Source organism: Porcisia hertigi, chromosome 1, assembly GCF_017918235.1.
Source record: "Porcisia hertigi strain C119 chromosome 1, whole genome shotgun sequence".
In the NCBI taxonomy this organism is placed as follows: domain Eukaryota; phylum Euglenozoa; class Kinetoplastea; order Trypanosomatida; family Trypanosomatidae; genus Porcisia; species Porcisia hertigi.
The window spans coordinates 1-132,793 of NC_090560.1; the positions used below are offsets into that span (position 1 = coordinate 1).

General features: G+C 56.7%; 50 protein-coding genes across 50 annotated transcripts; 24 read left to right on the forward strand and 26 right to left on the reverse strand.

Annotated features, from left to right (window-relative positions):
• Positions 1-1,260: 1,260 nt before the first annotated feature.
• Positions 1,261-3,108, reverse strand: JKF63_07786 (uncharacterized protein; the record flags this gene model as incomplete). The annotated part of the gene is made up of 1 exon (XM_067903717.1): positions 1,261-3,108. The coding sequence occupies one exon, from the start codon at positions 3,106-3,108 to the stop codon at positions 1,261-1,263; it is 1,848 nt and encodes a 615-aa protein (XP_067759976.1).
• An 843-nt stretch (positions 3,109-3,951) lies between these two features.
• JKF63_07787 (uncharacterized protein) lies at positions 3,952-4,668 on the reverse strand (the record flags this gene model as incomplete). The annotated part of the gene is made up of 1 exon (XM_067903718.1): positions 3,952-4,668. One exon carries the CDS (start codon positions 4,666-4,668, stop codon positions 3,952-3,954), a length of 717 nt encoding a protein of 238 aa, XP_067759977.1.
• Positions 4,669-5,759: 1,091 nt separating this feature from the next.
• On the reverse strand, positions 5,760-6,584 carry JKF63_07788 (uncharacterized protein; the record flags this gene model as incomplete). Its single annotated transcript, XM_067903719.1, has 1 exon — positions 5,760-6,584. The coding sequence occupies one exon, from the start codon at positions 6,582-6,584 to the stop codon at positions 5,760-5,762; it is 825 nt and encodes a 274-aa protein (XP_067759978.1).
• A 450-nt stretch (positions 6,585-7,034) lies between these two features.
• Positions 7,035-8,105, reverse strand: JKF63_07789 (uncharacterized protein; the record flags this gene model as incomplete). The annotated part of the gene is made up of 1 exon (XM_067903720.1): positions 7,035-8,105. The coding sequence occupies one exon, from the start codon at positions 8,103-8,105 to the stop codon at positions 7,035-7,037; it is 1,071 nt and encodes a 356-aa protein (XP_067759979.1).
• A 1,278-nt stretch (positions 8,106-9,383) lies between these two features.
• Positions 9,384-9,989, reverse strand: JKF63_07790 (uncharacterized protein; the record flags this gene model as incomplete). The annotated part of the gene is made up of 1 exon (XM_067903721.1): positions 9,384-9,989. The coding sequence occupies one exon, from the start codon at positions 9,987-9,989 to the stop codon at positions 9,384-9,386; it is 606 nt and encodes a 201-aa protein (XP_067759980.1).
• A 1,042-nt stretch (positions 9,990-11,031) lies between these two features.
• On the reverse strand, positions 11,032-12,876 carry JKF63_07791 (uncharacterized protein; the record flags this gene model as incomplete). Its single annotated transcript, XM_067903722.1, has 1 exon — positions 11,032-12,876. One exon carries the CDS (start codon positions 12,874-12,876, stop codon positions 11,032-11,034), a length of 1,845 nt encoding a protein of 614 aa, XP_067759981.1.
• A 1,283-nt stretch (positions 12,877-14,159) lies between these two features.
• JKF63_07792 (uncharacterized protein) lies at positions 14,160-15,359 on the reverse strand (the record flags this gene model as incomplete). The annotated part of the gene is made up of 1 exon (XM_067903723.1): positions 14,160-15,359. One exon carries the CDS (start codon positions 15,357-15,359, stop codon positions 14,160-14,162), a length of 1,200 nt encoding a protein of 399 aa, XP_067759982.1.
• A 945-nt stretch (positions 15,360-16,304) lies between these two features.
• On the reverse strand, positions 16,305-16,553 carry JKF63_07793 (uncharacterized protein; the record flags this gene model as incomplete). The annotated part of the gene is made up of 1 exon (XM_067903724.1): positions 16,305-16,553. The coding sequence occupies one exon, from the start codon at positions 16,551-16,553 to the stop codon at positions 16,305-16,307; it is 249 nt and encodes an 82-aa protein (XP_067759983.1).
• A 694-nt stretch (positions 16,554-17,247) lies between these two features.
• On the reverse strand, positions 17,248-17,598 carry JKF63_07794 (uncharacterized protein; the record flags this gene model as incomplete). Its single annotated transcript, XM_067903725.1, has 1 exon — positions 17,248-17,598. One exon carries the CDS (start codon positions 17,596-17,598, stop codon positions 17,248-17,250), a length of 351 nt encoding a protein of 116 aa, XP_067759984.1.
• Positions 17,599-18,592: 994 nt separating this feature from the next.
• JKF63_07795 (uncharacterized protein) lies at positions 18,593-18,823 on the reverse strand (the record flags this gene model as incomplete). Its single annotated transcript, XM_067903726.1, has 1 exon — positions 18,593-18,823. One exon carries the CDS (start codon positions 18,821-18,823, stop codon positions 18,593-18,595), a length of 231 nt encoding a protein of 76 aa, XP_067759985.1.
• A 1,804-nt stretch (positions 18,824-20,627) lies between these two features.
• Positions 20,628-21,956, reverse strand: JKF63_07796 (uncharacterized protein; the record flags this gene model as incomplete). The annotated part of the gene is made up of 1 exon (XM_067903727.1): positions 20,628-21,956. The coding sequence occupies one exon, from the start codon at positions 21,954-21,956 to the stop codon at positions 20,628-20,630; it is 1,329 nt and encodes a 442-aa protein (XP_067759986.1).
• Positions 21,957-23,127: 1,171 nt separating this feature from the next.
• Positions 23,128-25,440, reverse strand: JKF63_07797 (uncharacterized protein; the record flags this gene model as incomplete). Its single annotated transcript, XM_067903728.1, has 1 exon — positions 23,128-25,440. One exon carries the CDS (start codon positions 25,438-25,440, stop codon positions 23,128-23,130), a length of 2,313 nt encoding a protein of 770 aa, XP_067759987.1.
• Positions 25,441-26,403: 963 nt separating this feature from the next.
• Positions 26,404-26,991, reverse strand: JKF63_07798 (uncharacterized protein; the record flags this gene model as incomplete). The annotated part of the gene is made up of 1 exon (XM_067903729.1): positions 26,404-26,991. The coding sequence occupies one exon, from the start codon at positions 26,989-26,991 to the stop codon at positions 26,404-26,406; it is 588 nt and encodes a 195-aa protein (XP_067759988.1).
• Positions 26,992-27,693: 702 nt separating this feature from the next.
• JKF63_07799 (uncharacterized protein) lies at positions 27,694-28,551 on the reverse strand (the record flags this gene model as incomplete). Its single annotated transcript, XM_067903730.1, has 1 exon — positions 27,694-28,551. One exon carries the CDS (start codon positions 28,549-28,551, stop codon positions 27,694-27,696), a length of 858 nt encoding a protein of 285 aa, XP_067759989.1.
• Positions 28,552-29,343: 792 nt separating this feature from the next.
• JKF63_07800 (uncharacterized protein) lies at positions 29,344-32,067 on the reverse strand (the record flags this gene model as incomplete). Its single annotated transcript, XM_067903731.1, has 1 exon — positions 29,344-32,067. One exon carries the CDS (start codon positions 32,065-32,067, stop codon positions 29,344-29,346), a length of 2,724 nt encoding a protein of 907 aa, XP_067759990.1.
• A 922-nt stretch (positions 32,068-32,989) lies between these two features.
• Positions 32,990-34,006, reverse strand: JKF63_07801 (uncharacterized protein; the record flags this gene model as incomplete). Its single annotated transcript, XM_067903732.1, has 1 exon — positions 32,990-34,006. The coding sequence occupies one exon, from the start codon at positions 34,004-34,006 to the stop codon at positions 32,990-32,992; it is 1,017 nt and encodes a 338-aa protein (XP_067759991.1).
• A 1,205-nt stretch (positions 34,007-35,211) lies between these two features.
• Positions 35,212-35,634, reverse strand: JKF63_07802 (uncharacterized protein; the record flags this gene model as incomplete). The annotated part of the gene is made up of 1 exon (XM_067903733.1): positions 35,212-35,634. The coding sequence occupies one exon, from the start codon at positions 35,632-35,634 to the stop codon at positions 35,212-35,214; it is 423 nt and encodes a 140-aa protein (XP_067759992.1).
• A 1,320-nt stretch (positions 35,635-36,954) lies between these two features.
• On the reverse strand, positions 36,955-39,354 carry JKF63_07803 (uncharacterized protein; the record flags this gene model as incomplete). The annotated part of the gene is made up of 1 exon (XM_067903734.1): positions 36,955-39,354. The coding sequence occupies one exon, from the start codon at positions 39,352-39,354 to the stop codon at positions 36,955-36,957; it is 2,400 nt and encodes a 799-aa protein (XP_067759993.1).
• Positions 39,355-39,843: 489 nt separating this feature from the next.
• JKF63_07804 (uncharacterized protein) lies at positions 39,844-41,235 on the reverse strand (the record flags this gene model as incomplete). The annotated part of the gene is made up of 1 exon (XM_067903735.1): positions 39,844-41,235. One exon carries the CDS (start codon positions 41,233-41,235, stop codon positions 39,844-39,846), a length of 1,392 nt encoding a protein of 463 aa, XP_067759994.1.
• Positions 41,236-43,418: 2,183 nt separating this feature from the next.
• Positions 43,419-44,231, reverse strand: JKF63_07805 (uncharacterized protein; the record flags this gene model as incomplete). The annotated part of the gene is made up of 1 exon (XM_067903736.1): positions 43,419-44,231. One exon carries the CDS (start codon positions 44,229-44,231, stop codon positions 43,419-43,421), a length of 813 nt encoding a protein of 270 aa, XP_067759995.1.
• A 1,390-nt stretch (positions 44,232-45,621) lies between these two features.
• On the reverse strand, positions 45,622-45,945 carry JKF63_07806 (uncharacterized protein; the record flags this gene model as incomplete). Its single annotated transcript, XM_067903737.1, has 1 exon — positions 45,622-45,945. The coding sequence occupies one exon, from the start codon at positions 45,943-45,945 to the stop codon at positions 45,622-45,624; it is 324 nt and encodes a 107-aa protein (XP_067759996.1).
• A 983-nt stretch (positions 45,946-46,928) lies between these two features.
• On the reverse strand, positions 46,929-48,173 carry JKF63_07807 (uncharacterized protein; the record flags this gene model as incomplete). The annotated part of the gene is made up of 1 exon (XM_067903738.1): positions 46,929-48,173. One exon carries the CDS (start codon positions 48,171-48,173, stop codon positions 46,929-46,931), a length of 1,245 nt encoding a protein of 414 aa, XP_067759997.1.
• Positions 48,174-50,032: 1,859 nt separating this feature from the next.
• On the reverse strand, positions 50,033-50,551 carry JKF63_07808 (uncharacterized protein; the record flags this gene model as incomplete). The annotated part of the gene is made up of 1 exon (XM_067903739.1): positions 50,033-50,551. The coding sequence occupies one exon, from the start codon at positions 50,549-50,551 to the stop codon at positions 50,033-50,035; it is 519 nt and encodes a 172-aa protein (XP_067759998.1).
• A 968-nt stretch (positions 50,552-51,519) lies between these two features.
• Positions 51,520-51,699, reverse strand: JKF63_07809 (uncharacterized protein; the record flags this gene model as incomplete). The annotated part of the gene is made up of 1 exon (XM_067903740.1): positions 51,520-51,699. One exon carries the CDS (start codon positions 51,697-51,699, stop codon positions 51,520-51,522), a length of 180 nt encoding a protein of 59 aa, XP_067759999.1.
• Positions 51,700-52,243: 544 nt separating this feature from the next.
• JKF63_07810 (uncharacterized protein) lies at positions 52,244-53,407 on the reverse strand (the record flags this gene model as incomplete). The annotated part of the gene is made up of 1 exon (XM_067903741.1): positions 52,244-53,407. One exon carries the CDS (start codon positions 53,405-53,407, stop codon positions 52,244-52,246), a length of 1,164 nt encoding a protein of 387 aa, XP_067760000.1.
• A 344-nt stretch (positions 53,408-53,751) lies between these two features.
• Positions 53,752-54,201, reverse strand: JKF63_07811 (uncharacterized protein; the record flags this gene model as incomplete). The annotated part of the gene is made up of 1 exon (XM_067903742.1): positions 53,752-54,201. The coding sequence occupies one exon, from the start codon at positions 54,199-54,201 to the stop codon at positions 53,752-53,754; it is 450 nt and encodes a 149-aa protein (XP_067760001.1).
• Positions 54,202-55,120: 919 nt separating this feature from the next.
• On the forward strand, positions 55,121-56,140 carry JKF63_07812 (uncharacterized protein; the record flags this gene model as incomplete). The annotated part of the gene is made up of 1 exon (XM_067903743.1): positions 55,121-56,140. The coding sequence occupies one exon, from the start codon at positions 55,121-55,123 to the stop codon at positions 56,138-56,140; it is 1,020 nt and encodes a 339-aa protein (XP_067760002.1).
• Positions 56,141-56,580: 440 nt separating this feature from the next.
• On the forward strand, positions 56,581-57,216 carry JKF63_07813 (uncharacterized protein; the record flags this gene model as incomplete). The annotated part of the gene is made up of 1 exon (XM_067903744.1): positions 56,581-57,216. The coding sequence occupies one exon, from the start codon at positions 56,581-56,583 to the stop codon at positions 57,214-57,216; it is 636 nt and encodes a 211-aa protein (XP_067760003.1).
• A 552-nt stretch (positions 57,217-57,768) lies between these two features.
• Positions 57,769-58,062, forward strand: JKF63_07814 (uncharacterized protein; the record flags this gene model as incomplete). Its single annotated transcript, XM_067903745.1, has 1 exon — positions 57,769-58,062. One exon carries the CDS (start codon positions 57,769-57,771, stop codon positions 58,060-58,062), a length of 294 nt encoding a protein of 97 aa, XP_067760004.1.
• A 1,145-nt stretch (positions 58,063-59,207) lies between these two features.
• Positions 59,208-59,987, forward strand: JKF63_07815 (uncharacterized protein; the record flags this gene model as incomplete). The annotated part of the gene is made up of 1 exon (XM_067903746.1): positions 59,208-59,987. The coding sequence occupies one exon, from the start codon at positions 59,208-59,210 to the stop codon at positions 59,985-59,987; it is 780 nt and encodes a 259-aa protein (XP_067760005.1).
• Positions 59,988-60,693: 706 nt separating this feature from the next.
• Positions 60,694-62,955, forward strand: JKF63_07816 (uncharacterized protein; the record flags this gene model as incomplete). Its single annotated transcript, XM_067903747.1, has 2 exons — positions 60,694-62,806; positions 62,837-62,955. 2 exons carry the CDS (start codon positions 60,694-60,696, stop codon positions 62,953-62,955), a joined length of 2,232 nt encoding a protein of 743 aa, XP_067760006.1.
• Positions 62,956-63,764: 809 nt separating this feature from the next.
• On the forward strand, positions 63,765-64,262 carry JKF63_07817 (uncharacterized protein; the record flags this gene model as incomplete). The annotated part of the gene is made up of 1 exon (XM_067903748.1): positions 63,765-64,262. One exon carries the CDS (start codon positions 63,765-63,767, stop codon positions 64,260-64,262), a length of 498 nt encoding a protein of 165 aa, XP_067760007.1.
• Positions 64,263-65,122: 860 nt separating this feature from the next.
• On the forward strand, positions 65,123-65,698 carry JKF63_07818 (uncharacterized protein; the record flags this gene model as incomplete). Its single annotated transcript, XM_067903749.1, has 1 exon — positions 65,123-65,698. The coding sequence occupies one exon, from the start codon at positions 65,123-65,125 to the stop codon at positions 65,696-65,698; it is 576 nt and encodes a 191-aa protein (XP_067760008.1).
• Positions 65,699-66,694: 996 nt separating this feature from the next.
• On the forward strand, positions 66,695-69,196 carry JKF63_07819 (uncharacterized protein; the record flags this gene model as incomplete). The annotated part of the gene is made up of 1 exon (XM_067903750.1): positions 66,695-69,196. One exon carries the CDS (start codon positions 66,695-66,697, stop codon positions 69,194-69,196), a length of 2,502 nt encoding a protein of 833 aa, XP_067760009.1.
• A 631-nt stretch (positions 69,197-69,827) lies between these two features.
• JKF63_07820 (uncharacterized protein) lies at positions 69,828-72,299 on the forward strand (the record flags this gene model as incomplete). Its single annotated transcript, XM_067903751.1, has 1 exon — positions 69,828-72,299. The coding sequence occupies one exon, from the start codon at positions 69,828-69,830 to the stop codon at positions 72,297-72,299; it is 2,472 nt and encodes an 823-aa protein (XP_067760010.1).
• Positions 72,300-76,026: 3,727 nt separating this feature from the next.
• JKF63_07822 (uncharacterized protein) lies at positions 76,027-76,629 on the forward strand (the record flags this gene model as incomplete). Its single annotated transcript, XM_067903752.1, has 1 exon — positions 76,027-76,629. One exon carries the CDS (start codon positions 76,027-76,029, stop codon positions 76,627-76,629), a length of 603 nt encoding a protein of 200 aa, XP_067760011.1.
• Positions 76,630-77,521: 892 nt separating this feature from the next.
• JKF63_07823 (uncharacterized protein) lies at positions 77,522-78,124 on the forward strand (the record flags this gene model as incomplete). The annotated part of the gene is made up of 1 exon (XM_067903753.1): positions 77,522-78,124. One exon carries the CDS (start codon positions 77,522-77,524, stop codon positions 78,122-78,124), a length of 603 nt encoding a protein of 200 aa, XP_067760012.1.
• Positions 78,125-79,028: 904 nt separating this feature from the next.
• JKF63_07824 (uncharacterized protein) lies at positions 79,029-81,395 on the forward strand (the record flags this gene model as incomplete). The annotated part of the gene is made up of 4 exons (XM_067903754.1): positions 79,029-79,250; positions 79,293-79,441; positions 79,475-79,777; positions 79,811-81,395. 4 exons carry the CDS (start codon positions 79,029-79,031, stop codon positions 81,393-81,395), a joined length of 2,259 nt encoding a protein of 752 aa, XP_067760013.1.
• Positions 81,396-82,960: 1,565 nt separating this feature from the next.
• Positions 82,961-84,664, forward strand: JKF63_07825 (uncharacterized protein; the record flags this gene model as incomplete). The annotated part of the gene is made up of 1 exon (XM_067903755.1): positions 82,961-84,664. One exon carries the CDS (start codon positions 82,961-82,963, stop codon positions 84,662-84,664), a length of 1,704 nt encoding a protein of 567 aa, XP_067760014.1.
• A 2,309-nt stretch (positions 84,665-86,973) lies between these two features.
• Positions 86,974-87,645, forward strand: JKF63_07826 (uncharacterized protein; the record flags this gene model as incomplete). The annotated part of the gene is made up of 1 exon (XM_067903756.1): positions 86,974-87,645. The coding sequence occupies one exon, from the start codon at positions 86,974-86,976 to the stop codon at positions 87,643-87,645; it is 672 nt and encodes a 223-aa protein (XP_067760015.1).
• A 2,471-nt stretch (positions 87,646-90,116) lies between these two features.
• JKF63_07827 (uncharacterized protein) lies at positions 90,117-94,853 on the forward strand (the record flags this gene model as incomplete). Its single annotated transcript, XM_067903757.1, has 4 exons — positions 90,117-90,482; positions 90,540-90,902; positions 91,038-91,266; positions 91,300-94,853. The coding sequence occupies 4 exons, from the start codon at positions 90,117-90,119 to the stop codon at positions 94,851-94,853; spliced, it is 4,512 nt and encodes a 1,503-aa protein (XP_067760016.1).
• A 7,849-nt stretch (positions 94,854-102,702) lies between these two features.
• Positions 102,703-103,788, forward strand: JKF63_07830 (uncharacterized protein; the record flags this gene model as incomplete). The annotated part of the gene is made up of 1 exon (XM_067903758.1): positions 102,703-103,788. One exon carries the CDS (start codon positions 102,703-102,705, stop codon positions 103,786-103,788), a length of 1,086 nt encoding a protein of 361 aa, XP_067760017.1.
• Positions 103,789-105,286: 1,498 nt separating this feature from the next.
• Positions 105,287-107,383, forward strand: JKF63_07831 (uncharacterized protein; the record flags this gene model as incomplete). The annotated part of the gene is made up of 1 exon (XM_067903759.1): positions 105,287-107,383. The coding sequence occupies one exon, from the start codon at positions 105,287-105,289 to the stop codon at positions 107,381-107,383; it is 2,097 nt and encodes a 698-aa protein (XP_067760018.1).
• A 962-nt stretch (positions 107,384-108,345) lies between these two features.
• Positions 108,346-110,469, forward strand: JKF63_07832 (uncharacterized protein; the record flags this gene model as incomplete). The annotated part of the gene is made up of 1 exon (XM_067903760.1): positions 108,346-110,469. The coding sequence occupies one exon, from the start codon at positions 108,346-108,348 to the stop codon at positions 110,467-110,469; it is 2,124 nt and encodes a 707-aa protein (XP_067760019.1).
• A 3,714-nt stretch (positions 110,470-114,183) lies between these two features.
• Positions 114,184-116,322, forward strand: JKF63_07833 (uncharacterized protein; the record flags this gene model as incomplete). Its single annotated transcript, XM_067903761.1, has 1 exon — positions 114,184-116,322. One exon carries the CDS (start codon positions 114,184-114,186, stop codon positions 116,320-116,322), a length of 2,139 nt encoding a protein of 712 aa, XP_067760020.1.
• Positions 116,323-118,823: 2,501 nt separating this feature from the next.
• JKF63_07834 (uncharacterized protein) lies at positions 118,824-123,359 on the forward strand (the record flags this gene model as incomplete). The annotated part of the gene is made up of 1 exon (XM_067903762.1): positions 118,824-123,359. One exon carries the CDS (start codon positions 118,824-118,826, stop codon positions 123,357-123,359), a length of 4,536 nt encoding a protein of 1,511 aa, XP_067760021.1.
• A 464-nt stretch (positions 123,360-123,823) lies between these two features.
• On the forward strand, positions 123,824-125,932 carry JKF63_07835 (uncharacterized protein; the record flags this gene model as incomplete). Its single annotated transcript, XM_067903763.1, has 2 exons — positions 123,824-124,056; positions 124,138-125,932. 2 exons carry the CDS (start codon positions 123,824-123,826, stop codon positions 125,930-125,932), a joined length of 2,028 nt encoding a protein of 675 aa, XP_067760022.1.
• An 863-nt stretch (positions 125,933-126,795) lies between these two features.
• On the forward strand, positions 126,796-127,923 carry JKF63_07836 (uncharacterized protein; the record flags this gene model as incomplete). The annotated part of the gene is made up of 1 exon (XM_067903764.1): positions 126,796-127,923. The coding sequence occupies one exon, from the start codon at positions 126,796-126,798 to the stop codon at positions 127,921-127,923; it is 1,128 nt and encodes a 375-aa protein (XP_067760023.1).
• A 991-nt stretch (positions 127,924-128,914) lies between these two features.
• Positions 128,915-130,750, forward strand: JKF63_07837 (uncharacterized protein; the record flags this gene model as incomplete). The annotated part of the gene is made up of 1 exon (XM_067903765.1): positions 128,915-130,750. The coding sequence occupies one exon, from the start codon at positions 128,915-128,917 to the stop codon at positions 130,748-130,750; it is 1,836 nt and encodes a 611-aa protein (XP_067760024.1).
• Positions 130,751-131,417: 667 nt separating this feature from the next.
• Positions 131,418-132,398, forward strand: JKF63_07838 (uncharacterized protein; the record flags this gene model as incomplete). Its single annotated transcript, XM_067903766.1, has 1 exon — positions 131,418-132,398. One exon carries the CDS (start codon positions 131,418-131,420, stop codon positions 132,396-132,398), a length of 981 nt encoding a protein of 326 aa, XP_067760025.1.
• Between the last annotated feature and the right edge of the window lie 395 nt (positions 132,399-132,793).

Here is a 132,793-nt window from a genome sequence, read left to right on the forward strand (position 1 = left end):
ATTAATTTAGTTAAATTAAAATTAAATTAAAAATTTAAATTAAATTTATTTAAAAATTTAAAAATTAAAATTTAAAAATTAAAATTTAAAATTAAAATTAAAATTAAAAATTAAAATTAAAATTAAAATTAAAATTAAAAATTAAATTAGTTTGAGTTAGGAGTTAAAGGGTTAGGGTTAAGGAGTTAGAGGGTTAAGGTTAAAGGTTAGGGATTAGGGTTAGGGTTGAGGTTAGGATTAGGAATTTAAGGATTTGGGTTAGGATTGGGTTAGGGTTAGGGTTAGGGTTAGGGTTAGGTTAAGTTAGGGTTAGGAGTTAGGGATTGTAACCCCAGAGAACTCTGCCACGGCCTCCAGTTAAGGAGATGAGGAGTGCAGCGAAGGGAGGGGTGACCGTCGGATGGACACACGTATACACTCGTCTCCACGGCGTGCTGGTGGGAGGGGGGGGGGTGTCGAAGATGATAGGAAAATCCACACTAAACAAATAAAGCAAAACGAGAGGGTAGGGTGGGGGAGGGGGTTGGATAAAACATGGAGAAGCACGAAAGGCAAGACAAGCGCCATACGTGATGAGACACGTTCAGAAAGGGGGGGGAGGGGCAGAGGGACGATGACCCCCCCCGAAAAAAAAAAAGTCGATGGCGGCGGCGCCCGAGGGGATAGTGCTTTGGTACAGCGAGGAAGGATTTGGAAGAACACGAAGTCGGAAGCACAACACCACCAGTGCGCAATTGTAGCAACACACAATAGATAGAGAACCAATCCAATATTGAAAAAAATATGAAAGATTTTGAGGAAGCGGCGAGAAGACAGATGCGTAGAGAAGGCGGAAAAGAAGAAAAAAGAAATGCGGTCACCAAACCCAAAAGGCAGGTGCCGTTTATCCACTGCAGCATCAGTCCACGTGTCCTCACGGATGCTTATCTGTCCATGTGTTTACGGAAGCCAAAACGCGCACCTCCTCCTCCGCCCCTCAAAGACCTGTAGAAACGTGCAATGAGGGAGCGAGGGAGTGGCATACGAGGGTGGGAGCTGGCGTGGATTTTCTGAAAAGGAATGGGGTGTGAACATGTATCAGCACAGTCACACAGGGGGAGGAGGAGGGGAAGAAGGGGTTAACGCAGATATTTGAAACCCAACACACCTGTGCAATGAAGGTGGCCTACACCCCTCATTCCCACTCCCACCCACTCCCACCCATCCCCCCCCCCCCCTACGCCGGTCCCTTTCCCCCATATTGATAGACATCCTGCATGATCAACTCACGCATGTCGTCTCATCCTTCTCCTCGTCCTCCTCCTCCCAGGGCATTACGGCAAACTGAACTTCGCCGACGCCTGACAAACCGTCGCCTGTGCCGGGGAATAGCGAAGAGATTGTCGGCTCCGCTGCCGTGGGGGCGGCTGCATTCAAAGAGGCATCGGAAGACGCTTCTCGCTGCAACTCTTTTGAGATGGTGCGCACCTCGTGCGGTGGTGTCGGCGAAGCAAAGGCGGAAACAGTAATGGCCACCTCACCCTCCTCGGTCGCGCCAGGAGCAGCTGCAGGGCCCGCAATGTCGTCAACGGACACAGCACATGAGTTTGTGATGCCCCTCAATGTATCGCGGTGCCACGACAGCGTCTCCTCTAAATTGGTGAGCGCCGACTCCACCGGCCGGCGCCGGTTGGCTGCCAAACTTGTACTCTGCGAGGCAATCTCTAACAATACTTTGCAGTGGCGTGCTGTTTCCATCGCCACGGTGCACCACGGCTCTGCCGCCTCGCCGCATTTGATGAAACCCTCCACGATTGCGATGACATCCTCGCTGTCGTAGATGTGCCCCATTACCTCCTCCACAGGGGTAGAGAGATCGGTGGGGCCAACCCGTGGAGGCGTGCAGAGCACCGCCAGCACCGCCGCCACTTGCCGCTCTGTCACACATTGGCCGACACAGTGCACCTTCCAGAAATAGTTCGCCCAGAACGTCTCCTCCTTTAGGCGGGCCGGCACTAGGCTGTAGCGGCGAGCCCGTATCTCGCTAGAGGCGAGCAGGCCTTCGTGTACATCGCGGTCAAAGTCGAAGAGGCTGTAGCGCGCCCACAAGTCCGCCTCCAGGAGGCCGACCTCCGCCAGCAGCGCCACCTCGTCCGGCGAAGGCACTTTCTCCCGACCATGTCGATACGTTCCGTTCAGTCCAGCTAGCCGCTCGCTCACGAGAGTGCGCCATTCGGAGGTGCGGTCACGCCACTCCTCCGGTGGCTGCTCCCACGGAGGCAGGGGAACAGGAGTTGAAACAGCAGCCTTCGCTGGCGCGGTGGAAGCAGGGACATACGCTGAAGCCAGCGGAAACGCGGTGTTGTGCCAAAGATCGGAGGTGCTCGCCACCGCCGAAGCGGATGACGCGAGGATGACGTTGTTGATGCTCTCGCGCCCTTCGTGGTAGAGTCTCGAAGTGCTGCCCAGCAAGTGGCTCACCGATGTCGTCAGGGAGGAGAAGAACGACAAGGCGGTGGTGGTAGCCTGGTGAAGCGGGACACTGATGCCAATTTCGATTGTGATCTGCAGCGTAAAAGACAATGGTATGCCGCTGACGTAGCGCGCGTTGTGAAGCACCTCTGCGGGAATGAAGTCTGGAAAGCTCACTTGTGTGCTGTTCGCGTTGAGTACTGTCATCTTCGTTGACTTGATGCCCTTTCCGGTTGCCTCCCCGCCGCTCTCACCACCGCGCCACCCGTGTTCTTCTTTCACCGCCGATGGAGCCGTGAAGTCCACAGGGAGCACCTCGCACGTCACGGCGCAGCCGCCCGGGAAGTCTCCGGAGGGCGAAGATGACGACGATACTGCTTCGGATGTTGTGAACCCCCCTGACGACGCTGACGGCGATGGTGGAGGTGGGATGAACTCGACGAGTACGCCAAAGGGGTCGCTGGAAGGCACAGCGCTCTGCACCAAGCCGCGTAGGAGCACCAACTTGAACTGATGCTTCCGCGACGTTGCATTTGGTATCCAGAATGGGAGGGAAGAGAGTTTGTTCTGGCGGCTCAGGTCCTCCAACCCGACAGCCTCCCAGCGGTAGATGGCCGTGTGATCATCTACGTTGCGCACGAACTCAACGGACGACATGCAAGCACGTCTGTGGGTGAGGCACAGACACGGAAAGAGCGGACGAAAGCGTGTGTAGAAATAAGGGGAGAGGCAGAGGAAAACCCCGACGGATGAGGTACCGATGGCACGCTATTGCAACACGCCCACGAAGCTCTCACGGATGTATGTATGTGTGTGTGTATATATATATTGGCCCCCCCCCCTTCCCTCCGTGTAGGACCAAAGTAGAAAACTGTTTCTTGGGTGAGTGGGCGTATCGAGAAGACCGCGTGAAAAGTGTCGGTACGATGTAACGATGCTATGCGAAACGAAAATGCACGGGTGAAGAGTTCTGCAGGATGGCGGTGAGGGCGGAAAGGGAAAGTGGGGAGAGGGGGGAAGTGCGCAAGCGAGGCGATACGCGTCTCTCAGTTATCGTTGCAACGAAGGACAACCCAGAGAGCTCTGGAAGCTGAGCGCTGAAGAAAGCTTTCCGCGTTCATGTGGTGCACCACATCGACGTAATGCGGCAGAAGGAACTCATACAGAGAGAGGGCATGCCGCTGTCCACGTATGTGTGCCCGTGTGCGTTCATCAAGTGGGAGGAGAGAAAGGCAGGGAGGGGGGGGGTGACTTTTTCTCGGTCAGGCAATTATAATAAAAGGAGAAGGACTCCGCAGGCCGCTGCGTGGAGCACACCGCAAAGAGCAAACGGGTTGCAGAGGCTACATCGTTACGGGGGATTTGGAGGTGGCGTGGGTAAAAGGGCTCTGTGTGGTGTCTGGGTGATGAGTAACACAACTCCCACACATTCACACACACACACAGACATATATATATATATATATATATATATATATGTATATATCCATCCATCCACCACTAGGCCCCATCGATCAACATCACACGTTCCACAACTACTTTGCTCACCAGCACTGCCGCCTCTGACATAAGCTTTGAAGTTAGGTGATCCTTGTATGGACCCATAAACAAACCTTCGCGACGTGCCTTTGAGAGCAGGATGCCGGCAGAGTGCTCCGCGCACCGCACTCGTGCAACATGGGCGACAGCCTTGCCAATCACCTCGTTGGGTGGCTCGGGACCGACAGCTGCGAGGTAACGCTCGATCTGATTGAAGGGGATCGTGTAAAAGACTGTCACCATCATGTTCAACGATCCGTCGCGCACCGCTACACCCTCGATGACGCAGTTCACAGACTCCCCCGGTTCTTCAAAGACACCTCGCGGAAGCGTGAAAAGACCAAAAAAAGAGGTCGGTGGCACCAGCAGCCGCGTCCGGCTCCAGTACATCAAAGCGGACCCAAAATACAGTGACACATCAAAGTGCGACACCCGGGGTAGCGAGTCCCGGTGCATGTCGCGATCTGCCGAGGTGCACAAGACGGTCTTGCGGCGCGTGTCGTAGACGATCGTTACGCAGCGCGGGTGAACGGGAACCGAACAAATCTGAACGACTTTCCAGAGGCAGAGAAGACCAACACCGGCTACTGTGAGCGGTAACAGCACACCTCTGCTGCTAGTTGGCCGCTCGTTGGTGGAAGAGGCGGCCACCACCGTGGTCGAGGAGGCGGTCAACATGGGCGGTCAGATGCGACGTCCCAATGTGACAATGATAGAGAAGGCGATGTGGAGGCCAGAGCGAAGAGTGACCATTTAACTTGAACCCTATAAGAACAGCAGTATAACGTGGTGGCTGGGAACCTCGTCAGGCGCGGGAAAAAGATAATGTCCAGCGGTGGACACGTGGGTTCGACAGTTCTGTACGCCACCAACTCAGCAAAGTGTAGAGTGTGCATCACAGATGGCAGGGGTAAACCACCACCCGAGTGCGAGCGCGGGGTGGGAAGTGGAGGGAGGGAAGGAGGAGGGAGAGAAAAGTGAGGAAAAGGGGGATGGGAGATGGGAGATGGTGATGGCCTGTGCAAAAAAAAGCTTCTAGGGAAAGTGGTCACGCCAGAAAGTTGGCCCGCTCCGGCAGGGGAAAAAGGGGGGAAATGCGGGCAGAGCGGCTGCCGCTCCCCCCCCCCTCCACCGTTGTTCCATCTTTCTCATTCTTTCCAACTTTTCTAGGATGTCGAGAGGGGTGAGGCCGGAGACCTCAGCATGGGGGAAGGGGAAGGGCAGGCATCTGTGAGGTGTGTGGTCCGTCATCTCCTCCGCGGTTTGTTGGGAAACCAAACACTTCCCCGTCTTGCCAAGGCCAGAAGGTGACTGGCTCACGTATCCCCACCCACCCACCCCTCGATGTAGAGAACTTAGAGTAGTGGATCGCTACTGACGTCTGCAACACAAGTCCTGGGTGATGCCGCTCAGAAACAACCCGCGACACTGCACACCTTTTTACTGTCCATAAGGGGGAGGGAAGTCGGAGAGGGGGAGGGGGGTACAGACTGTCGGGGTGACTCGAACGTGTCTCACCTGATCCCCTCTCCACTGCCCACTGGCGAGGGGGTTGCCTTGAGGTACACCACACACACACACACACACGCAAAGGGGTAGTGGTGATGCTCCCGGTGGTATCCTGGAGGAATGAGGCGGTGTGTGTGTGCATGTAGTGTGTGTGTGGTGTGTGGCGTTGTAGCTTCCAACGCGTTGCCTGACAGAATGGACAGACACTGAAAGGTAGAGGTGGAGCCTAATTGACCTCGCAGTCTTTCACGCGGGTGCTACTAAAATGGTTCGATACTGTCGAGTTCCGCCTGAGTGAACGGCACAGCGCTATGTGCCACGCCGCCCTCGCTCAGAAGCTGTAAAATGGAATTCACAGCGATACGGTACGTCGGTGCGTCTACCTCCGTGAGCACATTGGTGCGACGGTACGCTTCCATGGCGACGCGGCGCATCTCACCATTGGAGGAGAGGCGCCTCTCCTCGGCATCCTCCGGTGCGCGCCTGCGAATACGCTCCGCCCGCACCGCTTCCTCGACGCACAGCAAAAACCCCAGGTCCGGCTCGGGCAAGTCCTTGGGCCAGTGGTACACCGCATCGCCCCTGGGCGGCAGGGTGTCCCAGCTGCAGCAGTTTGCCAACGCCATCGCGCACGTGGAGCACCACCATCGATCGACTACAACCACTGACGACTGCGCTGCTGCCAGGATGCCCTCTGCAGCAATGTAATTTGCAGCGGAGTAGAACGCCCTTGCCAGAGCCTCATCCTGACCCCTGAAAGTCTCGCGGACCTCCGCGAACTGCAGTGGCGGCGTGCTGATAGCCACCCCCGACAGCCTCTCGGCCAGAGTACCCGCAACGACGGTCTTTCCAGTTCCATCCAAGCCTTCCAGAACAATGACGGGGTGCTTGCGTGCCGAAGCGGCCCTCGTCAGCGTGTTCAGCGTCTGCACCTGACAAACAAAAGAAGAGCAGCTGGGTGTCCACCATGGCGGAGACGGCGACAGTTGTGCTACGGCGTGCAAGACTCGAAGACAGTCGAGGCGAGACTTGTACACGTTCGTGCCGCCGTGCATCGTGCGCGCTAGAGCAGCTATAGAAGACATCAGAGTGAATTAAGCAACGACTACAACTCGCATCTCGGTTTGGAGAGCCCTTACGCAGGTCTGTGTACTGGAGGAGGAGGAGGAGGTTTCACGTCCCCTGAATGAGCCCGCATTCGAAGGTCCCCATGAGGAAGAAGCCAATCGCAGGCAAGATAAGGCGCGCGCGCGGGGCGGGAGAGAGGGGGGAGGGAGGGGAGGGGTAAAAGAGAGATTAGCAATGAAGAAATGAAGAGGGCACCCATACACACAAACGCAGAGGAAAGAGAGCCGGTGGGGGAGGGGGGAAGGGAGGAGGGCGCCCTTCTGCGGCGCTGCATATTTTCTCATGTTTTCTGTGATATAGAATACCTCCGGTGCTGCTGTGGAGGAAGTCCGTCGTGTAGTATCGATTTTTCCTTCACACACACACACACACATACGCACACACACACATACGCACGTCGTGTGTGATCAGATGAGCATCCATCCAGGGCAATAGAGATGATTTGACGCCGGGTACGGATCCTTCACAAACCACTTGGACGGCGCGATGACACGACGCAGTGGGACGTGGTTCAGGTAGGCGCCCCACCACGAGAAAGTCGAATTTGCCATCACAACGTCGTTGCACTGCGACATCATCAGCAACTCCAGCACATCGCGCGGCATCATGGACGCGGACGATGGCGACGCAGAGGTCTTTGCGGGTTCTCCACTCGCCTCTGTTGCGGCGCAAACGAGGCTGACCATGACAGCGTTCTTGTACTTGGTCCGGAAGTACCCCACAACGGTGCGACCAAAGCGCTCCTCGTCGCAAAAGACGAGCAGGTGGAGAGAGGGCGGCTGTGGGGTGTGTGCAGTCGACAATGGGGTCAGGTCCGCCGATGACTGCTGCTGTCGCGGTGGGAGTGGGGGGCGGTGCAACACAAGGCCACCCAGCAGCTGCTGCACTGCCGCATCGTAGTACTCCACAACGTCGAGCTGCACAAAAATGTCGGGAAACTGTGTGTAGTCCCCGCGCCGCACGTGTAGGGCGACAGTATGGCACAAACCGCCGCCGTAGTGCACGTTGAGGTGCTCGCGGGCGGCACTCCAGAACGCCGGCGGAATCACGGACGATATAACTGGATGATCATCAAAAAAAGCGAGGCTTTGGAAGAAGCCGATCATGTTGAAGACAGAGGCCTGCTGCGCATCGAGCTGCACCTTCCGCACTGGTCGCATCTCGGGCACCGTCACGATAGGCATCTGTGGCAGTTGTTGCGCAGGGGTGCACATGTGCACCCCATGCTGGTCAAGATCACGAAAAAGAGAGTCCCAGTAAGTGGGGCGTGGGGGCCCGGCGCTGCTGCTGAGCGGCGCTGCCTCAAGGTATGCCGGTATGCCTGTGCGGCGCGCAGTGGCTAGAAGGTTCGCAACAAGAAAGAGTTGGTTGCCCATACCACCTACAATGTTCGTTGTGAGGCGTGCCTTTGCCGGTTGGCTTGACGGCGACGCCGCCCCGGCTGCGCTGGCAGCGAAGGTCAGAAAGGACGCCCTCATAGAGATATTTGATTGGCGTGTGCACAGTCGAGTATGTGTGGAGGGTGGGGTGAGCTCCAATCGAGGGCGTGAAGGGAGGGGAGGGAGCGTGTGTGTGTGTGTGTGTGTGTGCGTGTGTGCGTGTGTGTGTGTGTGTGTGTGTATGCCCCCTCCCTCCCTTCCTCTGTCACCGTAGTCTTGATGAACCCCTCAAGTTCACGGGGCTCTTCGGAGATGGTGGTGGTGGTGATTAGAGGGGTTGGGGCGGGAGAGGTCCTCTCTGCCCTACAACAGGGAAACTTTGAGTATAGACACAAAAACACGTGTGAGACTTTCTTTTTGATCAGGTGAATCCTTTTCCTGTGGTGACCACACACACACACACACACTGTCGACGAGGACCGCTGTTTTGTTTTGTTTTTCCAAGCTGCAGAACGCGACTGAACAGAGAAGCGCAGCCCCTCCCTCCGTCACTTCAGCCACGGGTAGTGGAGGAACAATCCAGGGTTGTAGGCACATGAACATATGCGCAGGGAGAGTGGAGGAGGAGGAGGAAGAGAGGGGAGGGGGAATGCCCTGGAAAAGAGTGACGGGGAGTGGCGAAGCGGCCAAAGGAGAAAACATGGAGCAGCACAGAAAAATATCAACACGATCCATGACAGTGATCAAAGTACCGCGACAGGAGCGCAGACCTCGCTCGATCATTCGTGCTTTCTCGGGGTTTACGATCATTCTAAACCCCCTCCCAACATACACACGTACACACATGCACTGGAGTATGCTGTTCAGCACAAATTCGTACGAGAAAGAGAGAAGGGCAAAGGGGAGAACAAGACGGCCAACGCTCAGAAGCGCTGGAGACAGTGAGTGGAAAATCTTCGAATAAAGCAGCTTTACACAAGCCAATCTCTGCCACACTGAGCCGCAGAGAGGAAGATATCCACAGGCTTACCCCACACATGTGTTCTTGCTTGTGATGGCCTCTTCAGGTTTGATCCTCTGTGAACTTAAGTGATGACTAAGATGCCCTGCGCTCTCTCAGACATGAGCACGCACGCCCCAACCAAACGTAGATGCAGGAATGTACGCATCCTCAGGTGAAACACCCAACACCGTAACAATACCCGCAGAGGCGGGCGTGCGGATGTGCTGGATGGGGAAGGGAAAGAGGGAGGGAGGGGGGGTAAGTGCCTGATACAAAAAAAAACAAAGAAAAAAACGAAAGGTGAGGGTGAGGGTGAGGGCGAGGGTGAGGGTGAGGGTGAGGGGGGGGGGGGGTCGAAGAAAGAACACCGGTCGCTAAGATTTGGTATCGCGGTGCTTGATGCCCTTCTGATCCAGAAGCATCTGCAAGTCGCCGTTCTCAGCCATCTTCAGAATAATGTCGACGCCGCCGGCAAACTCACCCTTCACAAACACCTGCGGAATCGTTGGCCATTCACTCACCTCCTTCACGTAGCTGCGGACAACTGGGTGTGCGAGCACGTCAAATGAGGTGTACTCCACACCCAGTGCCTCCATCACATCAATCATGCGCTTTGAGAAGGCGCACATCGGCGCCTCGGGAACGCCCTTGATGAAGACTACGATCTCCTCGGTTTGGATTGTGTCGAGGATATCCTTCTTTATCATCGCGACTTCATCCTCAGCGAGGTCGCTGGCCACCATGCGAGGCTGAAAGTCGGGATGCGTCTCCTCAATGTCTACATTGCCAAACGCCGCCGGCGATGCATTAGTGATTGGTACGGATGGCGTCAACCATACCGAGCTTCTACTCCAAAGCGACCGCGTTGTGACGGCCATCGTGCGATGCGGCCGCGCCAAGGACGACGCACTGGTCATCGCCGACACGCAGCGCATGAACGCGCGGCGCCCAGGGGAGGGCACCATTAACGATTTCTGCATGGCCAAGAGTAACACCTAAGACGATCAGCAGATGTAAGTGGAGCGAGAACACAGACGTAGGAAAAGCAGAGGCACTGGTTTGCCGTGGCTGCGGTGATTGCTGCACCACCACTTAATGTCCTTCCAGTTGGACCAAGTTTTCACACCAACCCCCTGCCCTTCTAAATCAGGAATGCAGAATCTCAACCTGTCCAGTACGATCCCGTGTGCACGTGTGTGCGTTTGTGTGTAAGTGTATGTGTAAGTGTGTGTATGTGTGTGTGTGTGTATGTGCTACTCAAGTTCTTCCCGGCAATAGTGGATCATTCAAGGGAAGCAGATTGATGCATTGTGTCAATCATGCATGCTTGCAAGGACACGTGCGCACACGCGAGCACATCATGACGTCAGCAAAGACGGAAGGCAGGGGGAGAGAGGGAGGGCGGGAGGGGGTAAAGAGGAGGGGGGCGCGCATGGGAAGGGGCAATATTGGAGATTTCATGAGTAAAATTAAAAGGAAGGCTTGGAAAGTTATGCGCAGAGCGTGAGAGCCTCTTGTGTATGCGCATCCGCCCGTAGACGTCAACTTGCCAAGACTAAGCGCTGAGAGGGAGGGTGAGCGCAACGCAGTAGACGTGGCGAAGGAAAGATGCGAAAGCCTTCACGAGCCACCTGTTCTCCGTCTAACCGTACCCAAAATTCGCGCCATGGCTGCCACTACACTCAAATCACGCCGTCGTCGCGGCTGTGGTATGAAATATCAACGCCAGTGAAATTGGGGATTTTGAGGGGGGACTTGGTGGGGGGAGGGGAAGGGGGAGTTGTGCACGCATTGTGCCTGCCGTAGTGATTTTCTTGTTGTTGGGACTGCACACAGGGTGTGTGTGTGTGGGGGGTGGGTGAGTGGGTGGGCGTGATACCTGAGAGAGAGAGAGAGAGACGCACCTGTGTGGAGTCGTCCACACGCACTCCTTCATCTCCGTCCTCCTCTATCCGATCTTGTACACCTGTGTTCTATGAAGTATCTCATCCCACCACCGCAAACCGCGAACTCTCCCAACCGTTAAGTTGCCATGTCGCTGTCGCTGTCAGAGTCGACCAGAAAGCGCTTAAACTCGGCACGCAATGTCCTTGGCGGCGGCGGCGGCGGCGGAGCGGAGGCTTCGGCAACCCCTGCGGCTGGGGCCCGATTGGCAAAGGAAGAATTGCGGCTGGGCAGCCGGGACGGCGGGGCCGACGAGGTCGGCTGCAGTGATGGTGGAGGTTTAAGATTGGTCGAGATAACCGCAGGTGTTCCCACTGGCACCTTCATCCACTTGGTCTCTGTCGGCATTGTCGGTGGGATCTTAGTAATCAGAATTTGTCCATCGGGACCCCGCACTGGCATCTTCACAAGCCGGCGCGTTGCAGACGGTGGCTGCGGCCCGGTTTGCGGATGCACTGGTGACCCCGCCGCTGTACCGGTGGGAGATGTACTGTCACGTGTCGACGCAGACGCTGCCGCCACAGAGACGCGCTCCGGTGTCTCCTGTGCACGCTCTGCATCCTTGTTTTGCGAGGCCTCGACAGGTTGCTGATGAGTCACTACACCAGACACAGCATCAAACTCCGTCGCCGCTGAGGCGGTGTTCCGGGACGGCAACGGCGCCGTCGCCGATGGAGGAGATGTCATCACAGGAGAGAGCTCCACCACCGCCTGCCGTGATGACGTGATCGGTGACACCGAGAGAGGAACGCCGGCCGCGTTCAAGTCCCCTGATAGCGCTGGCACCGACGGATTCCCGGCGCTGTCGCGAGTATCACTCGGCCTCGCTCCATAATGTGGCGTCTGCTCCCCCTCCTCCCCCTCCTCCTCCTCCTCCTCCTCCTCCTGGTGCGAGAGCGATTCCAGTGTTGAGGGCATTTTGACGCTGAGCGCTGGGGCTACTGGGCGATGACGCGCCCCGTCCTCTGTCGCCGAATTCGCCCCCCTCTCCTGGTCCTCGCATACCTCGCTGTGCTGCAGGGACGCAGATGGCGCCGCTGCCGCCGGGAACGTCTTTCCACCAGCGCCCCGCGCTGCACCGCCTGGCGGCTGCTGCGGCTGTGGCACGTACTGGTACGTGTTTGCCTTCTGCCTCTTGGTCTGGAAGACATGCGTGTCGATGCCGAGGTGGCGCTTCTCCTCCGAGGTGAGGTAAGCCGCGACCAGCTCGCGCACGGCATCGTGCAATACGCACAGCGCATCCCCGACCGCCTCTAATGCAAGCTGTTGGTGGGCTGCGGGCTTGGGGGCAAGTTGAACCTCGCCGTGCTGCTCCTTGCAGTGACGAGGGTCGGTGCGCATCGCCTGCGTCAGCTGGTGCGACATGTTCTCCCTGCAGTGATACAATTCGGAGACCTCATCGTAGAGGTCAATAAGCTTCCGTGTGACACGGACGCGGTAGCGGACACGCTCCGTGGGTGTCGTGCACCCGGGACGGACCTCAGCAATGTCGCGGCTCCGATGCGGCGGCTGCGCACTTGTGGTGGGGCGCGGTGGCGGTGAGCTGCCGGGGAGTTGCCGTCCTGCGGCCGTGGCGGCAACGCCGACAGCCCGCTGTCCTCGAGCTTGACGGCTCACAACATCATACTCCCGTCTGGACGACGCCTCTGTCGAGGGGAGCGATATCACTGGGTGGAGAGAAGAAAACAACTGCCGCATGGCGTGGGAAGGGGGATGCAGCATCGTCCACTGTGGCTGCTGGTACTCCACGACGGGCGCCGTCAGCGCTGCGCTGATGTCGCGCGCTCTACCGTAGCGGCGAAGAGGCAGAAACGACGTTGTCCTTGGGGGGGCGACGCCACCGACTACATTGTAGTGCTCTGAAGGTGAATCATCTAGCTGCGATCGATGGTGACGTGAGGACTGCAGGGAGTGTTGATACATGTCGCTGGCGTATGCGGAACGTACGTGTGTATTGGCAATAAAAATCAGCAGAAAGGAGGCAAAAGTGGGGTGAGTGGGTCGGCGGTCGCGAGAGCCCGACGGTGATGCGTGTGTGTGTGTGTGTGTGTGTGTGTGTGTGTGTGTGTGTGTGTGTGTGTGTGTTGGTCCGTGTACACTGGGGGAAGGATACAAGATTGGCAGGAGAAAGATGGGATGAGATGCGGAGGGAAGGAGGGGGGACACTAGGCCCCAGAAGGGAATCGCACTCAGGTTGTGTAGAACAGGTAAGCATAGAGGAATGTGCGAGGGGGGGGACCACGAGTGTGTTCGCATCATAAAGAGGGGGGCGGTGGTAAGACGTGGGGAGTGGCGATGGTCGCTGGCACAGCGTCGAACATTGGAAGGGATGTAGCGACTGTCGGGGTTTGCGAATCAACAGTAGCCGTTGAGGAGAACGTGGAAAGGGGGAATGAGGGCCGGGCAAGGGAGACACAGAGAAGTTGCGCTCAATGGCCGGCATCCACATCGCCGCTACCTGAGCTTCACATGCGCTCGGCATGCTGCATGGCATGTGTGCCTTGAGTGGGGATTGGTCTCCTGGATCTTTCTTGGGTCCTGCCCTCATCGCTGGTATGCGCAACTCCCACTCTATGCTGCTGGTAGGTGTGGTGTCAGCGTCAACGTGGTCGGTGTCCTGGTTGTCTATGTTCACTCACTTTGCAGCCGGCGGCCTTTTCATGAAGCACGGGCATGCCCCCCTCCCTCCCACACCCACTTTACTCGGATTCCCTTGCTCCCTTCCCCCCTCCCGCGACGGAGGGGAGAACTGAAAGAAGAGGGAGAGGGAGGAAGGGGGGAAGGGGGGACGCTATCCGGGAAAAGCAGATTTGCAAAAAAAAACGGGGGCGCAGGGGGTGGTAAACCGCGTGGACGTATGACCCAGTCGGTGGATGGCGCCATGCCCGCTCCAGCCAGAGCATGTGTATAAATACATAGGGACAATCAACGAGTGGAAGAGAAAGAAAGCGCGGCGACATGAGAGAGGCAGATGAGGAGAAAGTGAAGGGGCGAGCGGCGCATGGCGGTGTCTGACGCCCCCATTGCCCCCCCCCCCCCTCCTCCTCCTCCTCAAAAATAATCTGCGTGAGATCCCGTTTTGATTTGGAGCCTTGAAAAAAAAAAGAGGGGGGAAGGAACAACACCCGACAAAGGTCGAAGAAACCACACACACACACATTGAGAGAGAGAGACACACACACACCGCCCCGGACATGTCTCACCTCTTAATAGCAGGACTGGGCCGAGGTGGAGCTGGCCAACGAATTCGCAGATGCTGAAGAAGCCGTAGAGGATGAAGAAGGTGATCTCCGCGATGCGATGTGTGCTAGACTGCCATGACGAGGTGGCGGCGCAACCGCTGTAAGGGATTCCGCGCGACCACTTTTCGGTGGTTCGCCACGTTGCTTGGTCTGCGCTCTCAGCTCCTTAACTCGCTGCCGATAGAGCCTACGCAGCTCCTCCAAAAGCGGATCTTCACGAACGCCTCGGACCTCGCTGGATGATGTTTTATCCTTTACGCGTCTGTCGGATGCGGTGCTCACCAGGTCCACTTCGATGCCGTTGTGGGGCTCGTGATGCGACACAATGCTGCTGTTATGGTCACGGCTCTGTCCCCGGCTTGAAATACGACAAACACCATCAAAAGCGTTCGCTGCGGGAGACTTCTTATACCCACTCGTCGCAGATCCTGCAGACGCTGAAGCTCTAGCCACATGTTCTGCTATTGGGCGATTCGGTGAAGTAGAAGTGCTCTGCGAGCGTGAGGCCACCACCTCCCTATCGATGTCTGGGGCACGCAAATAGGCCGGGTTTGCACCCATCGAAACCTTTTCTTCATCTGACAAGAAATGGGCGGCGAGGCGGACAGACATGTTGCGCAGTGCCTGAAGCGTGTCCTCCACCTCGCCTAGGATGGCCTCCTGCAAAGCAATGTGCTGCGAAGCGGCAGCAGAGATCGCGATGCCGTCTGGGATCTCGCCGCGTCGGCTGAGATGGTACTCGTCTCTAATGTCGGCCAGGATGCCGGGATGTAGCTGCATGGCCGTCCTCCACACTGGCCGCAGCTGCGTGCGCATCGCAACGTGCATCGATTCGATGTTGTTGTGAAACTCTGCATAGCTGCGGACTGCCTCATGCCGCACCCACGCCGCGTCGTCGAAAGTGAAAATGCTACTTTGCACAGCCTCCTCCGTCAGTGGCGCTGGAGCCGTGGCTGCGTTGGCGTGTCCAGAGCCCCTCTTTGTCTCGTCCCCGTAAGGCGCCGTGCTCACACGGCCTCGAATGCTGCGCACGGGTACGCAAGAAGACTCCCTCAGCGCAATCACGATGACGTCGCGCAGAGCCGGTGGCACACTCGCCCAGTCGCCGTCGCCGCGCGCCACTGCCCTCGCCAGGCGAGACACACCCAACTCCCTGGACAGCATAACCGGTGCCCAACGGCTTTGTCAGTGTGTGTGTGTGTGTGTGTGTAAGTAAGGGGGGAGGGGGAAGAAGAGACTGCTGATACGTATGTATTTCGCTCTCCCTCTTGATGCGTGTGTGTTGATATTCAAACTGAAGACACACACACAGACGCGCACGCGTGTGTGGTGTTAGTAGTAGTGGGGTGGGGGAAGGGAGGGAGCAAGACCAAAGGGGGGAGGGAGGGGGGGGGGAAGAAGAGGTCGGAAAAGGCGGCACAAGCATCAAATTCAAACAAAAAAAGGGGGGAAATGAACTCGCAGATCCATTCAGGGTAGAGAAACAAATGTGAATAAAACACACACACACACACACACCGCGCCCGCCCGCGCCCGCGCCCCCCCCCCTCGAACTCCGCAGCGAGAGTAGAAACTCCCTCACCGCAGTTTGACCCCTTTTCCAGGTATCACGCTAAAAAAAGCGCGGGTGACTGCCCCCTGTGAGGGCCTGGCCACACGGACACGTTCGCTATTGCGCCCCGTATTCGAGACAAGGCACGTGCAGAAAAGGGAGACGCCGCTACTCTCACCCCACCCACCCCCTCCCGCTTGAAACAAAAGAAAAGAACACCAAACGAGCTCACACAGACGGATGGGGGTTACAAAGCAGGTCTCCCTTGAGACGCGTCAGAGCACACATTGCAGACGCAGCGGTATGTAGTGTGGAACGTATTAGTTTGTTTGTTTGTTTGTTTTTTTTTGCGTGTGTGTGTGTGTGTACTTCGAGTGATTTATTGTCATTCTCGGCAGGGGGGGGGGAAGACCATTTTTTGTTCTACTATACAGGGGCATCTTAGCCAAAGGCCCGGCTCTACCTGGGCTACGGAAAGCACACACGCACACACGCTATAAGGCGTGAGTCCCTAACCCCGCCCGCTCCTCTTCGCAGTATCTCGATCAGCATCGCCTTTACTCCGTTGTGTCACTCTCGAGGGTAACAAACACATGCTGGTCATCCTCCAGCACGTCGCACACACGAGCCTCAAGGTCGCACTGTACACCGCCCTCCTTCCGGATTGACACCGGAGGACCGAAGCGCTTGCAAAAGGAGGCGTCGTAGTGTATCATGGCTGCGTGACCAAGCCATATCACCCTCTGTGTCCCATCGCCACATTGCAGCGGTATGATCTTCTCGCGTAAGTGCACAGCGATCTTCATCACTGTGTGAAATGGAGGTGCAGGCGGTGGGAAAGAATCAATAGGCCGAGTGCGCTGTCCTCCTCTGTCGCTGTTGCACGCGGGTATGTTGTCTGGGGAAGCACTGCAGCGCACCACTCGACACGTGAGGAGATGTATAACCGATCGAGGTCGAACAGCCCTGGGAAGGGGGGGGGCGGGAAAAACGAGGGGGGGGGAGCAGTAGAAAAAGATGGAGAATCAATCTGGCACCGTCAGCAGCTGCGTGTGTTTGCGCCCGCCGTCCTCACATTCACACAGAGAGAGAGAGAGGGGGGGGGGATAGGAGAGATGATGACACTTATCACACTTGGTGACGTGGGTGTCCGAGTCGATGGGCCTCTCTGCAGTCCGGTCGACTAACCCTCGAGGAGCACAAGAAAATCTATCGACAGTTATTTGGACTACCATCATTTTCCTCCCTCGCCCTCACACACACACACACACACACGCTTAGAGGGAGAAAAGTGGAGAACTGGGGTATGAGGAGGAGGTGGAGGAAAGGAGGGAGGGGGGGGGTGCAGCCAAGCACACATAAAAAGACTTCAGTCTTCAATTTCCCTTTTTATTCCGATTAAATGAGGTTTCACGGCAGCGGAGTGAAATGACACGTTCTGGCGAGATCATCGACGCAGTACACCTGTCGAATGGGGGGGGGGGAGAAGAGGGAGGAGAGCTAGTTCCCGTTCCAGCTCTTGAGGTTGAGGAGAGCGCGAGGATCGAGATCGTTCTGCAGTGCGTTCGACGTCTGACCCGGTGTCGGGGTGCGCAGCATGTTCGTCAGCGTCAGCGCATCCTGAGCCTCACGCTGGCGCTTCGCCAACTCCAGCAGCTCCTCGGGTACGTTGTCACCGTATACCTTCTGGATGTGCATATACATCTGCTCCTCACGCTTCGGTTGCACACGGAGTACGGTCATGCGCACGAATTGGTATGCGAACCCCATCGTAAGCATAGAAATCCAGAAAAACTGGATTTTAGTACGCGTGGGCATGCACTCATAATGGGAAACGCCGGGCAGAGCCATGGGACGCGGGGCACGGGGGGCGAAGCCGTCAAGTCGAGACAAAAAAAACGACGAAAGAGGAGATTGACTAAAAGGGGGGAGTAGAGTATGTACGAGTGAGCGCAAGGGAAGGGGAGGGGGGGGGATGAATCAGAGGGTACACATCACGTTGCACACACAAATACACACACACACACACACGCGCGCGCGCTCAAGGCTGTTATCGGTGCCGATCAGCGATGGCGAGCCAACATGGGATACGAAGAGAAAAAGAGGACGCCAGTGGTGAGTTAAGAATTATGTACATGAGCAGCAAGCAGAAGGCTATCGTGAGGGTGCCGAGAGAAGGGGGAGAAGGAGACCGGTAGATCATGCAATGGAAGGTGATGTGCCCCAGATATGAGAAAGTGATATGTCACACACACACATCACTGCATCATCCCCTATTTCCCTCTGTGTCACGGGAGTTTTGCACCATGTACACGCCAGCGACGTGGAACGGGGCTGACTCGAGTCACTGGAACGCTCTGGACGGCTCTGTGTGCATGTCCACCTCAGAGGATGCCTCTGAGAGCGTGGCCATGACTTCACTGCCACGAGTTATTAGAATCCTCTTTTTCGTTTCAGACTAGTTCATGGTGCGTGTACAAGACCGCAGTATGCAGCTTGGTCACGAAGCCGGTGTTTTTTTTCGGGAGGGGGCGGTCCTCCCGAGCGCACATCTGCTGCGACAGAAACAGTGAAGAAAGCGTAGAAAAAGGGGGAAGGGGGTCGGAAAGCGAAATAGAGAGGGGGAGCAAATGCCGCTGCATCGCAAGAGATGCCCCTCTCATCACCCCACACTCCCCCGCCCACCCACCCGCCCCGCCCCGCCAACCAGCGAACCGACTCCTTTTGACCTCTCCCTATTTCATTTTCTTTTTGGGGGGGTGGGAAGAAGGGCTCTGCCACAGGCTCGTGAGGAGCGGGGGCGGAGGGCCCGACGTTGAGCATCTCTCTCACACACATTGGCGGCTCAACCTTTGCCCCTGGCCGACTCGTCGAAGCCGATGTAGACGATGTTCTCGCCTCGGATAAAGACGAGTGGCTCGGGCGGCTGATTTCGTCCGGCGCGGCTCCGCGAGCATTGTGACAAGACCACGTCGAACGAGCAGTCCAGCGCCTCGAGTCGGCCGCGGTACTCTTCTCCGTGTGCCATGTGGCAGCACACCGATTGATGCAGAAGAGATTCTAAGCTAACGGACATGATCAGCGAGCGGTGAGGGGGGGGAAGTGTGTGCGGCGGATATGCACCGTATGTTTTTCCGCCAATCTGCTCGACGATAGACTGCGTGTGTGTGTGTGTGTGTGTGTGTGTGTGTGTGTGTGTGTGTGTGTGTGTGTGAGTGAAGAACGAGAGGAAGAGGAAGGAGAGAGAGTGCAATGAGGAAGTGAGAAGAAGGGAAAACGGGAAAAATAGAGGGTTGGGCATCAGAGATCAGAGTCCGTGCGGTGGGGATAACCCCGCCCATTCACCCTCAGCAACAAAAACACGGGAGCTAACGAAGCCTCCGACCTGACGGAGACCCCCCCCATATAATGCTCGAAAGACTCGTTCACTGAGACTGCGTTGAGGATGCATGTATGTTCTGCAATGTGTGCATGAAAGGGGAAAAGGAGTCAGTGTAAATACACAAATAAAATGAAAAAAAAAGAGAGAGAAGTACAACGACAACATCAACGGTGTAGCGAGCAGCGATTATTTTAAAAAAGCGCCCAGAAAAGGAAGCCAACCAGAAAAAAAAAAAGAAAATACAATTGTTCGTTGCGATCATAATGTGGCCCATTCTGTCAGGCAACGCGTTGGAAGCTACAACGCCACACACACACACACACACACACGTCTCATTCCTCCAGGATACCACCGGGAGCATCACCACCACCCCTTTGCGTGTGTGGTGTGTGTGTGGTGTACCTCAAGGCAACCCCCTCGCCAGTGGGCAGTGGAGAGGGGATCGGGTGAGACACGTTCGAGTCACCCCGACAGTCTGTACCCCCTCCCTCCCCCCCCCCCCCCCCGACTTCCCTCCCCCTTATGGACAGTAAAAAGGTGTGCAGTGTCGCGGGTTGTTTCTGAGCGGCATCACCCAGGACTTGCTTTGCAGACGTCAGTAGCGACCCACTACTCTAAGTTCTCTACATCGAAGGGTGGGTGGGTGGGGGGGTACATGAGCCAATGATATGATGCAACGATGAAAAAGTGTATGCGTGTGTGTGTGGGGGGGGGGGGGGGGGGAGGGGGGGGGGGGAAGACTACAAATAACAAGAGAAGAAAAAAAAAGAGGCGAACCCACACCCCCGCTCAAGCGCAGGAGCCGCCAGAAGAAGGAAAAACGCACACACACACAGAGAGACACAGAGATACACACGCGTCCCAGATGGGTACAAGTACTCACAGAGAGAGAGGCAAGGGAGCGTTGGAGTGTGGGGTGCAACATACGCACATCCACGATGTCATTCCAGGATGCGAAAAAAAATGAACTATATGCTAGTGGATTCACGCAGGCAGAAGAAGACACACACACACACACATAAATATATATATATATAAACATCGAGGCACGCGCGCGCGTATGCATACATAATCCTCTCTCTCTCTTTCTCTCAACACCTCCACTAGTCGCCATCGTGCATACCCACACTAGACATTGGTGGGGATAAACTGCATCTCCTACACGCATCCATATATCGATATCTACGCGTGTTTACACATAGACACCTACACCTAGTAATGTGGTATGTGGCATGTACCCGAATATGAACAAAAAAGGTAGGGAACATCGACGGCGCAGAGAGCGTATGACAGAAAAACCGGGGCGAGGGAGGACATCCGCGCTGAGCGAGAGAGGGGGGGGAGAAGGGAGCTGGACTCCGTCCAACATGAAAATAAAGCTTCTCCCCAGCCGTCAGCTCCCATCCCCCCCATATCCTCGCGCGTGCGCACGCACACAGAGACACGCTGGTGATGCTTAGGGGGCGCGTGTCTCGCCGGCGGCGGGTACGCACCGCCCTCACGTCACCCTGTCGTGTAGTGCCTTCTGCGCAGTCATGGCACGCCCTCTCGACAAAGGGGAGCTAGGAGCAGATCTGTACGAAACCACGTGAGATACAGGGAGTAGTGCGCTTACTCGAGGCGTCGAGTGACGCCGTCGAGAAACTCCTGCGGTAGCAGGTGCCGACCTAGTGTGTGTCAAGTGCCGCTCCTGCTGCTGCCAAAACACTGACGGGGCGGACAGAGCAAGCGAAGAAGAGGCGCGCACGAGCGGGCTGCACACGTTTGATGTGTCGTCCTCTCCCGCCTCCTCGCTGGAGGTGAGATCGGCGGCGGTGTGCGAGTTCGATAGGAGAGCCAAGCTGTCCTCTCGTTGCATCTTGCGACTGGCCTCGGTATCTGGAGTCGCGTCATCGCGAGCCGGTGGCGGTGGTGGCGTTCTGAAAAGCCCCACTCGCCGCGCCAAAACTGCTCGCTCTGTCCACCACTCACGCGCCACACATTCCCGTACCAGACGCTCCACCGCCACGATCCAGCCGACGCACTGCGCAGTCCACTCCGACTCATATTCCTGCAGCATGCGAAGGTGCTCCGCGATGAGCCGCTCTTCGGTGAGGTACCGAAGAAGCCGCTGATGCTGATGTGTGTACATGCCCGTCAGCGACACGCGTGTCTCGGACTCGCGGATGATCAAGTGATGCAGTCGATAACAATCCTGTCCGCTGCGGCGCCCTCGATCTGAGCGTCGGCCAAGGCGATCAAACGACGGCGGCTCCCACTCGCTCGTAATGTCCATCTCCGAGTATGTGTGTACATCGCCCCTGAAGCTCTGCGTTGGCTGACTTACCTCCACCAGTGAGCTCTGGATATCGCCGTCTTGACGGGCGCCGATACCATTCTCGGCGTTGTCACACGTCTCGCAGTTCTCGAGCTGGGTTGATGATGAGGAAGCAGAAATGTAAAACAAGTCGGGCATGAGCGGATCAGAGCCGCTGCTGTTCACGCTGCCCCGCTGCGGCAGGGTGTTTTGGGCAGACATATGCAGCTCATGTGGGAGATGGGCGGGTGTGGCAACATCGACGTGCGCGGATGTTGCGGTGAACTGAGCGGCGGTGACAGCGACGCCGTGGAGGCGACGTCGGCCGTGGGCCACGCTGGAATTCGGCAACGCCACCACACCAACGGCCGCTGACATACATTTGAGCTCACCTCTCCTCCTCTGGGTAGTGTCTTTTGGGGTTGTGGACTTGGAGGTTAAAGTGGCGCTCTTTTGACGATGTGAGGACGATGGCGACGATGGGGGAGAGGCGGTAGTCGCCAATGCAACACCCCCGCAGCAGTTTCCCATTTGCCCGTGAGAGGGACACCCGTGCAGGTGCTTGAAAAGAGGGAGAAATATTCTGTGTTTGTCGATAGCGAGCGTGGTGGGTAGGAGGAGGATGAATAGCAGGACAACGAGTGCCGAGAGTCAGAGTTGTGTCTATCATATACACACACAACTAAATGTATATGTTTTAGCACACACGCAGTAAAGGGAGGAGAGAAAGAAAGGGGGAGGGGGGGGGGGGGGGGGAGAGAAAGAGTGTGTGTGTGTGTGTGTGTCGGTTTGTACGTCTGTATACAAAACGTATATGAGATATTTGTTTATATATGAGTGTATTTATGTGTGTCTGTATATGCACACGCAAGAACAACAGACCAGCAGCGATGGGGGAGGGGGAGAGGGGGGCGGGAGAGTGGGGAAAGGGGGGTGATGAACACTTGGAAAGGAAATGCGCCTATGATATGCGGGGTCGTGTGCGGATGTGGAGCGTATTCAGAAAGAGGGGAGGAGGAGGAGGAGGGGGAGGAGGGGGTGGGAGTGGGAGTGGGGGTGGAGGAGGGGGTGGGGGGTAGAGAATGCACGAGAAGCCTCTTTGTCTTCCCTCAATGCAGTGGTTTGACGTCAACACCGTATCCACGCAGACACCTTTCGTCCTGTCAGATAAATACGCACGCACAGAGAGAAAGATATAAAAAAAAACGAAGAGGATGTCGAGAAGTGGGGAGTGTGGGAGAGCACCTAGGATTTCAATACACGGTATGTAAGCACACCATCCACACATATGTATTTACATACACATTTATAAAGACATGTGTGTCTCTGTGTGTGTGTGTGTGTGTGTGTGTTTTAGAACGGTAGAAAAAAATGGAAAGGGGGAGGAGAGGGGAGGAGGGAGACTGAGGTGATCAAACCCACGCGCAGTCCGAGCGCGTACGGTCAAACACGAAAATTCAACACAATCGTCACGACGAGGGGAGTCACAGCGGTGGCCCCCCCCCCACCCCCGCGCGAAGAAATAAAAAGAAACGCCAACGCCATCCCCCTCCCCCTAAGCAAGCAGGAAAAAAAAACGTGCAAGAAGCAGCAACCACAGGGGTCACCACACGAGCGGCACCGTCACCACCACCCTCTCTGTGGCTGTGAGTAATCCCTCCCTCCCTCCTCCCACCCACTCACCCATCCCCTGCCCTGTTGGTTACCGTCCGTTGCCGCGCGGTGCCCTTGCCGTCGAGTTCTGACGCCGCTGTCGCGCTCGCTTGCGCTCCTCCCGCTCCAGCTCATCGGCCTCCATGTGCTCCTCACGCTCCTTCACACGCATAAAGTTAATGAAGTCTTTTTTGCTAATAAACCCCTCAAACTTCGAGTAGCGACAAACGAAAATGTGATGCGTGCCCAGTGACTGAAAGAGGTAGAGCAGCTTCTTCACTGAGCACTCCGGCTCCACCTGCAGGAGGCAGGCCTCCAGAAGGTTTGTCAGATCCACCTCGAGGAAGGTCGGGTCAGACGAGTATGATGGAGCTGTCTTGAAGCGAAGGTACGTATCGAGGCTCACATCGCTGTTGTTCGCCGCGGCCACCTGGATCGCTCGTAACAGCTTCTTTGTGGGCGCGTAGCCAAGCAGTGTCATGTCGTTGGCGGACTCGACCACCGGGAAGCCGATAACGTTCATCACGCTCAAGAGCTCGTTGATGTCGCGCACCTGCAACCCGTACGCCGTCAGCACAGTAAACTGTTTGCCCTGGTAGACATCCTCAGCCACGAAGTCGAGGTGGAACTCCTTTTTCGGGTCCAAGTAGGGCAGCTTCTGCTCCTCAATAAGTATTTCATACATGCCCTTCACCCCAACCGCCCTGCCGGCCGCCTTGGCGCACAGGATGCCCACAATGACGGGAACCATGTACTCCAGGGAGCCCGTCAGCTCAAACATGATAATTGCCAGGCAAATGGTCATGTGGGTGACGCCCGTGAGCATGGCAGCCGCGCCAACGATCGCGTACACGCCGGGAATGACACACAGATCCTGGTCATAGCACTCTGTAAAGATGTACGAACTGGAGTACGTCTCTTGCAATGCACGAAACATCATCCCAAAGGCGCGGCCGTACAGTGCACCAATCGTGAGCGACGGCACAAGGACCCCAGCAGGTAAAAATATGCCGACGGTGTACATGAACATAATAAATTTTGCCGTGGCGGTGACCAGTAGAGAGAAGAACGCACGCATGTCGCTGTCCACGCACATCTCAATTTTGCTTGTTGGGGTGCAGTCCTGGAAGCAGTCGCCCAGTAACTCCAACATGCTACCGGAGGCGTACGGTGTAACAAAGTTTACGATACCGGTGACAGCAGCCACAACCGCCACCTCGACTAGCCGCCACTGCCTCACGTGCTTCTTGCGCCACCGATAGACGCGCAGGTTGACGACGCTGAAGGCCGATCCCATAAACCCGCCAAAGCATCCGATTGCAGCAAACATGGGAAACTCAAAGAAGTGCCAGTTGTGCTGGTAGTTGACGCTGAACTGCACTATGCGGCCCGTGTGCCAGAGATCCACGTGCGACTGGAGCAGCACCGCCGTCACCCCACAAATGAGCGCCGCCATGAGGGCATTGAAGTTGTAGGACGTGGAGACGTCCTCCAGGGCAAATATGACACCACCGACGGGAGCGCCAAAGGCGACGGCCATGCCACCGCCTGCGCCGGCCGTGATGAGCTCGCGCTTCTTGGCTTCGTGGTGATAGCTTGGAAAGACACTGGAGACGATGCCGCCGACGCAGGCGCCGATGTGAACAAAGGGGCCCTCCTTTCCAACCGTCAAGCCGGACCCGGTAGAGAAACACATGCTGATCACCTTTGTGACGAGCGTCCAGCCGCCAAGATATCGCCGGACGTGGTGACCAGAGACGATCGTCTTCACCTCGGCGATGCCACCGCCAGAGGCGTAGGGCGCGTAGGTTTTGCACAGGTACGCCGCCGTGATGGCGGCCAGAGTAGAGAAGCTCACGTACATCACAAAGTCCACGAATGCGACGACCAGATTGTCGCGGCCAAGAAAAAACTCGCCCCAGGAGTAGTAGTCCTCGCACTCGTTGCCATGAACGCAGCACATGTTGCGGCCCAGCCAGAAGTAGTACGCGCAAATGCCGGAGCGAAAGGCGCTCACCCAATGCGCACACGCGTCGCTGAAGACGCCGATGCAGCCGAGCGCGATGCCGCAAGCCAGGGCAGCCAAGAAAGACTGACCTTTGGGGCTGTACATGGACCAGGTGTCTCCAAGCGACGAGGATGCGGGAGCGGCAAGGCTATGGCGTCGCCGCCGCAGCATCTCCAGATCCGCTGCCTCCATGTAGCTGCTGGTGCAATCGACTGTCGACCAGTCCGCATCTGGAACATGCGTGACCAAATTCGTGATAATCTCGCTGACGCCTTCGTCACCTCTGTTGCCACCGCGAGCATGATCTCCACAAGCACTGCCCTGGCAGCCTGTCCGTGTCATCAAGTCCATCATTCAAAAGTGAAAGGGAATATGAGAGGCAGTCCTCCGTTTCCACAATTATATATACGTTAGTGCGAGTTTTAACGGGGGGGGGGAAGCGAGAGAAAAGAAGTTTAAAAGTCTCAGGTCCTCGAATAAAAAGAGGGAAAATGCCAAAGGGACGCAGCTGAGCGGAGAGGCGCGTCCCATGACCCACCATATAAGAACAACGATACGTGTCCTACCACCAAATTATATATATATATATATGTGTGTATACCTCAGTGTGTGTGTGTAATGTGTTAACGTATCCCCATGTCTGTGTTTTTACTTTGGAAAAAAAAAGAAAGTGGGCGGGAGGGGGGGGGGGGGGAAGGAGAGCAAAGAGTAGAAGTAGTGTAGTAGTAGTTGCAAGTGGGGTGGTGAGGAGAAAGCTGACACTTGAGCCAGGGCAAGACAAGGAGGAAAGGAAACGCGATCGAGGAAAAGGCGTGGGTGTCATAACAGACATCTGCGCGCGTGTCTACATACTTTATTTTAATCGTCAAGCGATTACAGAGATCTCTGCAGTCCGGAAGGCGTTGAGGACGGGGGGGACAGGGGGGGGGGGGGGGCACGGAGCAGCACGAGCAAAGAGGTAAACCGCAGAAGAAGGAGGAGTGAAGAAGAGAGAAGAGGAGCGACTGGGGATGATATTGCACCAAACCGCAGACAGTCAAGGGAGGGAGGGGAGACGCACGGCCGTAGACCGCAACAGCAACCATCTCCAAAGTGCTGGAAGCCACATATGTGAGCAGCGCAAGGGCAAAGAAGGCACGCTGAGGGGGGGGGGTTAAGCGAAGCCAACTCTCACTCACCCACCTACCTCCGCAGGGAAGAGTGTGCTCGACAGGTGAGAAGGTGTGGGATGAACACCTCTCCCCTCCTCCCCATCCGCCTCTTCATCTCTCGACTCCCCCATCCCTTTGTCCTCTGGATCGCGGTTGTTCGAGGACTTTACTCCGTCACTGAATCTTTGCCTTCACAGCGCACACGCTTCAGGTGTTCTACGAGCTGTGCCTCCTGGTGACGGCGTCGCTCATCCTCGAGGCGATGCTTCTCCACCTCCTGCACAGAGCGGTCGAACGCGCTTCCGATGCCGGCGCTGCCACCGGTGGTAGAAGCCGTCGTAGACCTCACGCCGAATGCCGAGGCGAACTTGGCGGCGGTCTTCGCATTCTCGGTCCTCTGCTGCACCTTCAGCTGACGCTTGGCGGCAACAAGCAATGACTGGTACAGCTCAGCGCACTCCCGTTCGACCGTGACGGTGTCTACCCCGGCCGCCTCGCGCTCCTCTCGGTACAGAAAAACGCGCAGTCGTACCTCGCGCAGAGCACGATGTGAGTCGAGCCGTGCTGCCATCTCACGGTTCTCGCCTTGAGCACGGCGTTGCTCGAGGGGGTTGATCGATGCCCCGCCCTCCACCGCTGTTGCGCCCTGCTCCGCAGGTGCCCGGCCCGCTGCGGAAACGTTCACACGGCTGCGCTGGACATAACCGCTCAGTCCAGTGCCTTTGACCGCGGCAGCCTCCACACCGTTGTACATGACGGTGTGGGTTTTTTTTTGGGGGGGAGGGGATCTGTGTCGACTGCACTGTAGCTGCCGCCTCGTTGAGCGAGAGTAACCCTTCACCTGCCGGATACGCACGCCGTGTCGTTGCACCTATGGGATTACTAGAAGGGGGGGAGAGGGGGGAGGAGGAGGAAGAGGAAGAGGAAGAGGGGAGGAGAGGAGAGGAGGTAGAGAAAAATATGACGAGACGACATGAAAATTGAAGTGCGGATGCGGCAGTGGAAGAGATGGGGGAGGAGGGGGGATTCCCACGGGTGCCGCCGCCACGATTCTGGCGCAGGGAAGCCAAAAGCCCCCGACGCAGTCGCTCGCAGACAGTCACGCGTGCAGCGGTGGTGTGCGTGCGGGGACACACGTATACACACACACAGACATACATGTATATATATATATGTGTGTGTGTGTATACATGTATGAGTGAAGTGCTCTTGCTCGCATTGTCACGATAGGCGCATCAGCCAGTGCGACGACGACGAGGCTCCCCCCTTTCCAGGGAAACCCCCTCCTCCTCCTCCCATTTCTACCACACACACACACACACACCTCTGCCACCACCACCACCCCCTGGGTGGGCAGGAATCAGATGGCGATGGGGGGATGGAGAGGGTAGGGAGAGGGAGAGGGAGAGGAGGTACACACAACAACATGTATCCTGTCGCTGCAATGTTTTTTTTTTTATAGCCGACTACGGTAGGCCTCATCTAGCAACGTCTCACCGTACTCCCGCTCCAAGTCGCGTACGAGCGCGAGGGCCAGAGCACCGAGTAGGTCGCGCGCTTGCACAAACCGCTTCTTCTGCTCCGCCTCCGTCTCCAGTGCGAAACGTTGGGTGAGTTCTGGGACTTCCCACCGCCGCTGCACTCGGCATGCCTTGCGCAGCTCGTGCGACTGCAGGCGCATGAAAAGCGGCTCGCCTTCGTACAGGTCATCCTGCAGTTTGCGCGTTGAGCGCTCGTGAAAAACGGAGGGGTTGCGCGGACTCCACAACGTCCAGCTCTGACGCGCGTCCGTCGTGTCCTGCATCACCGTCCAGTGTGCTGGCGTCGCTGATACCAGTAGTGGATCAGAGAAATCTGAGCTGGAATAAGTGTATAACGGTGAGCATGACGCCGATGGTCCAGCACTGCGAATAGAGCTCTCCTGTGCAGCTTGCGTGTCTGTGTAGCGCCGCTGATAGCGGTCGCTCGTCCGCCCCGAGTAGGGTGCATCGACGCTGACGTAGACGTCGTACGTGTTGCGCTGCCGGCGCGCGCCAGCCAAAGAGGACGAGGACTGTCGGCTGACATCGATGCCGATTTCTTCCATGGCGGCCACCGCCAACGGATGCACCGTGCCGAGATGGTGCACACCCCCGCTGCAAACAAACAGACGGCCACCAGTATAAGCCCGCAAGAACGCCTCAGCCATCTGGGTCCGTGCTCGGTTTGTGACACCAGCAATGATGATACCACGGCAGACGCTCATGGCGCTGTGCTTGAGAGTCTGGTGATGTAAAACTTGCAAGTACGTATTTTGTACAGGGCCGGGGTGCATACAAAGAAGCGGGGGAGGGGAGGGGTTGATTGGGAGAGGGGGAGGGGAACACACACACGAGCGTGCAACACGCACGGCGGCCGTGAAAAAGTAAGCTCTTTCGGGGATGTTTTTTTGGGGGGGAGGGGGGGAGAGGAGAGGAGGGGAGGAAGCCCGCGAAGTAACACGCAAAGAAAGACCGACGGATGCTTCATTCCCTCTCTGTTTGCTTGTTCATTTGTTTTTTTCATTGCCTCCCCCTCACTCAGTCACAGATAATAATGTTAGAATGAGATGAAGACACGGCGCACTCACCACTCGTCTTTTTTTCTGGCGTGTAGATGTTTGTGTTAAAGGTCTGCACAGCAGTGACGAACACACCGCCCCCTCCCTCCCTCCGCCGCCGCTGTCAAGAACTGCCTTGGATGCGAGGAGAAAGGAAACGAAAGAGAAGGGGGAGGAGGGGAGGGGGAGCGGCGGCGGCAAATGGTAACGAAAACCAGAGATGAGATGGTCCTCGACCGAGAAGGTGAAATCACTGCTGTGCAGCAGTTGTCGTCTGAACACCAGTGTTTGATGCAGAGGAGCGGTGAGGCGAGACGTGTGGTGGTGTATGTAGACGCAATGCCCACGGAAGAGAAGCGGTGCTGAAGCGGGCGCGCGTGTGAGATGCGATCGCACATGTGGTCTTTCCTTGGCCCTCCCTGACTAGCAATGCCCCTCCTGTCGACTCTATGGGTCGCCTAACTCCTCCCCCCCTCCCCCTCCCCCGGCCCTGGCCCTGCCCCTGCCCCCCCCCCCTTTTTTTTTGGATTAGGCCTTAGCAGTCGGCAGGCGCACCGTGACATCGATATAACCAGCTTTGATGGACTTCACCTTCACAGCTGCAGTCAGGAATGAGTCCGTGCGGAGGTCCTCCATGACAGTGGGGTAAAGGGATTGACAGCCGCGCTTGCTGTGCTTGCCCTCCCCTGTCACGATGCGCAGTTGGCCAATACGACGATTTTGGCAAAGGTGGATCCGACGAACCAGTACGTCGTGCACCTCATAAGTGTAGAAGCCATGGAGATCGAGTGTGCTCGTCGCATCTGCGCGTAGCCGCTCGTGTTCCAGGGCCAGCATCGCCAAGCGGTTCAATCGGTTGTACTCGAGACCGAGTCGATGGCCCTCGCAGCTCAAGAGCTTCGCGGTTCTGCCGTCGCCTCTCACAAAGGCGGCGCTGGCCTGGCCAAGGACACGGCAGCGCTGCGACTGTACTAGGCAAGCTTGCTCCCGCACCCGCCGCCAGTCGCCAAACGCGAGTATCTCTTTTTCGGCTGCCAAATAGGCGTTATAGGCCTCCGCGCTCGTCTCCGCTGGAGCCTCATGTGCAACGTGGGCGGTGTTGGTGTCGCCTGCTGCTGCCGCCGCCGCCGCAACTGCTGTCGTTGCCGTCGAACAACTCCGCTGCCCCGACAACACCACCGCGTCGCTGGAAAGTGTCCCCTCAGGCACCACTGGAGTCACGGTAGATTCGAAGTGAAGCATCTCCTTCGTCAAATCATTCAAAGCAGTGATCGCGCGCTTCCACTGGCAGTCTGCGGAGCAGAAGGCACAACGCACCACGTCGGCGTCGAGGCCAGGGAACATGGCGCAGAGTTTCTCTACCCGGAGCTGGTCGGCTGGCGCCATAGTCGTAGTGCTCCCATTCCATATGGCTGACCGAGCCACCCTCTCTTGTGCACAGAGAAGGGCATTGTACGACTCGGAGAACACCCCATGATGCTGCGACAACACCACCTCAATCGCTGTCGGTTCGACTGCTGGAAAGAGGGACACGAGTGTTAAAAGGGCGTTATGATGCTCGGTTGTCTTTGCTGCTGCCGCGTTGGCCGAAGCCTCCTCGCTCGCCTCTGCCTCCTCAGCGGCCGCCAACGCAAGAGCAGCAGCCACGTCGTCCACATCGGCCGTGGTTGAGACGGCATCAAGGCGAGCAACAATGTCACTCGCGGAAACGGGGTCTCCGCAGCTCATGCGAAGCGCCTGCAGCACCACAACCGGCTTGACATCTGGGAATACCCCCAGCAGACGCACGAAAATGTCGAACTCCGAGGCGCTGATGAAGTCACCGCCGTCACCATCGCCGTTATTCTCTGTTGCCGCAGGATTGGCTGGGCGCAACGCCTCCGACAACATTGCGAGGTCTTCCCCAGACGGCAGCGTTCGCGAGGGTGATGAACCACCTGGCAACGTGTCACGACCCGAGACTGACGCCGTCGCCGTCTGAAAAAAGCCGTCCTGGAGGCGATTTCTCGGTGTTCTGGTGTGCCGCAAGTCCCTTCCCGTGTCGGCGACGTCCACCGCCCACGGCGCCGGAGCGCTTCGAGCGATAAGCTTGGCGTTGAACTCCTCCTCTGTTTCGTGGCGATAATGACAGTCGTCGGCGCTGTAGCGGCAAACTCCTCTAAGGAAGTGCACGCAGACGTCGGCGTCACGGTCGATGTAAGCGCAAGACTTACCGTACTTGCAGCTGCCGTATTGTTCGACACACGGATGATGTGCACGACGGAGACGAGCGGGGGTCGTCTGTGCAGGAGGGAAAGATGATAATGATGAGGTCGGTGGTGTTGTAATCTTGAGTGAAGGGGACTGCGCAACACCAGCCATGTTTTTAAGCAAATCGAGGAACGGGGTCGGGTGCGTCCCCACCTCTGCTCCTGGACCTGATCTAGTGGCGCCGTCACCTGGCTGATCGACCTCCTCGTTGTCTGTAGTATCCGTCCCCTTGACTTCGAACGTGTACAGCGACGACGGTAGCATGGGTTCGGTGTACGATGGGGCAGACCCTCGAAGGCGGTTGAAGTCCGAGGCGAGCGGCGGCGGAGCGACCAGCTGTGCATGCGCCACGCTACCACTGTTGTTGCTACCCTCATTGCCAATTGCGCAGGCGTCGGCCTCGTCATGGATAACCTCCGCGACCTGAACCTTCGACCCCATCCCGTCGACGGCATGCACGCGGTAGAGCACGTCACCGCTCCGCAGATGTTCTGCGGAGTCGCCGTCGTCAGTACTGTCCCAGACATAATTACGAATGTCAACGCCATCAATCATGTGGCGACGTCGGCATGCATTTTCGTAGATGCAGGAGCCTCGAATGTGATTTATGCAGACGTCGCCGGGCATATCCCTGAAGAGACACCTCTCACCGAACTGGCACGACCCGAACTGCACGACACAGGGATGATGCCGCTTTTGCTGCTTGCGTAGGGTCTCGGTGACGGGAGAGGGAGCGAGCAAGCTGGACGCCGGAGGCGGTTTCGTTCGTTGTAGCGATGGAATGGCAGCCGAAAGGGGGCCACTCGACGTGCACGCCCCTTTTACCCCGCGCGATCGTTGCTGCTGCTTCAACTCCTGATCACGCTGCCGCTCGAGAATGAGCAGGGCAGTCTGTAAATTGTTTCCAGCATCCTTGAGTGCTTGGATGGCCTTGGTCTTGCTGAACCCCTTCTCTGTCAGTCGCGTCACGTTATCGTGGTGACCCCTGGAACTGGGCTTCATCCTTTTTTTTCTGTGCAGCGCCAGAAAGCCAACAACACATACACAGCAAAGCGGTATGAGCCACGTGACAGGATGAGGAGGAGGAGGAGGGGGGGAGGGGGGTAACAGAAGCCGCACCCGTTTTCCCCCTTTTATGTGTGCGAGTGTGTGTCGCTGCTTCATGCACGGGGGATCCATGGGCAGGGGAAAAAAAAAAGAGCGGAGGCGAAGGAGAAAGAGAGAGATGAAGAACGGCTGCCCTGCTGCTCCTGCTGTTATTTTTTGTTATTATTTCTTTTTTTTTTCGGGGGGGTGAAAGTAGGGGACGAAGCCAGGAAGAAGCAGGCGTCGCCACTTGTCGCCGCTGCTGTCTCTGCGAGTTCGCGCTAGCGAGGTGTTTACGCGAGAAGCGAAGTAGTAAAACCAGACACACACACAGACACAGACAGACAGCAAGCGAGGTCAAGACAGAGGGACTTCGGGGATTGGTCAAATGGGGTGGGGTTGGGGTGCTGGAGGAGGGGGTGGGGGGTTCTAGTATAGTACATCGAACATGATCCGAGAGAGGAGGGGGGCATTGAGAGAAATGAAGAAGCACACAGAGAGAGACACATGTGCGTGTGCCCAAGACAGACGATCCGGGAGGACGATGGGGAGGAAAAAAAAAGGGGGGAGGGGACAACCTAGGTGATATACACACACACACACACACACACATCCTTCCTTTGTGCAACAAGCAGCGACGAACCGCAGTGTGATACACAAAAGAATGTACAAGCAAACGTCGCCACGCGTTACAACACACTATAGAGGAGAAGTGCAGCCGCACCCATGCCCCACTGTGGAGCCCACAAACGTCTCCAGTCTGTTTGGCCCGGATCTGATCGGACTCTCTCATGTATTACACCGCATACGCTGCCTTTTCCCTCAGACACTCTTTTCTTTACACTGTCGGGTCCAGCACGTCACAGTTGGTGATCACGATTGCCGCTTTCGGGGCCTGGTTGTGGCGCACCTCCACTGCGTGGATCGCATCCACCACGTGCATGCCGTCTACTACTCGACCAAAGGCAACATACTTTCTGTTCATCCACGACATGGATCGACGCGTAATGTAGAACGCGGAGCTGTTGGTGTGCGGACCGTCATTACACATGCCGATAATCCCAGCCGCGTCGTGGGGAACAGTGTAGGCCTCATCTGGAAAGCATCGGCCGTAGCACGAGTAGCCACCATTGCCGGTGTGCGCCCCCGTCACGTCACCCGCCATCACCCACGCATCCTTCAAGGTGCGGAAGAACGTAGTGCCCTTGTAGCCGATACGCTGCACTTGCTGCGCTGGCGGTGGGTCGAATGAGTTGGAGTCCTCAACGATATCGTCTCTGAGAACTGTAGTGCCACGGCAGAGCTCGCAGAAATTTTTACAGGTCAGCGGTGTCAACGTGGAAAAAAGCTCGAACAAAATTCGTCCCACTGGGACGTCATCAATGGAGATATCCATCCAGCAGTACTGGCAGTCGCGTGAAGCGAGGAAGGTTCTCCACGCATGCTGGCCTCGCGCGGTGTAGTAGTCCTCCGTGGGGACAGGCTTGTAGTGCGTGTGAGCACCGATGCTGTCCAGAAACATCGCTGCAGTAAGGAGCTGTTGTGGCATGCTCCCATTGGCGTGCTGGACCACCAGTACTGTGACAGACTCGTTGGCAGCTGCAGATGTCGTGGTACTCGGCTCATTGCTGTCAGCAGACGATGTGTTTGCTGGTTGTTGCCGCTGCAGAGGTATCTGCCCCGCGGCTGCCCACGCATCCCGTCGCTCTGAAAACTCTCGTGGAAGCTCTTGCGTCACGGCGACCACATATGACTCGGGAAAGTTCTCATTGACGTACGCGGCCGCCTCTGCACACCGCTGGAAATCGGGCGCCGTGATAAACCCGTAGACGGTGAACGAAGCGATGCACGCCATGGTGACGGGTGACGGATACACTCCTACACCCACTCACCAAGACACAGAGAGAGAGAGAAAAGAGAGAGAGAGAGAGACGCACACACACAAAGAGAGAGGAGACGATGTATGCGAAGGCTTACACACACACAATGGCCCCTGAGGGAAGTCGCCCAAGGGGGAGGGGGAGATAGGAAGGGGGAGGAAGAGAGTCATATTGGAAGATGGAAACGAAAGAAATGGGCTCTGACAGCAGCTGCAGATGGGTGTCGTCGGACACCACCACAGAAGGTGTACACGTAGGCGAACGTACCGCCTACACCTAACGCCTTGTCAAAACACAGCAAGGTTGGTAGTTCCGTACTCCCACTCACTGATTTGTGCGGCTTGGCGCGCAGGCTAGCGCTCGATCATCTTTCCCTGGCATTTTTTTTGAGGGGGTCTTTCGTCTCCGATGACACACTTGTGTATACTTCGCCGTGCAATGCGTGATGTCGCGACGAGCTCACGTCGGCTAAACTACCAGTGAACTTCGTTTTACTGGCTGAGGTCGCGTGGGGATAACCACGCTCACCTTTGCTCTACGTCAGCGTCTATGAAGCATGACCTCCTCCCATCGCGACCCCTCGCGGAAGGATGGAAAAAAAAAACGAAGCCTCTCTTCGAACATTGTCTAAAATCGAGAACACGTCGTTCCCAGAAGAAAAAGAATGGGAGCGGAGAAAACACACGTCTTATTGTTTATTGTTTTTTTTATTTTTTTTTGCGTGTAACTTTCTGTCTGTGTGTGTGTGTGTGTGCGTGTGTGTAATGAGTGCGCTGCACATTGACCGACTCTGCGCAGATAACAAAAAAAAAAACACGTGCCAAATCTAACACCCCCCCACACACACACACACAGACAGACAGACAGACACACCTGCCGCCTCGAAGGTCTCCTCTGAACAGCATCATCCAAGAATTCTCCTGTCGACGTCAGGAGTAATACACAGCACCGTCGTCAGGTGAGCAACCTCTCACTGCCACTACAAGTGGTCTTTGTTTTTGGCAAGGTGAAAGTGCGGCGGGCAGGGGGGGGGAGAAGCTTTCGTTTTTTGTTGTGGAATTGAGAGTGGGCACATCCAAACCGATGCCATGCGAGACCTGCTCAACCCCCCCCCACACACACCATCACCACCACCGACACATACACACACACACATACACGAAGATGCCCAAATAGTTTTTTATGTTTGATTGCCCGCCTCCGAAAAGCTGCGGAACTGCTGCTTCAACCGCGAGTAACGCGCTTTTCCTTCGGGGCTGCTGTTGCAGTAGACGCTGAGACCGCCTCCCAGTAGTGCTGGGGTGCCACCAGAGAGTAGCGTGAAAGACAAAATAGCAGATGCAACCCAGCAGTGAGTTCGCAGGAGTGCCTCGATGTCGTCTGCGAGGGTGCCATGCACCCCAGTGGGGGGGCCTAAGTTCCACTTGAGACTGCCCCAAACCCCTGAAAGTGTGCCACTACTACCTGGTGTGGCTGTGGCGACGACATTGGAGCTCGACGTGTTCTTGGAAGTGATGGCGTCGTGGAGAATGGGGAAGGCGAGTTGGGCGATGCTCAGACCACCCACGAATTGGAAGAGTATCTGAGGCGTTGTGCGGTACATCGGTGGTATGGTGTCCGAAAGGGTGGGGGGAAGGGGGGAGGGGGTAGGGTCACCACACACGTTGGCGTCTCGACGTGTTCAGCAAAGGAAAGGCAGTCGAGCACGTCCGCTATACCCAAAAGAAAAAAAAAAGAAAAGAGGGGGGGTGAAGGAGGAGGAGGAGGGAATGCAAGTGCAGTTATGAGGACCACTTCCATTTGCAGAGTGTCATCGAGGCCATCACGAAAGAGTAAAACATATATAAATACTACATATCAGATTATATGGCAGTGTACAGCCACCTCCCCGCGTGTGTGCATGTATACGGTGGGGGGGGGGGGAGAAGGGAGGGGAAGAGGCGGTGGGGGTTACACCACCATGCCGGTCCCCTTTTTTTGTTTGTTTGGTGGTGTTGCTTTTTTTTTAAAGTCTTTAAATTCTTGACAGCCCCGAATGGTGCCAAAGAGGAATGATCTAGAGATGTTGCGTACATGTACGGATGGTGATGTAAAGAGAAGGAGAGGAAGCGAGTGAGGGGAGGGAGGGGGAGGGGAGAGGAAGGAGGGAGGGGGAGGGAACCCCGTGTAAGGCGTAGATCTAACGGGAGGGTAAAAAAAAAAACGTTTCCTTCCAAAAGGGAAGAAACGGGCCTACCAAGATGGTGCGTGTGTGTGTGTGTGTATGGAAGGGGGGGGGGGGGGGAGAGACCAGCTGAAGCACGCAACATCACCGTTTCCAGTGTCGAGCGTGCATACGCACAGACAAACATACAAACACAAAAAAAAAGAATTTATGGCTGCACAAGAGGGGTGGGGGAGATGAGGAGGCGGTGTGAAGAAGCCCTAGTAGAGACCCTACTCCCCTCTCAGGAGCTGGAGCGGCACGATGCGAACTCGGCGGAGCTGCATCCATCGCTCGCCCACCCCCGCGCCCCCCCCCTTTGCTGGCGCCGACACAAAAGGGGTTGCGCCACCGTCGGTGTTGCACCAAAATGGGGGACATTAGCGATTTCACACGATGACGTCTGTACTGGGCAACGTCTATTGTTGGTACCACTTTGGAGGACATCGCAGCATCGCTAACACGCGCTCCCGAGCGGCTCGTTCAAGAGAGGCAGCAGTAATGGCGCCCCGCCACTGCCTCATCGACCGCCGTCACGCCGGGAAAACGCTGGGCCTCGAGAGAGACCGCTCGCACAAACCTCAGACTGTAGGGGTGGCATAACCCTCGTTGCACTGCAAGCCGGAAGAGACGACAAATATGGGGATCCCAGCGAATCGGTCATCACGGAGGTCGCTGGCGTCGTCATGCGTGCATCCATGCCGAAGACCCCCCCCCTCTTCAATGGTTTGCGAAGCCGTCGTAGCCCTCTCTCGCGACACATTCGTTGGGGAGCGAGCCCTCTACATCGACGCGATGGCGCCGAGAAGCATCGCCTGTCTCCTGCAGGTCGTGTGATCGGCTGCGCAATCGCGTCATCGTCTGCTGAGACGGCGATGCTTGCGATGGCGCTGGTGAGAGAGATTCTGTGCAGCACATGCGCTCCGGTGAGGCCAAAGGGGAGTACACCCGCTGTGCAACATGGCGCCCCCCTGCGTCCGCAGCGACCGTCTCTGTCAGCACAGACGCGTTGTCGCTAACGTTACATACACCTTCAATCTTGCACAGCTCCTCGCGCAGCTGCGAGCGAACTTGCCCAGGGTGCAGCAGCTCCAGCTGCTCTGCTGTGCTGGTGTGCACCAAGTCCTCCATGACAAACATGCTGCGCAGCTGCACACGCGTGAAATAGCGGTAGAGATCGCCGTCGGCCTGGGGTGTGGGCGACCGTCGGCGTCCTCCGCTGCTGTCGCTCTTGGTGGACTGTAGTGCTGCCATGCGCTTAAATATTTGGTTGCGATAAATCTTCTCCTCGACCGTGCCACACGTCACCAAGCGGAAGATCACAACGTCGCGCTGCTGGCCAATGCGGTGTACGCGGTCCACAGCCTGGTCATCCGCTGACGGGTTCCAGCTGGGGTCGAGCAGCACCACAGCCGAGGCACCGGTGAAAGTCAGCCCGACGCCGCCGACCTGCGTTGTGAGCAGACACACCCACACGCCGGCATCGCTGTTGAAGCGGTCGACCTCGGCGCAGCGGCGCTCGCTCGGCATGTCACCATCCACCTGCGTGTGTGCCAGTCTCCACTCCCGCAGGAGAAAGCTCAAGAGGTGCAGGAGGCGCTTGGAGCGGGAGAAAACGAGCACCTTGCGCTGGTCTGAAACGCAACGCACGACCAGCCGCAGTGCCACCCACAACTTAGAACCACTAAAAATATCGCCGAGCTCCGCCACCGGCGCCTCGTACGGGTGGCGCGCCAGGGCGGTGACGAAGGCCTCGTCCACGAGGCTCAGCCAGGGATGGCTGCATATCTGTGACAGCATTGTCAGAAGAAGCAAGGGATTCGACGACAGACTAGCCGTTGCGGCAGCGGCTGAGGTGTCATCAGCGCCAGGGCAGCTACCTGTCACTATGCCCTCCTCGCCAACAGAGCTGTCAGCGATGTCCACGTCCACAGCGCCGTCACGCGCGGTGGTCACCTCCTTCGAGTTCAAGAAGGCCGCGTACAACTCCTGTTGAACGTTCGTCAGGCGCACCCAGACAACGACATCCTCCTTTCTACTCGACAGCACCCCTGTGGCGACATCCCTCTTCTCACGGCGAAGCATAAATGGGCGGATGGCGGCTTGCAGCCTCGCCAGCTCACCCGCAGCGGCCTCGCGTTGGGCCGCGCTGGCGTCGCGCTGGTTTCCACGCAACAGCGTTCCGCTGACGGCGTTGAAGCTCGACTTCTCCATGTCGATGATCGACCCATCGAGGAAGCGAAAAATGCTCCACATGTCATTGAAGGTGTTCATGAGTGGCGTGCCAGTCAGCGCGATCTTGTGGCGCGCTGAGAGGGTCAAAGCCTTCTTGAAGACAGAGGTGGTGGAGTCCTTGATCCAGTGCACCTCGTCCAGCACAACATAGTCAACAAGAGTTGCGCTCATGTCTGCCGCGTCCTGCCGCAGCACACCATAAGTCGTGAGCAGCACACACGGGAGCCCGTAGCGCAATTTTTGCCACCGCGCCTGCCGCTTCGGACGAGACTCGCTGTGAATGACTTCGACGAGTGGGGCGAGCGACACTCCACCCCACTCGGCAATGGCGGCCGTCCACACTGGGACTAAAGTCGGTGGGACGATGAGGATTGTCGTTTTCACCATTTTATTCGCGTAGAGCTGGCCGAGGAAAACGGCCACTTGCACAGTCTTGCCGAGGCCCATCTCATCTGCCAGAAGGCAGGCACGAGACTTGCAGTGACGTGAATAGAGCCACTGAACGCCCTCGCGTTGATGCGGGTAGAGTCGCCTGTCAATGTCCGGTTGAATGTGGAACAACGGTGGTGAGGGCGATGGCAGTGGCGGCAGCTGCGGCGACGTCTCCGCGGATGCGAATACCGTGCTTTGAACGCGCCGCGTCTCATCTGCGTCATTGGCATTATGACAGGAGCGTTGGGTGTCCGCCTTACCGGTGTTCGGAGTCCCCGTCTCCGTGTTCACACACGTCTCCCGCAGCGACCCAGAATAGGAGTGTCGGTGCACCGCAGATGGGGAGGTCGAAGAAGCAGCCACGGTGTGAGCGCCGGACTTGGTGCTACTGCCGCATGGCTTGGACGGCGTCCAAGAGAGAAGATCATTCAGCAGATCGTCGTCGTCCTCCATTGGGCCCCTTCCTCTGAGTATGTTCCGTACCTGCAGCAAGTGTGTGCGTGTGTGTGTGTGTGCGTTTGTGCTATCTCCCTGCCTAATATATATATATATATGTGTGTGTGTGTATATACACAGGAAGAGAAGTGAAGGAGAGAGAGGAGAGGGGGTGGTGGTGGTGGTGGTGGTGAGAGGTATGCATATCCATGCCAAGAGGCTGCATGATCAACCAAGGAAGGCATCTCTGGATATAATTTTCTCTGTGGGGAGGGGGCCAACGGGCTGTGATGCCCCACCACCACCAGAACATCAATATACACACACAAGCAACTTAAACCCTCCATAAAACTGCAGGCTCAGTGCCGCCTGGCTTGGCCTGCCTTGCAAGTCTGTCTCCCGCGGACGCGTCGACAAGGGCCAACATCACTCAGCCAGCGTGGTCGCATCGTTTCTCTTTCTTTCTTTCCTAGCCCCCCCCCCTTTCCCCAATCGGCCTCTCCCCCTTCAGTCGTTCTCCTCGCGGATGGGAAGCAAGCCATTGTCGCGGATGTAAGAGGATCGGATGCGAAGCTTCGACCCACGTAAGCTTTGTACACCGTAGAGGGCATTCAACTCGATCGTGGAGGCGATCACCTGCACCCCCTTCACAACTCCGCCTTCGAGGAAGAGCCCGTTGCCGCCGTTATTTATGAGGCTGGACCCCTCCAGAACGCCCATGCTTCCCTCGTGAACAACAACGCCGTCCCCCTTGTTCTCCTCTACCGTCGACTCGTAAACGTAGAAAAAGGAATTCAGCACGCGCAGACCGGCCTCATTCCTCCGCACCCGCGACCGATGAGCCTCAATGCTGGCGCCGTTGCGCACGTAAAGGCCTGCGAAACCGCAGCGCGAGATGAGACACAAGTCCAGCCTGACCCGCGTGTGCAGTCCGGCAACGACGATGCCGCCGCCTGCGCCGCCGTAAAAGTGACAAGCCGTCGCCTGCAGTGTCGCACCGCCACTCACCGAGAGCAGCGGTAGCGCGGGTGCAGCAGAGGAGGAAGAAGACGGGTCCACAGAAGTGGCAGCGCCCACCTTCAGACACCTCTTCGCCTCCGCCTCCTCCTCCACCTCCCCCCCTCCCCCCTGCACGAGCACGACACCTTTCAGATCCACCTGGCTGCGTGCGCCGCGGATGCAGAGCGCAGGCGCTACGGGAGAGGAAGGCCGCAGCACCACAGCGGCACCTGGGAACGCACTTGTGAACTCCACGTGTCCGCAGTTGTCCAACATCAATTCCTCATAGTACACGCCAGGCTGCAGAACAACACAGTCGCCGCTTTGCAGAGCTGCACAAGCTGCAGTGTAACGGTTGAGTTGGGAAGATGGCGTCCACACGTGCACTCGCCTGGGTGCGAACGGGAGTGACGGTGGTGGTGGTAACACCAAGGCACCGCCGCGCATGGGCGGAGATGTCGGTGGCCGCGGTGGTGTGGCAAGAGGAGAACCGCCAAGGAGTGTGGAAGGGCTGCGCTGACCACCACGCGCCCTCGCCGTCGCGGCTGCAGATGTGGCATCTTGTGTCGCTTCTCCCCCACGGCGGAGCAGCGGTGACGGCGTCCGAAGCGAGAATCCGCTGCACCTACTGCGGGACGAGGTGAACGGGGAGAGAGTTTTCGTGCGGTGCGTCGGGGAGTTGCTTCGCTTCACCGTGGTCGTAGAAAGAGAAGCGGGCGACGAACGTGGAGGAGCGGAGGAGGAAAAGGGAGCCTGTCGAATGCCTGACTCACACGAAGGGACGCGGCGGCTCCTAGAGGCCGCGGCGTCCACGTGCTCGACATCGTGATGGTGAACAGAAGCGGCGGTAGAAGCCTGTATCGAAGACGGTTCTGCGAATGGCTCTGAGGTGGGCCCCATCGCAACGCGGTGCTCAGTTCCGGCATTCTGTGAGCAAGTGGCGGTGTTTGCAGTCCCGCGAGTCACGCGCTCGTCAGCACCACTGTTCACGCCAAACCGGTGGTCCGGTCCATAGTTCCTTTTATCGTGCAGAAGCCCGGTGGTGCTACATGGCCTCTGCTCAGTGTTGGACTTACCGCCGATGATGCGATGGCGTCCTCCTTGGGGTGGCGGCTGTGACGGCACGTCGACAGGAGACCCGCGCTCCTCTAAGTGTGGAGGCGGCGGTGACAGTGAGGTGGCATTGGGGGTCGTCGACGCTGCATCCCCCATACGCCTCTCCTCCTCCTTCGCCAGCAAGAGAAATCGTTTGGCGCATTGAGAAAAGAAACGCAAAAAGACAGCGATATGTCGCAGAAGCTCAGCTTGCTCGATGTTGTTGCAATTGTGTCGACCATCCTCGCATTCGTCGTCTGCCCCGGGCGCTGAAAGATTATGGCTCTGGCGCCACTGTAGCGGTGAGGTTTGCGACAGCTGGGACGGCGCGGATGTCGACAACATCGCCACGCGGTCCGCCAGCCGTCCAACATCGACGGAGCACATCTGATCTATCAACTGTCTCATTTCGTGGTGTCGCTGGTGGTGGTCTAGAGGTGTGGTAGTAGCCGCAGCAATGGTGGAGGAAACGGTGACAGGCTCCATGGCAGCACTCGGAAAAAACGTTGGGGTGATGGGGATGCGGGATCTCGCTGCAGGTGACGCGTCAAGAGCCGTTCTATGAGAAAATGAAACAACACTTCTACAAGATGAAGAAACAGAGGATAACGGAGGCGCCTCGCCCACCGCAGCAGGCGCCGACGCTGCTGCCAACGTCACGTCTTCTACACCACGAAAAAATGCTTTCCGAGACGGTGCCTCTTCTGCGCACGATGCAGCGGAAGCGCCCGCGAAGGATAAGTGGGGCGACAGGCCATCGCGAGTGTACCTCGCGCGCGGTGCCGTTAGCATTGGCGTGCTCGCAGCCTTTGAAACGTGCCAGGATGTCGCCAATGTCCTTGAGGCGCTGCGGATTGTATCGGCGATAGAGCTACACCAGCCCCTCTCGGACGCCAATGAGGAACCCCCCCCCTCTCTCTCTATTTGGGGCCTCGCTGCAGGAGCGGCGGATGGTGGACGAAACTGGGACGGTACGTACCGTGTGTCTGGCGATCGAGTTTTTATGTGCCCCCCTTCCACTCAACTCAACTCAACTCCCCGATGAAATAAAAAAAACAAAACCATTCCCTCGACTCTGCTACTTCACTGCGAATCTAAAACGAAACCAAAACGCGTCCAGGATCACCTGTAAGGCTGTGCGCGTACGTGCGTGCTGTTAAATGGGGGTGTACACGTGTGTGTGTGTGTGTGTGTGTGTGTGGAGGGGAGGAGGGGAGGAGGGGGAGGAGGGGAGGAGAAAGGACACGTACAGATAAAAAGACACAGACAGACAAAGAGATAGGGACACACACAAACACACACAAGCACACGCACCCTTGCAAACGTGGAGCAACACAGTACAGCACCAGCACGCATGCAGACATGTATGCGACGGTGGACCGTTTGGGAAGAGGAGTGCGGGAGGGGGGGAGGGAGAGGGGGAGTAACGAGGGGGGGGGGGAGGGTCACCCCTTCCATTTGATAAGGTTTGAGATGGTGCAGGAAGAACAGCGCAGAAAAAAAAAACAGGACAAACAGAGTCCTACTAAATATAAATGTATATAAATATAAATATAAATATATAAATATATAGGGAATCCAACGGGTGGGCGATTTCCATCATGACGAGCGTGAGAGAATGGGACAAGCCGCTGATCGACAAGAGCATGTGAAGCAACCAGCGAGGAGGCCTACAACAAAGGCGAGGTGGGGTGATGAGGTGTACCACGACGTGTCGGTCTGTGTGTGTGTGTGAGAGGGGGGAGGGGGAGGTTCAACAAATAGAGAAAGAGAGAGCGAAAACGTGGACTTGTGGGTACCCCACCCCTCCCCCCTCTCACACACACATACACACGCCACCTCGGCTTACATCACCATTCCGAGCATCGAACCATCATTACTACGTAAGCAGGGCAGCGGAGTCCTCCGTGAAGACGTGATAATTATGGTTCCCTCCACCCTATTCCACAGCCCCACACCTCACCCCCACCACTCTCCTCCCTTTTTTTTTAGCAGAGCGGAACGTAGAGGATTCCCTTGGTGCTGTACTGGTTACGTTTTGCCTCGATTTGCCGCAGCTCCGACTCGATCGCGCTGCGCCGCTGCAGAATCGATCGTGTGTCATAACGGATGGGAATACGCGCCAGCTGCCCCTCCAACTCCTGCTGCCGCGCATCCAGCTGGCGCAGCGTGTCCTCCTTCTCCTCCTCTGATACACGGCGCTGGCCAGCGGGAATCAGAGAAAGTTGCCGTTGGCGCTCCGTCTCTGCAGCAATCGCCTCCTTCTCTGCGACCAACTCCGCCTTGCGCTGTTGCAGATATCGTGGGATCCGTGCCCGGTTCGGTGCATCCGCCTTAGCTGAGGCTGCACTGGAGGAGATGCCCGCAAGGCTGCCACCGCCAGCACCGCCGGAGGCCTGACCCGCTCCAGCTGCGCGCAGCGCCCCAGTGCGCCCTGGCGAACCTATGGCCGGAAGGGTGCCACTGACGCTCCGCCGGGCAGCACTACCGGTGGTCTCCTTGTAGCAGAAAGTCTGGCTCGACCCCTCATCGCACTCGCGCACGTACACGCGGATCTGCACCTCGTCGTGTGCGCCTTCATTGCTATTCGACGAAGTAAAACCACCTGATGCAAGACCATCTTCACCACCGTCAGCTCGGCCGTAGCCGTGCGATGCGACATGTTTATATTGTGACTGCGTGCGCCTCACCAGCTCTGCACCACGCCGCGCTACCTCCTCGTCCTGAATTCGGCGCTGCCGATTAAGGGCCTCCTGCTCACGAATCTGCATCCGGTTCAGTTGCGCTGCATTTTGAGGCATTTTCTTTTTTTTTTGGGGGGGGGAAGGGAGAGAGAGCCTAATCTAGTAAGATGTTCTCACACACACACGGAGGGGGGGAGGCGCAGAGATCCCAGGCACGCGCGAGGTGGCAACTGTGGAACTCCTCACCCCTCGTCTATACGAAGGAGGGGAGGGGAGGGGGGAGAGAGGGAGGGAGGAGGGGGAGGGAGGAAAGGAAGAAGAGACGTGTCTGGTGTGTCTATGCGTGTGGATTTATAATTTAAAAAAAAAAGGGGAGGGCAAACGTAGGAAGGGAAGGAACGAAGGGAGGGGGGGTGAACACTCTCCCCAACAGTGGAGGCTTGACTTATCATGGGCGGAGGGGAACAAAAAAAAAAGAGGGGCGGGGATTTTCATTGAGTGCGTGCACATGGATGCATATGAGAGTAAACATGTGATCGTGTGTGTATATGAAAACACATGTGGGAAGAGGGTCCGTTGATGGCGTGGGAGATGGAGAGATAAAGGGAGAGAGAAAAAACAAAAGCAGCGCTCCCCCCAGAGAGAGAGAGACACACACACACACACTCAGCCATACATGTCCAAACCAGGAGGATGCACAGACGCCCACACAACTTGGATGGGTAGTGATGTTTGTGTGGGGTTGTTGTTGTTTTTGCAGTCCACTGCTTCTGACACACACATACACAGATAAACAAATATATATGTATGCGTATACATGTATATGCTTGTGTGTGGTCTGTGGAGAGGTGCGGATCGCCGTGATGATTTGGGTGGTCTTGCTGTGTATTTTCCTTGTGTACGTGTTTGTATCCATATGCGAAAGTGTGTGTGTGTGTGTCAGCTCTGAGCCAAGAAAATGAAATAGCCGTCATGGGCACACACATAATCACGGATAACGAAGCGCGTCTCTTCCCTCCTCGTCCCTCCCCCACCCCACGAACAGAGAGAACTAGACCAAAGCGTCGGCGCTGGGGGGGGGGGGGCGAGTGGGAAAGGGGAGGGGAGGGGAAAATCAAATCGTAGGGAAGGGGGGTTGAGGAGTACACAACAGCCGCAAACATACAGACCACGCACACAGAAATATGCGACGGTAACAACAAAACGAGGGGGGGCTTTGGTTCCTTGAAGACAAGGTGGGGGGGATCTATTAGAACGCTCACCCCCCCCTCCTTCCTCCCTCCCTCCCTCCCTCCCTCTCTTATCATGATTATCCCTCCCATAGCGGGTAGAAGACAAGCACACATACACAGTGGGAGAGAAGAAGAAGAAGTGTGGGGAACGTCAACAAAGGTCAAAGAGACCACGACCAGGTGCCACAAGAACACCGAAGGGGGGGGGGGATGACAAGACACACACGCGCACAGAAACACCGGCACCTCTCTCTCTCCCCACCCACCCACCCTCTTCAAGACTTGTTCAACTCTTCTCGTATCTTTGCCTTCAGTTGTGCTATGTCGGCTCCAATAACATAGCCAAGCATCTGCCCCGCCCTCACCAGCATAAACGTTGGCAACTGCATCACACGGCACTTGGACACAATCTCCGTGTTGTTGTCTGCGTCCACCTTTGCAAAGCGCACATTTGCGAATTCGTACGTGAGCCTATCCAAATCTTTCTCGATAGTTTTGCATGGGCCGCACCACACTGCGCTGAAACACACAATTGTGAGTATTCCCTCATTCGCGATCTCACGGAACTGCTCTACGCCATAAACCTCAGCGAAGGGCATCTCCCACTATATAAATAAATATATATATATATATATATATATATATCCTGTGCGCGTCTTTAAGTGTTCAGCTATTGATTCATTTGGTTTGTGTGTGTGTGTGTGTGTGTGTAGAAGGAAGGAGGGAAAGAGGGAGGGATGGATGGAGGGATGGATGAAGGGGAGGAGGGGAGAATAGTAGGTATGCATTGCCAAGGGATCACTGGTTAGCTCAGGCTTTTATATGTATTTTTTTTTTCGTGTGTGTGTATGTGTGTGTGTGTGCGGGGTGATTTATTCGAGACCAAGGCAGACTCTTACACGCCTGCCTGAGACAAAAGATGGGCGAAGATGGCAAAGGTGAATGGTCGCGCTTACACAGCGAATTGAAAAGAGGAAAAGGGGGAAGAAAAAGAAGAGGGAGTGGAATGTCGTGCAGGGGATAATGGGGGAGGAGGTTTGCAGCACCCCTCCCCTCTCCTCCCCTCCCCACCCACCCACCCACCCAAAACTCCCCCTTTTTATCGCCTCTCGGCCGCTTTCCGCCTCGAGCGGAGATGACAATGGAGCGTACACGGGCGCGCCTTGCACACTCACCACCCAACTTGCACACGAACGTGGAGACGGAGGGAAGAGAAGGAAGAGGGAAAGAGCGCGTATTAGTGTCGATGCAAATCTTTCTTTTTTTACGTGTATGTGTGCAGGCCACCCACCCACCCACCCACCCACCCCCTCCCTCTTTTGTTCCCTCGCTTCACCATAAACACCCTCCAAAGTGCAATAATAAACTTTCCTTGGGGGAAAGAGGGAGGGAGGGAGGGGGGGAGGGGGGGCAGAAGGAGGAGGAGGAGAGGGAGGAGTAGAGGTGGAAAAAAAAAAGTGTCCCCCTTCCCCACACCTTTTTTTTTAATCACTCGCACCTCTTTAGGACTTTGTTGTGGTTACTGTCGTGGGATGTATAGTGTGGCCCACTCTCCCTCCCCAGCCTCCCTCTCTCTCTCTCGTCAGCCAGGTATTAGCGGGTCATCCGCATCCACCGGCCACCCCAGCCTCTTGAAGGTCTTTTCCATGTGTAGCGGCAGCGGCGCCGTGACGCAGACGAACTCACCGGAGCCATTCTTGTAGGGAAGTTGGATCTTGCGGTGGTGAAGATGCAGTGGGACGTCTTTTCGGGCTGGGTCCCAGAAGAGCGACATGGATTGCGGGAAGGCGCTCTCGCCACCGTACTTGGCGTCGCCGAGAAGCGGGGCTCGCAGTGCGTGGGCGGCCATGATGCGCTCCTGGTGCCGCCGCGTCGTGAGGGGGTAAAATGAGATGAAGCTGCCGAACTCCAGCGCGGAGGCGTTGACAACGAACTCGGCAATGCCCACTTTTGAGTTCGCCGTAGGGTTTGGGCGTGCCACGATCAGATCGCCCCCCTGACCCTTCTGTATTTCAAAGTGCATGCGAATACGGCCGAAGTTGACCGGGGGCCTTCCCACCGCGAAGCCCCAGTACACACTATTCGGAACGACGCGCTTCACAAACATGCGCCCCAGCATGCGATGTGCGTTCTTGCTGCGCGCCAGCACAACACACCCACTCGTTTCGCTGTCAAGGTTGTGGCATATGATTGGTTTCTGCGTGTTGGTGTACCGCCAGGCGGGAAGGAGGTCCGTGATGTTCATGGCGAGTGGGTCATGCGTTGGCATAATCGGCACGCCACTGGGCTTGTTTATCACGACAACATGCTCATTCTTGAAAAGCACCATCTCCTGCGCCATCTCACGCGCCTTGGCGGAGAGATGGAATCTCTCTCGCCGCTCCTGCCCCTGAGACGACGAGGAGCTCTGCAGCTCCGCCCCACTCGGCGGTGCGAGCTGCCGCTCCCAGAAGCCTGCTGTCGGCACGACGAGCAGCTCATCGAACTCAAGACGATCTGTTAGTCGAGTATATCGCTTCTTTCCGTTTTTTCGGTAGCGGTAGATGTGCCCCTGCTGCACCAGCCGCTTCACCGTCTCATAGTCCCACTCCGGGTGGTGTTGAGTAATGAAGTCGTCTACTCGTTGACCGAACCAGTCCTGTGTGACAACGTGGTACTGTAGGTCATTCGATTTTCGAGACAACTCCTCGCGCGCTTGTAGAGAAAGCGGGACATGCTGCCTGCGTCGCTTCTCCAGCGGAGCTGTAGGCTGTGGCACCGGCTCCAGGTCTGAGACGTGCTTGACAAAAGACGGCTGCCATGCCAACAGCAGGCAGAGACGCCGCATCTCGCCTTGTGTTTAATGTGTGTGTGTGTGTGCTTTTCTCGGTTAGCTGTCGAGAAAGCCACGCACACGCACACGCGAGGTAGAACAGGGGGGGGGTACCGTGTGAAGAAAGGGAAGGGGGGTCGCACGTAGGTGTTCGACTAAAGGGGAGGGGGGGGGGGGCGAGAGGATGCTCAGCCGACGCGGAGTGACAAAACCCCTTTGCATATGTAATCGACTGCTGCTGTGCGCCCTCGATCCCCACACACCCTCCGCGCCAAAACAAAACACACACACGCGCGCGTGCGCACGTAAGCACGCTAATGGATCCACGAGCCAGGCAAGCCGACAGGTAATGGCGAGTGTCTGTGCTCCGCGCACAGGAGAACCACTGCACGAATCCAACGAGCAGGCCAACAAAGCCTATGAAAATATGGAAAACGATGCCCAATGAAAAGGAAGAAAGAAGGGCGGAGGGCGGAGGAGGGGAGGGGAGGGGGGCTGATGAATTCGAAGGTGCTTTCGAGGAGGAAGCGCATCAAGGGGGCGGGGGGAGGGGGGGGGGGGGAGGGGCAGAAACGGGAAGGAAGGGCGTGCACAGACGACGCGCAAGTAAAATATATGACCACATGTGAGTGCATCTATATATATATATAATATATATATATATACTATATAGATGTACACACACGTGCACATACACCCCAGGAAAGTGCACTCGTGCACTTGGACATAGAATCACACGTATATACCACCCCGTCACGTGTCTGTGTGTGTGTGTGTGTGTGTGCCGAAGGGGGGGGAGCGGGGCGCCGCCCGGTGCGACAACCTACACGTTGGAGTTCATCTCAGCGCACCCGCCTTCTCTGCGCCTCAGGATGCATCTCGAATAATATTTTCTTTTTTCCCCTGGTTTCTTTCTACTTATTGCCACTCCTTGACGACAGGGGTATAACTCTCAGCGTGGTGTACCGAAGGTCCATCACCACCACTACCCAGCTCTGTGAGGGAAGCCAAGATGCTCCTATCCCCACCTTGCCAAGGCCAGAAAGTGACTGGCTCACGTATCCCCTCCCCTACCCCCCACCACCCACCCTTCGATGTAGAGAACTTAGAGTAGTGGGTCGCTACTGACGTCTGCAACACAAGTCCTGGGTGATGCCGCTCAGAAACAACCCGCGACACGGCACACCTTTTTACTGTCCATAAGGGGGAGGGAAGTCGGGGGAGGGGGAGGGAGGGGGGTACAGACTGTCGGGGTGACTCGAACGTGTCTCACCCGGTCCCCTCTCCACTGCCCACTGGCGAGGGGGTTGCCTTGAGGTACACCACACACACACCACACACACACGCAAAGGGGTAGTGGTGATGCCCCCGGTGGTATCCTGGAGGAATGAGACGTGTGTGTGCATGTAGTGTGTGTGGTGTTGCAGCTCTCGATGCATTGCCTGACAGAATGGGCCACACGATGAAAAAGTAGGAGAGAAAGGAGTTCACTTTTCTGAAGAGCAAACAGCGGCCCTCTTTCTCTCTCGTTTCCTGGATCAATCAAACGAATGTATTTTCTTTTAGCCACCACCGCACCACCAGGCAGCTGGATCGTTGTGTTCACCCTCCCCCTCCTCCTCCCCTTTGCCTTCTTCATTTCGTGTAAGTACATCAGGGTATGTAGTGCGACTCTCTGTCTGTCTGTCTTGAGCGCAAGGAGAGTATGAAGTGAGTAGCGGTTATGATCCGAGCAGAGGGGGGGAGGGGGAACTGAGCGATGCACTGCAGTCGGGGCCTTCACTACTTTTTTTTGTGCGTGTATGCGTGTGGGCATCAGCGCCACTAGAGAGCAGCGGGATAGAGGGAGAATTCTGTGTTGAGCACAAAGGAAACTACTTTGAATGCGCATCCTCCTCGGGTGTTGTCAGAGCATTGCCGAGAGGCGCAACCCCCAAATCCTCCATCATGTGCGCATATTTTGGTGCATAATCGTGCTTCCACGCGCGAATCGCATCAGGAGCCTTCATCTTGAACACCTCCATCTTGCCGGCTGTGCGCATCTCATGGTACTTCAGCAACTCGCCGCGGAGGTACATGATGCGATAGCGCTGGTAGTTTTCCTCACGGTTCACCTCATGTGCACACTCGTTCATGGCATCGCGATGGGGATAACATAACTTCATGTTGTATGGCCTTTGGGTGTTGACGCACTGCTCATACTTTTGGATGAAAGAAATACACTTGCGTGTTGTCTCCTCCTTCATACGCTGCAGGATGCCGTCATGGACGCGGTGCTGCAGGTGGCGCTGCACCTCTGGCGGGGTGCGGGCCATCATGGCCTCCAGCTCCGCATTTAATATGTTATCCGTTTCGTCATAGCCGATCTGGTCTGATTTGTCATACGATGACATACTCCTTTTACCCTTTTTGGTTTTGTTTTTTCTGAGTTGTTGTTTGGTGCTGTGGCGTGAAAGAGGGAGTAGTTTTGATGAGTGTGCAACTACGGTAGTGTTTGGCGCGACAGCGCATGGGCGGCTGCGTGAGTGAGCAGCAAATGAGGATTTCGGGGCGACTCTGTCACGTCGGGAATCCTATTAATCTTTCACGCAGAGGCTGACCACACCGTCTGTACGGCCCAAGGGAAGTAGTTCATGTAGTCATTTGTATGTCGAATGCACCAAAGAGGAAAAAACGAAGGGCGAAAATGAGATGTTGAGCCACAATGAGGACCTCCGAGCCAAACACATGGCTGAGTGCTATCAAGTCGTACAGTGTACACCATTGCGTGCACACCACAGCAGCCATAATTCCTTGGCCAGGCGTTCTCTTCCATCTGCCACATTCGGGGGACGAGACAAGTAGGATTGGAAAAGTAAGGACAAACTGAAGAGAAGAGCTGAAGGAGGTGGGGGGTTGTGAAGCTCCCTGCAGCCACAGAAGGCTCGGTGAGGATATGGACACCTGTTCTCTCTCGTGAATACTAAAAAAGGGGCTCAGAAGTGCTCAGATCCTTCAATTGAAACCGAGTACACTACACATCGAAAGAACAGAGCATTCGCACTCTTCACCATTCATCGACGACGTCGCAGCGAATCCCTTCACCTTCTTTTGAGCTACTTGACATCGCCGACACCCTAATATGAAAAACAAGACCGCCTGCTCACTCATCACTCTTGCAAGGTGGTGCGAGAATCGGTCACTCTCGAAAAAAAAGAAGAGCCTCTTTCCGGAAGATGATACCAACCCCATTCCTTGGCAAAGAACACCATGCACAGCCCAGAATGAGCACAAGATAAAAAAAAGCGTTTGTGTATAGAAAGAGGGAGCCTTTTTGGTTTTTTTCCTTGTAAAAGTTGTGTTGCACTTTGCCTAAGCAAGGTCATGAACCTCCGCAGGCCTTTCGGTTCTCAGCAGCAATCTGCTTTTGGCGCATCCTCTCGGCATCCGCTTCCTTGCGTGCGGCATGAGAAAGACCATCCTCACGGTGGCCTTTACTCCGATCCTGGTCCTTCTTCAATTTCTTCTCGCGGGCGAGATCACGCTGGTTGCCGCGGGTCATTTGTCTTGCGTCAGTATACAGTGAGGGAGACAACAGCTGTGTGTATAGATGTAAGCTTGGATGACTGTATGAGGTACACTTGTCTGCTATGGCACGTGACGTCACAGTTGTTGTGTTGTTGGTTGAGAGAAAATGGAAACAGAATGAGCAAGAACAGCAAGATAAATATTTGTGCAGCGAGTGCAACTTTTTCCTGACATTGGCCCACGTATTGCAATTGCTGCTTTTCCAACCACGCTGATATTTAAGTTTTCGGTTGTAATGACTTTGGAAGAGCTGGGGGAGAAGGCAACAATGTCCAATGCCTCTCCGATGTGTACGACCGCTCCCATGAACGCCTCGAAGAGGCTTGAAGAAAAAAGGTTTTGGATTTTCGCCTAAGTTGGTAGAACACAGAATGCTCCAGTGATACCGGTGTTGCAATCCTACCTTCGTGGACTCAGCTCTATGGTATTACCCGCACGTTGCGTACACGCTCTCTCTTCAAAGAGAGAAACTTGCTGCTCTCGAAAGAAGAGAGGAGAGACCAAAAAACTTCGATTCCTCAAAAGTGACTTTGCGTCCCCTCTGCAAGGAATTCGGAGAGCGCTGGAATCAGCTTCTTACGAGAGATTGAAGTGTCGCTGAGTGAGTACGACACGTACTCGTACATCCCATCCGCAGTTTGACACTTTGTGATCTGGGTAAATGATGCGCGCCCCGGCGAATCCGCAACAAAAGGCGCAAAGACCGCTATCACGTCAGGCCTGGCACAGAAGGCGATATCACGAGAGTGCTTTCCGTCAACTTTTCCAGCGAACGCGAGGATGAGCACATCTAATTGATGCTGCTCCACATACTTAGCTGCCTCCTTCAAAACCGTCGGAGCAGAGAAGCGAGCTTCGAACTCCATGCACGCGCACGGCACGCTACTGGTGCCCGTCGACATAACACCCTCCTTTGACTTTGCTTCGAAGTTGAAATGTTTGAAATCCCTCCTCAAGATTTCTTGAACACTGAGCTCCAGAACGTCATTTTTCCACATGGACAGCTTTGCATAGAAAGCTGCAGCGTCAGCCTTGTCGGCGCCTTCCTTCTCGCGTAGCCACTCATATGCAACGACGTCCTCTGGGGTCACTTTCTTTTGTGCTGGATCAAAATTCACGGTATCCAGGACAATCGGGGCCGCCAGCAGCGTGGCACACGGAACATCCTCACCGCACTCGCGGTAGAGATTTGCAACAAGTGTGCAAGCGGATCCAACGGTTCCCAAAATTCTGAGCGTGGCTGTGGTGTCGAGGTACTGTTGCTCATCAAAGTGATGGTCCACTACGCCGACCACCCTTGAAGCCAAGTGGTTTTGGTTTGCTCTGAGCTTATTGTGATCATGAAGAACAATGGAGGCGTTGAGGTCAGCAATATTAATAAAACGGTCCATTGAGTGTCCATTCTGTACTGACATCAATAAGGATGCGTCGATACCCAACTCCCTGAAGAGCTTTGCGACATCGTTGCGCAGGTTGAAATCCTCTTTTGGGAAGTTCAGGGCCGGTACAGGATTCTCAAAACCAAATTTCTGCTGCTGGTCAAAAAGCATAGCGAGGTAAATACACCCAACAATGCTGTCCATGTCGCCCCCCTCGTTGCCCTGCACTACTGTCAGAGGCTGCACCTTGCTGGCCACTCTCTGGAGGCAGCGGCGTAAAAAGTCGTTGATGACGCCAGACATTTGAAGCTCTGCGAATCGTACAGTGAAGGAGAAAAAGTCAACTGAGTTGTGTTCATTTCATTGTTAATGGAACGTCATGTTGGTCCTTTTCCCGGTTTGGGGCGAGGCTACCAAACCCGAGGATTACAGGGGAAGCGGAAGTAACGCTCGGCCTTTCTTCAAGGCCGAGCCTTATGAGATGGAAATAATTATTTTTCTTTTCTTTTATGACATCAGCTTTTTGGATAATGGAGTTACTGTTGATCTACTGCTGTGCCATGCTCCTCATAGTGAACAGGAGCATCTACCCAACGTGGATGAATTTACCACTCCCAACACGGGTACGCGTGGTAGTCCTACATTGCCTAGCTCTTGCTCTTTATCGTCTTAGGCAAAGCGCATTTTTTCCCCTTAATGAAACGGTGACTGATGCGCTTCAGGTACGGATAGGTGGCCACACAAAGGGGCAACTGAACGGGTGTCCACAACGACATGAACAAAGACGCAGCGGTGAAGTTGGTCACGAGTCGCGCGCTCAGGACAACATGTCCCCCGAAAAAGGACCATTGTTTGCCTTCAATGGACTCCAAGTCCACGTATTTCGAGGCCCCGAGAGATTTCAAAAAGCCTATTAGGTCCTCTTTACCAAAGTAGCCGTAGTGCAGCAAGTATGTCACCATGCAAACAAGAACTTCATTGGTGATGAAGTAGTAAAGAAACAGAGGTACCCCATGCTCCACAACCATTGCTCTCATAGACAATCTGCGTGTATGGAGAGGGATGGGGTGAACCACACGAAGGCGCCTGAAAAGCATATGGATTGTGCTCTGGTGAGCTGTCGAATAGCCCTTGGTAAACGGCAACGCTTTCAAGTAGAACAGAGAAAAAGTAGCGAGGCAGTGTGACAGTGTGACAGTGATGTATTCAAATTGTGAAGCCAGTTGAGGGTAACAGCACCTTCCTGCAGAGCGCCGGAGGGTGGGTAGGGGGGGGGGCTGACGCAGAGGCAACCGCACCACTGAATGTGCATTGTCGTGGCTACAAAGTCGGAAAGGCTGAACAGCACTGAGCTTACTGGAAGCAGTGTTTGTGGAAAAAAAAAACTGTAGACCAGCTGCACAGAGTACTGCCCCGCGCCGTCCTCTCCCCCGCCCCCCCCCCCCGCAGCCCTGAGACAACATGTGGCCGCTGAGATTAGTTAGTGGAAGTGCGCGAAAGACCAACGCGGCAGCAAAACTCTGAAGAAAAAAATCCATCGAAGCAAACCGTCTGAGACCGAGTCAGTGAATTGTGATCAAACAGAGCGCAGCATTTAACTACTTTGCTGCCAAGCACATGGTCTTCCAGAGAACAGAAATTAAACAAAACAAAAAGACACCACCGCTTAGATTTCTCAATGTGATGTCATTTTTTTGCTGCCCCCAGAAGAAAACTGGACAGACCCCTCCTTTCTTTAAAAGAAAAAACTTAGTGCGCTTCCTCTGCCTGACGACACACATTGATCACTACTGTGGGGAAAAAAATTCTCGAACGCCGCGATTAAAAACCAATGTACTTCGCACATCATATTTGGTCTTGGTTTCTTTAGTCTCCTTGCTCTCTCTCTGCTCCTATTGGAACCTCCTTCTCGTTTAATCCACAGCACATTTACACGCACAAAGGAAAGGTAAGGGGGCTTCAAGACCCTGTCAGTGTTGTTAAAAATATAGAAATTTGAGCGCCTGTAGTGACGCCATGTCGCAATCTGTTTCTATCGGTGCTGACCACAGACTAGAGGGCACCACCTCGGACTGTGTCAGCTCTGTTCGGTTTTCGCCAAAAGAATGCCCGATGCTTATGGCCGGCGTTGCCTCATGGGACGGGACTTGCTCTATATGGCAAGTTGCACGGAACACTGCTGGAGCAGTCATATCCCAACCGTCTTGGACCACAACACACGACAGCCCTTTACTCGACATGTCCTTCTCAGCTGATGGACGGGTCTTTTTCGGAGGGTGCTCGAAAACGGCGGTTATGTGGGACCTCAACTCGAATCAAAAGGCTGTCGTTGCATCACATGATTTGCCGATTAGTTGCCTCGATTTCGTGACTCTCCCACAAACAATGAGTCAAGTGCTCATCACCGGGAGCTGGGACGGCAAGCTGCGCTGGTGGGATTTAAGACAGCAAAACTTTGTGAGAGAGGAAAACCTAGGTGAACCTGTGTTCGCGCTTGAGGCGCAGAAAACGGTGCCGATGATGGCTGTCGCAACAGGTCGATTGGCTCACGTGTACGACGTTCAACAAATGCAGAAGGTCAACGAGCTCAAGCTCCCCGACGTAATGAAATTCAACCTCCGTTGCATCACGTGTGCTCCACAGTATGACGGGGTTGGAGTTGGATCTTCAGAAGGACGGGTCTCCTTCATCAGCATGAAGGATGTGCCAGGATGCACATTCAAGGCTCATATCACAACGGAAAAGTCCCACTACATTCTCAGCCAGACCAATTTTTGCGTGCATCATCCCACGCTGCCACTTCTCTTGTCCGGTGGTGGTGATGGTAATTTGACGGTCATCAACCGCGCCGATCGAAAAGTTGTCAAAACACTGCAGTGTGAGCAAAAATCGGGCACACAAGCCATTCCAATCTCGGCAGGTGACATAAGCGCGGATGGCTCTCTCGTTGCCTATGCACATAGCTATGACTGGGCCATGGGGAAGAGTGGATACAGAAATCAGCCTACCACAGTTCACATTCGACCGTTATCGTGAAAAACTCCGTTCATAGCTCCCCTTCCTCCCTCTCAAGGCTGCGGCTAGGGCTCGTATCCCTCCATTGGCTATGCGAGTTTTTTCTTCTTTATACTTGTACGTGGCGCAGGTGGCTGATGTCCTTAACACCTGACATTTTCACCACTGGGATTTGAAAGCCCCGTATTCGAAAAAAAAAATAATAGTTAGAAAAATAGAACTCACTATATTTTTGTCTGATATTTTTTGGCTCTTTCGCAATTTGGACGCGCATCGATACGTGAACTAATCTAGAAGAGAGCTTGCCGAATACCAAATCCTGTGAAACCCCTGTTCCCGTATACGTCAGTCTATGTTTTCACTCCTCCTTCCTCGCGATCTCTCACTACAAAGGTGCCCTCACTCAAATAGTAAACCCTTTTTTTCACGCACACATAATAGAAGAATTTCTAGCGGCTTTCATGATGTCCTCTGTACTCTACAATTTCGGGTATGAGCTGGGGTCGAAACAGATTCGAAGGTACGTAGTCAATGATGTGAGAAGTGTGCACCGTGCTCTCGCGTCTAATATTCAAGACTACCTTGCGTACGAAGGCGTCAAGGAGGAAAACCCGGTATCCCTGAAGAACGTGTTCCTCAAAGTTTTCACTTTAGGCGTCGCCGCTGGAGCGTATGCGCTTAGCAAACGGCAAGTTTCTGGGCTTTTGCTTGCCGGCTCGTTTTTGTTTTTCGGCATGCTCATCGTTTTTCAGATTGCATACAATATCGTACAAAACAACGGGGATATTATTTTTGTAGGTACCGGGCGCTTGATTGAGGATAAATTGAGATCGCAAAAACCGTGTTTTTGTCACCTTGTGAATCGGCGTCTTTGCGTTCGTCTCACGCAAGAAGACCTCTCCATCCCAGTAGTTACGCTTACAGTGCAGCTTATTGGACCATCTTCGCTCTTTTCGCAGCCTCCTGTTTATAGCGAAGCGGTAAAAACAGTCCAGTACGGTCAGTTTTTTGGATCCACTGGCTTCTTCTTTCCACCACCGCTGCTAAAACTTGTTGACGAGCTGTTGGAGTCCGCTGTTTCTACCAAGCGGAAGTAAGCAAACTCCTCTAGCGGGGCGAACAACTACCTTTCAAGGAGTTCCCTCGTTGCCGCTGGTCAAGTCTTCGGAGCGTGTTTGAGGAATAGTGCTGAGGTGAAGAAAAAAAGATTTTTGCTTACTCTGATGACCGAATTGACCGTGCAAACTGAAGTAATGTGATGTTTAGCTGCTAACTCATAGCAAGAAAATTGTGGATGCTATGCATGGCAGTATGCGAAAAAAAAAGAAAGAGGATCTTTGAATCGAATTAGGCAGAGAGTGTGTTCTGCGTCCTGCTTTTTTCTTGCCTGCCGCGCATGAGAACTCCAACTACCTTGTCGGGGTTGTGGGTGCATTAATTGTCTGACTACTCTTCTTGGTGATTTCACATTTCCCTCCCTTTTCTTCCTTCCCTTCGTTCTTTTGTACCTCTTCCCCCAGCGACCATCGTAATTTGCGCATTGAATTATTGACGCTCCCCCAAGCGCGACTCTTTCCACTTACACACACACACACACAGACACATATACATATATACGAAACGGAACACGGAAAGAGCGAAAAGCGAAGATGGTGTCCCAAAGCTTCGTTCGATGCATCGGCTACGCCGGTGCCGCTGCCAACTGGCTCATACCAATTGCTGGCATCACGAATTTCTCTACCCGTCCTCTGTCTGATATCGACCCAGCTATGACAAGCGTTCTCTGTGTCTATAGCATGCTGTTTATGCGATGGTCAGTCAGTATTGTTCCAGCAAACTATCCGCTGTTTGCGTGCCACGCCACGAACAGCACAGTGCAGGCTGCCACACTGGTCCGGTGGTGCTGCGGCTCTGTAACGAAGGTGGATAAAACTATCGAGTGATATACGTGCATTTCCTTCTGCTCTCTCGTCTACATGTTACTTCCTATCTTGTAGCCGAGCAGACCCAGCTTGGTCTCATGCGGAGAGCTTTACTGAGATTAGATGAAAAAAGTGGCGGTATTGCCAGACAGCTGCCGCTCTGCGGTGTGATCGTTCCATAGAAGATCGCACGTGGTGCCACCAGCTCATGAATGATGGATTTATATTGTTGCAGTCTTTTTCCCCTCTCTAAGAGGAGTGCTCATGGTCGTCAAAAAGGCTCGCTGAAAACCGTGCGCTTTATGAGACCGACTACGTAATGGGTCTGAAGAGCTTCCAACGTGTCAGTTTGTTCGCTCTTCTTTTTTGTCGTTGTTGTTGTTTTGTTGTGCTGTTCTCCGATACGTAACGCCCTACGTTGTTTTGACGGTGTTGCAGTTCCGCGCTTTGAGAACGACTTGCGGCCTCTCTATAAGTGTAGAGCAAAGGAACACAAAAAAAAAACAGCGAGAGAGGCAGATGAGATGACATGTCTTTCAGAAAATGTGGTTTTCAGCGACAGCGGCAGTGTGTGTACGCTGGGGCATGCGAAGTTGTCCCACCCCCTACTCCTCTGTACATATCTATATCTCAATTCACGAATAGACATTGTTCAGGCATTCAAAGTGTCTGGGGCCATTCTTAGCTTCTTCTCGATGTTTTTTTTTGGTTTTTCAATGCGTTCAGATTGATTGGAGTAGGCTCGCCATGTCCTGTCGGTCAGCCCGCTTTTTCTGTTCATTCTTTTTTGTTTGACTGATGCGCGCGGCCGTGGAAAGCGCCACCATACATATCAACGGCATCAAAGTCTCTATTCCTGGTTTTGGCTCACTTTGTTTCTCTCTCCCCCTCTTTCTCTTTTTTTTTGTCGTTTCCGTCTCTCTACTAACCCCCACCTCACACACACACACATATATATACACCATACCACTCTGACATCCATATCCCCTGTTTGTTCACGTGTGTGCATATACACACACACATATATATATATATATATATCCGTCTACACCTATTCTCCCATTATTATTTTTTTCCCTGTCGTTCGCCTCGTCTCTTCCTATTCGATGTGAAATAGCTTTGAAAGTGAGCCGTGCGGTGTTTTTGTCTGTGTTTCCCCTCTAGAGATGAACGTGAGCACCGTTGAGGTGCAGCGGGCCAGACGCCGCTACAAGGCGCTGCTTCGCGAACGGGAGTCTTTAGCGAGTTCTGGATCCAGCGATCCTGTGGTGGAGGATGAGATTCGCAAGCTGGAGGAGAGGTACTCAGAGCTCAAGTCATCTTTGCTGCAACCACTGCCAAACAACTTCCCTGCCACACTTGCACCCGTCGCACACTCAGCAACTAGCGAGGAACCCGCGAAGCCGTTGTCTTCGTCTGTAGCACCATCCGCCTCGCTGTCAAGCGAACTGCACCTCACACATTCCAATCCAGGGCCGTGTGCTCAGAGCGACGAGCTGTGCGTTAAGGCTTTGGACACACAACACCAGCCTCACACCGCACCATCGAGGGCCGGCGCACATCCTCCGGCCAGGCCTGAGGGATACCTCATCCTCTTTTTTCTTCAGCTCTTCAATGAATCACGTCAGCCATCGTTGTTGGGGTGCTGGAACTGCGCCGTCATCGCCACCTTTTCGATGGCCATCGCACTGCTGCATTGCATACTGCTAGACCCGTCATCCACAATCGGCAGCATTCTCACACCCTCGCGTTTATGCTGCCTGGTACATGCCAAGAACCTTGCCTCGCTGTACAGGCGCGCGAATCGACCACTGTGTGTTCCCATGCTCATTGTGTACGTCTGTTGCGACGTTGTGCCATCGTTCGCGCTCAACATGGTCGTCTACAAGGTTTCCTTGACTCTAATGGGGTTCTACGGCGTTCGCCCTTTGTCTTTCGCTTGTTGAGCGTGCTGCACTTCTGTGTGCGTCCCGTTGAGAGGCCTAAGCCCACTTGTCACAAGCAGATGGGGGTATATACGTACATATATATATATGTATATATTTCACTCTTCTAGCGACGACCGCGCCGCTGTCCCTGTCGTCTTCCTCCATGCCCCCCTCCCCCTTCCCTTCCCTCCCTTCACACACACACACAAAGGATGGAAGAGAAGAAAAGAGAGACGCATCCCAAAGCATCACAGATGAGAAGATGGTGTGATGAGGTGGGGAATGGAGATGAAGGGAGGGAGGGAAGGAGGGGAGGGGGGCGGTGTATGTGTGTGTGTGTGTGTGCGTGGTGGATCATTCAATTTGTTCTTTTCGTTTGATTACATCCCCGCTCTCTCGCTTTCCTCTCTCGCTCCTGCCTTACACTTTTTTTTCCTCCACATAGCATACCGCTGATCGCGAGGCGGGGCGAACTCCCCATTTCTCCCACCAACCGCTACACACGCTCATTTTTCTCCTCCTCCTCCTCCTCCCCCCTCTACATGCACAAATAAGCGTACACACACACGTACGCGCCAGACAGACATACAGACACACATACACACATTTATATGTGGACATAGACATCCATCCACCCATACATACATACATACATACACGTGTTCGCGCTACTGCCGCCACCCCGCGCGTTCTTCACGCTTATTGCGTGTCGTGTGGTATCGCAATGTGCTCACTAGAGACACTCTTGAGCGCGCCGACGGACATCATCGCCGAGTGCCCCGTCATTGGCCCCCGGGATGTGCCGGAGGTGACTGCACACCTGGAGGCCATCTTGAACAAGTGTCTCTACTGCGTTCGCTTGAAGCTACCCCACCCGTTAGAGGTACTGCTCACCCTCATTAGTGAGGCAGGCGACCTCAAGGCTGATCAGGTGTGCCTCGGCCTGCTGCAGCCTGCCGAGGAGGGCACATGCGCGGATCTCTTTTGTGACTTGGCAGCCCAACTCTTGGCGCGTCGGACAGCGGCCTTTCGCCTGCAGTTCGACATGGATGTGCTCTTCAAGGTGATGCAGCTTTTTTGCTGCGCGGCGTCGCTGAAGGACCGGCTTGGCGCACGCCTTGGTGAGGTGCTGCTCGGCTTTGTGAAGGATTCAGACTTGCATGACGACGACTACCGTGTGCATCGCAACTGTTGCAGCGCTCTCATCTCTCTCCTGCGCGGGTCACCGGAGAATAAAAATCGCTTTGGCTTCGCGTGCGCCACAATCGCTGCCTGCGTTGACGCCTCCAGCGACTTTTTCTTTCAGATGCAGTGCGTGGAGGTGGTCTACCGGCTGTTCAAGCACCGGAGCTCTTTTCTCACTCAGGCTGCAGCACCGGTCATCCCTGCATCGAGATTCTCCCCATCAAACAACGCGACAGCGTCGGGTGCAGCCATCCATCCATATCTGTTGCGAGGCATCGAGGAGTTACCCAACGACAACACGCTTCTGCTCTCCATTCATCAACTGCTAGACAACTACAACCGTGATGTGCACCCGGATAAAATAAAGTCGTTCGCGGTGCTGCAGATTGAGGTGGCTGGTGTTACCGTAACGCGCGCAACGACGCTGTACTTCTCGCCGCTGCTGTTAGTCGCTTTGCTTCCCAACACTAGTGCCAACATCGGCGGCGGCGGTGTGTACCTCACTATCCCCTACGAGCACGTCCGCTCCGTCAAACTGACGAAGGACCACAAGTTGGAGCTGCGCCTGTATGTGATACCACCTAAACTCGCCCTTGTAATGAGCCTGACGCAGGACGGTATGGACAAGCTCCACGTATCGATGACCCGTGCTACCATGCGCGAGCTGCGCACCTCCGTCGTGCATGAGTGGGTGGCAGAGCGGAAGCGCACCGCGCCGCGGCGCGTAATCGCGCCCGCACCCCCGTCTCGCCAGATCGAGGAGGCTAGAGGAAGCCACGCCTTTCACGCTGCCTCTTCAAATTCACCCGCCCCGCCATTATCGTCCCAGGGCAGCAGTCGAACGAGCTCTGCGGTGCGCCCACTGAAGACAACGGCCATACCAGAACCGCCGGGAAATGCGCATTGCGAGGTTGGCATCGTAGACGATGTCCAGCAACCACTCGCCCACGGCAAGTCGCACCACCTGCAGCTTCTTGAGGCAGTACAGCAGCAGCAGGTTCAACAGGAGCAGGCCGGTCCAATGTACGTGAATAGCCGCGCAGGCTTCGCTGCCGCGGGCAACGGGGCAGGGGAGCAGAGTGAGCCTCCATGCCTGGAGGAGGTCCACCGCGCCGCCTCGTTCAAGGTGGCTCGGTACCGGGAAGAGCAACACGCAGCGCTGCAGCGTGCCGTGGACTCGGTGAAGGAGGAGCTGGAGGAGATGCATCGCTGGAGCGCGCGAGAGCGTGACCAGTACGAGGCGCGTTTTCGGGAGGACATGGAGGTGATCCGGAGGTCAGAGGCCGTCTTGAAGGAAAGTGCCACGGATTGCGTGCGAGCGTTAAACACGGAGCTGGAGGACGTGCAGGCCCTTGGGGCTCTCCTGAAGGGCGAAGTAGACCAGCTGCGAGAGCGACTAGCCAAATCGCTCGGCAAGTCTGAAGGCGTTGAGGACGCATTTCTGTCGCGCATCAAGCAGATGGTCGATTCCCAGATGACCAGCATGGAGGCGACGATGCAGTCAGTGGACTCGGCCGCCACTGCCGGCGCGGGTGCCGGTGGCGGCTCAATTGGCGATGTCTTCCATTGCATTGCCGAACAGCTGCAGGCCATCAGAAGCGGCACGGCGGTTGTTGGTGCTGCTGGCCCTCGTGTGAGTATAGCGACTGCTGCTGCTGCTGCTGCTGCTGCTGCTTCGGCAGCGGCAGGGAGCTCGCTCATCTCCTCAGCGCGGTGTACTGGCAGCCGACGAGCGGGGCAGGCGCCGCTGCCTCTGCATCAGCAGCAGCCACAGCCACTAAAGGAGCGCCGCCTGGACTAATCGTAAGCGAAGGTGTAAAACAAAGTGTGTGCGTGCATCCACTGATGTACTCTCGATTCGCCTGGCACCACCACCACCACCACCACCCGGCGCGATGCCGTCGGAGCTGCTGCATTTTTTTCTTGTTTTTTGTCTGTATGACGATGATGCGTCCAAATCCGTTGCCGACAACATTTGGCTGGGTGTTATGACAGTTTCATTTTCTTTTTAATTTTTGAGTGTGTGTGTGTGTGTGTGTGTGTGTGTGGCGGTGATGGCATCGGATGATGGTGTGTATGGATGTGTCCCCCTTTTAACAGTCATGGAGTGAAGATGATCGAGACTGCCACTCACGCAAATCCCATGCCCTCTTTCTCCCTCTCTCAGTGCGTGTATATATGCGGTGATACCCCCCCCCCCCATTGCAGATACACGCACACACGCACGCCGTACATTCGACCTCATTGCCCCCTTCCTCTCTCCCCTCTTCCCTCCCTCCTTCTTTCCCCTTTTTATTTTTTGAATACAAACATATATATATATATATTATGCTTTTCTCTGGTTGCTCTTGTTGTTCATGTTAACCATACGACCTCCCCCTCCCCTCCCTCCCCCAATCAACACACCCCTTAAAAAAATGCAAATAAGTGGATTACCTCACCCACCCACGCACACCCACGCACATCCCATTTCACGCACTCGACTCATCCAGTGACCGTTGATGAACAATAAAAATTATCGGAGCGCGGGCCCAAGGGGGGAAAGAGGGGAGGCTTGAAACACACATTGAACCAAAACAGAGAGGAGGGGAGGGAGTTTGTCTGGTCGCGATGGCACCTCTGCTTCACCGCATCCCCATTGACGCTGTAGCACACTCTTCGACACGCGGGCCCCTTCTCGACACGCTACGCCGGTGCTATGTAGCGACGACCATCACCCGTGACGCTTCTCTTCGCCCCATTGCCAGGGTTGGGGATATTTCTGCAGTCACCACCATCGCGTCTCCGTCAAGCGCGGTCGTGTGCAGCAGCCGAACCTTCTACGACAGGATTCGTGAGAAGCGCGACGGGTGTGAGGAAGAGGGTCCAGAGCAGATGTTTCAGGACTTTACGAAGGGGCCGAATAGGCAGCGCGTCCCGGCGGAGCTACACAAGGGCAACAAGGACGCGGTTGAAGATGCCGAGAGGCTCCATCGCCTGTTCTGCGCCCTCCTCTTGGTGGTGTTGGGTGGCACTCTTTACATGTTGAATCCGTTCAGGGATGACCCCTACGGTCGCCCTGATGGATACGGGGTGAGGGAGACAAAAGAGGGTCTCCTAAGGCACTAGCGACCCCCCCCCCTCCCCTCCCAGAGGGCCTGGGGGTTTAGACAAGGTGAGGTTTTTGTTCTGTCATTATTGTTGTTGTTGTTCAAGGGAGGGGGATGGGCTGGGGGGCTGGGTGGGGTGGGGTGGGCTGGGGTTGGGGGGGGGTAATAGCGGGAGAGCACAGAAACGGAAGGGTAAACGGGGGAGATTCGTAGATGTGGACAACGCATATCTTCTTCTCTTATATACCCACGCACATCTTCCCCACACATTTTGGTGCGGGCTCGCTTATGGGGGAGAAAAGGAGAAGAGCACCGTTTTTTTTTTGTCATCTGCGTGCCGTGGTGTGCGGGGAAAACGGGGCGCCTCCCCACAGACGACCACCGGTTTCCTCTCTCTCCCCCCCCTCCCGTCATCACCGGGGGTGTGGGGTCGTTGAGGTGTTGTGTAACGGAGAGAACGAGTGGGTACCGCATGCATGGACACACACATACATATACACATGACGTACGTATATTAGTTTATCTATGTGTGTGTGTGTGTGCGTGTGTGTTTTATTACGTTCTTGTGGGAGACGTGCGAGCTGGGCAGGGCAGGGCAGGACAGGGAGGAGGATGCTCAGTCGTGTGTTGGTCGCGCCGATGGCGGAGGAGCATGACTGGCACACTCTTTCCCATTCTTGAGGCAGAAAATATGAGTGATACACGCTACCCCCCCCCCCCCCCCTCCACACACCTCGCGCACTCTCTTCTCTTGCCGCATCCTTCACCCTCACTTCCTCACCACGATGCCCCTTCCCCCCCTCCTTTCCCCTCCACACACACACACACACACACTCACGCACACATTCGCAGGAGTGATCAAAACGGTAACATAGCAAAATGGCGAAAGAGACGGCAAAGAAGAATTTGAAGAAAAACATGGCGCGCATGCGCGCTTTTTCAATGATCACCGCTGCATTGAACTGTGTCTACGTGTTCGTGATTCTCTACCGCAACGGCGGCCTGCCATCGTTTCGGGACCTCATGGCGATCAGCTTCTGGGCCGGCCAGGAGTACATGGCCTACACCACGCTGAACAAGTTGGCGCAGCCCACCATCGGCTCGGACGGGGCGTTACTAGACTGTATCGACGTCTCCAATCCGCAGGAGCTGGGGCACTACACCTTTGTCCAGGATGTGTTGTGGGTGTGCTGGGTAGTACAGACGTTGTGTATTCTGCATCCCGCTTTTATTGTTTTTTACCTCCCTGTGCCGGCGACGCTCATCTACAAGCTCTGGGGCACGCTGCTGAAGCCTTTGGTTTCTGCCTACTTGGGCGGCAGCGCTGCCGACACTGGTGTGGCTAACGGTATCGATGGCAGCAGCGGAAACTCCTCGGTCAGTCGCCAGGAGCGACGGAATGAGGCACTGAAGCAGCGCAAGGCAGCACGGCGTGGTCAGTCAAGCACAGAGTGATGCACTGAGTGAAAGGGGGAGAGAAGGAAACGGAGGAAGGAGTGGAGACCCCACCCCTCACACACACACACACACACACCACCACCACCACCACCACCACCCACATCCACTGATGTCCGCTCGCCCCTCACGTTAGAGTGCGACCTCCATGGCTGGCTCTTTTTTTTTTGCATGTGTGCGCGCGCCCAAGTTCAGTACTGTCTGTGCCTCTCCGTTGCTTGTGCTGCTGCTCTCACAACCGCCAACACCTCTCGGTGGTTACCCCTCCCCCCCCCCCCCACTCCGTTGTGTGTAATCGAGGACCCACGTCACCTAAAAACATAACCACCCCCTCTCTCCCTCCCTCCCTCCCTCCCTTCACCTCTCTCCCTCTCCAAACAAATATATGAATATATATATATATATATATATATATATGTATATTTGTATGCAACGGAAATACAACGAACGCAGGTGTGTTCCAAGAGGGAACAGACTTGAAGAGGGGGAGAGGGAGGGGGAGGGGGAGGGGAGGGGAGGGGGGTGGTGGTGCTTCTGCCGCGGGTGTCCCGGTGTAAGATGCTCACCGAAGACGCTCACAGGCGCAGGGGAAAAAAGGGAAGAGGAGGAGGAGGAGACACACACATGCATCTTTATGGACGTTGTTGCTTTCCAGTGATTGTATTGGTGCCCCCCCCCCCTCTCCCTCCGCACCTCCTCCATCTTGTTCTGACACGATCTTTGCTTCTCTAGACGTCACTCACTTTCTCCTACCTCTCTTCCCCCCCCCCTTTACACCCATGCACGTACACATATACCCTCCTTTGGCTGAGGAGTGTCTCAACACGTCAACGCCCATCATCAGATAACACAGCAAGACGAGGGAAAGAACGAGGAGGAGGGGATGAAGAGGAGGAAAAAAAATCAGACAAATACGAAGCCCAATAGAAAAAAAAAAGGTAAACCGTGAAGAAAAAGCGAGGAGGAAGTCCAAAAGACACACACACACACACAAAAATGGGTGCCACGCTACGCAAGGAGGCTTCCGAGTACTTCACGGTGGCGCTGACGTCTGATGCGGCCGCCTCCCCTGACGAGTCAGAGTTTCTAGCCAAGACAAAGCAGTATGAGCGCAGCATTTGCGGTGGTGCGGAGCTCTACGGAGTGGCGGAGCCGATCGCCGCCGCGGTGATGAGCAAGGCTCCCGAGACGGGGCGCGTGCGCTGGCTGCTGCGGCTGTGCAGTGCGGTGATGCAGCGGTCTATAGAAGCCCCCCACGACTTGGATGCGACTACGCCGGCGGTGGTGCACATCAGCGAGGTCCTGCTGCGTCACATCCTGCGGCTGACGAATGGGAACTCCGCATCGCTCGTCGCTGTCGTGGAGGCACCTGGGAGACAAGGGGAGATGTCGCCGTCAAACGACACGGTGTGTGAGAACGTCACGGCGATGCTGTGCTGTGCGGCGATGTCTTTTTTGGTGCGCGTGCCGCTTAACGAAACGACGATCGTGACGCACTTGGAAGTGCTGCGACTGCTACTCACCATGACGTCATCGGCGCTGCATCACGGCACCGACTTCCGTGAGGACATGATGGATCTCTTCACGGAGCTCATTATGTCGTCACCACTGCTGGGTGAGTGCCTTCCCAGACTGCTTCATATTATCGTCTTATGGAAGAGTCAAAATTGGGCCGCTCATGCACCACTGCTCTACCACGAAGGATATCAACCATCTTTCCTCAACCTTTTCAATGCCTTCAGTACCAACGGTGTCCCTGCACTCAGGTCCAGGACCGACACATACGCATATGTGCTTGACGTGCAGGACTTGGTGACGACGACGGCGACGGCCTCCTCCACTGCCAGCAGCTCTGGTGGGACTAACACACTGATCACCGGCACGCTCCCCAAGAACCCTGCCGCGGTGCTTGTGAAGAGCTGTAGCTGTTGGGAGCAGGCTTTCCGCCACGCGACGGCGCTACTGTGCGTGCTGGTCGTTCATCAAAGGGGCAGCGGCCGGAACCCGGCTCTGGAGTACGTGAGCGCGATGCGTGATGGCAGCCCAGTGTCATTTGTTGATCTTCTCTCGGTCATCCGGTGGCGGCTGGTGAGCTTCCCTGAGATATCGATCCTGCTCTATGTGCTGTTGCACGACCACCCCGAGTTTTTACATACCGTGCTCACCAAGGATGCCGCCCTCTTTGTCTCTACCCTTCAGCAGTTGTTGGAGTTGACGAGAAGGACGTGTAAGGACACAACGCGGCTTTCGGTGGCCGCCGCCGCCGCCGCCGGTACGGTGGACGACGTGTTGCAGAACGCCGTGCTGGGGCGCATCATTTTTCAGCAGCGCATCTTCTCATACCCCTTCATCAATTTTATCTCGAGTACGTTGCTGCTGCTCGTTTCACAGGACCGCGTGATCAACCGGCTGCTGTGCGACACGCCATGCGTGCCCAGCAACGCGCTGGAGCGCCACGTGGACGGCGTTTCTGTCGGCGCACTCGCCGTCGTGGTGCTCTCGCTGGGCATCATGAGGGGGTTGAATGAATGCAACGAGGCGCTCATCGCCGTGTTTGCACCATGCCTAGTGAACCTCGCGCCTTTTGTGCACGACATGGACTCGTACACGGCCCAGCGCGTGTCGGCTCTGCTGGCGCTCTCGTTGAAGAAAATCCACCGCGCAAGTGCGCTCTTGGGGCCATTCAGGGAAGCAGCCGCAGCGCCGACGTCCACCACTGAAGGGGACACGGGCGGCCCTAACATCCCGGTGGAGGATGGCAACACACCGGCCGTTGCGCCAAGCCATGGGGGCGGCAGCTCCTTTCACCCTGCTCACGGCAAGGCTCCGACGGTAGCGTTGACCACCGAGGATGCGCAAGCGCTGGAGGAGGTTCTTGCCATGTACCTGCGACAGTTGCACACTATTATCGAAGGTGTTGAGGCGCTGTTGCGTGGTGCCGATCGTCGCAACGAGCGCCTCATTTACGAGCTCCTATACATCCGCGAGCGCCTCATCGACGACGTCGACAGCGCCGTCGAGAAGAAGTACCTACACGCCCATTTGACCAAACAGCTGCTCGCGAACGTAGCAGAGATGATCAGGAACTGCGAGGCGGACATTGCTAGCACCAGCCATGCCGAGAGCCCACAAGATATATTGACTATACTCCTGCGTGGTCAGCAGCAGCAGCAGCAGCAGCAGGGCCACAGCCACGGCAGTAACATGGGCAGCGCTGGCAGCGGCGGCAGCAGTAGTGGCGGCAATTGTACAGATGTTAGCCCATCAAAGGGCGGTGGTTTGGTTCGAGAAACGGGGGTATCGGCAACAGCCACTGCAGACGCGATGGGGAGGTCAAACGATGCCACTGTTGATCTGGTGTACAGCTACGAGGAGTCGCCACACAGTTACGACTTCTTCGGGCCGTTTGTGTGGGCAACATTGTTGAGCGCTGGTCAGCTGCCTGGGGGGGCACTGTGGTGCCGTCACAGTAGCGAGCTCTCATTGTTTCCACATTGATTTAGAAGGGTTCGGTAGTATTAGGGAGCTCCTTATCTGGCTATCCCCCTGCTTAACCAGGTGCGGGGTTTGAATATGGCTGCGTGGTGACAGTCATGAACAAGAGGAGGAGGAGGAGGTGCCCTTCCTACGTTTCTACAGGTCCCCCCTCCTCCTCCTCCTCCTCTTTTTTTTTTCTGTGACTCACTTGCGCATACTTGAGTGATGGAAATGTGTGTGTGAGAGAGAGGGGAGAAGAAAAGAGGAGAAGGTGTGTGTGTGTGTGTGTGTGTGTGTCCGGTGTGAGTGTGTTTGGTGTGTCTGCTTGCGTTTCTCTCTGCGTCTGTGTGCTTTGCATAATGTGTTTTCTTTGTGTGCGTGTGTGTGACCCCTCCCGCCCCCTCCCCCCCCTCACACACACACCACCCAGCATGACGCGGCAGCGCTCTTGTTTTTCGTTCGACTGAACCGTCTGTACATTCTGCACCGCTGCTTCTACATCTCTCTCTCTTTCTCTCCGCTCTATCCCCCCTCCCCCTCCCCGGTACTGCATCCCCCATCGATGCATAGATAGACCCTAAACCACTACGTGTACACCAATTTACACGCACACGCACGCACACACACACACACACACACATCGAGGGCCCCGATGGAGCGTCCGCCTTGGCCAGAGCCGACGCGGCTCTCGCCTTACTTCTTCCAGCAAGTCGTCTCGCGCGTTCCACCCGCCGACGCCCCGCCAGGAGATGTTACCAAAGATCCAGTGGGCGACAATCCCCCGCCACAGGGCCACGCTTCTCTGCTCACGGACGCGATGCCCGAGGGTTGTACCGCCACAAAAAAGACATCCCCACCATCCTCATCACCGGGACCGGCTTCGGCGTACGCACTCGGTGTAAACGCTGGCGTGCTTGAGTTCTGCGCGGGTGCGTCCGCAGCGGCCACGGCCCGTCCAGACGCTGGTGCACCGGTACGCGTGACAAGCGATGCCGCGACAGACGCTGCCTTGTGGAAGTGCTTTACCCCCTCTTCGTTCCGGGAGGGCTTTGAAGAATTTATCAAAGCGGAGAGCGCGCAGACAGAATCGCTGCGTCGCTGCGTCACGGCCGCTTGGCGCGATGTCGAGCACATTCAGGAACGAAACACACTGCGTCGCGCCACCTTGAAGGGGTTTCTCGCCGACCCCGGTGCGGCGTGGCGGGAGCAGGTGCGGAAAAAGCTGTTCTGGCAAATGGCAGATATCGTGCAGCGCTACGGGTTCGAGGTGGACATGGATGATAAGGACAAGGATGGGGGTGCCGAGGCCAGGCTGGCGGACAGTGAGCGTGTCACTCTAGATTTCACTTTGGATTGCGATGTTGCGAATGAAGACCAGGACACGAATCCCCACAGCCGTGGCGCCAAGGCGCTCTCCGGCAGCAGCAGCGAGGACGAGGGCGACCGCGTCGATACCTCTGTCAGTGGGCTGCCGTTATCCTCTCATCAACCACAACAGGACGAGGTAACGGCAACCACTGAGCCACACGCCGCCAAGGCATCGGCCAAGTCGAGCAAAGAGCTGCTCAACCCCTGCAACCGTCGACATTTTCTGCGTCGCATGTTCGCACCGTTGCAGCGGATGCGGGAATCGTTGCCAAAGTGGACGGCGTTGTTGCTCCACGACATCCTCAACCTGCAGAAAAGTGTTTTCCCAAGCCTCGAAAAGCGCGTTCAAGACTCGGTGTACTTCAAGGTGCCACTGCACAGGCCCTTCCTCACCGCACAGGCGGCGCTGCAGCTGTGTGTGCAGCAGAAGCGCGTCGCACCGGATACGGAGGTGGTGCAGGTCCCAGTGTATCGGCAGCTGGAACAGCAGGGGCAACTCTGGTCTGATTTCGTGCAGGCACACGAGTCATTCGCGGCGACGGTGGTGGCGGCTGCCGAGTCCGAGAAGAAGTTGTGTGCGGGAATCCCCGCTCCCACGGTGCCATCCGCAGAGGATGAGATCACTCACACGACGCAGCGATGGGCCACCGCTGAGGCGCTGTGGACGCTTCTCTTTGACGAGTTGGATAGGTGCAAGAGCTTCTTCGGGGATGCCATCGCCAGCCGCAACGCTGTTCGCGAAGGCGCTACCGCGGAGATGAGCGCCGTGCAGGAGTCCGTGCGCACCCATCGCAGCCACGGCGAAACCACGATGGCTGTCATGAGGTCGGAGGCGGAGGCGTGCGCGGAGATGCTGAGCCGCAATAGTCAACGCACTTTGACGGCCGTGGAGGAGATGGAGAGCACGTTCACCTCGGAGCGCAATCGACTCCAGCAGTCCATTGCGCGAGGGGAGGCGCGCTTGACGCAGCTGGAGGAGCAGCAGGAAAAGAGCGCACGCCGCGTACGAGAGGCCCTCAAGGCCTTTTTTATGGAGCAGCTCCAGTACGAAGAGACGTCGCAGGCGCTGTTGCAGGACCACCTCAGCCTGACGCAGCTGGAGACGAGCCACAACCAGCTACGCAGGACCGTCGAGCAGCGTCGTGTGGATGCGGTGGGGTGTAAAAGAGAAACGGTGGCGCTTCAACAGCTCCTCAACGACGGCGACACCGCGGTGCAACAGATTTTCGACGCATGCGAGGCACACTGTCGTCGCATGGAGACGGACAACCACTTCATCCAATGCCGCCTGGTCGATCAGTGTACACTGGCACTTCAGCAGCGCTGTCGGTGCCTGCACGCGATAGCGGCGCTGTACGAGCAGCGCTACGCCATTCTGGAAGCTCGTACAGGCGACGCGTGGCAGCTCCAGTTTCTGCTCTCCAGCGAGCGCGACTGGGCTGTGGCAAATCTCAGTGATGCACGGGCGGAGGTCATTCAGCTGGAGCACGACTGGATCAAAGTGCGCGCCATGCGAAATGAGCTGGAGCTGCCGCCAGCGAAGCTGGACCCGCACGTGGTGACACCCGAATGGCAAAAGCTCATGGCGACGCTCCTCAACCTCGATGCTCCTCCATCACTTCAGCGACGCCTACCGACACTGCGTACTCACGCTGCGACGATGGCGCGGCCGGTGGCGGGGTGTGGCCAGCAGGCGGTGCGTCACCTCCTTTCCGATACGGCTACGGCGCAGGCGTCGCTGTCCTCCGCGCCATAGCCAATGCGCAGCATCGTGAGGAGGCCCTGAAGTCAGGGACAGGATGTGGGGGACATCTCTGCGCCTAAGCCGGTGCTCCTCTTTTCCCGGTAATGCACTCCCCCCCCCCCTCTCTCCGTTCCCCCGTTCCCCCACGACTGCCTCACCTGGGGGCTCTTCCTGTCCCTCCCTCCCTCCCTCCCCCCCCCTTTGAGGTGTGTGTCATGATGTTTAGGATGCGTGTGGATACATGGGTGCATATACATGTATATATATATATATATCTATATGTGTGTACATCTTGTCTGTGGGCTCCACGTTTGCATGGGGAAGTCGTGGGGGGAGGGGGTTGGGAGTAGTCTCATTGGCTGATGTACAGTTCACTCGCATCTCCTCCTCCTCCTCCTCCTCCTCTCTCTTCTGCCCCCACCCGCTTAGGTCCAGGAAGAGAGACGGCAAGGGTTTCTACGTCCCGAGGAGCGGAGCTCTCGATGAGAGAGGGGGGAGGGGAGGGGAGGGAGAAGATTGACGAGATCCCTCACACCTTCACCTTCGTCTCCTCTCTCTCTCTCTCATGTTGCTGATGCGCTGAAGGAAAACATGTATTCAAAGTATATATATATACACCTATACTCGTACATATATGCATACATTTGCACACCCGTGGTCCCCCCACCCCCGATCAACTGCACTCTCTCAAGGTTGGTGGGGAGAGGACACGGGAGGCATTCATCTCAGGCTGGAGAATGCCGAGGACAAAGCGTGTCAGAGGCGGTGGCGCCTTGCTGGATGCGTTAAAGGGGAGGGGGGAGGAGGATACTGGCAACAACAGCCAGGGCTTCTGCTGCTGCTGCATCAGTGATCAACTCTACAAGGCTGGACTCACAGGAAATCATCTGGAGCAGGGGCACCGCTGGATCCTTGTGTGTGTGTGTGTGTGTGTGTGCTCAAATGGATCTGACACCAGTCGTGAAACAACCACGCGAGAACCCCGCAATCCCAAAGAATGTACACACAACCCCCTCCCTTTTCTTCTCCTTGAAATGACAATGATCTTCCTTGGCCAGCTCCCCTCTCCCCCCTCAATACCCCTGACCTCCCCCCCCCCTCCGTCCCTCCCTCTCTCCCATCCATCCATCCATCGCCTCCTCGTTCCCTATTTTCACACTTTACGGCAGAGGCACCTCATCGCCCCCCTCTACCCCCCACACCTCCATCCCCGGTGAAGGGGGGGGGGGCTCAGATGAAACTCCCGTTGACGCTGCACCCTGCGAACCATCTCGGTGTTCAGTGCCTTCTTCTCCACGCCGCTCTTTCCTCAGACAGTACCGCTGGGCGCTACGGCCAGGACAAGAGGTACGACACGGCCGCCAGTATCGCACGACTGCGCACGCGCTACGACTGGGAAAGCCAACACGGCCCTTCTCACATCGTGCGCCTGTCGCGCTGCTGGCAAGAAGTTCTGCATCCACCAGCAGCAGTGGCTGCTGCCGCCTCTGTGCCCGGCCGCAGCACTGAACACTCGTCTTCCCTGGTCCCTGCGCCATCGAAACTCGCCACGGCTCAGCAGCCGAGGCAAGAGCAGCTGGCAGATGCGTCATATCGCACTTTGGCCTTCACGGCACCCGCCCGACTCGTTGCTTTGTACGCCCCTCCTGTGTTGCTTCGCCGGCTGCAACGACGCACCCACGACATGGTCAGCTACGACGCTGCAGTCCACCATGAATCGCTGTTGACAAAGCTGCTCGCTCCGTATGGCCTCCATGTCGCCTTAACCGGCGCCACACGGCGCGGCTGTCCTTGTGCTATCCACTCCGAGTATCTTCTCTGCCTCACAGAGGCGGCGACCTGCGAGGTGGAGGCGGCGGACCTCGACAGTGCTTATGGAGAAGTCAAACCAAGGGGAGATGCTGGGCATGCAATAGATGACCACGACGACATGGCCTGGGGTAGCGGAGCTTCTGCGGCGACGACCGTGGTCACTGCCGCTGCAAAATCTCCGATGCGCGGGGCAGAGTCTACCACAGTCTTGGCGGAGGGAATGACGAAGCAAAGGCGGCGCGCAACGGGGATGATTCTCCGTGACGCGCTGATGTTGGGCCCGCCTACCCTGTCCTCCCCCTCTCCCCCGTCGCCGCCGGCGGCGGCGGCTGCTGTTGCAGCTCACAGAGTCGCAACGGAAGGTCACGCAGCGACAGCCGTCGCAGGCGGCATCATTGAACCCCATCTCCAACAATGCATTCGCGGGAGTATCGTGGGACCGTTGCGCCGCCGTTACTGTGACCGGCGTGAGGCCTTCTCTTCCACTGACCACTTAAGCCCTACGGTCACCTACCGCATGCGACGCGCGCTAGATGGCCTCATCCGATGCGGCTACGTCGTGTCGGCCGCCGATGTGTTCCCACCTTCGCAGTCGCAGCTCGAGAAGCGTCAGGCAATGCGCGTGACTGTTCGCTATGACCCGCACCGACCTACGCAGGTGCCAGCACCGGCGTGCACCGACCCTATCGTGCTCGGTCGCCTGCAGCTGCATGAGCTTGTTCTGCGTGTATGCCCGTGGCATGCTTTTGCGGCGCGGCAGCTGTTCTTGACAGGGCCAGCGGCCTTTACCGCCCACCTGACACTGCGTGCACTCGAGCACGGCTTCGATGTGAACATGAACGGTGCCTTCACATCCTGGACACGCACCTCGACGCACAACAAGAGCGGTACAAGCAGCACGATCCCCCCTGCCGCTGCCGCCATCGTCGCCAGCAAGGCTCATCGTGGTCAAGTGCAACAAGTACATGGTGAGGGGCAGCCGAAATCCCAGCGGCAGCGCAGCGGTGACCTCGTTGAGCAGCGAATACTCGAAGACGAGGACGACCTCTTTTCATTGGCGAGGTTGCCACGTGTCGACCCGATGCTGCGGGGTCTCTACTGTCAGCGACATCTCCTGTGAGAGGGTCGTCTGGGGAGGGGTGAGGTGGGCTGGGAGATACGCAGTGAGTTGTCGGCGCATATTGACCCTCTCCTCCCTCAAACTCCCCAAACAGACACACACACACACACCTCTTTTGCCCGCAACAGGGATCTTCATTCTTCTGCGTGCCCCCTCTCCTTTTTTTTTCTGGGGGGGGGGGAGACTCAATGTGGTCACCCACCGTGTCCCTTCCACCCTCCTCCCCTCCAGGTGTGTCTCACTATATCAGCTGCTCCTGTGACTCTGCTCCTCTACCCGGCTACTAGAACAGAAAATCCTCAGCACCATTCATGGGTTGATACACTGCTGCCACCGCCGTCGCCGTCGCCCTCCTCCGCCTTTCCGATCCTTTTTTTTTCTCCCAGTCAGCAGGACGCGACCTGCGGACTGAGAGAACTGCCACACGCACCGCTTTCTCATACATCACCCCGCATATTCATGTATGTGCTTCTCACACTGTATGCTATCAGCCCCCCCCTTCCCCCTTCCCTCTTTCTTCGCACACACATGCCTGGCCCTGCTCTACCCCGCTCCGTCCGCGTTGTCATCTCCAACTCTGTTGTACTCACCTCCTTCGCTCTCTGCATCTCTATTTGGCTCTTTACGCATTTTTCGGTGTACTCTCTTTTTTTTGTGCCATCGTGAATGCCGATGCACACACGTGTGCGCATTCGCTACACACACACACACACAACAACGCATTCATGTCAACTCTTTACGCATAACCGCGCACGTTCATCGTACCACGCCTTTAAAAGCTCATCCACGCACCACCAGTGGGACATCATGCAGCCTTACCTCCGCAAGCTTCGCAAGCAGAAGCGCAGCAAGCCCAGCGACCTCGAGGAGAGCGTCGCGAAGACGCTGTTTGAGCTCGAGACGTCACACAAAACGCTGCGTCAGGAGCTGCCCCGCTTCAACATCAACTGCGTGCGCGAGGTCAAGGTGCCGCGCTCCAAGAAGACGGCCCTGGTCATCTTCTACCCCCTACGGTTTCTGATGCTGGTACGCAAGGTGCAGCGTGCGCTGACCTCTGAACTGGAGAAGCGCCACCCCGGCTTCCTGGTGATGTTGGTTGCGCAGCGCAAGATCACGAAGCGCCCGTCGGATGTGTACAAGCTGCAGAAGGTCCAGCGCTCCAAGACCAGCACTGCCGTGTTCGAGAACATCCTGAACGACCTGATCTACCCGAGCGACGTGGTGGGCCGCCGCTGGCGCTACCGCACGGACGGAAGCAAGATGATGAAGGTGTTCCTGGACGCCCGTGACCGCAAGCGCGCCGAGTCCCGCCTGCGCGCTGTGGCGTACGTGTACAAGCAGCTGACGCACCGCCGCGTGTCCTTCGCTTTCATGTGGAACCCGAAGCTGCAGCAGGTGTCGACCCGGTAAGAAAATGGAGCAGAAGGGAACGAATGGCGGACCCGTGCATTGCAGACAAACCGGCGTGGGTGTGCGGGGGGGGGGAGGGGGGAGGGGGGAGGGGGAGGGCGCGCATGCGATTATATATATACATGTATATGTATATTTCCGACTGCGCTTGTAAGCGACGAGTCACTCTTCCAGGGATGGTCGTCCCCCTCATCCCCCCCTCATCCCCCTCATCCCCCCGCTCCCCGTCGGCGCGTTGAACTGAGCATTTTTTTTTCTGTTGAGTTTTCTCTTCAGTAATTCTTTCCTTTGTTTTCCATTTTTTTTTATGCTCACGCTGATGTTGAGCGAATCGTGGACCGAAACACACGTACACCCCACACAAAGATCACATCTCCTGTCCACCTTCTCTGCTCCCCCCCCCCCCACTCATCTCCCCCACCCTAATGCTGCTTCATTCCTAAGAGGGAGGGGGGAGGGAGGGAGATGGCACGACGTTGATGGTTTCTTCACTGTTGCTTTACTCGAGGGTGAGGAGCACAAATGTCGAGCGTGGGAGGAGGAGGAGGGGGGGAAGCCCATCAGGCGAAGAGAGTGGTGATGAAGTGGCTTGGCCGAGTAAAGGAACCAGTATCGAGGGAGGCTTTGTCACGGCCACGACGCCCCGAGACTTCTCCTCTTTACTCGAACGGCCTCCTCCCCCCGCGATTCTAAAACTTCCAAGCTTTATTCCAATGCCTCCGCTCATATTGTGCGCGTGTATCAATACACATATATATGTATATATGTATGTACTCGGCTCCCTCCTCCGCTAACCCCCTTCTCTCTCCCTTATTCACATTGATTTATGTTGAACCCCCTCCTCGCACAACAACAACCAAAAAAAAAAGAGCTGACCTGACTGAGAGAAATCATGCAGCCTTACCTCCGCAAGCTTCGCAAGCAGAAGCGCAGCAAGCCCAGCGACCTCGAGGAGAGCGTCGCGAAGACGCTGTTTGAGCTCGAGACGTCACACAAAACGCTGCGTCAGGAGCTGCCCCGCTTCAACATCAACTGCGTGCGCGAGGTCAAGGTGCCGCGCTCCAAGAAGACGGCCCTGGTCATCTTCTACCCCCTACGGTTTCTGATGCTGGTACGCAAGGTGCAGCGTGCGCTGACCTCTGAACTGGAGAAGCGCCACCCCGGCTTCCTGGTGATGTTGGTTGCGCAGCGCAAGATCACGAAGCGCCCGTCGGATGTGTACAAGCTGCAGAAGGTCCAGCGCTCCAAGACCAGCACTGCCGTGTTCGAGAACATCCTGAACGACCTGATCTACCCGAGCGACGTGGTGGGCCGCCGCTGGCGCTACCGCACGGACGGAAGCAAGATGATGAAGGTGTTCCTGGACGCTCGTGACCGCAAGCGCGCCGAGTCCCGCCTGCGCGCTGTGGCGTACGTGTACAAGCAGCTGACGCACCGCCGCGTGTCCTTCGCCTTCATGTGGAACCCGAAGCTGCAGCAGGTGTCGACCCGGTAAGAAAATGGAGCAGAAGGGAACGAATGGCGGACCCGTGCATTGCAGACAAACTGGCGTGGGTGCGCGTACATGTGAACGATTTCGGTACGCCGTGGCCATACAGACGATATGTGGTAGGCCCCCCCCCTCTCCCCTCCTCACCCTCCTCCCGCTTGTGCATTAGGGGGGGGGGCGAGGAGGTGGTGGTGGTGCTGCCCCAATCTCTCATCTCACCTCATTATTTATTTATTTCTCTGGGCTTTTCCACGCGTTCGTGTGTGTGTGTGTGCCTCCGGTGCCCGTGTGTGTTTTTCATGGTTTTATTATTTCGCAGATCATCAACAACAAAAAAAACAGTGAAAGGCGCTCCCAAAAGAAAACACCAGCGGGGCGGGGGCGGGGAGGAGAGGGAGGAGATGGGCTATGGTAGTTCAGTCTCTTCAGTGCCCTCTCTTGATGCCCCCCCCAACTCTCCCTTCTTTTCTGCGCATGCGATGAGCGATGTACAAGAACATGCTGCTGTGCCCCCTCCCCTCCATGTACACATGTTTATTCCTAATACACCCCCCCTCCCCCCTCCCCCCACACACACACACACACACACACACACATCGCACCGCATCGCAAAATATCCAACTGTTCTTCACAAGAGCCATCTCCACTGCAGAAACGTATCACAACCGCTGCTATCTCCCCCCCCTCCCCTCCCCTCCTTGCATCCCTGTTGCGCACATATACACACACGCGCGCATCTGTGTGTGTGTGTGTGTAAAGTGTGTTGGTGATGACTGATTAGCCATCCTTTGTCTTGTACACCCCCACCCCCTTTTTTCTTTCCTGCTGGTGCTGCTCAGTGGTGTGCACATTGAATCGGAGAAAAAAAAGAGAGGAGAGAGAGATTTGAAAAAAACAAAAAGAGGTAAAAATGGAGCTCGTTGCAACCATGGCGCTTGATCGCGACGCGATCAACACCGTCACGCTTCGCCTGCTACCGCCATCCGCCGTACCTGGTGGAGCTGCGTCGCCATGGCTCTTGGTCCACACAATCCCCATCACCGCTAGCCTATCTCGCACCCTGAGTCGTCTCGTGTCGATTGAGGCATCTGCAATGGCGCAGACGCAGCTGGAGGCGTCTCCGTCAGTCACCGTAACTCCATCGCAGCCGCCACCGCCGATGTCTAGCTTGCTGACGACGTCGACTGCTCTCACGGCACCGCACTTGCTGGGCAAGGGGGCTGCGGCGGTACCAATCGACGACACCGCACACTTTGCGGCGCCTGGCCACGCGATACATCGCTTAAAGCATCGCAGGATGCGCTTCGCTTCAGCTGCCTCGAGGTCTGCATCATCGTCGTCATCGTCGTCGTCCTGTTGTTCAGCCTCCACTGTATCCGCTTTCTCGACCAAGTCAAGGATCTCATGCTCGACCAATGAGGCTCAGCAGCGGGCGATGAGTTGGATCGAGCTGGTGCGCGTGGGGTACGTTGTTAGCGAGATTCACGCTTACTGCATACTCTTCAAGTGCCGACATGCGGCACAGGCGGCAAGGATGAAGGCCGCATTGGAGGAGGGTGCAGCACTGGGCTTGACGGCACCGGTAGAGTACGTGAGTGAAGCACGACCAGTCATTGTCACTCATCACACATTCGCAGAGTCACGTGGAAACGGGGAAGCGGAGGTGGATGCGGTCGGCGCTGATGAGCCCAGTATGCCCCACCACGATCTCCATGACGACCACCGCCATGGGCTCGGCGCGACCGCTCGCTGGTTCACTGAAACCCACATGGCCTCCCTATGGGGTGCGGTCGTCACGGTGTATCCTGTCCGCGGCGGCGGTGACAGCGGCGTTGGCGGCGGCGCGTCAGATGACGACGATGAGCACCACAGCCCTCGCGGATCAAAACAATGGCACCAACACCACCCGCAACACCTCCATCCGCTGCACAGCAGCCCGCACGCCGTGTCTTCTAGTCCTCCCATGTCTTCGCCAGTACAGCGATCGCGTGCCACGCCATCTGCGGTGCGTAGCACCGGTGCGCCACCGCCACCGCCGCGGAACACCTCCGCCGTCACCGCCACCCCAAAGGCACACGCCCTGAGCGACATGCCACCGTTTCTTTCCCTCAGTGGCGGCAGTGGTGGCCGTGTCGAGGGCAGGGCCAGGGGCAGCGCCTCGCTGCTGTGCTCCGACTTCTGCGCCATTTGCCTGGACCCGCTCTACCCCAGTGCCTGCGTCACGACACTTTGTCAACATTCCTTTCATTTGAGCTGCTACGCGCTGCTTCCGTCTGGGTCGGCTGAGTGCCCACTGTGCCGCTTTTCGGTGTACGACCTCCTCAACGATGCGCGCTGCAGAGTGTGTGGCACATACGAGGATTTGTGGGTTTGCTTAATCTGCGGCCACGTCGCGTGCGGTCGGGCGCGGCGTGACCATCAGCAGGAACACTATCACGTTTCGGGGCACTCCTGCTCGTGGCAGAGTAGCACAAATCGAATTAGAAATCTGAGCTCTCGCATGTACCTCCATCAGGAGGTGGCTCTGCTGCTGGAGGATGGCGTCGAGGGCGCAGTGCTGGCGGACCGCCTTCACGGCAAAGATTCCCCTACGCGGCCTCACAGCGCCAATCCTGGCGTAGGCGAGACAGGGGCGTTGTCGGAGGGCACAGCGACAAGGGGAGGTGCAACCGGTGGGGCGTCGTTGCTGTCGGGCGTGGACCGCGTGCAGTACATGTCGTGGTGCGACTCGCTGGCAGATCCAGACCTGCAAGAGGCGCTGGACGAGAGCAAAGATGAGGCGGTGGCACAGTACTACACCCTTTTCCTGCGTCAGCTGGCTGACGAGCAGAAACGGTGGTACGAGGCGAAGGTGGCGGAGCGACGCCGCCGCCGAGGCAAGAGGCAGGCGGCGTCCACGTCAGCCGGTGGTCGTGGAACAGAGCCGTTGTCGCATGGCGCATCATCTACGTACACTACCTTGCACTCCGTTGCCCTGGAGGAGCGGCGGCAGCGCCGTTGCGTGCTCGACGAGTATGTGCAGTCGACTATCACTCTCATCCAGGCAGCCCAGCTCGAGTACACTGGCATGTCTCGGGCACTTCGGGCTGCCCATACTGAGGCACAAGAGCGAGTTCTTCTGCGCTCTCACCTCAACTCTGGCCTGATGGCGCAAGCGGAGCAACTCCGTGAGCGCGTACGAGAGTCGCAGCAAAAGGGTGAGAAGGCTTTACAGAAGAAAGCAACCGAGGAGGCCACGCTACAGCGTCTCGTGGACGAGGCGCTGTCGTCGCTGTGATGGGGACCCACGAAGTGTGCCTGTGTATTTGCGAATGTGGACATATATATATATATATGTATGTATGTATATCCTCTCTCGCCCTCTCGCGTCGCCGGGTGGGGAGGGATGGGGAGGGGGGGGCGAGACACATGAGGTTGACTGCGCAGGCAAACACGCACCTCCTCTGTGGTGGTGGTGGTGGGGGGGGTATCCGGCCTCCGCGGTCATGCTCCAAGTACGGTGCATGCGGGGCCATACGCTCCGCGACTCCGTTCCCTGTCAAGAAGGCACGTTCCATCACTACTCGTTGGGCACGCCTCACCCGGAGGGGGAAGGGGGGGGGAGTGGAGAGTGGGGAGTGGGGTAATCTCTCCACCCTTCAGAAACGGTGCGCCTCGTCGAAGGCGAGCCGTGGTGTCAAAACAGGAAGTGTCAAGAGAAAGAGAGAGAGGACGCTCTCTCTGTTCCCAGACACTTGCATATAAGACAGACCTGTACCGTATCCTTGGCTCACCGGCACCGAACACACACCAAAGAAAAAAAGTTGCTCGACTTTTATTTGTTTACTCAAATATTTTCCCACGTTATTTTTAGCTTCTCCCCCTTCCTCCCACTATGCGCGATAGCGTGGGTGTCCCGTTGGCGCGGCTTTTTGCTTGACGCATATATGTGCATGTTTTTTTTGGTTGTTCGGAAGGAAGGTGTCCGGGATTGTATCGTTCCCCCCTTCCCCCCATTGCTGAGAGACTCCGGGAGGAGGAGAAGGGGGATGTGGGTGACCCCCCTCCCCCCCGCACATACTCTTTATAGGCATATATACACATATTGTCGCCGCACTAGCCACAGCGTGAGAAGCACGCTGACAAACCCGCAGTTTATTCGTCGAACAGTTGGACGCAAGAAAGCGGACCCGCGCTCACGGCACTCCAGTGTAGCTCACTCGCCCCCCCCCCTCCCACCTTCCTGCCCTCTTTGCCCTTCCATCCCTCTCCCTTACACACCCACACACACCCCCACACACACGTTGGTTGAAGGACACGCATGCAGCGCGCTAAAGTTGAACACCCCCCCTTTCCCCCGCCCACCCGTGTCCCATCCACCCTTTCGCGTATGTAAAACACAAAAAAAAACCAACATACAAAGAAACAGTAGCAATATTTTGTTCTGTAAAAATTTTGGTCGTTGTGCTGTGTTGTCTCTTGTTTTTTTTGGGGGGTGACGTATATTCAGGGTCTTGCTTGTGTGGGTGTGTCCGTCTCTGTGTCTGTGTCTGTGTGTGTGTGTGTGTGTGTGTGTGTATTTTGCCCCCCCCCCTCTCTCCCCTCACTACACACAGACTGACACACACCTCCTTGATTATCACTATTCATCATCGCATCACCGCCTATCACACACTCACACATCACGCCCTGGTTGTTTTCAAAATTCACACATTTTGTTTTTCGACTCCACCCATCACCTCCCAGCCTCCCTCTTGTCTCCCCTCCCCTCCCTCCCCCCATCTTGCCGACTTGGTGACGCAAGCAGTTGATAGTTATCATTGCAACCACACGCACAAACTATACACAACACCAGTGCGCGCCATGGGGCCACGCAGGGCCACCACCACCACGAGGCCGTACAGGCCGTTGGCGTCTATTTACGATGCATGGGGCGACACACTTTTTCCTTTTCTCGTTCCGGCGATGGTGCTCAGTGTCTGGCCCGTGATGATGATAATCCGGGCCCGCAATCGCACGCCTATCAAACTCCTGGGGATCGCCGCGCTCGTATCACTGGCGGATGGCCTTCTCGGCAGTTGTGCGTTTGCACTGCAGCATCAGTACGCGTTCTCTCTCTCCACAAACTCGGCTTTTTTCTACGCAGGCACCGTTACTTACTGGCTTGGCGGTGCAGTCCTAGGCCCAGTGATGGAGATGTGGGGGTTCCGGCGTTCTTGCATGGCGCTGGCCGCCGCAGGCATCGCTGGTGCGTGGGGTAGCGGGCAGAGCATTGTTGCGTTTGCCCTTGTGGGTCGTATCTCCAGTGCGGCAGCCACGTCTGGGTTGATGACCTGGGTCGAGTACGCGCTCTTCCACGAGGGGCCCGTGCATCGAAGCCCTGTCGCCGGTGCCGTCGCCCTCGAGGGCGATGACAAAACGATGGCCATGGGCGACACCACTGAGGATTTGGGCCGCTTCGGGTTGCTCACAATGTTTCACCAAATCCGTCCCATCATGATGTGGCTGTCCATGCTGGTGTCGCAATATGTGATGGTGGCAACCCCGACAGTGTCGTCGGCGCCGTGTTGGGCGGCCGCCGCGTGTTACCTCGGCGTCCTCGTCGTTCTGTGGAGCTTCACTGTCTTGCATGGCACCTCAGCTGCCTTATCGGTGTCCTCGAGGTCTCTGGCCGGTGTTCCTCGCTGTGGCAGCACTCTCAATGGTGCACACAGGAAGAGCCTCAACGGGAAGCATGTGTCAGCGTACGACTTAAAGGTGGCGGGCATGGCTTCATCACCACCGCCTCCATCACCGCTGCGCAGCGCTGGTGGCAGGGGCGGTAATGGCAGTGTGTATCGAAACACTTTAGCGTGGCGTGTTATTGAACACTATATGCACGCCTATGCCACCGCGATGCGGACGCTGTTCTCGCCTCGTTATATGGCCAGTCACATTGTGGTGATCGTCTTCGGCGCGGTGTTCTTTACGTCGTCGCTGCTGTGGGTGCCAACGCTGGAGCTGTACGATGACAGCATCCCGTTCGGCCTTGTGTTTCAGTTGTTCATGATTGCCACCTTCCTCGGTTGCACCTTCACACTCCCGGTGTGGGCCGTCGGCGGCGCGGAGGCAGCGCTCGTGTTCCTCCTCAGCCTCAGTGGGCGCACCCTCTTCACCTCGCAGGACTACGCCATCCCGGTAACGATTATGCTCAGCGGCGTCGTGCTGCACTTGACGCACGGTGCCCTGCTTACAATGAGTAGCCTGTGGCGCGCCGAGTATCCCAGCGCGAGCGCATCACTCACGTTCCTATTCATGATGAAGGCCTGCACCGGCTGCCTCGGGTGGGTCTTCCTCCACGCCATTGACGGTGTGTATATGGAAGAAGCCTTTGTGTTCAAGGCGCGGTGGATACGCCGGTCGATGTGGGTGGCGGCGGTGGCGCTGGCCCAGTTCATCGTGAGCCGCATGGCCCCTCGTCCTGATCGCAGGGCTTACAGCGTCGCCAGTACACGCGATGATGGCGTCTTGATGGCACACAAGGGTGACAGTGCTGACCTCGAGGACTCCAACGTCACACCCGTCTAACAACAACCAGAGCGCGGGCGAATGAGTGTGGGGTGTTGAGGGGTGTGGGGGGGGGGTCAACGAGTGCGTTATCCGTTGGTGAATTCGCTCCGCTCCCTCCCGCCTCCCCTTTTTCCCTCCTCCGTATCGATGTCATCGATTTGGAAAGGGAAAGGGTTTGGTTTGATGCGTCTTCCATTCGAGGTAGTTCTGCCTGGGCATGGAGGAAGGAGGAGTGGTGTGGACTTGAAGGCAGCGATCCGTTGTTGGATCCATTGTGCGAAACGGTGTATGTGTGTGTGTGTATACGTGTACTAACATTTTTTCTGGTGATACTCGTTTGAGGTGTGTCTTCCTCCTCCCCCCTTTTTTCCCTCTTGCCTCACCTGCGTGGCTTTTATTGATTGTTGTTGTGGTGTTTGTTTTTAGTGTATGTGCTCTTTTATCTTTTGTTTTGCGCGTGCGTATCTCCGTCGCTCTCTCTCTCGTTCTCCCCCCCTCCCCCCCCCCTTGTGTCCTTGTTTGTCTGTCCGCCCGTGTTGCCAGATGCTCTGGCACTTCAACTCCATCTCTGTCCTCTCCCTCCCCTCCCCCCCCCCCTTGTGTCCTTGTTTGTCTGTCCGCCCGTGTTGCCAGATGCTCTGGCACTTCAACTCCATCTCTGTCCTCTCCCTCCCCTCCCCTCCCCCCCCCGCCCCCGCCAACACACAAATATACGCAGAGATGCATTTTTTGATGTTTATCAGCTGTACTAATAACGTTGATCGTCACAGAAGGAAAAAAGTGCCCCGCCCCGCCCCGCCCCGCCCCGCCCGGCCCCCCTTCGAGGGGTTGGGGGGAGGGGGGGGAGGCGGGGCGGGGAAAAGAAGAGGAACAGAAAAATGAAGGTGCCTCATATACCACAGCATTTGGACTTCTGCTCCATACCCCTACTGCTCCCCCCCCCCCCCATAAACCGTCTGGGATATCCTGGCCAGTGGAACCCAGTGAGATGGCGCAGCCGAAGCCAAAGCCGCACCTCATCATGACCACGGATACGGGAAAAAAATGTTTTTTTTTTTGACGCGGACTGGGGGAGGGGGGGACCCCCCTTTCCCCTCCCTCCCCACCCACACCACTACCTCTGGGTCACGGGGGGGGGGTTCACAAATGATCTCCTTTTCCGTGCGCTCGCACCTCCATTAGTAGAGGAGAGTACTTATATATATATATATATAATCTTGTTGGGGTTTGCATCTGTAGCCACCCTCCCTCCTCCCTCCCCCTATTCCAGTGCATGATGCGACAGTGGGCGCTAGGGGAAACTACAGGGGAGGGGAGGGGGGCCCTGAACCCCTTCACGTCAATTTTTTGCCGCAATCAGAGTGGGGTGTCTCGACAAACAACCGATTCAAACTTAGTGTGGACAAGATGAAAAGGGGGTGGCCTACTTGAAGAGTTCGATTCACTACTCCACCCCCCCCCCCCATCCCCTCTCTCCCTCCCCCCGAGAGGCACACATATGCATCTATTTGCAGTCATTGATACTCTCTAAATCCCGCATCACGAGCAGTTGGACTTGGTAAAGACCTTTCAGAGGGAAAAAGCAAAAAAGAGACCGGCAATATGCCGGCAACGATCTCTCTGACATTGAATAGCTCTAATTCCTTCTTGCTCTCGACAGACCGTGTACTACACAGAAAGAAAGAGGGAAAGCACGTCTGGAGCTGCCGCTGTCCCTTCATCGCGATCGTACAATCGAAGATAACGAGCGGTAAAGAGGACTCTGACGCTCCACGGCCACGTCTCTTTCCATGAGTGTTTGGCTGCTGACATGTACGTGGCGCAGATCCAGTTTTTGTTGCTCGAATGTTTTATGCGAGGCTCACGGCGTTTTTTCCGGAACTCAAAGCGTGCTGTGGATGGCCCTGATTATTTTGCACACCATCACGTGATGACGCGCATCCACACACACACACGCACACACATGCTGTATGGAGCTTCTACTGTTGCTGTACGTCTATCGATGTGACCCTACACCCCCCCCCACCCCACTCCCCACCCATTCGATCATCAACGGCAACGTTCCTCTCTCCCCTTTTCTGTTTCCCTCTACTCCCCTCCCCTCCCCCCCCCCTTCTCCTCTTCCCACTGGTGTCTACATTTTCTTTCACACACACACACACACATTGCATATATATATATAAATATATAACTGGGTTTTATGCCCACTGTAATCGAGCGCAGTTCTGCATCATAGTTGCGCGACAACTGGACCTCGGTGTGTCCTGCCCCCACTTTCTCTTTCTCTTTTTCTTCTTTGTTCCGTAAGGAGGGGAGAGGTGCGCTGTATGACAGGTACAGCAACCTCGGGCATCACGGGCACGAGCACGGCCACACCGCCTTCTCCGCAATGTGTTCCCATCAGCAACGTCACCGATGCGCTTATCATTGTTGACATGCAGGAGGACTTCTTGGTGCCCGGTGCCCCTCTCCTCGTACCTGGAGGTGAAGCATTGCTAGGTGGCATCAACGCCGCCTCTGCCAAGTTGCCGTTTCGACACCAAGTCGCCACGCAAGACTGGCACCCGGAAAACCATTGCTCCTTCGTTGCCCAGGGTGGCCCGTGGCCGCCGCACTGTGTGAATGGCACCGCAGGCGCGCAGCTGCACACTGGGCTTGACACGCGGCGCGTCAACTCCATCATACGCAAAGGTCTCTCGCAGCAGGGGGATAGCTACTCGGCATTCCTGGAGTACAGCGGGGCGCCGACCGGCTTGGCGGAGCTCCTGCGGTCGGTCGGCATTCGGCGTGTGTTTGTGTGCGGAGTGGCTTACGACTTCTGCGTGTTCTTCACTGCCATGGACGCGCGCAAGAGCGGCTTCGATGTGGTGGTGCTAGAAGACTTGACAGCCGCCGTGGACGATGCGGCGCGGGCGGCTCGCACTGCGGAGCTGAAGGAGGCCGGTGTTGTGCTGCTTTCAAGCTCGTCCCTCGTGCCTGGCGAGGGCAGAGAAGAATGAGAACCGACGTGGGGAGGGGGTGCGAGAATGAAAAGAGGGGGATCACTGGGCAGTAGAATGCCAGTGCGTGTGTGTGTGTGCTGGTGGTAGTGGTGGTGGTGGTGGTGGTACCTCCCCCCCTCCCTCCCCTCCACACACACACGCACACACACACACACACACCGTCTCGCCCAAATTCTTGTCCACCTCCCCCTCTCTATTTTTGTGTGTGTGTGTGTGTGTGTGTGTGTGTGTATGTACGTCGCATCGTCGCCGATTGGCCTTTTGTTTAACTGGAAGTGTACGCAAGAGCTCTCCAGAGGTGGCCGTCGCGGCGGTCACTTGAGGCAGCAGTTCGATATATATTTTTTTCAAGTTTTTGTTTATTAGCCAAGCCCATAAAGGGTAGTGGGTGGTGGTGGCATCCCATTCCCCCTCCCCTCTCTCTTCCCGACGCACGCACGCACGTCTTCGATATGCGCGGGAAGAAGGAAGGGAAGGGAAGAAAGGAGGCGACTTTTTTTTTCACCACGTCATTAAACACTGTCGCTCACATGAGCTTCATTAAACGTCAAGTAGGGGGAAAAAAAGAGGAGGCTGTAGTAAATACGTGGATCACTCACACACACACACATACATACAAATATATATTTATATATATATGTGTGTGTGTGTGTGATCGACGTCGGTATATATTTGCTTTTATTGGCTTGTCTGCAAACCTGCAGTTTAGATATGAAATATAGGCGTCGCATCATGCGTGCGCCACATACCCCACCGCCACCGCGCACCGCCCTCGGCAGCTTTTTTTTTTGACAACCCCCCACACCCACACACACACACACACACCACTGCCACCAGCACCACCAGGCAGTCACTTCTACTTTTTATGTGAGCTCGTATTTGGAGGTATTCTTTTTAGTCCCCTCAAAACAAAAACACAATACACACACCACCACCGCCTTTTTTTTTTCACACACCACACCCGCCGCGCGCCCGTCTCGAAGCGCTCGGTGGTGGCAGAAGAGGGGAACACGAACTCTGGACTAAAGACAACTGATGTGAGCATTGCGCATTCCGTACGTGCGTATGCATGCCCATACGAATCTGTTCATTGTTGTCGTCGTCCTTCCCTTCCCCCCCCCCCTGCCTGCCTGCGCGCATGGTTCCATGCGCATTGGACGCCGGACAAAATCACACGCGCATCAATACACACACAAGGAAACGAGAGAAACGGGGGCATCTACTGAGACGGATACATGTATACATACACACGAATGAGTGTTTCCGCACAACATGCGCCATGTCACTCTCCTCATTTCTTCTATACCTCCTCTGTCTTGCTCTCCCTCCTCCTCCTCCTCCCTCTTCTTCCTCTTCTTCCTCCTCCCCCCACACACACGTCATAACACACATTCTAAACGCATATAATGTACATGTATGCTTCCAAACATCTCTCTCTCTCTCTCTCTGTGTTGCATGAACCGTGGCGCTTGTACAGGAGAAAAACAAAACAAAGTTGTAAAACTTCACAAACACAAACTTTGACCCATTCACCTTCCCTTCCTTCCCCTCCTCCAGAAACACGCACCCATTCACCTACCCCCCCCCCTCTCCCCCCTCTTCGGTTCATTTGTTTGTTTGTGTTCGTTTTTTTTCTTCTCCACCTCACCGTATCTTTGTTTTTTCGCTTGTTTTTTTTTTTGGTGTGTGTGTGTGTGCATTTTTGCCCTTGCCGTTTTACTCTCCCTCTTTAACGACTTCCCCTTCTCCTTCTCCCTCCTTTCACCTTCCCTTCCCTCACCCTCTTCTTGTTCTCGACCCTTCCTCTGTGTGTTGGTGTGGGTGTACGAATTCAACGCCAACCATACACACACAACACAACACACACACAAACACAAACACACATCATTCACTCTTCATCTCTGCTCCCACCCGTCCTGCCATCCTCTGGAGTCTTGGTGTCTCTGAGATCTAATCGATCTCTTTTGCACTCCCCCCCCGACTCCCTCCTCTGTGCGTGCGCGGTGATTGTGTGTGTGTGTGTGTGTGTGTGTGTCACATCTCTGTCTTCCCTCCTCCCTCCTCCCTCTCTCAGACCATTAACGCGTTTCGGGATTCACGGCTGGTGAATCGTTAAAGTGTGCCCCCAAACCAAACATCTGGTGTGTGTGCAAGCGGCAACGCAGGGGGGGGAGAAAAAAAAAGGGGAAAAGAGAAGAGGAAAAAAGCCGCAGTGTGGATACCACTGGCACGAGAAAAAAAAGGGGGGAACACAAGACCACCAGGGCCTTCACTCGGATACGATAACCGATAAAACGCACAGCGTTGGGTGCCATCCAACTCCTCGTCCCTCGTCCCCTCCTCCCCTCCTCCCCCCCCCCCTCTCTCTCTCTACCTTTTTTTCTTTCTCGGGCTTTCTTCACCTTTGCTGTGATTTTCTTTGAGGTTTGACAAGACGCGCGTACGTGCGCGTGATGCTCGAATCGTCTATGTCAGACCCCGCCGTTGATGCGGGGAAGCAGCAGCAGCAGCAGCAGCAGCAGCAGCAGCCTTCCCAGGAGAACCCCGCCACGGCTGCTGAGACGCAGCTAAACGCAAACGCCAAATCCTTTACTCCGTCTGCCTCTGATGCGCCACCTCCACCGACCGCTGGGACTGCTAGCGGACCGGTGGGCCCTGCCCACCCACCCGCCAAGGAGCCACCCGTGGCAGACGACAGCTCAAGGGGTAAGACGCCACTGGCCGAGGGGGCCGCAGCGGTGGTATCGCCGAGCGGTGCTGGTGCGCCAAATCTCTCGCAGTCCATCCCCCAGTTCCAGCAGGCGCAGTCGTCTGGTGGGAGGAAGAACATGATGATGATGATGCCGGCGCCACCACTGACAGCACCCCCTCCTCCGCCGCCGCCTCCACCGCCTCCACCGCCGCCGCCGCCGCCGAGGCTACCAGGTATGGTTGGCGTGATCCCTAGCATGCCGTCGCCCATGGCGGGGGCGCCGCCCACTGGCGGCTACATGATGCCGCCCGGCTTCATGCCGCCACCCCCGCAGTCCATGATGATGTCTTCTCCAAACATCATGATGTTTCAGTCGCCCACCCCCCCTGGCTTGTCTCACCACCATCACAACAACAACCCGGCAGGCATGGCGCCGCCGCCGCCGCCTCAGCACCAGCCTCAGCACCAGCACCAGCATCCGCAACACTTAGTCCAGCACCAGCATCCGCACCAGCAACACCTAGGCCAGCCTCAACCCCACCAGCACCAGCACCAGCAGCAGCAGCAACCGCACTTAGTCCAGCCTCAGCCCCACCAGCAGCAACCGCACCTAGTCCAGCCTCAGCCCCACCAGCAGCAACCTGGCATGATGCCCATGTGGATGCCGCCGCCGCCGCCGCCGCCGCCGCCAGCTCAGGCGCAGCAGCATCTCCAGGCGCCAAGAATAATGATGCACATGAATGGCATGATGCAGATGCCAATGTCGATGCCCATGGGGGCTGCCACGCCCCCGATGCCCCCAGGTCAGCGCAGCAGTGGCCCACACCCACAGTCAAATATGATGATGTCTTTTTACCCGCCGCCGCCGCCACCGCCACCGCACGGATCGATGCCGCCCATGGCAGGTATGACGCCTCCAACACCGGGTGCACCCCCTGGTGCCGCCGGAGCAGGAGCAGGCTCGATGACCCCGTCGCAAGTGTCGGGCGCCGCAGCGGCTGTGTCCATGATGGGTGTTTCTCTAAACCACCCGCACATCCCCCCGCACCCAGGCAACAACACCAGCTGTGGCGCCAACAACGTCTGCAACATTAACAACCCCCATAACCACATCAAAACGACTATGCCGGTTGCCGCAAGCGGACCCCCCACCATGTCAATGCTGCCGCCTCAACTGCCCCCACCGATGATAATGAATCCCAGTGGACCCGCCACCATGTCGATGCCGCCGCCGCCGCCTCTGCCACCATCTGTGGCAGCCAATGCGCGCGTCAGTGTCGGCAACGCAACGTTGGCTGCGCTGAACTCGAAGGAAGCCCCGAAGTTTTCGTGTGTCCTACTCTCCGGCATTCCGGCGGTTGGCAAGACGACGCTCGGCCGCGAGCTCGTGAATAGCCTCAAGACGGACGGCATGGGCTGGGCCTTCTTTAGTGGGGCCGACTTCCTTGGCGAGCAGCAGGGCAAGCGCTCTATTTGGGAGACCACAACAGATGTTTTCGACGCGCTTAGTAGCCGCCTGGACGAACTCCTGGAAAAGCAGCAGAAGGACCGCAACATCAAGGGGCTCGTTATCGACAAGAACTGCAAAGGTATCGAAGATGTGTATTACCTCAGCGCTCTGCTGATGTCTAAAAATATCCCGTTTGTGGGCATTGTGGGCATGGAATGTGGCGACGACGACGTGCTGGTGAAGCGCATGGGTGGTGGCGAGTACCTCAAGGAGAAGCTCAAGTTTCACCGGGTCATCCATGCTCGCATTGTGAGCCTTGCCAGGAGCGCTGGCATGTACCGCTACGTCGACGCTACCAAGAGCAAGGAGGAGGTGGTTCAGATGTTGCGCACGATGGTGCTCGGCTGCTGCGCGCAGCCGCCAACGCGGTACGTGGACAGCCACCAGTACGACGACTCGCGCGCCAACATCATGGTGGACGATTACAAGGAGTACAGCGAGGTCCTCACGCACCTGTTTCGCTGCGTCAACATCCGTGGGTCGCAGTTCCCGGGCAGCACAGAACTCATGCCCTTCTCAGAGAAGGAGATGAAGGACAAGGGTCGCATCAACGCCCTCAAGACCCGCTACGGCATCCGCAGGAAGGTGGATGGCCTTCGCTACCTCCTCCTCTATCGCGAGAAGAAGCTGTACCTTGTGCCCCCGCACATGCGTGCTGTTCTGCAGATGCCGACCAAGGCGTGGCTCGGCAGTCGCCTCGACAATGAAAAGGTCGGCACGTTTGTGCTGGAGGGCGACCTCACCCGGGTGATCCGCGATCGGCAGAAGGAACTTTTTTTGGCGTACGATGCCCACTACTGGAGTCATGCAGAGAGCCCGAGCAACAACATCATGATCCGCATGACCTTCTCCGAGCGGCAGGCGTTCCTCGCCGCAAACATGTGCAACGAGTCAAGGGCACTCTTCTCGCATGACGGGGTCGAGTGTGTCGTGGTGCATCAGCCGACACGGAAGATGTCAGAGGCCTTTGACATACTCGATGCCGATGAGTACCCGAGTGATGGCCTCGTCTTCCAGGCTGTCAACCCGGTCCATCGCAGCGACCACGTTTTTGTGTGGCATCAGCCGTCCTGCATGACTGTTGACTTCCGCCTTGGACAGCTGCTCACCACTCGCCAGTCGCAGGAGGCGGATGCTGAGTTTGCTGCGACTTCAATGAAAACTGGCACAAGCGGTGTCTCGCCGTTGCAGCAGCCGTTCCCGTCTCCAACGCACCGCGGCAGCCTCGACGCCTTCAACGAGTATCCGGTACGCACGTTTGCCCTTGAGGTGTACGATAAGACCGAAAAGATGTACGTGCAGTTCGAGAACGCCACCGTCGATGTGCGTCACCCTGACGTGGTGGAGGGCTGCATTGTGACGTGCAGTCTCATAGACGATACCCCGCGACGTTGGCTGTTCCGCCGCATCCGATATGATGTCTTGCGTCCAATCTACAAGCTGGACCTGGAAGAGTTGCTCGGCTCTTGCCTCATCCCACGCTCAAACTTGGTGTCGTGGCTGCTGAATGAACAGCTCGTGCCACCCGAGGCTCAACCGGAAGCGAACGGGGCCGGTTTTGGTGGAAGTGGGAGCATCACTAACGTGCCGAGTGTTCCACCACCCTCGTATGACACCGCTGCTGCTGCGGCGGCGGCCGCTGCCGCAGCAGCAGCAACAGCAGCTAGCGTCAAAGGTCCTGCTGCGTCGTCAGGCATGCTGCCAGGCCTCCCGATTCCAACGCTTGATCAAAGCATGATGCCGCCGCCGACAAACAACGTCAGTGTTACCTCCGTCTTCTACACACCCACTGCCGCTCCGATGGCGTCGACGACGCCTGCTCGCTCTGTCTACCCATCCGCCTCCGCTATGCTGTCGCGCGCGCCGCCCCTGTCTGCCTCGGCGGAAGGGGCTCAGTCCGCCGTCGCGGCCGCGCGGCCGTCAGCGCAGATGAGCACCGAGGCACAGTTGAAACAACTGGCCAGTATTGTGCCATCCTTTCACGTTGTGAATGGCAGCAAGGACTGCCCGGCCGCGGCGTCTGCGACTGCCTCGCCCACGCCAGCCGACGACGCCAGCAACGGAACGGCCACGGTCCCCGAGTCGAAAGCTGCAGCGTCGCGCGTCACGGGTAGTGGCACGTCCCGTGGTAGCAGCCGGACCTGCGCACAGTGCCGCAAGCCGAAGGAGAACGAAGACCTCCGTATCGATCGCCGCGACCGCCGCTACTACTGCTACTCATGCTGGGCCAAATTGGGTTACAACTTCTGCGCCATCTGTGGAGAGTTTAAGGAGATGCGGCGAGAATCAAAGGGTCGCCAGAAGAGGTCTTCGGTCTGCACGTCGTGTAGCAGGGCGGCGGCAAAGCCTGCGGGGAACAATCACAACAGTGCTTCTCCCGCATCCGCGACTAACGCTCCTGTGGTGACAAAGACAACGACAACGACCTCCTCCACCCCAACTGCACCCTCGGCTGGCGTTAGGGCCAACTCTGAGGCAGCGCCACTAACCAAGTCGAAAAAGAAAGCCCCGTCCAGGGAGAAGGCTTCTTCTCGTGCTGCTCCTGCAGCGCAGACAAGCGATGGCGAGGAGGACCCGGCGGCACAGGGAAAAGGTAGCCCTGCAGCAGCAAAGTGCGCCCCGCGGAACCCGGTGTCTACCGCGGGCGACGTTCCGGCGCCCGCAGGAAAGAAGAAGGACCCGCAGGCGCGGAAGACTTCAACGTCGTCGTCGATCAAGGCAGAGGAGGTGTCGGCGGGTCAATCGCCAAAATCAAGTAGCAAGGCAGAAAGTGTCGACACGCAAGTGAAATCGGTTGCGGCGGCGGCGGCGGTGGTGGTGACGGCGGCGGCGGCAGAGGCAGAGGCACCAGCTGAAAAACCTGTGGTGCACAGGGACGCTGTACCGCTCAAGGAAACCTTATTTGTCCCCGCCACCCCGGCGATGCTGCCTGTCGTGCAGGACGCACCCAAACCGCAGGTACACGAGGAGAAACGTGGTGGTGGCGGCTGCCGTCAGCAGTAGGGGGGGGGGGGGGGGGGGGGGGGGGAGAACCATTATCAGCTGACGAGCAGCAAACTTGGGAAAACTCTAATACGTGGAGTGTGGTGGCGGTGTACCCTCCACATATCTGCGCCCCCCCCTTCTTTTTCTCTTGAGTCTAATCCTGTACATTTTCACACACGTGCTTGGTCACTCCCCTCCTCCACGCACTCGCACCCACCCACACACACTACCCCCATCACACATCCTTCACGACCGTTTGTGGTTTTTTCTTTGATCCACATGCTCATCATTTTTTTTTCCTCCCAGGCCCTCCCTCGCCTTGATTTCCTTCCGCCTCCCCTCCCCCCACGCGCTTCTCTTTCGTGTGCTCGTGTGTTTACCTCGCCTCCACTCCCCCTTCCTTTCCGCCCCCCCCCCCTCTTCTCTGGGGTGGGGGGGGGGTGGAGGTTCTTCGGCTTCAGTTTGTTTTTGAACAATTTTCACCATTCTCCTCCGTTTATCTGCCCCCCTCCCCAGCCTCTGCCTCCTTCCCCTTTCTCTCCTCCCCTTCCTCTTCTTCTGGACGTGTGATATGAGTGAAGGAGGGGGTCTGCGTTTTTATTGATGGTGAACATCTCGTTTCCACTTCCCTCTCGAAATGGTGTCCTTGCCTTCGATCTAACTACTCTTTGCGTAGTCAGCATACACGTGTGTATGTGTGTGTGTGTGTGTGTGTGTTGTTCAGACTTCTTTCGCTCCCCCTTCCTCCTGTTTCCCTCGATCGTCCCTCAGTGTGCCTCGGGTGTGATGATGGTGATGATGATGATGATGATGATGATATGTGAGATTTATTTTTGTGTGACGATGGTGGGCTTGTGGACGCACTTTTTTTCTTCCCCCCCCCTCCTCCCCTTTTCCTTTTTCCTTCTAGCACCTGCTCTCGCTTTTTTTTTCCCCTGTCCGTCTGAATGTTCCACGGTAACCTCTCCCCCTGCCCTCCCCTCCCCTCCCTCCCCCTGCCCCCCCCGCCCGCCCGCCCGCCCACACTAGTCCTCCTTTTTCCCCTCCCTATTTTCTGTTCTCTCGGTCTCCATCGGTTTTTTTGTTCGCCCCCTCCCCCTCCCCCTCCCCCTCCCCCTCCCCTCCCCCACACAAAAAAAAACACACACATCTCAGACCCCCACCCCCTCTGTCTGTCTCTTCCCTCTTTAATGTTCGAGTGTATTTTTCCTTCTCTGGTAGAAAAATATATATATATTTAAATGTTTACCGCCCTCTCTCTGCCTCTCTCTTTCTCTCTCTGTGTGTCTGCCTGTGTGCCTGTGTGTCTGTGCGTGTGTGTGTGTGTCCGGTGTGTGTGTGTGTGTGTGTGTCCGGTGTGTGTGTGTGTCGCCTCTGCCTCGGTGTTATTTGGTGTGTATAGTTGCGCCTCCTTTGCCATCTCTTCGTTGTGTGTGGAAGGAGGGAGGGAGGGGGAAGGAACGGTTTCTGTGACATATATGGATTTGTGGTGTATATATATATATATATGTGAGTGCGTGTGTATAGGGGTGGGGGGAGAGGGGTCGTCGTCGTCTTCACGTAACCTACAAAACTTCCACATCCCCCCACCCCACCCCCTCCCCCTCCCCTCTCTCCCACCCTTTCTTTTTAGTGTTCAAAAAAAAGTGGGGGCAGATGGACACACACGCACACGCGCGTGCAAGAAAAAAAAACAACAAAACTTGTGCGTAAAAGTTTATATTGAATAAAAAAATTTTTTTCAAGCTAGTAAACAAACGTGCGCTGCAGAAAACAGCAACCAAAAAAAAATGGGAGGAGGGTGGGGTGGGTGGGGGGGGGGGCGGAACCACTCAAATGGGGAGAAGCGAGGCCTCACACAACAGCAACAAAGAAAGAGTACCAAAAGTACGACCGCGGCGATGGACTAGTACACAAATACACACATGTGTGTGTATGTGTGTGTGTGGAGGAGGGGGAAGGGGGGGAGGGGGATGTGGAATGAATGGATACATGGGTGGATCATCTCGACCCCTCTCTTGTACACGGCAACGTCCGACACATTTGTTTTTGTGACTTCTTCTTCAACCACCACTTGGGCCCATCAGAAATGGAGAGTTACACCACCGCCCCCTCAACTCTCCATTTAATGCTTGCACTCACTTATTCCCCCTTCCCCACCCTTCCACCCTTCCACACACACACACACACACATTAGCGAGGACACGAAAAGGGTATTTACTCTCACGCCCTCACAGATACACATAACAGCAACAACTATTAACTACACCACCACCACCCTCCCCCCAAAAAACACACACACATATATATATATACACAGTCGAACCTAAGAACACTCGTAAAGATGGGTGGCTGTGTTGTCTCGCTGATGGAGATGCGAAACAAGATGAGCATCGTCGAGTCCCGGGACTTCTCGGCACGACTCTCTTACGGCACGATCAACCAGCGTGTCACGGAGGACGAAGCCGACCGCTCTGGTGTGTACCGATGTGCGCGACTGACGGATGAGCAGCACGCTGAGTGCTACAACTGGTACGACGGACCGAATGTAATGCAGCAACTCTCGGTCATATGCGAGGAGCGCGGCGGCCGGCGCGCCTTGGCGTACCGAACCGTGAATAAGGTGGTGAAGGAACAAGTGAAGGATGAGAAAGGTCATTCACGAGAGTGGGAGTACATTTTTTTAAACGAGCCGGCGTACATCACCTACACCGAAATGTGGCAGCGGATTGTGGGGTTCGGTCGCGGCTTGATCGAGGTGGGTCTAGGGAAAGGCAGCCGTCTGGCGCTTTACGAGGAGACGCGGTGGGAGTGGCTGGTGTCGATGCTGGGCGCATGGTCGCAGGAGATGCTTGCGGTGACGGTGTACGCAAACCTCGGCGAGGACGCGTTGTTTTATGCCCTCAAGGAGGCATCGTGTGCTGCGCTGGTGTGTAACGGAAAAAGTGTCGACAAGCTCGTCTCGCTGATGGACAAGTCTGGCGTGTGCGATGCGACGATCATCTACCTCGACGAGCTGCCGTCGTCAGTGAATACGACAACGCATAAGGTGATTGCTTGGACGGACGTGCTGGCGAAGGGCATGCAGTCGAGCATACCCTTTCATGTCCAGGACAACAACGACAAGGAGGTTCTGGTTATGTACACGAGTGGCACGACCGGTAACCCAAAGGGCGTCGTGCACACGATCGGCGCGCTGACGCAGGGAGCCCTTGGCCTCAACGAGCGGCTGACGGACCTTCTTGGACAAGAGGACGACGAGTCGTACGTTGCCTACCTGCCGGCGGCGCACATCTTCGAGCTAGTATGCGAGATCATCATGTTGCTACGCGGCGCGCTGATCTGTTTCGGTAGTCCGCGCACGCTGACGGACACCTCTGCACGCCCGCACGGCGACCTGGTGACTTACAATCCCTTTTTTTTCACTGGCGTACCGCGCATCTTCGAGACCATAAAAAAAACAGTGGAGTCGAAGCTGCCGCCCCCGGGCACGCTGAAGCGGCGTGTGTTCGACCACGCCTACCAGAGCCGTCTGAGTGCACTGAAGAGGGGCAAGGACACACCGTATTGGAACGCGAAGGTCTTCAACCTGCCGCGTCGGCTTCTTGGGTCGAAGTTGCGTGGGATCTGCAGCGGCGGAGCCCCGCTGGCCGACAAAACACAGGAGTGGGTGAGCGTTGTGTTGGGCGCCACCGTGGCACAGGGCTACGGAATGACGGAGTCCGTGTGCAACGGCTCCGTGCAGCGCAGCGGCGAACTCAGCTGCGAGGTGGGCCAACTCCTGCACGGGGTTGAGCTACGCCTGCTGGACACGGACCACTACAAGCACACGGACAAGCCGCACCCCCGCGGTGAGGTACTGCTGCGCGGTCGCTTCGTCTTCAAGGGTTATTACGAACAACCACGGCTCACGGAGGAGACCCTACTACCGGGCGGGTGGCTGCGCACGGGGGACGTGGCCGAGATAGATGCGAAAACGGGACAGATGCGCGTGGTTGGCCGCGTGAAGGCGCTCGCAAAAAACGTGTTGGGCGAGTACATTGCACTTGAGAACCTGGAGGCTTTATACTGCGAGTGCCCGGTCGTGTTGCCCAACGGCATCTGCGTGCTGGTGGATCCGCAGAGGCCCTTTATCACTGCGCTCGTGTTGACGGACAAGAGCAAGGCGATGTCGTTTGCCGACGCCCACCAAATTCAGGGGGCAAGCTGGCCAAGCATCTTGAAAGACCCTCGGTTTATCGACCTTGTCGTCAATGCATTCGCCGAGATTGGCAAGAGATGCGGCAAGAAGCCCTTCGAGCTGGTGAAGAGGGTTCATCTGCTCAGCGACGAGTGGACGCCGGAGAACAAACTCTTAACCGCCTCCATGAAGGTGCGCCGTAGTGAAATAGACAAACACTACGCCGACATCATCAAGGAGCTCTTCGCAGAGTAGTCGATGAAGGGCGTGTGCGAATTATGTATGGGCCTGAAAGCATCGCCCCCATCTCTCGTGTCGCGTAAGTGCTTCTCGAAGCACGTTCACACACACACACACACACACACACACACACACATCGTCGAGACAGAACAAGGGAAAAGTTGTTTTATGGTGGTGGTGGTGGTGGTGGGAGGGGGGAAGGGGGAGAGAAGGCTTCAGCAGCATCGGTCGGCCCGCTAACCCCCGCCCCCCCCCTCCCTCTGACTCTTTGTTTTTTGTTTCCTCTCTCCCCCTCCCTCTCCCCCTCCCCCCTCTTTCTTTCTCTGTCTCCCTCATTGGCGTTCATATATATATAAACGTGTTTCCTTATCTGATGTGCCCTCCCCCTCCCTCCCCCCGTTCCCAGCACCGCCACAAGGGTTTATCATAGCCTGTACTGCGAGGTAGCCGGTGTTTACACGCACGTGAGAAGAATGACTGGCTCAGTTATTTTGGGGCACGGCCCTGCTGTGTTGCATTCTACGCTGCTGCCCCCCCCTTCCAAACTCCGACTTGGAAGGTTAAATCCAAGTCGCTCTCATTTACAGTGCATCTGTCGGGGAGTTGTTGCCAGTGGTCAGCGGGTGCCGCATGGGACACGTTCCCCAGCCACCCTGCCACAGCATCATCTAGGACCTGACGACAGACACCAACGACGATGGGTCGCTCTGACCTCGTTACGTCGCAGATAGAGGGGAAGGGGGGACATGCTCTTATCGTCGCCAGTAGCGGTTCTGGCATTGGCGAGGTGGGTGAAGAAGGGGCTGCTTGTTTGTTTGTTTATTTTTCTACAGAGCGGGCGAGGGAGGGAGGTGGTGGGGGGGAGGGGGGGAGGGCAAGGAGCGATGGATGCTAACCCGCCCCCCTTCCCGACTTCTTATGTGTCGCCCATGCCCCTCGTTGTTGTTGTTCTGTATCTTGACTCTACCGTTTTTATCTGCGTGTGTGTGTGTGTAGACACACTTGCACATTCGCTGACGGCGTAGTCGCAGGGGAGGCAGGCGGGGGTGGGATGGGGAATGGGGGATGGGAGATGGGCTGGGTGAGGCAAGAACTAATATAGGGCAGAATACATGGAAAGAAGCGCATATCGTATTATGTTGACGCGCCCCTACGACACGGCCTCCCCCTCCATCCCCCGGCCTTCCCTTTCCGCTCGTGCGCAGAATTGTTCAACTCTCTCTCTCTCCACCTCTCTCCACCTCTCTCTCTCGTCTTTTCATTAATTGTGTGCACCTATGTATAAATACTTTGTTGCTTGTTTGCTGTAAAAACAAAACGACTCGGCTCAACAGGCACACAGGCGACGAGGAGAAGCGGCAGCGATCCATTTTAGCATGGGCGGGTGCGCCCCATCATCGTTGATGGGGTTCCGCGGCAATCAATCGCTGCGCCACCGACGACATCATTGGCGGCTACCTCGCCTACGGCACTCGAGGCCGAATCAATTCCTGGGACGGAGGAGCCTGTTTATAGTGCTGTGTACCGCAAGGTAAAATCCATTGACGCGGAGGAGGCGCAGCTCACGAATGACCGCGCCGATGACCTTGTGTGGCTCAAGCGGGAAGGGAGGGGGAGGGGGAGGGGGGCTGGTGCGACGTGTGCAGCAGTCGAGCGACAGGCCGGCGATATGGGAGGAGGGGAGGGGGGGTACCGACTTGTAGAATGCGTAGAAAAAGCTCAGCGTCACTATGGGCCCGGGTGAGTGGGCAGATGAAAATGTTCGACCACTATCACTGCACCCCCGTCCAAGGCGGCGATCTCGTATACACTGAAGTGTGGGACATGATGATGGTGATGAGGATGCTTGCGTTTTTGGACGCGGGCTGGCCAAACATGGGGGCTCATGAAGGAGGGAGGGGGGGGGACACACCGTGTCCACTTACGATGAGAAGACGCGCCGGGAATTGCGTGGTATCCGTTTATGGCGTCTGGACGCAGTGTTTTAGTTGGCTTCACCGGTGTGTGTGTGTGTGTGTGTGTGTATGCGATGTTCGGCAAGGACACCTTTGCGGTATGCCTTGTGCGCGAGACACGCAGTGAGGCAATTGTGTGTAACGACTCGCAGGTGGGCGTGCGGACGGCTTTCCTCGAGCAGGAAAAAACTCTACCCCGGTGTGAATGGTGCGTGATGAGGTTCCTCCTGGAACGGAGGCTCACCGCATCCGCGTCGTGGCGTGATGGGAAGTGATTGAGCAAGGCCGCGCCGCCGCAGCAGCAGCAGCAGCCGCAGCAGCAACAACATCGACGGTGCCGTTGGTCATCACGGCCAAGAGCGACGATGTTTGCTTGGTGATGTACACGAGCGGCACGACAGGTAACCCAAAAGGTGTCATGCACACGCACGCTAGCATCGCGGCTGGCTGCAGGGCACTCAACAATCGTATTCTCGACCTGTACAAACCTGGCGAAGAGGATGAGCTCTACTGCGCGTATCTGCCGCTGGCATGCACATCCTGGAGTTCGCTGTGGTGCACATCTGTCTTGACCGCGGTACCTTGGTGGGCTTTGGCACCCCGCGCACGCTGACGGACACCTACACAGTGCCGCACGGCGACTTGGCGGCGTTCAAGCCCCCCCAAAAAAAAAATGATTCTTCCTGTGCCACGGATCTTTGACACGATTCGAAAGGCCGTGGAGACGGACGTTTGGCTGCACCGCCCCGCTCGAGGGCAAATACACACCGTATTGGAACGAAAATGTCTTTTGGGAACCGCGCAAGATCCTTGGCGTGTGTGTGTGTGTGTGTGTGTGTGTGTAGATGCCTATCACGTCCACCTCAATCCGTGTGCTTGGTTGGTGAAGGTGCTCTCTGCTCCTCCCTCCCTGCTCCTCCCTCCCCCTCCTCCCTAAAAAAACACACCCACACACAATAACAGCGAGACTGATACCGAAAAATAGAGTACCGCTCTCCCTTCTGTGGTTTCATATATGTGCGTGTATATATATTTATATATATATCCCCCCCTCTCTGCACCACCTCTCCGTCTACACACACACACACACACACACCATGCGCTGTCCCCTGCCCTCCCCCTTCCCCCTTGCTCTTCACCGTAACCACCAGCACGCATAAAAAGGGGAAAAAAGCGTGGTGTGTTCTGTTTGGGTGGTATATCTCCATTTTTGCAGCCCCCCACCCCCCATCCGTCCCCCCCATCCGTCCCCCCCCATCCGTCCCCCCATCCGTCCCCCTCCTCGTCTCGCCTCCCCACTTTCTATTTTATGCACCTCTTTTTCTTTTTTTGCACCCACTAGCTGCTCTCCTTCCCCCTCCCCCCTCACACACTCACTCACTCACACACTCACTCACTCACACACACACACACACACCGCCTCCTGTCTGCACGGTCTTATTTATTTCCTTTTTTTCCTACAGTCCAGGCAAACCACAAACTCAGCGACGCAATGCTCTCAAAAGAAAGCGAGACAACGACGACAATGAAAAAACAGAACCGCTACAGCTTCGTGAACGACTACAGCTCGGCTGTGCACCCTCGTATTTTAGAGGCGATGGTTCGTGACAACATGACGCAGCACGCCGGCTACGGGATGGACAACCACTGCGCTGAGGCCGCCCGTGCCATTCGCCAGATCATTGAGCAGCCAGATGCGGAGGTGCACTTCATTCCGGGCGGAACGCAAACAAACATTATCGCCTGTAAGCTGGCTCTGCGCCCGTGGGAGGCCGTCATCGCAACGCACCTCGGTCACGTCAGCACACACGAGACCGGCGCCATCGAGGCGGCGGGGCATAAAGTGTTCACGGTGCACTCCCCGGACGGCAAGCTACGTATTGCCGACATCGAGAGTGCGTTGCGGGAGAACCGTTCTGAGCACATGGTGGTGCCAAAGCTCGTGTATATCTCAAATACGACGGAGGTTGGCACGCAGTACACGAAGCAGGAGCTTGAAGAGCTCTCCCTCTTCTGTAAGGCGCATGGTTTGCATCTCTTCCTTGACGGCGCCCGCCTCGCCTCGGCGCTCAGCAGCCCCGTGAACGACCTGACCCTGGCCGATATCGCGCGCCTGACCGACATGTTTTACATTGGTGCCACAAAGGTCGGTGGGATGTTGGGTGAGGCGCTCATCCTCAGAACCGATGCCCTGAAGCCGAACGCGCGCCACCTCATCAAGCAGCGTGGTGCCCTTATGGCCAAAGGATGGATCATCGGTATCCAGTTCGAGGTGTTGATGCGCGACAACCTGATGCTGGAGCTCGGCGCTCACTCAAACAGGATGGCGGCCATCCTCAAGGGCGGGCTGGAGGAGTGTGGCGCTCAGTTCGCGTGGGCATCAGAGAGTAATCAACTGTTCCCGATCCTGGCCAACCACGTTATCGAGGAGCTGCACAAGGACTTCGAGTTCGGTATCGTTGAGCGGTGTGGGGGCGACACCAGCATTGTCCGATTTTGCACGTCGTGGGCGACGGAAGAGGCGGAGTGCCACCGCTTCGTAGAGGTGCTAAAACATGTTGTCTCAACAAAAGCGTGAAGGCGGGGAAGAGAGGAAAACTCGTGGAGCACTCGATCTTTTTTTTCTTTTTTAATGCCCCATTTATCCCAAACTCCTCCTCGCCCCCCTCCCCCCCCCCCCCCCCCCCCCTCTTCTATGTATCACGTGCGCGCCTGTACACACAGTCGCGTGTGTGTGTGTGTGTGTGTTGGCATCATGGAATCATCCACTTCTTCTTTTTTTTTCTTGTTTTGTTGCTGTTTGTTGTATACCTAATCACTCTCCCAACCCCCCCAACCCCCTCCACTCCGCTCATCAGGGGGTGCGTGCAGCACTCCATCCGTATTGCCCCCCCTCCTCCTCCTCCTTCCTCTTCATTGCTGTGGACATATTTTATTTATTTTTAATGTTTTTTTACTTTTTTTTTGCGGTTGTTTGTTCTGCCTTTTGTATATATATATACCGGGGTGATACTTCGGGTTTTCTTTTCCGCTAAACATCGATTCTCAAGTTGTGTGTACGAGTTTGTTTGTTTGTCTGTGTGTGTGTGTGTGTGTGCAACTACGTAAGTACCCCCCATCCCTCTTCCATCCCCCATCCCTCCCCTCCTCCCCTCCTTCCACCACCGCCTGCCACTCTTCTCGCTTCCACTCTCCTGCTTGCTCTAATAAAAAAAAGAAAGTATATACATATGTATATGCGTACAGTGTGAGAGATGATGATGATGATGAAGCAGTGACATCTGACGTGTGTGTTCTCTTTTTTAAATTATTATTATTAGTGTGTGATTGCTATTCCTTTCGGAGGACGGGGTGGGTGGTGGAGAGGGGCGAGCTGCAGCTGTGAAGACAATGAGCGCATCCGTACGATAGGCCAAGTGTCAAGCTGATAACAATAACATAAAACGGATCTCTGTAATCGCAAATGTCGCATGCATGTGGGGAGGTGGGGTGGGGGGGGGCGGGGGAATGGGGAGCGAGGAGTGGGGAGGGCCTCGACCCCACCCTAGAGTGGGGGGGGGGTGCGCCTCACACGTGGCCGCCGCCGCCACCTCCTCCTCCGGCCGCCATCCTCATATGAGCAACTATGTTGAAGGTGTCGCAATCTGCGCCTACGCCTACGCACACGCACATCTACAGTATATATATATATTGTGTGCATAGAAGCGGGAATGCGCTCGTCTGTTTGACTCTCCATTCCACCATCCCCCCCTCATACGTCTCGCACACTCACACACACACACTCTCTCTCTCTTTCCCTTCGCTTCTGGTGCACTACATCATGTATGTATGATTGTACGTCTCGTGTTCGTTGTGACCTTCGACTTTTTGTCTTGAAAGGTTGTGCTTGAGTGACGCTGGCCGGCGACATACGCAGCCCAAAGGGGGGAAGGTCGCCATCATCTATCTGTGAGTTTAAGTGTGGGTGCGGCTGCCATCTCTGCTTCTCCCCCTCTTTTCTTCTCCTTTGTTTACTTTACATACATACATATATACACACAGAACCACCACCACCACCACCACCACTTGGCAACGCGATGGGTGGCTGTGTCGTGTCGATGATGGACGGCAAGGCCCGTGCCAGGGAGGTGCCATGGAAGCTGGCGGAGGACTTCAAAAACTACGGCCCCTACAGTGTCCCAGTCGCAGGCACTGAAGCCTCGACGAGCACCGCCATCTACCTCAACGCCAAGGGTCCCACGCCGGCAGATCAGCAAGCGTCTCAACAAAAATTTTACAACGGACCGAACCAGATGCAGCGCTTTGCAAAATTGTGTCAGGAAAATTTGGAGGACGTTGCCCTGTCGTATCGTCGCATCGAGAAGGTCTCAAGAGAACAAGTGGAGGGGTCATCGCGGCCCCTCGAGATCTCGTACTTGTCTTCGGAGCGCCAGGTCAAGTACCGAGATTTATGGTATGCCATCTGCGGCTTCAGCCGCGGCCTCGCCCAGCTCGGGTTCACGCGGCATGACAATGTCTCTATCTACGAGGAGACACGCTGGGAATGGCTCGCGTCGATCTACGGCATCTGGATGCAGAATATGGTCGCCTCCACCGTCTACGCCAACCTCGGCGATGACGCGCTCTTCTACGCGTTGCGCGAGACGGAGTGCAAGGCGATTGTGTGCAACAGCAAGAACGTGTCGAACTTGTTGCGCGGGGTCGCCAGCGGCGCCTTCCCCGCGTGCACGCTCATCTACTTTGACGACCTGCCGGTCGACAGCTACACGGAGCTGCACGGATGCCGCGTGGTGTCGTGGAAGGACGTGGTGGCGCTGGGCCACGGTGCCGGTGCGCGTCACAGCGCCGCACCGCCGACGGACAACGACTCGGTAGCGTTGATCATGTACACGAGTGGCACGACAGGTAACCCGAAGGGTGTCATCCACACACACGGTAGCATCACCTCAGGCATCCTCGCCATGGACGACTGGCTGTACAGCATGCTGGATCCAAGCGGGGATGAGGTGTACCTCTCCTATCTCCCACTGGCGCACATTCTTGAGTTCGGCGTGGTGAACATCATGCTCGCCCGCCGCGCCCGTGTCGTGTTCGGCAACCCGCGCACGCTGACAGACGCCACGGCGAGGCCACGCGGAGACCTCACTCAGTACCGACCCACGTTATTGATTGGCGTACCGCGCGTGTTCGATACCTTGAAAAAAACAGTGGAGTCGAAGCTGCCACCCCTGGGCACGCTGAAGCGGCGTGTGTTCGACCACGCCTACCAAAGTCGGCTGGCAGCGCTGAAGGAGGGCAAGGAGACACCGTATTGGAACGAGAAGGTCTTCAACCTGCCGCGCGCTGCAGTGGGCGGCCGCGTGCGCGCTTTCCTCAGCGGCGGTGGGCCGCTGTCCGAGTCTACACAGGAGTTCGTGAACGTCGTTTTTGGGCCAATTGTGAACGGCTGGGGCCTCACAGAGTCCGTCTGTGTGGGTGCCATCCAGCGACTGGGCGACTTGACGCCGTCTGCTGTAGGCCAGGTTCTGGCCTCTGAAGAGTTGAAGCTGGTGGACGTCGACGACTACAAGCACACCGATACCCCCGAGCCGCGGGGAGAGATCTGCTTGCGTGGTCCATTCCTGTTCAAGGGCTACTACAAGCAGCCAGAGCTCACGAAGGAGGTGTTGGACAAGGACGGCTGGTTCCACACCGGCGACGTTGGCAGCATCGACAGTAAAGGCCGCGTCTCTATAGTGGGGCGCATCAAGGCGCTGGCGAAGAACTGCCTGGGCGAGTACATTGCACTGGAGGTGCTCGAGTCCATTTACAGCGGCCACCCGCTCGTGCTGAACAACTGTGTATGCGTTCTGGTAGACCCTGGAAAAAACTTTATCTGCGCTCTGGTGCTGACAGACGCGGGGCGTGTGACGCGCTTTGCAAAGGCTAACGGTATCGAGGGCGAATACACGGCCTTATTAGAGAATACCGAATTGCTGGAGAAGGCCGCGGCATCGATAGCGGAGACGGCTCGTGCGGCGCGCAGGAAACCATTCGAGCTTGTCCGTCGGGTTTGCCTCATCGACGACGAGTGGTCGCCAGAGAAGGGTCAGCTGACAGCAGCCCTCAAATTAAAACGAGGTGTGGTATGTAAGCAATACGAGAAGCAAATTGCTCACCTCTTTGCCGAGTGAATGCAAAAGTCTGGGGGGAGTGTGTCGGGGGGGGTGGGTGGGTAGGGGGCGGGGAGGGGGAGGGAGGGAGGGAGGAGTATGCGCAGACGTCAGACGGAGGGTAGATCATTTTGCTCACACGCTCTCTCTGCCACTCTCGTCCTCGTCCTTGTCCCTCCCCCCCCCCCTCCCTCTCTCCCTCCTCCTCCTCCAGTATTTTCCCTTTGGCCACCGCGACGCGTCGCTACATGTGGGCTCTGTCTTCCCCCCTCGCCCCGGTTAAGACCCAGTGGCGGGGCGGGATGGGATGTTTTGGTGTGCATCGCTGTGTTGCCATTTCTGTTTTTCTCATTTTTTTTTGTGTGTAACACTGTTTTTTTATAGTCGGACACCACTCTCTCCCCCTCCCCTCCTATCATCTTTCTCCTCTCTCCCACCCCCTCCCGACCAGACGGCACTCAGTTACAATGAGGTGGCGTCCCCACCCTACTCACGGCAACTTGCACGCAACACGTACATGTCACTTGTGCAAGTGAGCCATGGCTTCACCCATGTATATGTATACGTGTGTGTGTGTGTATGCTTGTGTCTTTGGGAATGAGAGGATTTTCCCCCTGTGTGGTCCCATGAGACAGTGAGGCATACCTCCAGACCCCCTTGTGTAGGTGTGTGTGTCTCTTCTTACGGTTCTCGCGCTAGGCACCGCTCCCCCCCCCCCTCAGTCTTGCTCTCCCTCTTTGGTTTATCTTTCCTTACGTAACTCCTGCGTTCCCCTCGATCCTTCAAACCCTTCAACCCCCCCCCCTCCCCACCACCACCACACACACACACACACACACACACCAGAGGAGCGCTTGCTCAAGATCACAGCAAGAAAAGAAAATCTTTTTTTATATACACACACCCCTCCGCCCCCCTTCCCCCTCTCTCTCCATTCTCTAAGATTGTCCGTCCATAAAAAGGAAAAAAAAGGCGTTCACAACATGGACACGCCGTCGTATCGCAGCAGCCTGGAGGCGACGGTACTCCAGCTGATGGACGAGGCCAATGCACGCCGTGTCGTGCCGGATCCTCGCGCGATGCGCTACCAGCAGCTTGGTGACGAGAATATACCGGTCGAGGGCACCGAGAGTGAGAATGGCACGCCTATCTACCGTCAGGCGAAGGTGACGAACGAGATGCAGCGCCGCCTGGAGAACGAGTGGTACAACGGGCCCAACTTTGTGCACCGGTTTGAGTCGATGTGCAAGGCGCGTGGCAACAAGCGCGCCCTGGCCTTCCGCCCACTGATTCGCGTCGCGCAAGAGCTGGTGACGGACCTGGAGACAGGGATGGAGCGCATGTTCGACATTACATTTTACGATAAAACGCAGTACTTGACGTATGATGAAGTCTGGGAGGTTGTGGTGAACTTTGGTCGTGGCCTGCACGAGCTCGGCATCGCACCCGACTGCAAGGTCGGCATATATCTCGAAACACGCTGGGAGTGGCTTGCGTCGGCCTATGGTGTGTGGTCGCAGAGCATTGTACTCGCAACGGTGTACGCGAATCTCGGTGAGGAGGCGCTGGCCGAGGCCTTTTCGGAGACGAACTGCGCCGCCATTGTGACATTGGGTGAGCGTGTGCCAGCACTGATCGCGATGATGCGGCGCGGTGCGATACCGCATTGCATTCTGATTTACCTCGACACGCTGCCCGACGGTGTCGATGTGACGGGCGCGACGCTGAAAGCGTGGGAGGATGTTGTGAAGGATGGCGCTCTCTCGAACTACCCCCTCAACCTGCCCAAGAACAACAACAAGACGTCGATGATCATGTACACGAGCGGCACGACGGGCGGGCCGAAGGGCGTTGTGCACACGTACGGCACAATGACCGCCGGCATCAAGGGTATGGGTGGTCGCCTGAACGAGCTGTGCGGGGCTGTTGAGGCAGATGAGCGCTACTGCTGCTCCCTCCCGCTGGCGCACATTTTCGAGTTTACTGTGACGAACGTCTTTCTGATGCGCGGATGTTGGATCGGCTTTGGCTATCCCCGCACGTTGTTGAGCACGTACACGCGCCCACACGGCGACCTCGTCGAGTTCAAGCCACTTTTCCTGATTGGTGTGCCGCGTATCTTCGACAATTACAAAAAGACCATGGAGGCGAGTCTGGCACCACGTGGCTCCCTGGAGCGCAAGATTTTCGACCACGCCTTCGCCTCCCGCCTCAAGTACCTCCAGGCTGGCATGGAGACGCCGTTTTGGAACGAGGTGGTCTTTGCGCCGCTGCGCGAGATGGTCGGCGGCCGTGTACGCAGCATGTTCGGGGGCGGTGGCCCCATCAGCGCCCCCACCCAAAACTTCATGAACGTCATTTTGGGGGGATTTATTCAGGGTTATGGACTCACCGAAACCGTCGGCAATGGGCCAAAGCAACTGGTAGGCGACCTCGAGCCTGCGTGTGTGGGTCAGCTGGAGATGGCCTGTGAGATGAAGCTGGTCGACACGCCCGACTACAAGCATACGGATCTGCCAGAGCCGCGCGGCGAGGTGTGCCTGCGCGGTCCGTCGGTCTTCAAGGGCTACTACAAGAAGGACAGCGTCACCAAGGCGGCCATCGACGCGGATGGCTGGTTCCACACCGGTGATGTCGGCGCCATCGCCGACCGCGGTCGTCTGCGCATTGTCAGTCGCATCAAGTCGCTGGCAAAGAATGCGTTGGGTGAGTACATTGCGCTGGAGAGTTTAGAGTCTCTATACGCGCAGGTGGGACTGTGCGTCCCGAACGGTGTGTGCGTTGTTGTTAACCCTGCCAAGTACTACATCTGCGCCATTGCCTGCACGTCGGAGAGCAACGCCATAGTCTTTGCCCAGCAGCACAACATCAAGGGCGAGTGGCCGACGATTCTGAAGAACCCGAGTTTTCAAAACGCAGCTACGGAGGCGTTCCGTGAGGTTGCGATCAACGCGGGCCGTGGAAAACAAGAAATCGTGCGCCATGTTCACATTGTGAGTGATCAGTGGACGCCGGAGAACGGCGTGCTGACGGCGGCTGGCAAGCTAAAGCGCCACGCGGTGGCTGAGCGCTACAAGGACACCATCCGCTCCATGTATGTGGACTGAGGTGGATACTCGTCTACCTGGGCCTTTGAGTGCCGCCATTCCGCGCACACACGCACACGTGTCTCTCGCGCCTTTTTCAGTGTAATCGATGTCAGTCTACGAGTCTCTGTACCTGCGGACGGTAACCCCCTCCCCCCTCCCCCCTTCTCCCCTTTTAACGTATTGGACGGGCCACATAGCAGTTGTTTGACTGGATGGGCCTTATCTATTTTTTTTTCTTTCCTCTTTCTCTTCACTCAGCTGGCTTTTCTTCTCTTACCTGTCGTTCTTCTTTTCTCCCTCCCCCCCCCCTCCATCCCTTCCCTTCTTTGTGTTGTTGTTCCTGCCTCGTGGCCCACCCTCTGCTCTTATCCCCTTCGTGTGTGTGTGTGTGTGTGTGTGTGTGGCACTGGTGTGTACATCATGGTTGATACAAGGAAAAAAGAAGGGCCGATCAAACACATCAATGTGTGTTTCTTCATCTCCTCCACTCCCTCCTCTCCCGAGTTGTTCGATGGGTGTATTCTCTTGGGTCGCTTTAACCCCCTCCTCTCTCCTCTCTTCCTCCCGCTTCGTGTGTGTGTGTGTCTGCCTCTGTGTGTGTGTGTCTGTGTGTGCGTGTGTGTGTGTCTGCCTGTGTGTGTGTGTGTGGGGGAGGGGAGGGGGGGGGTATGCTATGTTGTGACAGGGGTTTCGGTTTAATATAGTGGGAGACAGCGTGCTCAGCCCGGTGGAAAAGGTCAAAAAAAAACTCGGAAGGTCATTGGGTGCGCAAGAAGAAGACGGGGGAGAGAGGAGAATGATGGGAGGATCTCCCCCTTGCCCCCCGCCCCCTTGCCCCCCACCCCGGAGTGAATATATATATGTGTGTAAGTGAGAAGGACGTCCACTTATGAACACCCCCCTCCTCTTTCCCAACACACACACACACATATATATATGTTTATTTATATATATATTGCACATAACATCCTATTTCTTTTTTTTGTAATGCCGTGCGACACGCCGTTGATGCGCACACGGCGCACCACAAGCGAATCGTTGAAAAAAAAAGGGAACCTAGTTTTAAAAGAAAAAGATGCGTGTTCTTTCCTCTGCGTGTGTGTGTGTGTGTGTGTGTGTATGAGAGTATATATATATTGTGCATATTTCTGTATGTGTGTGTCTGCTAGTAGCTTACTCTCCTCTGCCGCATAATCATCACATCCCCACTCATCGCTGCGCACACACACACACACACATTTTTCGCCTCTCATATTTATTTTTGCATGTTTTTTCCCCTTTTCTTTTCTCGATGTATGGTTGCCCCCCCCTCCCTCCCTCCCTTTGCTTTTGAAGATATGATTTACAGGTGTCTGTGTGTGCATTCACGTGTGTTTCCATCTCTAATATTCTATCAATGTTTTTTTTGTTTTGTGTGTGTGTGGGGGGGGGGGGAAGGGGATACGAGCTGAAGCGTTGACTCTTCACAAGGCCCTCCACACTACCCCCCCTCCCCCTCCCCCTCCCCACACACACACACACACCGTCCCTCTCTCCTCTGCCCCCTCCAGAAATTCATCTTCGTTCCTGCCTCTTCTCATTTTTTTCAATCTGTTTCTCGTGTGTGTGTGCGTGCGTGTGTCTGTTTGAGTGTATGCGGAAGGAAGGGCGGGCGGTCGGGGGGTCAGTCGGGGGGGTCTGTGTAGTCTTTTGTCCTACACCCCCCCCCACCCCCCACCCCTGTCATCCTTGACAACAACGTTGTTCCATTTTTTTTTTTTGTGTGTGTGTGTGTGCGTGTTTTTTTTTTCCTGGGTCCTTGTATCCCGTGTTCGCTTGTCCTTCTCATGGCAGCACCCATCCCCCTACCACACACACACACACTCCTCCTCCTCCTCCTCCTCTCTCTTGATTTTGCATAAGCTTACATATCTATGTACATGTACGGTTGTGTGTATGTACCATTGGCAGCGCTCGTTTTCTTATTATCGTCTCCACATGTCTTCCATGGCGGGATGGTCCCCGCCGCCGTGCCCCCCCCCCCTATCTCCCCACACACACACACACACCTTGTTTGTAAATATGTCTTCATAGAAATTGGAAGGGAGAGGGTGATGTGTGTGTGTGTGTGTGTGTGTGTATTTGTCTGCATGGTGCAGAGCACACCCACCTCCCCTGCCTGTCCTTGGCTGTCTGTGACTAGTGTGTGTGTGTGTGTGTATGCGTTTCTTTTTTTTTCCTCTCTCTCTCTGAGGGAAGAAAGGGAGGGAGGGAGAAGAGGGAGAAGGGCGAGTGTGTTGACCAGCTCATTGAAGCGCTCTCATTCCGCAGGGAACCACTGTTCATTAAAGGAAGAACTGGGCCCCTGCCCCCCCCCCTGCCCCCCTCCCCTCCCCTCTGTCCCCCCTCCCCTCCCCTCCCCCTCCCCCACCCACCCACCCACCCACCCACCACTAAGCCCAATAAAATCAATCTAGATACATGTATCTATCTATATATATATATGCCCATTTTCTATTTAAAAAAAATGATCCTATTCACCCCCCCAAAAAAAAAAACGAGAGGGAATATATAAATATCTACATCTATATATGTACATCTACATATAAACAATCACGCTCGATACGGCATTGCGGAGATATGATGGAAAGCTCAGAAGCAGTGTGTATGTGTGAGGGGAGGGGGAAGGAGGGAGGGAGGAAGGAAGGAAGGGGGGCAGTGGAAAAACAGGTGATATGCTGTACGTGATGAAGGGGGAGGGAGGGAGGGAGGGAGGAGGGGGGGGGGCATACTTTATGGCTGTAGGCCAGATCCCGCACTGTGCACCGCACTAGTTGAGTTGAGGGCATTTGGAGGCACTTCTTGAGGTGAAGGCTACACGGCTAATACAACATCATCACTCCCCATCGATTTTTATAGGAGTCTTACCCTTCCTTTCTCCTCTAGCACACACACACACATACATACACAGCGGCAGTGGCTGTAACTGATGGCGACGCGTGGATTGGCACGTAGGCGGCGACCATTCTGCTCCGTGGCGCCGTGTCCTCATCATCATCATTATGGTGGTCCATCTCCTTTCCGTCGTTTTTTTTTTAATTTGCTGCCCCTCGTCATACAGCAACCGACGCCAGCTGGTGCGGCAACGGGGGTGGCGAGATGAGCATCGGCGTGCGCGTGTTTTGTTTTTTTTTCACTGAACCTTAACACACGAACGTACATCCGCAAAACAAAGCCAAAAAAAAAATGCCGCCACTTCTTTGAGCGCTTCAACCTCCCCCCGCCCTTTCTTCACCTTGACCGAGGTGAATAGTGTGCACCTTGAACGCCCTTGTCTTGACGAAGCGACTTATATCGCTCTGTAGGTCTACCCCCCCCCCCGGCCTCTCTTTCATGAAGCAATTGGTAGACACACACAGACAGACACAGAGACAGACAGACAGACAGACAGACAGACGCACCGTTGTGTGAACGGAGCACGGGGTGCCCCCCTTTTTTTTTTCGTGTCCCATCACGAGGCGTGCTTCCCTCTATCGCTACTCTCCATGATCCTTCTCACGTCTACTTGACTTGGTTTCGTTTTACATTTGTTGGGTGTGTGACAGTGAGCCGCACGCAACCCCCCCTCCCCCTCCCCTCCCCCCTCTCTCCACTCTTTTTCTCTGCTCCTCCATTACATTGCATTACATTACAGCCCCTTTCCAAGGCTTTAGACTTATACACTCCAATAAAATCGCATCCGCACTCGCAAAGATGGGCGGCTGTGTGCTCTCTGTGATGGCGGGCCTGAACGCGGTGCGCGTAACGCGCGATCCGCGGGCTGAGGAGCTAGAGCGACGGCGTGCCGCGTGCGGTGGCAGCCTGATACAGTGCGTGCCCGGCACGGAGAGCGAGGCCGCCTCGGGCACGTATCGTCTAGCCGGTTCATCAGCGGAGCAGCACGAGAGTTTTCTCAGGGCAGCAGCCACGAGGCCCACTTTATATAAAAGTATGATGAAACTCTGTGCCGAGCGAAAGGAGACGCGTGTGCTTGGCTATCGTCGTGTAAAATGTGTGACGCAGGAGCCAGTACCGGCGCCAAGCGACAGCGCCAAGGGAGCGGCGGTGAAGGAGCGCCTCATGAACATCACACACTTTGATGACGTTGTGTATCTCAGCTACGCGCAGTTGGAACAACGCATTGCCAATTTTGGTGCTGGTCTTGCCTCCCTCGGTGTCACCGCGAACGCAAACGTTTCTCTCTACCTAGACACGTGTGTCGAGTGGCTCATCGGGATATACGGTGTGTGGTCTTGCGGCGCCGTTGCCGCTACCGTGTACGCGAACCTGGGCGAGGCGGCCCTGGGGCATGCGATGCGTGAGACGGAAAGCCGTGTGATTCTGTGCGGGTCTGCGAATGTGGTGAACGTGCTGCAATTGAGGAATGTCGCACTGCAGCAGTTGGCCATCATCCACGTTGGCCCTCTGCCTGCCTCGCTTGACACGAAGGGTGTCCAGATGCTGAGCTTCGAACAGGTGGAGGCGATGGGCGCCGATCACCTTGAGAAAGGCGCGGAGAAGGGCGCGGGTCCGCTGAATGACGACAACGTCGCGCTTATTATGTATACAAGTGGGACCACCGGGGACCCGAAGGGGGTCGTGCATACACACCGCACGCTGGTCGCTGGCATGCACACCCTTGAGCCGCGCGTGATGGACCTGCTCGGTCCGCCCTCCAATGACGAGGTGTACCTCTCCTACCTGCCTATGGCACACATCATGGAGTTCACCATCACCAATATGCTCATCGCCCGTGGCGCCATAATCGGCTTCGGCAGTCCGCGCACGCTGACGGACGCCACGGCGCGACCCCACGGTGACCTGCTCACCTTTAAGCCTTGTCTTCTCGCTGGTGTCCCACGGATCTTTGATACGCTGAAGAAGGTTGTGGAGTCGAGGCTGCCGCCCCCGGGCTCGCTGAAGCGGCGTGTGTTCGACCACGCCTACAAAAGTCGTCTGGCAGCGCTCAAGGAGGGCAAGGAGACACCGTATTGGAACGAGAAGGTCTTCAGTGGGCCGCGCGCTGTCTTTGGCAACCGCATGCGCGTGATGCTCAGCGGCGGTGGGCCACTCTCTGCCGCGACGCAGGACTTCGTGAACGTCGTCTTTGGCCGTGTGGTGATCGGCTACGGTTTGACGGAGTCCGTCTGTGTGGGTGCCATTCAAGTCTCTGGCGACACTCAAACAAACATTGCGGGGTTGTTGGAGCCCGGCGAGGATATGAAGCTGTTGGACGTCGACGACTACAAGCACACCGATACCCCCGAGCCGCGGGGAGAGATCTGCTTGCGTGGTCCATTCCTGTTCAAGGGCTACTACAAGCAGCCAGAGCTCACGAAGGAGGTGTTGGACAAGGACGGCTGGTTCCACACCGGCGACGTTGGCAGCATTACCCACGATGGGAAGTTGCGCATTGTCGGCCGCGTCAAGGCGCTGGCGAAGAACTGCCTGGGCGAGTACATTGCACTGGAGGCGCTCGAAGCGGTCTACTCCGGTAACGAGCTGCTGCTGCCGAACGGTGTGTGTGTGCTGGTGCACCCGGATAAGCCGTACATCGCGGCCCTGTGTCTGACCGACGAAGCGCGTGCGACGCGTTTTGCGAAGAAGCACGGGATTCAGGGCGAGTACCCCGACCTGTTGAAGGATGCCTGCTTCCTGCAGGCGGCTGTGGCGTCGTTGGTCGACACGGCACGCGCCTCAAACCGCGCGTCCTTCGAGCTGGTGAAGCGAGTACGCGTACTTGACGATGAGTGGACCCCAGAAAACGATATCCTGACCGCTGCCCAAAAGCTCAAGCGCCGTGTCATTGATGTGCGGTACGCGCAAGTGATTCAAGAGCTCTTCACGGATTGATCAAGTGAGCGCCACCCTCTGCTCATGTGTGTGTGTGTGTGTGTGTCGAGTAACGCCATGAGTGGGCTGAAGAAACGAAGGAAAAAAAAGAGGGAGAGAAGGGCGGGGGGGATCCTGTAAAACGTTTATATATATATATATATTTTCTACACGCCCCGTACCAATCGTTAGTTGAGCAACGCTATCGTGCGCAAGATGCACGCACGTTGCCAAATTTTGAGGCGTTCAAAATATCCCCCTCCCCCTCCCCTCCCCCTCCCCTCTCTGCTGCTCCTATACGCCACTGTTTTTTTTTTTGTCTTGGTGCGCGTGTTTATGATCGGGTGCAGTATTTGTAGTGGCGCTCCGTCTTCTCATTGCTTCTTTTTTTTTGTTTTTTCTCATCTCTCTGTGTGTGTGTGTGTGTGTTGTGTTATGTTATGTTGTGTGTGTGTCTTCCAGCTCTACAACCCATTCACCAGCCCGTTAAAAAAAAATATCGCATACTTTTTTTCTGTATATATTAAAGGAGATGTTTCACCTGTCGTTGCTTTGAAAAAAAAATTTTTTTGTTCAGAGCATTAGAGGTGCGTTAGGAAACACGTTTTCCTCCGCGACCATTTATAATTCTGTACACCATAACGCACACACACACACACACACACAGAGACACACACAATTTTTCATTGGACTCTTCCATATTATTATTTCTCTGCACCCCCACCCCCACCCCCACCCCCCCTCACACACACACACACACACACCCCACAAGTCCTCTTCCTTCGAGGGGCAGGTGATGTGAGGTGTGTGTGTGTGTGTGAGGGGGGGGGGTGGGGGTGGGGTAGTCAAATCAGCGCGTATGCGTCTTTCTTTTTTTCCTTAAATTGTCCGTGTGTGTGTGCGTGTGTGTGTGTGTGTGTGCGTATCACTTTTTTTTTTGCCCCCATCCTCCCTTCCCCTCCCTCTCGGTGACGCGACCTTTTTTTTTCTCCCGTGTTGTCCACCCTTAATTGCTTGTTTCCACCATCGATGATGTCTTCGTCCCCCCTTCCCCTCTCCCTCCTTCTTCCTCCCTTCTCTCTCCCCTGCGTGTGCGTGTTTGTGTACGTGAGCGATTGTGCTCTCCCCCCCTCCCTCCCTCCTCTCTCTCTCCACCCCCCTCCTACATATATATATATATACCTATACCTATATATGTAGGAGGAGGAGGGGGGTGGAGAGAGAGAGGGAGGGAGGGGGGGGAGATAATATTTTTCTTTTCGCACCCTTCGTTGGTTTTTTGTTTGTTTGTTTGTCTCCCTTTCAGAAATATCGCCTCCCGATGGGGGAGGAGGAGGAGGAGGAGTGCTCGATCAATCGTTCCGTGATTTTACGTGTTCGCTATCATGCTTTTTTTTTGTGTGTGTGCGTGTGTGTGTGTGTGTATTCACTCGTTCCCTTTCTCCAGCTCCACGAGTTCCCCCTCTTCCTTCCACCCACCACTGATGGACCGACGTCTTGCTCGCGGGTCGGGGGGGGGAGTGGTGGAATGAGGGTTGAGGGAAGAGTACAGAGAATGATCCTTCGCTATGATCTATAATTGCAAACATGGGAACCCGCAAGCCCCCTCCCTTCAGTGGAGTAGGGGTGGGGGGGGAGAGGTAGGGGTAGGTAGGTCTTGTTGTGTGCCGCCACCACCACTCATCCACTCACTCCTTCCCGTTCCCCCCACCCCCACCCCCCTCCTCTGCTTTCCTTCTATTCCTGCCTCGCGCTGATACATGCAGAGATATTTGTCCATATATACTCTCGGACACACAAATATGCACAGAGAAGAGTGCGCATGGCGTACACCGCACAGTAAAGGATGGCTGTGAGAAAGGGGGGAGAAGTCTGGCTGGCCAGTCGGGCCTCTCCTCCCTCCCCTCCCGTCATATATGTGATCATCTTTATGATGACGTCAAAGGAACGAGATAAGGCTGCTGCACAACACGTGGGCTTCTCCGCAACTTGAGGCTGGTGTGTGCTGCTCACCCAACACTCATCGGCGGTGTGGAGTGGAAGGGGCATCTCTCCCTCACGCTTCCCCTCACCCCCCCCCCTCCACACTCACACACACTCAATTCTCTCTACTTTCACCTGCCTCTTTGCATCACCGTCTTCCGTATCCTGCTTTGTGTGACCTCCTCACTCCCCCTCACCTTCTCCCTCCCCCCTCCCCCCGTGTCATGGCTATTCAAAGAGGTTCTCTGTGTGTGTGTGTGTGTGAAGTACCTCACACTTGCAAGAACACAACACAACACACACACACACACATTTTTTTTTACATCAAAAGTGCTCATTATTCATGTCGTCATCACCACACGCTATACCAGCTCTATTATTTCTTTGCGCGCGCGCGCGCACCGACTACGTCTCTACACGCAGATACGCACGAAAGTCATCAAGAACTCTCCTAACCTAGGCCACACACACACCCTCCCTCCCTCCCTCCCTCCCTCCCCCCCCCCCACACACACACGCACACCATTCGCTGCTCTTTGATGGGCGCGCTGCTCGTCACGCTTCTGCAGTGGCGCAACAACGAATCTCTCTACCCGAACCTCCGCGCCACACAACACAGCCGACATGTTTCCTGTCGGCAGCCGTGCTCGGTGTTGTTCCTCGCTGATGCCGACCGCGGCGTTCAGCCCTCACACCAGGCCCGCTCGTTGACGGCCTCGACCATCGCCACAGCGCCGATCCGCGTGGAAAAAGATAACGAGGACGCGCTGTCTTCGAACTCCTCCGGTGGCACAGCCCGCGACGCCAACGGGGTTGCCATCGAAGTGGCCCACACCTCCAAAGTCTGCAACGACGCCGCCGCCGCCGCCGCCGCGCAGGAACAAGAAGGTGAAGGCACCGCCAGTGACGTCGCCGCCAACTCCACAGTGTCGCGTCTGCAGCTCGCGCGCCTGCTCACCACCACCAAACCGACAACGACGACGACGACGACGCCACCCTTCCCTGGTCATTCGCATCAGGGGTTGTACAGCCATGCGCTGGAACACAGGGTGCAGGCATCGCCGTACAACTTTACACTCCCCGGTGCACCACCGCTGGGATCGGCGGCAGCCACGGCGAGCGCTTCCTTGACCACCCCACCGCACGCGTACACGCAGTCGCAAAAGAACGTCTCCCTGTCCGCCACAACGATCCTCACGCCCAGTGCCGTGGCCCCCCTCTTCGCATCGACTTCTCTGTGGAGGAGGATGCCTGGCGACGATGAGAGCAGCGATGATGTCGAGCTCTTTCCAATGGACTGCGCAGACGCCTTCCAGTACTACTACGACGACGAGGGGTCGTACCGCGATGCCGAAAGCGCTGTGTACGCGGCGCCGCACATGGCCTGCGTGCCGCAGCCGGTGATGCGCGACTATTACATGAACCAGCACACAGCCTTGCGCGCGGAAAGGGAGACCGCGGCCCCGACTACCCTGCCAGGGCTCGTGGTGCCAGGTGGCAGTGTACCGCCCGCCATCGCGCGTATCGCTCTGTTGCGTGCCACTGCGAATGCCGGCAACGTGGGCGTCGACACCCAGCTCGCCGCACGGCTTCCGGGGCGACCGTTACAAGGAGAACAACAACGCTCTCGAATAAACGAGCACCCTATACAAACACCGTTACATATCTATGACGCGCTGCGGACGACTGGGGCGGGCTCCTGCAAGAACGAGTCAGACTGCCAAACGACATATTCTAGCTCTGCGGGGCACGGCTGTTCGTGGCTGCAGCCCAACACTGAACGATTCGTGTCACTGGTGGAGGAGATGGCGGTGGCGTGCCGCCGCGTCGGCACTGCATCCTTTGTCTGCTGGCGCAGTATTGATCGCGTGACGGAGCTGACACCTGAAGATCCGCTGTGGCGGCGGCGGGAGGAGGAGGAGAGCACCACCGGCAGCGCCTGTGTCGACAACGCACGCGGAGAAATCGAAGATGACATGTCGTGCCCGCCTGTCGGCGATGGATCACGCAGGCGTCACTCGCAGCCCTTCACTCTCCTAGGCGGTGGTGGTGGTGGTGGTGGTGGTGGTGACAGTGACACCGCTGCTTCTCCGCTCTCGTCGCAGCAGTCGGAGTCGCTCTCGCTCTACTACTTGGGCCCGCGGCAGTACATGACCGCGGCTGTGTGGTGGTCGCGTGTGGAGGCATTCGGTTTCGGTCTTCGTAGCATGGGCCTTCGCCCCGGAGACCTGATCGGGATCGTTGAAGACACGCGATGGGAATGGCTCGTCACGTGCTACGCTGCGTGGAGTATTGGGCTGGTGGTGGTGGTGTTCGACAGCTCGACGCGGACCATGAAACGGGTCGCCATGGACGCGGCGTCTGAGATGAAGGCGGTGGTGTGCAGCCCCGCTGTCCATCGCGCCCTACGCCAGCACTTTGATAAAGCCGTGGCTGCTCGAAGCGGCAGCACAACAGCCCCGTGCACACCCACAACCGCCAAGTACATGGAGGCTTATCACTGCAGTACGCAAGACAATACGCACCACAACCACCTTCATGATCGCACGCCGTCACGTGGCGACGCAGGGACTGCTGCGCCGCCTCAGTACGCTTCAGCGAGGCCCCCAAAGAAACGGCAGGCGCCGCCACCGGTGTTCATCGTCGTCCGCTGCGCCGAACCCCCGCGCGGCAGCCGCGCGTCACGGGTGCGTCGACGTTCATCATCTACCGCAGCACCGCAACCCTGTTGTTTGCCTATAAACACGCAAGAGCGGCCGCCGTTGCACCGGGCCAGGGACGTGGCGGCCCCGGAGAGAAGAGATGCCACCGCGGATGGAGACAGCGACGACGTCGATGGGGAGGAGGAGGAGGAAGAGGAGGAGGCGCTCTGGTGGAGCGACGTGCTCATGCATGGGGAGACGAAGCTCACAGTGTGGCGACAGCGCAAAGTGCGACAGCGGCGGCAACAGGAGCAGCGAGCTCGGCTACGCGGACTACAGCAGCAGCACCGCTGGACACACCCCAGGAAAGACGACGGCGCGTGTGGGGTGGTGGACTCGGGGCCCCCAGGCGCGTCTCCCCGCAGCCCCACGCCTGCAGCGGCCGACTCGCACGATGGAAGCGCCGCGTCGGCGACCGCCATTGGCAACGCTGACTGCGCCCCGACCTCCCTGAGTGATAGCGGTATTGGCACCGCGTGCACGGCACCCATTGTGCGGTTCGATACTGCTGCCCCCAAGTGCGACAAGAGTAGTAGCCGCAGCAGCAGCGCAGCGAAGCCTTCCGTTGGCGCCGCCGCATGGCACGTGACGGTTGCGCGGGAGGGGGGGAGGAAGGCACGAACGGCGTTGTCCCCGAGCGGGAACGGAGGCCACTATGGACACGCGGTGCAAGCGTCATCGGTTCTGGTGGGCAACGCCACCGCGCCGCTCATGGCCACCAACGACGAGCCTCCGCAGCTCCCACTCACACCTCTCCGGCCAGACGACCTTGCCTTCATCTTCTACACCGAAGGTGACCCCAAAGGCGTTCTTCTCACGCATGGCGCTCTCAAGGCATCCATGGCTGCTCACCACGAATACCTCAGCTCGACAGACGTTGACGACAACAACGACGACGACAACGGGCTGCGTCGCGTGGCGCGCATAGGCAACATGCCTACCAGTACTGCTGCCAAAAGTATCAGCACCAACAGCAGCACTGCAGGGACAGCCGGAGGCAGTCGGCAGCGGCACAGTCGCGTAGCCCGCTACACAACGACCGCCCACATGCCTGCCCTGCGCTCTCGGACAGCACCAGCAGGACGACCGTCGTACATGGCGTACCTTCCCCTGCACGACATATGCGAATTTATCGCGGAGACAGTATCGCTCATCCGCGGCATCCTCGTCTGCTACGGCACACGCCGCACCCTCCTCGACGCGTGGGCGCGTCCACACGGCGACCTCACCGAGTACCGGCCTACTATCTTCCCAGCGCTGCCAGCGACCCTGGCGCGTCTGCGCCGCACCGTCGAGTCGATGGTGTCCACGGGGTACCGTCAGCTACTGTTCGAGGCTGCGTACGAGGCGCGGCGACAGGCAATGCGACGCGGGCTGCACACACCGTTCCTGCTCTCCACCATCTTCGCCCCCTCGCGCGAGCTGCTCGGTGGCCGCTGCCGGCTCGTCTCCGTCCGTGGTGGCCCTGGCGCTGCCTCCCTGCATCCACGGGACCAAGAATACCTCGAGATTGTCTGTGGGGCGTCTGTCGTACAGTCGTACGGCGTCACAGAGACCGCCGGGTGCGGACTGCAGCAGGCGTACTGCGCGACGCAAATCGACTCCATAGGCGGCCCGCTGGGACCTGTGCACGTCAAGACGCGCGACGTTATCCCTGCCAACGTCGCTCCATTAAATAGGACTGGCACGGCTGCGGCAGCCTCATGCGATAGCGGCAGCGCTGTTAGGAATCGCTGGACGCATCACTCAGACCGGCCAACAGGTGAGCTGCTGCTGCGCGGCCCCACCGTCATGGCAGGCTACTACCGACAGCCAGAGAGGACGGCGGCGGTGCTTGAGAAGAACGGCTGGCTGCACACCGAAGAAGTGGTCGAACGCTGTCCAGACGGTGCCTTCCGACGAATCGCCTCTCTGCGGCCGCACCACGCCACGACGAGCGATGGCCACTGCGTTCCCCTCGAGCCGCTCGAGGCGCTCTACGCGAGGCACCCGCTCTGCCTGCCGTGTGGCGTCTGCGTCCTGGTGCACCCGTATCGACGATACATATGCGCGCTCGTCCTCACCGATGAACGCCATCTGGGCGACTTCCTCCAGACCAGCGCCGATGCCGCCGTCGCCAATGCCGCCAATTGGGGGTGGCCCCAGTGCTTGGGTAACCCCGCGTTGAATAAGGCCGTCGCCACTTCGCTTGCAGCGTGGGCGGCGCTGCACGGCGATGCGGCCCCACACGAGCGTGTGCGACATGTCCGCGTACTGTACGATGTCTGGGATGTTGTGCACCACACCCGCACCACGACAGGGCGGTTGGTTCGCCCTGCCATTCATTATCGATACAGCGGCATCATTCGAGAGCTCTTCGCGGATGAGGATTGACGGGCGCACACGCATCTTCCTCCCCCCCCCTCCTCGTCTTCTTCTCCTTTGCGCGGTGCCGACGGTGAGCATCGTCGTATTCCTGTCAACGAACGTGGATCCTCTTCCCCCTCCCCTGCACCCACCCAAACACACACACACGCGCACACGGAGGGACGGGGTACAGACGCATAAATGCACGCTCGAAAACGGTGCCTCGGAACAACAGCGAACATGAAAGATGTCGAGTCCCCCCCCTCCCTCCCCGACTCGTGGCACTGCCCTCACGCATATGCCATACTCAACGCCTCTATGTTCTTCCCTCCCCCCCCCCCTCCCACCCCTCACACACACACACACACACACACACCATACCTACCTGCTGACACTCGCTCGCACTCGAATACTTTAGAACAGAGAAACGCGAAGGCAAACACACATACACACACGCACACCTCCTCCTTCCCCCTCCCCCTCCCTCCGCGATGACGACCCGCGTCAACCTCGACTTCTTCGCTCCACCGCCGGAGAGAGAACAACGCGTGCGTGAGCGAAGAGCACAGCAACGCGCCTCGATGTTTTCGTGGAGACACGACTTTGCAGAATCGTGCTTCGACCCCATCTCAGGCAAGCGCCGCCCGCTCAAGCACGTCTTCAACCCCGTGGCAAAGGAGCGCTTTGTGGGCGCACGCGATGCCTCCTCTAAGACACGCAACGGGGCTGTAGTGCAGGACATCGACAGTCCGCTGCAGAGGCAGCGGTCGCAGCGTCAGTGGAGCCCACTTCGCAAACTGAAAAGGGGTAGCGGCGCCGCAGAAACGGAAGCGTCCCCGGCGCGGCCAGCAACGGCCGCCGTGTGGGAGAGTGCAGCGGGCAGCACCATCGATCGGCGCCGAAGGTGGAAGCAATCGGGGTTCACGTTTCCCAAAGACTACTTCGGTAAGACTGCGCACTTCCCTGCAGTGTTGATGGGCCGCAGTGCTTCCGCCGCCCCGGCCGGCGTGCGACGCGTCCACAGCAGCCACAGCAAAGTGTATGTGCCGTACCTACACGACACGATTATGATGTGTGAGCCTCTGTTGGACTCAGCAGAGTCGCGTCACAGCCGTGGTGGTGCAAAATCAGGTGTTCACGCAGCAGCCGACCAGCTTCCACCGGTGCACCGTGCGCCCCTCACAGCAAACGTCGTGTTAGCTGTCACGTACAACGGCACCGAATCGCGCACCAGGGAGTTGCAGGCATCGATGGACGCAAGGAAAGCGGGGCTGCTGAACAGTTGGAGGACGCCAGCGTTACCTTCGAGTTCACAGCAGCAACAGCAGCAGCAGCAGCAGCCGGCGACCCACTCACACACCACCGGCATCGATAGCCTCACCCCCGACGACGACGACAACGACGAGACAGCAACGTTCAAGAACGCCGGCAACACTGGAGGCACCACCAGTGGTGCCAACTGCATGAACTTGCCCTCGGCCGCGCAAACGACAACGTGGTGCGACGTCGTGGGGCCCTCGATGGCAGTCAAGCAGCGCGCGTTGGCTATAGCCGGGGGCGTGTACACAGACCTTATCTCTACCCGTATGAATGCAACGCCGGCTACTGTGAGGGTGCCGACATGCGAGCTGGCCTACACCTTGAGGCCGTCGTACGTGCAGTCGCGCCTACGCCGATCCGCGAATCAGCGCAGCAGCAGCAGTCTGGACGCCACCACGGCAGGTATCGTATCGGAGTGCCACTCCACATTATTGGATGGCACAAGCGGCACCGCGCAGTACGCCACGGCGGCGACGTCACCTATGACGACGCACGCACCAGCGCTGCGCACCAACGGTCATCCCAGCAACGGTGTTTCGAAACCGCCCTCAGAGCGGACCGTGACGCGGTCGCCGGGCAATGACAGCATCACTGCTACGATGCCACCGACGGTGGTGGAGGTGACACCCACGGATGCCCACAGCGCATCGCAGCGGAGCTGCATCGTTGCTGATCGGAACAGCACCGTGGCAGCGCGGCTGTCAGCCCTCTCGCCGACTGAACTCGCGTCCGACGCGAATGGCACGGAGGATATGCGCAGCCAAGACGACCTTGGTGCCCGAACCACATCCAAGGCATCCCTCGCTGCTACCGTTGCCGATACGCAAGTCGTACATTATAAAGACTCCCAGTGTGCAGCGTCACCACTGCCCAATGTGAGCACCGCGCCGAAGCAGCCCGATATGCTCAACATCCTGCCAACCCCCGTGTACCGGACGAACAACCACACCGCTGCCTCAGCGCACACGGACACCTACGGAGAGGACGGCGGCGATAGCCATCAACGCCGACGTGGACATGAGTCTGACTTCCAAGGCAGTCGCCGCAGAAACTCCCAAAGGCAGACAGAATGTGAAGAAGTGAACGGTGAGGCACAGCGAGGGCATGCGATCCAACCGCAGTCTTTGGTGGGGCACGGTCTGCCAACAGAGTCCAAAGAAATGCGAGTCTATGCTGTGCGGGTGAACGGCTCCTTCACCAACAGAGACGCGCCACTTCTCAAGAGCGCCGAGCCGCAGCGGTCTGGCATACCGGTGACGCTGCCACCCGACTGGTTGTGAAAGTGAGAGAGAGAGAGAAGAGGAGGGGGGGGATAGACCCCACGGTGTGACGCATGTGTATACACATATATGAATCTAATGTATATTATAGCTTTTTTTGTTGCCGTGATGGGCTGCGGCGGTTCCAACCGCGATTGTGGCAGCTGTGCGGTGTTGTGATGCTCCGCTTTTTCTCCATTGATGTGATGCACGTGATCACCAAAAAATGGATTCTCTTTTCGGAGCTCCACTCCCCCCCCCTCCCTTCCCCGCGTGTCTGCGTGTGTTTGTGTGTGTGGAGGGGGAGGGGGGAAGGGTGTATGCTGTTCTGCATTCAGAGATGTACATTTATATTGTACGCACTTCTCATCTACATACAGTTATGGCGTTGCGAGCCATCACGGCCACACACACACACACACACAATGGTGGACATTACGTTTCTCGCATCCCCGTCATTGCTGGTCTGTGGGTTGTCTCTAGCCACCTCTTTCCCGGTCATTGTGAGAGGAGAACACATCGACACGCATGGACGCTGCAAACGATGCTTACAACAACGAAGAGCCTAGTATACACCTACTACACACATATATATATATATATGTGTGTGTGTGTGGGTGTGTGGGTGCGCGTGTGTTTTTTTGTGAGGAGCTGCAGGCGGAGCGCTGCTGAGACATAACCACGCACGCACAGACACTCGCTCATCATGCTTGCTGCTGCTTCTCATCCTTTCACATCCTCCCTTTTTTTTTGTCCCTCGTGAATCCACTCTGCACCCTCCACACACACATACACACACACACACGTGGACTCTTGGGGCATCCAGCTTGGTTGCTGCTTGAGCAAGAGGATCGAGTGCACTCGGGCGGGGAAGAGGTTCCGTTATGGCGATGACCAAAAAAAGCCACGCCCCCCTGCTCCCGCTGCAGGAGCGGGAGAAGCAGGAGAAGCAGCAGCAACACATCATGGACACACCCTCAGCAGTCGCGCGACCGCATTCGTTTCTTGTTTATCCCATTCCTAGCATCGCCGATGAGTCTTTTCTGCAGCTTATATTCCGCAACACGGTGAAGCGAAGTCTCTTCCTGGGGTTTGGCTGCGGTCGCTTCGCTGTGGTGGAGCTCACCAGCGCGGCGGTGGCCGCAGAGGTGGAGGCAGCGATTCACAAGACGGCAGCAGAGTTTAAGGGGCAGGAAGGCGGGGTTGCGGCTCTTCAGGATGTGAACGGGGCCAGAGAAGACGTGGCCGCACCGCACGGCAACTTTGACTGCGTTGCCGCCGCCGTCGACGACGACGACGACGACGACGCGGTGGAACACATGACGCTGGCGGACCTCTTCACGCCACAGCTCCCGTCACCTTCTCTGGCTTCAGCGTCTGCGCCCGATAGAGAAGCGCCCGACTTTAGCCACATCCCGTACCTTGTGTGGCGTGACAGACCCGTGCACGTCGTGGTGAGTGGGGTACGGGTGGCAGACTTCTACGAGAGTGGGGGCGCTGTACCGGTGCATCACACGAAGCGCTCGACCGACGCGGAGGGGGGAGGCAGCGACAGACTAAAGGCTGGCAAGCGTCCACGTAACAACTCGGGTCCAACTCCCGACCCATCGCCGTCGTCATCGTTGCCGGCAGGGGACATGGAGGGGGAAGCGGGGCGGCATCCCCGGGGTGGCGCTGCGGTGGTGGCCGCTGCAACCAAGCCGCTGTTTCCCAAGAACTGCTGCCAAAAGTGTGGCAGTGCGGACCACTTCACTCGTCACTGCGATGGAAGCGGCACTAGCAGAAGCAGCCCCAGCGGGGCTATCGCCGAGGTGGCCAGCACATCTGTTGCCGCTCACGTGGCAACGCAACCGAGACGTGGGGCCCTCTCTGCTACGGCAGGAGCCACGATAGATGCGCCGGCGCCGCTGTCGGCGAAGGCGAAGCCCACACTGCACAACACCTCGAAGGATCAGTGTAAATACTGCGGCTCCGATGCGCATCTCTCGCGTCACTGTCCCAATAAGAACTAGACAGAAACGAGAGAGAGAGAGGGGCGGGTGGAGGGTGGGGGAGGGTGGTGGGAGGGTAAACGCGAGTAGAACAGCAGCCACGCTGCGCGCACACACACACACACACACACGCACACACATTCACCACCTAACCCACACCCCACGACGACGGCGACAAGAATTAAAAAAAAAGAAACATGTGTGAACCGAAGAAAGAGAGAGACGGCACAACATCCAAACGTTTAAAAGGACGACAACGCGAACTGAGAGAAAATAAATTAAAAAAGAGTGTGTGTGAACCGATGAGAACTGAAAGAGGAGGAGGAGGAGGAGGCGGCGGATGTCATTCCTACAACTTGTGTGCCGCCATCATCGTCGCCGTTACGGCAGGGCCACACATACACACACACGCAAAGGGAAGGGGTTTTCAAATCCCTTCCTCCCTTGCTCACGCCCGCCCCCCCCATCCCCTGGGTACGCACGGGACTCTCCTCAGTTCTGAAGGTGACGTGTTTGTGTGCGCGCGAGTAGACGATCCACGTGCTGGGCGAATCATGCGCATGAGAAGAACCGCGCTGGGATCAACGAGGACGATACCAGTGACAACCACCACAACTATATATATATATATAAAGTGGTGTCAAGGCCTCATTGTTACTGCTTCTCCTCCCCCCTTCTCTCTCCCTCCCCTCCTCTATCTTTTCACTTTTTTTTTGTGTGTGTGTGTCTGTGTATACTCTCTCTCCCCGAGGTTGTGGGTTGGGTTGAGGGGGGAGTAGCGCTCACTGTTCCCCCTCTGTGTGCTTCTGCATCATTCTTGTATCTCACAAGCAAGATCAAACGCTTTCAAGGTCTTTGCGTGGGCCGCCACCACCTCCACCCTTTCTGTGTGCGCCCTCACACATACACACATCACATCACACACACACACACACATCACATCACCTCCCCTCGAGGAACGTAGACATCAAAAATTTGTTGGTCTGCTCGGGGGAGTGAGCATCGTTATAAAATGCCGCCGTTGCCGTCTAAACACCACGCAACGCGCAAGCCGCTCAGCATTGACGATGTCGCGATCGACTTTTCTACGGTCTCCGCGAGCGCTGGCGGCGGTGCCTCGGCGGCGACGTCTGCCGCACCTGGAACGATCACGAGCCTCCTCGATGTAATGACCAAGCAGCAGCAATCATACGATGGTGTCGGGGGAGATGCCCCGGATTGCAGCGGCGGTCGGCGTTACCAGGGCGTGTCGGATGTGCGGGCTTTTGACCCTGCCCTACAAGGCGTCATGCAGCGGTACGCCAACCTGGCCACTCCTGCGGGCTCCGGTGGCGGCAGCGGCGGCGGCGGCCCCGCTCGACGCAAGAAGACCTTCTTTGGTGCTCAACAGACACCTCAAGCCCCCTCCGCTGCACCCTCTGTCGCGCCTCCAGCATCGTCCTCACTCGAGGCCTCACAAGTGGCGCTGGATTTCCTCGCAAAGGCGCAGCAGCATCAGCAAAGCTCTCCCGTGATCCTGCAGCAACGCCGCGAAGCCTACCTGGCGCAACTGCGCACCTTTTGCCAGCGCGGACGCATGGCCGGTGGCGACGTTGTCAACGCGACGCAATCCGAGGGGACGTCTACGGCGTTCCCCCACTGCGGCCACGCTCAAACAAACTCGCTTCTGCTGCAGCTCTTCGCAGATGGCGTCCCTGACATCGAGCCGTGGGACCGCTGGACCTCGTCGATGCCGCGCTACGCCGATGTCAATGGAGGCGGCAGCGCACACCTGATTGTGTCCCCGGTGGCGGCGACAATGCCACAGATCCGGGCGGCGCAGCTCGATCTGGTTCATCACCCCGTGATCCCTGACACGCACTACACGCACCACTATCAGTACCGTGACTTGGAGCAGCCTGTAATCGAGAAGGTCTTTAAAACGAAAGAAGAGCTCCGTGCTGAACGACGGGAGCGACTACGAGCCAAGCAGGCAAAGGCGCAGCAAGATAGGAAGGCAGCAGCAGCGGTCCCCGAAGCAGGGGCGCTGTTGGAGGCTAACGGAAGCAGCGGTGGCCTGACGGCGCTCACTTTGTCGGCAGCGAGTCGCCTCTTGCACGACCGGCTCTCCACGAGAAACCTTGTGTCGAACCTGTTCGGGTCCAGTGTTCTGAACCCGCTAGCAGCAGACACACAGGTGCTGCAGCAGTACGAGCTGCGCAACCTGGAGCATCAACGGAGAAACCACGACCGCCACGTTGCAGCGCTGCCGGATCAAATCCTCAAGCGCGCGCGCGATCAGCGTCGGCATGCCACGGAGTCCCCGCTGCTGCGCGCCTACCGCGTCTTTCCCGTGTACTCTGCGGCTCACCTAGGCAAGATCAGGAATTTTGCAAACGACAACCTCCTGCGTGGCTTCGTGCTCTACGTTGACAGCTGCGATGCCCTGATCGTCTTGACCGGCGGCGAGGTGGCCATGCGGCACCTAGACCGATGGGTTCTGCACAAGATGGTGTGGGAGCACCCCGACACGCGTGCGGTGCGGTTGTGCAGCGTGCCTCTCATGGATGCTCAAAGCTTCTCCTACCACCTGAAAAAAGCCCAAGGCGGGGGTGACCTGCTCAAGCGGGCCAAGACAACGGGCGGTGTCGCTGACAAGCGTAACAACGGACTGGACGACGCGGATCGAGACGCGGCGACGGAGCCCGTTTTTATCAACATGGTGTCCACCGTTGAGGAGGCAGAGGCATTCCTGCGCCGGCTGCCGGCGCCGTCAAGCCCGTGGTCGGACTTGTGCGGAGTCTGGCGTGTCGCCTTCCTCCCGGACGGGCTTCAGACGGTGACAACAGGAGGGGGAGGGGAGAAGTAGGGAGGGGATGAGAGCATGTTTTTATTTACGGCACCGGGTGATGGCCAAAAGCACAGCAGAGGGGGGTGGGGGGAGGGGAGGAGGGGGAGGGGTCATACAGAGAAAACCACAGCCCAAACAGCTTTCTCCTCTCTCCCTCCACCACCTCTCCCCCCCCCCCCCCCCCTCTTCACCGCGACGGTGACGACAGCTGTCAAGCACAGACAACGTACATATGCACACATCACATGCGCGCACGCGCCCTGCTCATCACCACCCAATGGGTCATCGGCGTCGTCGTTACGGTGAAAAAAAAAACAGGGGTACACCCGGGTGGAAGAAACAGGGGTACACGCGCCCTCGAGCCCCCATGCACAGGCAATGCGACGATTGCCGTCGCCGCCGTGTCCGTCCGTTACTCAACACAGAAACACACAATCGCTTCTCTTTCTCTCTCTCTCCCTCACACACACACACACACGCACACATCTATCCCTTCACCTCTATATTGTGCGCCTCGCACCCAGCTCCGCTTATCACCACCTTCACTCCATCCGCTAACGCCACATTTCCGTGGACTCTCGCACACCTACACCGTTGGAACCAACAGATTTTGAAGCAACAACAACACATACACACACACACGACACATTACTAATAATTTTTTCTTTTAGCGGAAAGAGAAGAGATGGCGGCCACTGCATTCTCGATGGACATGCCCAAGTACGAGATGAAGACTTTCTCGGGTCGCACTCGGTACTGGGCTGAGTCCCTCAACCCTCTGATGCTTCTTGAAAATGAGAGGACTCTCCAGAAGCATCAGATGCTACTTGACAGGTGGAACGCGAGGCAGGCCGATAACGTGCCGGATGCCGACCTCTGGCGCGCCCGCATGGCCGTCGAGAGTTGCATCCACCCCACCACGAAGGAGGTCATTACACCTTTCTTCCGCATGTCCATGTTTCTGCCAATGAACTACATTGTTGTCCCCTGCATGATGATGCCGTCGACGTTGACGAGCATCGGCCGCACAGTGGCCATCCAGTGGTTCAATCAGAGCTATAACAGCGCCGTCAACTACGCGAACCGCTCGTCTGACAAGCAGCCAGTGTCGGAGATCGTAAAAGCGTACACAGCAGCTGTCGTGGTGGCGTGCGGTGGAAGCCTGATGGCGACTATGTGGCTGAAGCGCATCCCAACTGGAACAGCGAAGGCGACGCTGGTCCGCGCGACGGTGCCGTTTTTGGCCGTGAGCAGTGCCGCGATCGTCAACTTGGCAAGCATGCGCAAAAACGAGTGGCTCAGTAGCGGGGAGGGCATCGGCGTTGTGGACGAGGACGGCGTGCCGCGCGGCAAGAGCACTGCAGCGGGGTGGGAAAGTCTAAAGAAATGCAGCATGGCGCGCGTCATCTGGAATCTGCCTTGTATGATGCTGCCGACGATGTGCATGATGCCCCTGACCCGCACCAGCGCTTTTGCCAGGCGCCGCCCCGTTGTCACAGAGAGTCTGCTGCAGATGATCGGCCTCACGATCGGCGTAGTGCCGGCGCTGGCTGTCTTTGATGTCCACCAGACCATACCGGCATCAGAACTCGAGACGCGGTTTCACAACCTCAAGCGCCTCGATGGCACACCGGTGCAAACACTCAAGTACTACAAAGGGCTGTAGACGGCGCTGTGTGTGTGTGTGTGTGTGTGTGTGTGTGTGTGTGCATGCGTGTGGACGGGATGCTGAGTAGAAGTGATGTGGCGTCAGTGACGCGGCACTCTAGGTACGACCAAGGCAGTTCCCACCAAAGCTAGAGAGGTCATCTTGAGCATGATGAGTCTGTTTTTTTTTGTGTGTGTGTTTTGTTTGATTCTCTGTATGCTCTGTGTGCAGATTGCGTTAGGCACGTCCTGTGACTCCCCAAAGCCGCCCCAGTGCACATACACACACACACACACCACCACCACCACCACCACCACCACCCCTCCTCCTCTTTTTTTTTTCTTGACCTCCTCACTCAACCCCGGATACTCACATTGACGCGTCTGGTCTCCTATTCTCTCCATATGTATCTT